This window comes from Tachysurus fulvidraco, chromosome 13, assembly GCF_022655615.1.
Source record: "Tachysurus fulvidraco isolate hzauxx_2018 chromosome 13, HZAU_PFXX_2.0, whole genome shotgun sequence".
NCBI classification, from domain to species: domain Eukaryota; kingdom Metazoa; phylum Chordata; class Actinopteri; order Siluriformes; family Bagridae; genus Tachysurus; species Tachysurus fulvidraco.
The window spans coordinates 18,269,755-18,413,933 of record NC_062530.1 but is presented as its reverse complement, the minus strand read 5'-3'; the positions used below and the strand labels follow the sequence as shown (position 1 = coordinate 18,413,933).

At 37.7% G+C, this 144,179-nt stretch overlaps 10 protein-coding genes across 22 annotated transcripts in view; 3 read left to right on the top strand and 7 right to left on the bottom strand.

Moving 5' to 3' along the window:
• Positions 1-17,594, bottom strand: part of srgap1a (SLIT-ROBO Rho GTPase activating protein 1a) — a 77,849-nt gene extending 60,255 nt beyond the window's left edge. The window contains exon 1 of one of the 3 annotated variants that reach the window (XM_027161611.2): positions 17,093-17,594. In XM_027161611.2, the coding sequence (XP_027017412.1) occupies positions 17,093-17,162 (70 nt within the window). In that variant the 5' untranslated portion in view covers positions 17,163-17,594. The remainder of the gene's footprint in view (positions 1-17,092) is intronic. The other 2 variants (XM_027161608.2, XM_027161607.2) reach the window with 2 other exon arrangements.
• A 2,127-nt stretch (positions 17,595-19,721) lies between these two features.
• Positions 19,722-24,581, bottom strand: rxylt1 (ribitol xylosyltransferase 1). The gene is made up of 6 exons (XM_047822449.1): positions 24,351-24,581; positions 23,407-23,577; positions 22,867-22,969; positions 21,755-22,069; positions 21,017-21,187; positions 19,722-20,736 (listed from the first exon to the last, which is right to left on the bottom strand). Exons 1-6 carry the CDS (start codon positions 24,493-24,495, stop codon positions 20,334-20,336), a joined length of 1,308 nt encoding a protein of 435 aa, XP_047678405.1. The 5' UTR covers positions 24,496-24,581; the 3' UTR covers positions 19,722-20,333.
• Positions 24,582-26,282: 1,701 nt separating this feature from the next.
• zgc:112052 (protein C19orf12 homolog) lies at positions 26,283-29,476 on the bottom strand. The gene is made up of 3 exons (XM_027162030.2): positions 28,878-29,476; positions 28,485-28,661; positions 26,283-27,318 (listed from the first exon to the last, which is right to left on the bottom strand). The coding sequence occupies exons 2-3, from the start codon at positions 28,642-28,644 to the stop codon at positions 27,053-27,055; spliced, it is 426 nt and encodes a 141-aa protein (XP_027017831.1). The 5' UTR covers positions 28,645-28,661; positions 28,878-29,476; the 3' UTR covers positions 26,283-27,052.
• A 73-nt stretch (positions 29,477-29,549) lies between these two features.
• On the top strand, positions 29,550-34,728 carry LOC113652760. 2 transcript variants are annotated; one of them, XM_027162029.2, is made up of 7 exons: positions 29,550-30,107; positions 30,362-30,636; positions 30,742-30,840; positions 31,674-31,775; positions 31,965-32,078; positions 32,528-32,636; positions 32,722-34,728. In XM_027162029.2, the coding sequence occupies exons 2-7, from the start codon at positions 30,382-30,384 to the stop codon at positions 33,993-33,995; spliced, it is 1,953 nt and encodes a 650-aa protein (XP_027017830.2). In that variant the 5' UTR covers positions 29,550-30,107; positions 30,362-30,381; the 3' UTR covers positions 33,996-34,728. The 2 variants fall into 2 exon arrangements, with proteins under 2 accessions (XP_027017830.2, XP_027017829.2); XM_027162028.2 differs by having other exon boundaries at positions 29,551-30,107; positions 30,413-30,636.
• A 1,595-nt stretch (positions 34,729-36,323) lies between these two features.
• Positions 36,324-45,206, top strand: tat (tyrosine aminotransferase). The gene is made up of 12 exons (XM_027161878.2): positions 36,324-37,818; positions 38,400-38,693; positions 39,315-39,419; positions 39,738-39,805; positions 39,972-40,130; positions 40,630-40,768; positions 40,915-40,967; positions 42,853-43,005; positions 43,101-43,229; positions 43,394-43,477; positions 43,592-43,690; positions 43,851-45,206. Exons 2-12 carry the CDS (start codon positions 38,405-38,407, stop codon positions 43,989-43,991), a joined length of 1,419 nt encoding a protein of 472 aa, XP_027017679.2. The 5' UTR covers positions 36,324-37,818; positions 38,400-38,404; the 3' UTR covers positions 43,992-45,206.
• Positions 45,207-47,265: 2,059 nt separating this feature from the next.
• endouc (endonuclease, polyU-specific C) lies at positions 47,266-57,226 on the bottom strand. Its single transcript, XM_027161443.2, is given in 5 exon segments — positions 47,266-47,877; positions 49,143-49,293; positions 49,482-49,594; positions 57,097-57,148; positions 57,150-57,226. Coding segments are annotated over 5 exon segments (645 nt in total). The 5' UTR covers positions 57,212-57,226; the 3' UTR covers positions 47,266-47,610.
• Positions 57,227-60,162: 2,936 nt separating this feature from the next.
• ppfibp1b (PPFIA binding protein 1b) lies at positions 60,163-90,280 on the bottom strand. 5 transcript variants are annotated; one of them, XM_027161745.2, is made up of 29 exons: positions 90,102-90,279; positions 78,298-78,381; positions 76,726-76,931; positions 75,909-75,995; positions 75,111-75,224; positions 74,455-74,586; positions 73,100-73,192; positions 72,756-72,848; positions 71,661-71,778; positions 71,412-71,444; positions 69,928-69,989; positions 69,754-69,838; positions 69,351-69,484; positions 68,479-68,579; positions 67,909-67,968; positions 67,248-67,308; positions 67,094-67,126; positions 66,834-67,005; positions 65,500-65,641; positions 65,261-65,392; positions 64,653-64,803; positions 64,081-64,192; positions 63,905-63,993; positions 62,882-63,004; positions 62,670-62,795; positions 62,392-62,580; positions 62,112-62,285; positions 61,431-61,496; positions 60,163-61,346 (listed from the first exon to the last, which is right to left on the bottom strand). In XM_027161745.2, exons 2-29 carry the CDS (start codon positions 78,359-78,361, stop codon positions 61,260-61,262), a joined length of 3,039 nt encoding a protein of 1,012 aa, XP_027017546.1. In that variant the 5' UTR covers positions 78,362-78,381; positions 90,102-90,279; the 3' UTR covers positions 60,163-61,259. The 5 variants fall into 5 exon arrangements, with proteins under 5 accessions (XP_027017546.1, XP_027017549.1, XP_027017548.1 ...); XM_027161748.2 differs by lacking the exon at positions 67,909-67,968 and having other exon boundaries at positions 90,102-90,280; XM_027161747.2 differs by lacking the exon at positions 71,412-71,444.
• Positions 90,281-91,757: 1,477 nt separating this feature from the next.
• On the bottom strand, positions 91,758-95,682 carry si:ch211-245j22.3 (uncharacterized protein LOC563798 homolog). 2 transcript variants are annotated; one of them, XM_047822594.1, is made up of 5 exons: positions 95,454-95,682; positions 94,999-95,131; positions 94,141-94,290; positions 93,808-93,913; positions 91,758-92,355 (listed from the first exon to the last, which is right to left on the bottom strand). In XM_047822594.1, the coding sequence occupies exons 1-5, from the start codon at positions 95,459-95,461 to the stop codon at positions 92,201-92,203; spliced, it is 552 nt and encodes a 183-aa protein (XP_047678550.1). In that variant the 5' UTR covers positions 95,462-95,682; the 3' UTR covers positions 91,758-92,200. The 2 variants fall into 2 exon arrangements, with proteins under 2 accessions (XP_047678550.1, XP_027017833.1); XM_027162032.2 differs by having other exon boundaries at positions 91,763-92,355; positions 95,449-95,682.
• Positions 95,683-97,125: 1,443 nt separating this feature from the next.
• Positions 97,126-123,849, bottom strand: arntl2 (aryl hydrocarbon receptor nuclear translocator-like 2). Of its 4 annotated transcripts, XM_027161989.2 has the most exons (18): positions 123,426-123,846; positions 112,413-112,518; positions 112,042-112,099; positions 111,755-111,808; positions 111,622-111,663; positions 110,511-110,668; positions 110,349-110,428; positions 109,636-109,728; positions 109,371-109,488; positions 109,110-109,256; positions 106,256-106,496; positions 104,785-104,891; positions 104,361-104,511; positions 104,171-104,241; positions 102,546-102,660; positions 102,365-102,452; positions 102,179-102,278; positions 97,126-101,617 (listed from the first exon to the last, which is right to left on the bottom strand). In XM_027161989.2, exons 2-18 carry the CDS (start codon positions 112,489-112,491, stop codon positions 101,466-101,468), a joined length of 1,854 nt encoding a protein of 617 aa, XP_027017790.1. In that variant the 5' UTR covers positions 112,492-112,518; positions 123,426-123,846; the 3' UTR covers positions 97,126-101,465. The 4 variants fall into 4 exon arrangements, 3 of the variants coding, with proteins under 3 accessions (XP_027017790.1, XP_027017792.1, XP_047678624.1); XM_027161991.2 differs by lacking the exon at positions 112,413-112,518 and having other exon boundaries at positions 123,426-123,842; XR_003442930.2 differs by lacking the exons at positions 97,126-101,617; positions 102,179-102,278; positions 102,365-102,452 and adding an exon at positions 103,220-103,348 and having other exon boundaries at positions 123,426-123,849.
• Positions 123,850-130,247: 6,398 nt separating this feature from the next.
• slc17a8 (solute carrier family 17 member 8) lies at positions 130,248-142,110 on the top strand. Of its 2 annotated transcripts, none has more exons than XM_047822039.1 (12): positions 130,248-130,972; positions 132,567-132,822; positions 133,486-133,604; positions 134,362-134,476; positions 137,333-137,420; positions 138,241-138,327; positions 138,881-139,023; positions 139,108-139,257; positions 139,679-139,811; positions 139,918-140,028; positions 140,109-140,236; positions 140,468-142,110. In XM_047822039.1, the coding sequence occupies exons 1-12, from the start codon at positions 130,872-130,874 to the stop codon at positions 140,798-140,800; spliced, it is 1,764 nt and encodes a 587-aa protein (XP_047677995.1). In that variant the 5' UTR covers positions 130,248-130,871; the 3' UTR covers positions 140,801-142,110. The 2 variants fall into 2 exon arrangements, with proteins under 2 accessions (XP_047677995.1, XP_047677996.1); XM_047822040.1 differs by having other exon boundaries at positions 140,109-140,306; positions 140,468-140,696.
• Positions 142,111-144,179: the final 2,069 nt, after the last annotated feature.

Genomic DNA, 144,179 nt, shown 5'->3' with positions numbered 1-144,179 from the left:
CAAATATTTAGGATTGAATGTTTCCATTTTTGTTGCCTATCAAAATGAAAAACAATTATCAGACACTTGGGACACATGGCTAAAGTGGGGAAAACACTTTAGATCTTTTCAGATAGGTCAGAAAGAATCCATGTCTTTTAGCCATAATTTATTTTAACATATTTATTTGCTAATTCTAAAATGTTATCATTTCAGGAACTTGTATGACAGACACATAATAATAATAATAATAATAATAATAATAATAATAATAATAATAATAATAATAATAATAATAATAATAATAATAATAACGTCCTATATTGTATGACGTTATTATTATTATTATTATTATTATTATTATTATTAGCACTTTAAGATTTCTGACATGGGAAAGCATTTAGAATTCTGTATCATGACAAGCTGCAGATTTTTAATGGCTTAATAACTTAATAACATGTGATATTGTGATATTACATGCTATAGAGTGTGCATATTTTGTGCTATAGAGGAAGATGTAAAGAAAGAATATTTTTCCATTTGTTATCATTAAATTATGTGACTGCCTTTTTCGTGATTTTATATTTGCTTAAGAAACAGATTAATATTTCAGTGTCGCTCTAACTGGAATCTGAATACTAAATCAAAGAATAAAAATTAGAATATCATTTTGAAGAGAAACTGACATTTATACCTATTCATTGGCAGTTAATATAGCTATATATACTGCTATATATAATTATGCTAATAAGGCATTAAGCCACATCACCACAGTTTGGTTGCATTAAGCTTGTTTTTCTGACTATGCAGAGCCAAGTTTGTAGGCATTCCATTGCAAACCGTTTCCAGGAGGAAATGCCACTGGAAACCGCACTGTACACGCTCAGAGCTGCAAAGTGAATAAGAGTCTGTTTGATCCTGAGCTCACAGTGTTAGCCTGACTAAAGGAAGCTGCAATCCATTGGAAAGTAAATCTGGTCTGCAGATAATGAAATAGAGATGTTTTGGAAACAATAAAATAATAAAGAGCATCATGTAAGCTTCTGACAAATGTGAGATTTTTAAACAGTGGTTAGTTCAGTGCCTTGCATACATTTTCACCCTCCATGACACATTTTAGAATTTTTCTATGCAATAACATCACTGAAATAAACTAAATTTCATTTCTAACATTTGATGGTGAAAATCTTGTTCCTTATATTGAAGATATCCGTTGCTTTAACTTTTATCTAATCACCCCCTGCACCAATACTCAGTAAAAACACCTTTGTCTTGTCTTATATCACTATTCACTTTAAACATCTGGAATATTAAAAAAAAAAAAAATTGTAAACTACATTGTTGACAATCAATTGTTCCTTAAAGTCTGGATACTTTTCCATATATTTCTGAAAATTGTTTCAGTTAATTGATTCTTAATTGATAAGATATTTCTATATTTTAAATAGGTGCTTTGAGACAGTTGAAAAGCTGCTCATTGTATGTAGCAGTACTGATGGCTCATGTGCCAAAAAACAAGAAGAATAGCTTTTTTAATGGTGTTTGCTCATGACGACACCGTACACTTTACTTTTGTTTGGAGGATGATGTCAATGTACAGAGTGCTAACACAGGGCTACGTATCACATTTCAGACCCAAAAACATGTCTCGACTGAGGCCAGATTGAGGACTGAACCTGATAAGACAAGTTATGGCAACAGGAGATTTCTTGCCCACATCTTTTCTTCCCTGTGGGACATTCTCTACGTGTTATGTGGTAAACTATACTGACGTGAATAACTGATGGGTCTCTTGTAATTACCTTTTTTTTTTAAACCACTATCATCTAGTCGTCCAGAATAAACTATAAACAAATCCCAAAGTATATGCTTCCATTTTTAATATCATGAACCCCTTCACCATCGAGGATCAAAAGGATGTTCTGGATGGGACAGTATAAAAGAAGCTCTTTAAAACCACACCACTTCAATGAGCATTAAGATTCCAATAACTGCTCCAAAGCTCCAGAGAGCAGGTCTAAAGTGTGGAATGCTTTCTGAAATCCCCAATGTTTAGAGCCTTAGGGGAAAACACCAGTGAGACCAATTCCATCCAACCACACACAGGGTCTACAGACACAACTGCATAGTTTTATTATCCTATATGCTCTTCTATATACACTCTCTCTCTCTCTCTCTCTCTCTCTCTCTCTCCAATATGCTTACTTTATGGTACTAATATTCTTCAAACACCTGCACACACACACACACACACACACACACACACACACACACACACACACACACACACACACACACAAATGACTCTCTATTATACATACTGCTAGCTATACAAACTATATCTCCTCAGATTATCAACACCTGGTGATCTTCTTCTAGGAGTGACAAAAGTTTTATTCATATTTACTATAAGTCCTATATGAGAAGGTCTCATGTCTAGTCACTGGTAAAAGACTTGAGCTAAATAATTTATCTATTATTTTTTGCTGTTTTTATTTAAATATTCATATTTGTGACATTCATATTATATAAAGTTCTTAAAGCTGCAGGTTGCAGTGAACTGTCATAGCATGTTCTCAACCAGACGTGCAGAGTAACTAACCAAAAACATAACCAATTTATAAGAAAAACACACCTAGGTAACAGGGTTTTCGACATTTGAGGCTGACTGATTGCCTCTATGACTGCAAATCATTTTTGGCAAGGTTAGGAAGTAGCCTAAATAAAAACACCTACATTGTTTTTGTAACACATGGTTAGGGATTCAGAGCAGATCAGCAGTCTCTTGCTCCTCATCCCCCTGCTGTCCAGGCCTTCATGGACATGGTCTGATAGCCACCACTGCCTGGCTCAAACCAACAATCCAAACAATTTCACACTCCAAAAAGACACGAACAAATTTTTAGTAAAACAGCTATATTACATGTTGCAAGCTCAATGAAGCTTTATGCAAACCGACTTATCATGCTGTGAAGAGGCATAGACAATACAAGAAACCACTGAACCACAAGCCTAATCACGTGTTAGACGCACTACATTGCTCAGTGTTTTCAATCAGACATTCACACACCTGGCACACACCTGTAGTACACCTTTACAGAGAATATACACAGATGCTGGAAAGATTTTCAATTCTGTATAGATTTTATCTAACACTTGATCAGATATTAATATCAGTAAGACAACATCTTAAACATAAAACTATACAAGCAAAATATTATTATATAAAACTATAAAATACCTCTATTGATCAAACACTAATCGACTCTGCCAGCAAAAATATGTACACTCCTAGGATTATCAGTTTAGTCAAGCGCATAAGTAGAGTCTGGAGATTTAATCAATGTGACAGATATCAGGAGGCGAGTTGGGTGGTCCGAAGCTATTATGAAAATGTAAACCAGAGTCTTTACCACAGGTGAATGCCTGCTGTGCTTCAAACAAAGAACTCTGGAAAGGTTTCTAAATAGTTTGACTTATCCAGTCTGCTGTCACACATCTAACCTTCAAATGTCTAGACTACTAAAAGTAAGTTTGGCAGGATGAGGTTTCAAAAATAGTACGGTTTAAATAAGAAAACCAAAACACTGTATTTTAAGCATAAAGTCATCAGTGTGAAATGTTTTGGAGCTGTTTTGATGCTGTGGGGGTTTGACGGTTTGACATCAGCAGCCAGGTTTTCATCCAAGGGATTATTTGTTTAAAGAAAGTGTCAATTATTTGAAATGATTACAAAATTTGTGTAATATTATCTGTATGTAATATTAACCATGTTTCAATAAAAATCCTAGTTATATTTGTTTAACTTTTGAGGATAAATATGTTTCTTTAACTCTGAACTTGCACAGCACGGTGCCACTTTATACACACAATACTGCACATGGACACTTTAAGGACAATCACTTTCAAATCATTTTTACTGCCAATATACACCATGTGCATTTGTTCGCATATATTTTTTATACATTTTATATAGTTTATACAGACGTAAAAAGCATTTCACTGCATGTCGTACTCTGTCTGTATGTGTATGTGACAAATAAAATTTGATTTGATTTGATTTGGGAAATGGTGCAATTATATTGGAATGATTTTTGACAGGAAACCACTGCAAACACTGAAATTTTGGCTTTTCACTGTGTATCGTTTATCATGTGCAACTGCTTCGATAAAACTCATTGAAACACCAAAGGGACCTGCTAAATAAAGGAGAAGACATGAAAGCTTAAGTATAAGAAATACTACAATATCTTTAGCTGATGGTACACTATACTGCATTCCAGCAAAGTGTTTTGGAAGAAGATGCGATCGCCTTATGGACACAGTTTACTGCAAAGATTCACAATGACAGAGAGAAAATGTGTAGCCTAGAAAATTAGCCAAGATTAATCAGTAAACTGTTGAACAAAGGTCTAAATTTTCTTATTTGCAACACGGGAATGTACATTTTAACAAATGACAGAACAAAACACACCAAAATTGAGTAAAAAAAAACAGTGGACCAAAGAAGGGCGGAATAAACAAACAAACAAACAAACAAATAAACAATAAGACGTATGTTTTTATTCCCAGCATCTGGGAATGAGCTATAAGCAACCAAATATCCAGCCATTATATTTTATATACTTTATTTAAATACTGAATCTTTTCCCGATTCCCAGAACCCTCTGATTCAGGAGCTCTGGTCCTCAGTCCTCTTCCTGCACTTGAAGCTGGATGTTCATTACAGAGGAGAATGTGTTGGGTAATAATACCCTAACATTCAGGTTAATCAGATCACATCTTGCAAGGTTTTTGTATTTGTTTAGCCAATAACATGTTGCCCAGAGTAAATAGATGCTCTACAAACATCTTTAATAATATTTCTATATTAGTGAAATAATATTTCTCCTAGTGCAGTATTTCTATTTTAGCACTGGGTACTTTCTTTAAACCGTTATCAAGATCTGTCAGGAAATGAAATATTCATCCTTGTGTCAAACATCGATTCAAAAAGGTCAAATGATGCAAAAATAAGTTGCCATTATTACATTTTTTAATGCAATATGATACCAGTATATCTTTTAAAGATGTTTTTCATCTGGCAGGTTTTTACATATATTCAACATTAATTAAAAATTAAACATCAGCTTAAAACATGATTAAAATATGATTAAATGAATTTTGTACAATTAACATTACAAATGTTTCAAATGGTTAAATTATAAAAATGTCTTAATATTTACAGTTATTCATTTGGACAAAGTTTAGACAGTTTAGACAAAGAAAAAATAAACTGTAGAGAGGATCCAATTGGAGTAGAACACAACAGAATAGAGTTCATGGTCTTATTCAAGATATTCAATGCTTGGCATTTCAGCATTATGTCTTCTTCCTAACAGTAAAAAAAAAATCAATAATATAATTTCTTTTTATTTCCAGCTGCTGTCCATATACACATATTTGCTTGGTATATTATTCTGCAAATAGCCAAAAGATCTGGAAATACAAAGCAACTGATCCATCACACTCAGCTATTTACCCAAAAATGTGCCCTGGAGGACCACATGTGGGGCAAAAAAGCTGAAACCACACCCTTTAGTACATCGTTACAGACTTCAAGGGAAAACAGTGTGTGAATACTTTGCGACCACGTGAGAGCTATTAGCCAGTTCAGCTGGACATTTACTGTAGACAGTCTCCCTCCAAACATTCATTTCCCTCCTGAGGTGTCCTTCTTATCTCTGCATTCTTCACCCCCTAATGGTTCATGTGCACCAAAAAACCTTCTTTGAACAGAATAAGACCAAATTCAGGACATCATTTATATTCTAGCCCCATACCAGAGCACAAGAGTATCTGCTAGATATGTTAGCCTGAGGGAGAGGGATTCAGGAGTAATAAAGAAACATTACATAAAGGTAAGATGAGAGAAGTCATTCCTGTCCCACGGGAATAAGGATGTGGGGAATGGTTGCATAGTGAAAAAGGGGACATCAGCCAAAAGGATAGTTGCCTTACTATGAGAATCAACATGATTTAAAGAATGAATAGGATCGGAGATGTTGAAGAATGGGTGTTTGTTGATGTCAAATGAGCAGCTTCCATTCCTGTTTTAAAAATCCAAAATTGTAGGTATGACATAAAGCAAGAAAAATACCAATAGCAAGACACAGAAGACGCTTCATCTTATTGCTTTGGTAAAGTTTGTGGGAAAGAGTTGAAGTTAATGTGAATGAACTTCTAATCTCAAAGGAGCAGCTGAGAGATAAGCCATGACCAGTTTACAGATGGACACAAGTACACATTGCAATACACAGAATCATTCTCGTGCTTGAAGAATGACTGAGACCAAAACTGAGGCAATTCAATACATTTGGTTTGTTTAATATTTGGAATGGTTTCACACTGTACATAATGAATCCAAAGCGAGGATTCGCTAAAGGACATGTTGTGTGGAAAAAGTTCTTAAAACTCTTTTATTCAACGAGAAAATTTTTATTCAAAATTTTATTCAATTATCTAATTTAAAAAGTTTTGTTTATTGCATCCTATGATTATTTCTTTTTGTTGTTGGTTTGTCCAAATTTCCAGAACATCTCACGTTTTTACAGCACTACAGCTCCGTCCCTGTGGCTCAATTTAGCAGCTAGCATAATATGTGACATGATTAATTTAATTGTTGCAGTTGAGTCATATCCAGGGTTCGATTCAAGCATAACACTTCATATGTGAAAGCACCCTTTGGCAGATTGATTACACTTTCCAGTCCATCAATTAGTTTTAGTCATGACCAAAAGATATCCAGCAGAGAGAAAATGTAGTTTCTACATCTGTAAGGATGACAATTTGTAACTGTTGAGTAGTCAACGCAGAAAAAGACATACCTGCAAATTTCTTAGGAAAGAAAGGCATAAACAGGAGTGTTGATAAACAAATTTTTTGCATATTATCTGACAGCCAATCTCTTCAAAATGTTTAAGCTACAGTGTTAAACCATTCCCATCTCTCTCTGCAAACCCACTCTGTATGCTCTCGCCTACGGTGGTTCACAGATAGAATTTGAAACCACAGATAGAAATACAAGGAAATACAAGGCAAAGACAGACATTCCTGTAGGCCATAGATAGGTTTATGTAACCCCACCTCCCCAATCCCACCAATCAGGTCTCGGAGATCTGCCCAGACAGGGGCCAGACCTCAGAGAGGTAAGATTCCCAGGTATAGTGGAAAGCAATATGGAGGAAGTGACAGAAAATCCACATCACACCATCTGGAGGGACAGTCACCGCAGGGCGTATTTACAACCTCTGTGTCTTCTTTCCTCTTTCCCATGGACTTATCTGTGAGGCTCCAGCTGTGACAGAAAATTAACTCAGACTTTCAATAACTGAGCTTTGTCCTGTGTTATTCAAATACACACACAATGACAAAATGTTTATGGATCATTTCACAAACATCTTGTCTGGTTGTCCCAACAATTTTAGAAATGGGCTATAGCTTGAACAGTAACAGGATGCCTCGTATATAAGGCATCCGTTTATCCATCCATCTATCAATCCATCTATCCATCCAACACTGCATTGTGGTTAAATACTGGTATTTATCACCACACTGACATATTAATTACCCACAATAATTTGGTCGAGCCCAGAGTACGTGACACTTTCCCTGGTGTGTGCCAATAAAAAATGGTTATGCTGGTGTTCCATTCTATTTTTATAAAATAAAAGTACAATATATTATGACATACACACATATTCTATCACATACAGACAAAGAATACTCTAATTTACTCATACTAAAATGAATTAATCGAAATTAGGTGCACAGGTTGAGGCCCGCTAAGACTACATACTGTAGCTACATTTCATACCGATAAAAATCAACACAGTGCTAATTTCCAGTCCTTTGACTATCTGTAACTTTTAAGTAAATGAGATAACACGTGTAACAAGAATTGCTGATTATCCATATTGGAGTGATTTTCAAATTCAAGTCCATGTCAAACAACCTACATTCACAAAATGGAGGCTTTGACAAGCTTTGCCTTGCATTAAAGCCTGTGCTGTTTTACTCCCTCTTACTGAAGAGCCTCTTCTTCAGCTAAACTGAGTGGTGCTGCGTTCGGGTTATGAGTAAGAGCAAAGCACTTGGGCACGGAACGCAGTGTCAAGTGCAGTCTATTTTCAGTGCTTGCTGCTCTGCCATCCTGGAATAACAGAGCAGAATTGTCGTTCTACATCCTAAAAGCCATTACAAAAATAAGTCAGTCCTTCTGGGAGCCTTTGCAGAAAGTAAATGTCTAACCTGGAAAAAGACATGCAGCTGGCACATTCTTCATTCATGTTTCACAGCAAAAAGTATTCCACAAAAACCTAATTAAGAAAGGCATTTGGTAATGTTATGTCTCTGGGGATGTTTTGCCTGAATACACAAGAGAAAGATATATCTGGTAATTCTAGAACTCAATATAAGGGATAAATTATATGTTTGAATGACTGCAGGACATCTACTGACCCATCTGTCAAAGCCTAAGGCAATATTGCTTGGTGAGGGCAAATATTAAGGCCGAAATAAGGATTTAAGACCACTGCATTGTAAAATAATAGTTTTCTTAATGCCTATTGCAAAAATATACTATATTATAGTTTTTGTGGCCTCTGCATTGAGGTCTGGATACAAAGTAAACCTAAATTGGAACCGACTGGAAATGGACTGGTGACTCAATAGACTGTCCAATTGTGGTGCCATTACATTAAAATGTTTCAAAATTGCTGTCTGTCCAAATATTTTGAACTGCATCCTAGAAAACGAGGAATTTTAATTGGGACAGTTTATCCTCATGAGGCCCTGTTGACATTTTAACAAATTACTTTCCATTCCAGCATGTTAGCTAATTTCCATAGGTATCAAGTTACTGGATACCAATGTACAAGTAAAATTAATAACACACATACAACAGCATGTTCCAGGATTCAGGTGGCTGTGGAATATTGAACATTGACAGATGATGTAATAAGAGTGTTAAGCTCATAAGATTTAGAATGATTATGTTGTATGACCTTGTGGTTTTTCAGCTTTAAAAGGGTTCTTGAATTTCTTATAATGACAAAGCCTTGGGTCCTAAATGGGCTCAGAGCAAGTGAAGGGATGGATGCACAGGATGGCTGGACTTTAAGGTTTCTATAAAGATGCATCTCCACTAGGAAAATTGTGTTAATGCTGCTTAACCAAGAACCTCTCTCTCTAACAACATCCAAATGTAGAAAGGGCCCATAAAAAAACTATATATCCAATAGCCACTAAAAGGCAGACCATTCATTATAGAAAAGAAAGACTCCAAAAAAGCTCCATATGTGGAACTGCTGGAGGCAGAGGATATGAGCATGAGGAACAGATCTGTATCTCAAAATGGGCTTTTATATGGGAGAGCTCCACATAGTTATGGCTGAAACCAAACCCGGCTATAGTTCAGCCCTGCGGCATGGGCGCAGCTCGGTTCACCCAAAGACTGCAGCTTTCACCTCAGACCACAAAAGGAGGCTTTATTGTGGTGAGATATTTAGAACCCATGGAAACGCTCGTCCACGTCACCTCAGAAAGCAGATCCAAGGGCCGGGGGGCACAGGCAGAACCCTGGGGGATCTTCTGTTACTCTGCACTGAATGGCTAACATAAATAAATTGTGAAGCCATGCCTTTGACTCCAGGGATAACCAGTCAGGCCTAAAACAGTCAAAGATTGGAGAAGGCATTTCGCTGCCATGTCAATGACCACTGGGTTGTAAAGTTCAGCTCCCCCACCCACTCACTGCATTGGCCCCAGACGTCCTTTAAAGGTAGGCTTACTGAAAGAATGGCCCCTGGCTATTGATTATACAGGACCTATGCACCCTGCCCCCTTTAAGGTTCAAAAGGGCAAGGTAGGAGGAAGGGAAAGGGGTCAAAGGGGAATGGGGATGTAGATTAATCTCCTCTCCATCGTTAGAGTAGAATATTATGACAAATCATAGTCCAGACTGGGCAGTACATTATAATCTATGCTTCTTGGCAAACAGGTCTAATATATAAAGACTTTGGGGCAAGTCGTGGCCTAATGGTTAGAGAGTCTGACTCGTAATCCTAAGGTTGTGGGTTCGAGTATCGGGCCGGCCACGACTGAGGTGCCCTTTAGCAAGGCACCGAACCCCCCAACTGCTCCCCGGGCGCCACAGCATAAATGGCTGTTCACTGCTCCGGGTGTGTATTCACGGTGTGTGTTCACTGCTGTGTGTGTGCACTTTGGATGGGTCAAATACAGAGAACGAATTCTGAGTATGGGTCACCGTACTTAGCCGTATGTCACGTCACTTTAAAACTTTCCAGTTATTTTTTCACCCAGTTATGGATGACTTTTTGTTTTACTGTCCCATGCTAGCCTTCTGTTACATTTACCCCGATGTAGGAAAAGATCAGCAGGATTGACAAAAAACATTTAAAATCCATGTCGAAGGTTTTTTAAAAATGACTTATTAGCAGAAGACATTGCACAATCATCTAATCAGGGCCTGTGGACGAGAAACAATGCGGGTGCTGCGTCAAGCCATCTCTGATTGATTCTCATCTGTGGATAATCAGCACAAGTTGCCTAGGAAACATACACTCAAGCATCAGCACAACCTGCCTATCATGAGCACAGCTGGGAAAGAGCTGAGAGCATGTTTACAAATCCTAATGAAGCAACTGCTCTGTGTTGTCTTGGCTCCTCGCTGCTTCTCACTGCTCACACTCAAGAACAAATCAGCACATCAAAGTTATTAAAGCTGATAGCTTATTTATATCGAAAAGCAAGTAGAGTCTTGCACATGTCACCTGATTGTGGTGTGAGTGACTGATTCATTTCTATTTTGAGTTTATGTAATCAACAAGCTCAGGGGCTGATGATGCGCTTTTCCTCGTTGGGTTACTCAATAGTGTGAACAACATAATGTTTAAAAGGGCAAAATGAGGTAATGTTTAAAAATATATAAGCATGCTATATTTAGTAAATAGTGCAGCTGATGCTGAATGAGTAAATGTGGGGAAATCACATTCATTTCAATCACACAAAAGAAAAAAAAATCATAGAATGGCTACAGGGGCTACACGGATAAAAAAAATCTTTTGGTAAAAATGCAGAAACTTTTTTGGCACAGTAGTTGATATTCTTACTATTAAATAAATTGTAATTTTTCTGTAACTTCTTGATTCGGGTCAAGGATTGAGATGTATATGGAGCACTTTGAAGAAAACACAGGAATAAATCTGGGACAGTCTATCAAAGGACATCACACACACACACAAACACACACACACAAACGCACACACACACACACACACACACACTCACAGAACTTTTAACACCAGCGATGTGATCATCAAAGAAGCAAACTTGAAAATGGATTCTGGGAAAATGTTTAAATTTAAATCCTGTCCAAACCTTAACTTTAACTGAATCCAAAAGAAGTGCCATTTGCACCTGAAAACAATGGCTGGTGTCAGTGTTCTGCAATCATGCTACGTCATTGACCCTCATTGTGTAGCGTGGAGATGGTATGTGGGGAAGGAAAGCACTGTTAATAGGCTGGGGTGAAAAGCTCAGCATGCGCTGAAAGGCCAGTCAGGAGCGCAGCTTAGTCTATCAAACACTAAAGAGTGAGAGTGGCCACAGATGGTGCAGTCAATAACCTTCACGCCCTCCACCATGACATCAACAGGGAACACACACACACACACACACACACACACACACACACACACACACACACACACACACACCCTGACCGCTTGAATGTGGTGTAACAACTAAGAGGAAACAGCAGATGGTAGGTTTGTGTGCCAGAAAAGCATCATGACCTGAAGTATCTACAGGATGAAGTGTAGGAATTGTTTAGCTAGATTGACAGAGAGGCTGAGGATCACTCAGGAGCTGTAAGTGAATGATGAGGACAGCTGTCAAGAAGTGATGGCAGCCTAAATGCTTCTAATTGAGTTACTGAGAGCTAGAGCATTCAGAGCTCATCCTGAGCTTTAATTATATCAGCTGCCCAATAAGCAAATAACATTCAGTGATCTTTCCACTTAAAATAAATAACATCCGAAGCCCCTACATTCATTCATTCATGTATCTCGTAACCATTTTATCCTGATCAGGGTTGCGGTGTTCCAAAGTTTTCCCGGAATGCTGGGTAAAATGCTATAATAGGCCCTGGATGGGATTGATGCCAGTACATCACAGGGCACCAAGGATGTGAAAAAACAAACCCACACACACACACACACACACACACACACACACACACACACACACACACACATACACACATACACACACACACACACATATACACACACACACACACACACACACACACACACACACACACACACACACACACACACCCTATAGAGATATTTGCAGATATTCAACATATGAGTCTATAATTTTAAACAACACATTGTATATTCTTATTAGAAGTTTAGAAAAGTAATGCAGGATGACAGAGACACTACATTGATCAAGGTTCAATAGGTAGAGAATAGTTTGATATGAGGAAAAGTGGACTGAAATGTTTACTATACATGATCTACTACGTTTGTAAAACCGCAAAACATACTATCAAGAATATTCCTATGTTTAAACGGCGAACTAAATCTAATCCAATCCGTTTTAAACAGAAAAGGTCTCAAAAATGTTCACAAATTTCAGAACAGGCAACTCTGAATTAAGTGGATTTCATGTTTGCTTCTGTCATTCAGTGAGCTCGCTTTATCTGACAACACAAAAAGTAAACATAAAACCATGCTTTTCTTCTTCTTTTTCAAAACCCCAATGTGTAGCCTGTATTTTCTCTGTGGCACAGTTCTGCCATAAGCCATCACTGACATTACCCAACATCTTGCAGTTAGCCTGCATTTCACACATCCCAGAGCTGCCATAAAGGCAGTGTGTAATCAAACTGTGGATACAACACCGCAGTGTATTTTCCTGTTCCTCCGAGATCCCCACAGATGGTGCTACGAAGACTTTATGGGACTGTGAAATATGTGATACACTGATTTTAAGTAATGATGTGAACCTGGCCATCTCAGCTGTATGACCCTGTACTCAAAAAACCCAAATCACGTTAGCCCAGTGACTAATGTTAACAATGCAGAGCCTAAATGACCTGTTACACCACGATTTGTCATATCTTATGCCATATTTAGGCACTGATGTCATATGTTATGAACAATAATCCACATATGGTGTATTGCATTCTTTAAAAGATCCTGCAACAATGACAGTCTGTAGACAGTCTGTACTTTTTAGTACAGATGGGTTAAAAAAAATATATATAGTATGTTTTTATAGATCAAATTGAGAAGCCAGAGCTAACTCATGTGTACCGACCACCATTTCTCAGGAGGATTTAGAAACACAGTGCTGTCTTACTGGAAAGCAGTGGGTACGAAGGTTACAAGGGCAGAGCATATGATAGCTTGGCTGTCAACAGGCAGCATGAAAGAGCCAGCGAGTCGTGACCCACAGTCAGATATGAAATGGCATCACACTAATTGTCTGGCCAAGAAAAAACAAGAGTATATTACATCACCCAGCTGGTCCAGAGACCACATGATCACATAAATCGTTTTCTGCACCTGCTTTAGAGGCGAGTGAATTAGCGAAACGAATGGTTTAAGAAATTATGATGTTTGTGAGATTTAAATAATCTGCTACAGCATACCGTATATTTTGGAAGAAGTGTTGTTCCATCAGTATTTAATTCTCTCCACCTACCAGGGTTGTGGTACAAAAGGCAACTTACCAAGCTTCAGCCAACAGACTGGCAAAGTACTGATCAATATGTACTGATTTCAGTACTGTTAACTCTATTAGAATTGCACTTTCTGCCTAAATTTAATATTCAAAGATCTGTAATTGTTAGTGTGGCATAATAAAGTATCATTTTCTAATGCAATAAAGCTGAGATCTATTGTATTTGTGTGTTGAACAGACATACTATATGGAGCAGAACTGAACTGCGTTTATACTTTCTGAACTTTGTTAACTGTTGCATCAGCTCCCCTGACATTTTGACAGCTGTCAGCAAGCAGCAACAAGGACAAAGACTTACATTAACTATTGTTGCCCCTAATGTAGTCATGTACTGCCTGCGTGTGATTGATAATGACCGTATGGGGATGCGGCAGGGTATACTGATGTTCCAAAATCTCAGTGAGCCAGACTGAAATCCTGCAGGAGATCTGACCCAACTGACTGTCCCTTAAGCACCCTGGGGCAGCAGTTAAAACTGAATACACCTTCATCATGACAGTGTGATATGTGTGTTGTTCTTTCTGCATTGGGAATGCCCATGCACAATACACAGGACTTAGGCACTAACAAAAGTGAAAATTGTCTTTTTTAAATAAATTAAATTGAGAGAAATGGGAAGTGACTGCAATCTGATGGGAGATATGAACACTGGTAAAGTAAACTGTTAAAGCAGTTTCTTTTGTCCTGCACCTGCCAGAAGGTGGGATGTGCACACAATTACTTATTTAACAGACATGAACACTGGACATATCTTGCTACTGAAAATCTCAATAATAAATTCACTATAAGTAGGTAGTTCTGGATCATGTTATATGACCAACAGGAATGGCCTGAAACATAGACAACAGTGAGCACATGAGTTGCCATTCACTTTCAAGAGGCACCCAGATAAAACTGGGATATTCATCTCAGACAACACTTCCAAAACACAACACCAACAATAAATAGATAAAGAGAAACAGCAAACAGCATAAGCTTAAGGCAGGATTATGGTAACAATGCCAACAGGCTAGGATCCAAACACCACAGCACTGGTCACGACTGGCCAGACATGAGCTGATAAAGATGCATTCCAATCGTTGCCTTGGCTGAACCCGAGGTTACTGTATCACTGTTATCATACTTATTACAACATTGTTACCACAAACACACACACACCATCAATTCTCTGTGCCCACACCAAATGGTGACGCCAGGTTAACAAACCACAATAAAATTTGGACACAAATCGGAGATTATTTGCAATGCAAAGATGGCCGCACTGTCACAAGCAGTCAAAAAGAAAGTAATGCAAAACATATACAATCGTTAAATATTCCACCGTAATCACATAAAAAAACACTGAGCCTCCTTTAGAACGCAATCAAACCTCAATAAAAACTTTTAAACAGAAATCCTCACAGGTTATCTTTCCAACACCTGGAGCTAACAATACAGATTAGCATTTAAACTCAATGCACGTCACATGGCTTGTTGTTTGAATGATTTTTGATCAGTGTTATTTAGTCTTAAGTCTTGAGTGCTAGTGGGAAAAAACTCTGTGCTTTCTGGTTGCTATGAGACATAACAAGCTATTTTTTTATTATTAATCTTAATCAATCTTAATTAAATTCTTGTGATTATCATTAAGAAACAGAAAAGACATCACTGGTTATGGTACGACTTTCTATAGCTGCTACAAAGTAATAATAATACAAGTTACTTTTATGACTTTGTAGTAGTTATAGGAAGATAGCTACTTGCCTTGTGGATATTCCATAACATTTAATGTAGCTATAAACAGTATAGTGACATACGGCTAAGTACGGTGACCCATAGAATTCGTTCTCTGCATTTAACCCATTAACTCAGTCGTGGCCGGCCCGAGACTCAAACCCACAACCTTTGGGTTACAAGTCAAACTCTCTAACCATTAGGCCACGACTGCCTATGTACAACATATCATACATTTGTTAAAGAAAAACTGGCAAGTTTTAGTGTTAGCAAGCTGGAAAACTAAATGTCTGGATATTTTTTAACTTTTTTAAAAGTAACAGTTATATTGGTATAATGAAGTAATGTTAACACCTGTATTAAAATGCTACATTAATACTAGTATTACTGCAGATTCTGAGTTACCTTAAAGAGTTACATAACATGCAGATATGATTTGCTGTTGTTTCCTGTCGGATTCCTGTCAATGAGATCAATCATTTTTCGACCGATCGTTCAAAATCATTCACGTGGACTTTATCGGACCGTATTTCTATATCTTTACCCTTTTGTTGTTATTAGGGAATGCTGAACACAGAGGGGAAACATTGTCTAAGGTTATTTAAAGTACAGACGTGCATGTTGATGTAAGTCGTGCCGTTACAGCGTCGGGTGGCTGGTTAAGGAGCTGCTGTGTGAAGAACTGTGCATGACTGCTTATTAAATAAAGCCTTAGTCATCACTGGTACATTCTTGCCATATGACTGCTGAGTAACACCAGCTCATAACTGTATACCAAAACACCCTTATGCTCTCTCTATAGAAACATAATCCATAAAATGTGTCATCTATAGTTTAAGGCCAAAAACCCTACAGTTACTCAATGACAAACAGGAGGAAACAGCAGAGAGGAATAATGACTGTATGTAGACTTTATAACCACTAACAATAATCCTAATATAATAAAATCATAATAAATCTGTCAAAATACACAAGACTGCAATGAGTGTGAAGGAAGGAACTTCAGTACAAGAGAGAAACAAAACTTGTTGTCAAGGAGACCGAGAGATGTTTACGTTGAAGGAAGAAGAAATACTTACATTTCATCTAAACATTCACCAAAACGGTGAGGAACATCACAGCTCACAAAAAGAACAGTGGCATGACGACATGATCGAAACAGCAACAAGTCATAAACAACAAGAAAGGCTAAAAATAGTTTAGATTTAAAAAAAAAAAAAAAAAAACAGGACGGAAAACTATGTGACAAGCGACACCGCGCTAAGCATGATGGGAATTATTCAAATGAGCAAATCTCATCTAACGTGATAATGTAGTTTAAACTACAGAAGATAATTTATATATATATATATATATATATATATATATATATATATATATATATATATATATATATATATAATGTGTGTGTGTGTGTGTGTGTGTGTGTGTGATTTATGCACATAATACTTTCAGATCCAATATAATTATATCTTAATAAAAATAACATTTCTGTATTAACAAATTATTAATGAATATTAATAAAAAGATAAACAAACCCAAATCCTGTAACTTTTTTTTCTTCCCCTTATTTATTCTTTACCTTTGACTTGACCCTCGTACTCCGTGATGATCTCTTTATCCTTTTTAAACTTGGCAGGAGGATGCGACATTTTCCAGCCGTTCTCCGTGCAGCAGATAGAGAAGTTAATAAGAATATTATGATGTAAACAATGATCCCAGATCAGTTCGTATTTAAAACACAAGCATCCCGGAGATTTTTTGTAACTTTTTCAGCTGTGAACGGTGGGGTCTGTCGTTGCTCTCTTTCTCTGTGTGTATCCAGGAGGATCCTTTTCCTTGAGCTCGACTTCTTTGTGGATCCGCAGATTTGAACGCAGCGCATCTGTTTGGAGACTCAGTGTGAACGGGGAGGGATCTGAGCGCGGGTTTCCAGGTTGAGAATAACAGCGACGGGTCTGTTCAGTGTTCAGAACTCACGTTACAAGCTCATCTAACACGTAATAAAACAGACTCGACAGATTCAGCATCCAACTATGATTTACGGCATGTTACTCGTTCACATATTATTCAGCTGGCATGTATTTCGTTCACAAATTCGGATGCGAATTATACCAATCTGGCAACATTTTCTCAGCGCCGCACGCGGTCTGAATGGACCCCAGAAATACAAACTTTTATAAGTAACTGGATTGGGATGTTTGAATTAGATAAATGAGTTTTAAATACCTCGAATGGTTATTTCTAAGAACCGAAAAGTGACATACGAACCTGCAGAATATCAAGCAAAACTATTCACTGTTCATTAAGCGTTGTTTTTCACAGTATGTTCTCTTCCCTTCTTGCACCGTCACCTGGTGGCAGATGGTCGTCATTACACCTCGATAAATAGTGCAATCTGAGGATTCTTAAATACATCTCAAATCAAATCAATCAAATCAAATCAATTGTTATTTGTCACATACATACAGAGGACGAAATGCAGTGAAATGTTTTTTGTTTTTTTGCATCTATTCGGTATTCAAACATAAGGAATGCAATTTGGGATAAAAAATATAACCAAAAGGAGGTAGATAAATAAAAAAAAAAGTATAAACTATATAAAAAATTATATAAAATATGAAAATATAAGTAAAAATGTACATACATTAAATTAATATATATACAATGTATATACATATACATAAATAGACATAAATGTGTATGGTTATTAATTATTGTCCTTAAAGTGTCCATGTGCAGTATGGTGTGTATAAAGTGTGTAAAGTGGCACTGTGCTGTGCAAGTCCAGAGTTAAAGTGTCAGTGCAAAAAAGGTGTGCAAAAAAACAGTGAAGATGTCCAGTACTAGATCCAGATCTAGATCCAGATCCAGGGTGTTTCCTGGTTTAAACTCCGAATGGCCTGTGGGAAGAAGCTTCTCCTCATTCTCTCTGTGTTTGCTTTCAATGAGTGGAAGCGTTTCCCTGAGTCCATTGTTGGGATGGCTGAGGTCTTTTACAATCTTCCTGGCCCTGGTCCGGCACCGCGTGTTGTAGATGTCCTGCAGGTCAGGGAGCTCGGTGTGGACCCTCTGGAGTGCTCGCATGTCCTGCATGGTGCTTTTCCTGAATCTGGAAGTGATACTTCCCATCAGGAATCTCTCAATGGTGCAGGTGTAGAAAGTCTTTAGCACCTGTGAGGGTAGTTTGATGTCCCTTAAGCATCTCAGATGGTACAGACGCTGCCGGGCCTTCTTCGCCAGGGTGTTGATGTGACAGGACCAAGATAGGTCCTGTGTGATGTGAACACCCAGGAATCGGAAACTGTCCACTCTGTCCACTGGAGTCCCATTGATGTTTAGCGGCTGGTATGACCGCTCCTGCTTCGTGCTGAAGTCCACTATCAACTCCTTAGTCTTGCTGACCCACCATCTCTCCAGGTTTTTAGTCTCCTGTAGGTAGGCCGTCTCGTCATTGTTGGAGATCAGGCCTCCACGACAGTGGCCGATAGCAAACTTGATGATGGTGGTGGAGATGGAAGTGGCCACACAGTCATATGTGTACAGTGAGTACAGCAGGGGGCTCAGAACAAAACCTTGGGGATCTCCAGTGCTGAGGGTGAGTGTGAATGAGGTGTTTTTGCCCACCTACGAATTGTTGTCTGTCAGGAAGTGACACAGCGGCAGGCTGAGTCCCAGGACATCCAACTTAGAGGCGAGAGTGGAGGGAATTATGGTGTTAAATGCTGAACTGTAGTCCACAAACAGCATTTTTGAATAATTCCCTTTTCTGCAGTCCAGGAGGCTCATTGTAGTGTGGAGAAGATGACTGATGGCATCGTCAGTAGAGCGATTCTTGCAGTACACGAACTGTAGTGGATAAATCTCTGCTTGGGTTGTGTTCAATTAACACAGTGATTGAGTAGGATTCTGATTCTAGCAGAAAAGTTACAGCATCATTATCAGAGTTTAACAGCATCATTATCTTTCATTTAATTATTCAGTCATTAACAGTCACAGATTCATTCCCACCTTAGAATAGACATGATTTTTCAAGTTGAAAGGATGCCAGAGGACACTCAGGAACACCACAGAGAAAGCAACAAACAACTATGTACCCTAGAGCTGAGAATGCACTAGAATGCTGCTGCTTAGGGTTAAATCTGTTATACGCCAAATGCAGTACGTTCAAAACTGTCTGTGATTCACAAATAACCACAATTTCAAAGAAATCGTTTTACACGTTACATTCTTTTAATTGTATTGCACTGAGATGAGCCAAATAATGTCTGCATTATTATAGAAAACACAACATGAGACCAATTCATAAAATAAATAAATACCACAAAAACCCAATTTAAATGTTAAAGATGAGCATTATAATACATGTCACTGCACAGCAGAAAACAGATAATGTTCAATGAAATTAGTACACAGACAAAAGACATTAACACCAATTCATAAATAAGGTTCCGTTAATAAGCAGTGGTTTGAAACTATGGAGGAAAATCAGTGATCAGGGATGCACCCATCCAGTAGTGCATAATAATAGGCCAGAATTGTTAATTAATACAACACAAATGATGGATATGAGCACACAAATTGTCTTCATGCTTGTCACATGCCTGTAATGTGTTGCAGAGTCTCAGTTACAGTGAGGATGGTCGGTATCTGATCACTACAGGCAAATACTCGAGCACTTTAATATTGATATTGTATAGAAATTGAAAACACAGGATTGGTGCATCACTACCAACGATCATAAGTTTCCTAAGATTAACCACAAGTTAAAGTTTAATAATAAATTAAGGTAGTGAAATGTAACTATGACCCAATGTCTCTTTCTAGCTCAGTTTGAAGAAGGACTCCTCCAGGACTTCTGTGAACTTGTCCTTCATCTGCTGACGGAATCCAGTGTACCACTCCAGCAGCCTCATTCTTCTCTCCGTCTTCTCAGTCTGCGTCATCACCCTCTCCTTCTCCAGGATGGCTGGCAGCTCCTTCCAATCCTTGAGGAAGATGAAGGGAGCCCCTGCATCTTTGAGCAGGCGAAGAGGTGAGCTGCGACCGTTGGCACAGGCTCCCGGATTCAGGACGTCCTCCACCACGGGCACAGAGCCATAGGCACAGGCTTCGTAGATGCGGTAGCACTCAGTATTTACGCCAACCGGGCACAGGGTCAAGTCACTCTGAGCCAGAGCCATCTGGTACTGTCTGGAGGTTTCTGCCGTCTCCTGAGGAAGCCACCTGAGAGAAAGCGATCATGTCACTTTGGATACAATCATGTTGGGAATATAGCTTTGTTTTTTTGTCTGCGAAACATATGCAAACTGTAAGGGCAAATTATCAGAATGTAGGCTAAGCCTAAGCCTAGCTGTAATAGTAAATCATGTTGAATCTCACATCAGAATGCAAGAGTTCAATTTCTAGTTAATTATACATGAATACACATATGTGTAATATGTCACACTGCTATTTTATCTTGTCTGCTCTGTAGACATTCTATTCTAATGACACAAACACATACTTCTCCCGAGCATTTGTAAGACACTGTTTTTCCAAGCCGTCCTGCTTCAAGATGCCCATGAGAGATTCCCTAGAAGAGTTTTTATAGACGGTGCCAAGGAAGTTGCAGATGTATGGTCTCACTGTGCTTACCATCTGTGTATTGGGTGTTACAACTGGGAAATGTCTATACCTGTTAACCAGAAGAAGGAAAAAAAAATAACACCAGTTTAAACATTAAAAGTCACTAGATACATTTACATCTTAATAATCTGTTAATAATCTGACTAATTAGAATAAAAATAGCTCAGTCTGAATAGAATAAACCAGTTGAGATCAGTCCGAATGAAATTTGTCTGACTGAATGAGGTAGGTTATCTTTACTAACCTGTTAAATAGAAGAATAACAGTTATGTGAATCTTTGTTTTTCTTATTACTTTCATTATTAGAATCTGAGTTTGTGATCTGTATGTGTGTCTGTCAAAATGTGCTCATAATTAAATAAATAAATAAATAATCTGCTCCCTGCATGTGCATGTTTGGACCAAGAAACACAAACTGCGTAAAAACATATATTGTCTACAGACTTCCCAGTTATCTAGAACAAGAGATCATTTGAATCTGAAATCGGAAAGAATTCATTTAGAATAGTGAAAATCTCAGCTTCTAAATTGAAATAATATAGTGCCAGAAAAGCACTGAGCCTTGAATTACATCTTAATTAAAACAAAACTGATTCAGAAAAAAAAAAGCTCCTACGTAGCAACACCAAGAGGCCACTGGAAGACATCTTTGTCGTTGACCCAGGGACTGTCATAGACAAGGAACAGCCGATCCACAAAGCCTCCAGATCTCTTCAGATAGGGGCTGATCCACTCATTAGTGCACTGCTCACTGCCCAGTAAGACCACTGCCACTTTAGAGATGGTGTGAGCCTGCACAAGAGTCTGCACATGCTGTAGCCACTGGATTGAGTAGGAGATCTTCTGCTGCTCACGACCATTTAACACCAACACAACACTGTCTGTGTCCAGAGGAATGTGACCCTGCACCACTGCTGGGCCTGTGTAAAAACTGACAGACATGGAAAAATGATCATACTGATTCTGAAAGCTGAATAAATATGTTTTATTTAAAAGACAGAGGGTTTTTTCCCCTGAATTTAACCTTGGGGATAATAATTCTGTCTACCTACATATCATGACTGCTTAGAGTCCTTATATTATAAACAGTTCAAACCACAACAACCACACTTCCTATTTAGTGGTTTAAATACATCATCCAGATTTGTGATATGTGCACCACATTTAGCTGAGTTTACCAGCATGTAAACTCTGCTTACACTAAAAGTATAAAAAGTATTGAGATGTAGCTCTGCGATTTGTAAATTTTCTGCCATCTCATATATCACATTTTGCATGGAAGGGCTAAATTTATGGCTAATGGCTAAACACCATTATGAATAAGCATATTGGCATTTATCACGTGTGTACACAGATCTGTGTATAGATTCCAAATGGACTGCTCTGATGTACAGATGCCCAAAAATGATTTACCATATATGGCCAAAATGACTAAACTAAAACTGAACTGGGAAAACAAAATCAGATGATAAGCCACTCATCATCCTCAACAAAGAGAGTCCTGTGCATCATAAAGTCTTTAACTATGGAATCATCAAAATCATTCCTTACATGTGCCTTTTAAACAATAATAGATTTAAGACTTTAGATTTTATGTCACCGGTTATATCTGCGAAATTTAACACTCATGTCCATGAAAATGTGTGAATGTGTAGTTTACTCACAAAACTTTGTGTACACATGATTGATAAATTAGGCCTCTGATTCGTTCAGTTGCTCACAGCTTACCTGAAACTGATCTTCCCTGACTGAATCTCTCCTTCTCTCCACTGCCCTGTTTTATCAGTGGGGTTCAAAGGGCCTTCTAAAATGTGTTCCCACAAGTAAAGTCCTAGTGCCAAGAAAACAAAAAAGACATTTATAACAATATTGTGCAATTCTGCTTAAACAAATACATTAAAGCTTTACATTTGATAATTAAACATAATTTTTTTATGAAGGGTGCCAAAAAAAACTGTGAAATATTTTAATATTCAAAATAAAGATTCTTGTAATACAGTTTATAAACAGGCCAAAGGATTGTGGACATCTGACCATTAAACCGATGTACATGTTTTTTCGCCAGCATGACAACAGCCCTTTGCACCAAGTGATTCATTGACTGATTCTCAATAAGCACACATGAACTTTATAGTCAGGTGTCTGAATATCATACATAATCATCATTGATCATACATAACTTCTACAGCAGGTCAAGTGTAAAACCTACACAGAGAACTAGTCACCTCCATCACTGTGAACGCAATAGTTGAATGAACAGACACTTACCTATAGCTGCTTTTCCCCAGATTTGAACTTTATATCTTTTGGGCCTGCTCTTTGCGATGCGCTCCTGATATGATCTGTAAGCCTCTCTTCTTTTTTGCAGTACCGAGATGGAGTCTGCATGCTCGTCCTCTTCCCATGGGTTCCATTCTTCCTCTCCACCTTTGGGTTGATCTACAAATGTGAGAAATGATTCAATAAAAAAAGACATTATGCACAGATTCCCGGACAACAATCAAAGATCAATGCATTTTACATGCATTTTCACTTGGGTTTGCATGCTTTACAGAAACACATCTGCATTGCTGTCTACAAGAATGTTTCCGTTTCTTTTGTTAAAATCTCAGGTTATGTTATTGTAAAGTTCATTAACAGACCTTTAAACAAACCCAAAACATATCTGTTGTCTTGTACTGCAGCATTTTGATAAATATTTTTAATTTTTTTTAAATATATTCAATTTATTATCCATACATCATTACTTGCTCACTATATACAGCAATTTGCATGCCATACTTCTATATACTTCTCATCCAGCTACGATTCTTGACTTCAATGTTTGTTTGATTAATTTAACTTAAACTTAAACTTAATTTAAATTAACTTTAAATTAATTTAACTAAGTCACACCATTGAACACAAAAACAAACGAGAATTCACATAAATGAGCCGATTCAATCAACTCAGTATTCACCTAAAAGAGCCAATTCATTTAACTCAGTATTCACCTAAAAGAGTCGATTCAATTAACCGACTCATCATTAGAAATAGCATTATTGGTTTGCGTTAGTGAAAGAATCAATAATAAAAGTACTGGGTGTAAAAAAAAAACAACACACCAGAAGATATCAGTCTAAGAGAAAATGCTGCAGTTAATCTCTCCCTTAATGTCCCAGAGCCTGTATGCTAACTTTAACAAGCTAACGAGCTAAACATAGTTAACGTACCTGCGGGTGCAGAGCCCTTTTTCACCACTCTGTGCACACGACTAATTATCTTCTTATTAAAAAACACATTGTATGCAGCGTATAATGAAAAAACCACATACGCCAAAACAACAATTATCGCTATCTTTCTACGAATTAATCTCATTATTAAAAAGGAGCTGAACAGCCATCCTGTGCTGAGACTTTCTTATTCCCACCCGCATTCCGCCAAACAACGTATTCAATGCTAACTCTTATAAATGACTGCATGGGTTTGTTGTCACGTGCGGACTAAATATCAGCCAATGATAACGGAAAGGAAAGGATGTTAGCCAATCAGAGCAGAGCTTTCCGGAATGAGGTGGGAATTATATAGCGTTGTGGTGGCTGACTGTTTACATGCAGAGTAAAAGGACCCAATAACTGAAGTCACATATGTATACATTTTACTGCCTGAATATAATATCTTTAAAATTTTTGAACTTAGAATATAAAGATTAAAATAAAAAGTAAACGATTGCGTTGACATTATTTATAGAATTCCATTGTCTCTGTGTTGTTTTTGCTCAATTGCTGAAGGCGTTAAGAAAAAGGAAATAACATACATAATATACATAAATAACATTCTTTTGGCAAAAGTCTGTCAGGGTGTCTTCTCTATACAAAGGTCATTTCAAAATAGTCACATTAGGGGCAAATTTATTTATTTAAGCTTAAATTAATTCAATCACAATTAGAATGGGACAATAGTTTATGTGTATTAACTTGCCTCAGTTTATTGGGATTGATGCACCTCTGGGCATATGTAAGAAAATCCAAACAACTCAGTCCAGACCAAAGTTGTGGACCTCCACAAGCAATTTCCAAACAACAAAAGGTTTTGCAGGCTCATGTGAGTCCCATCAGATACAAATGTAAAAATTGTGACCACACAGACAGTGAATCAGTGAATGCAGAAGGAGGCAAAAACAAGCTCCCGTAGATGTTTGCTCATCTATGGGAGGTTAAATGAAACTCAGAAAATCTGACACACAAGGAAGATGTTTCTATTCCAAGACCATAAAAGGAACTGGGAACTGGTGCAAAAGTATACGGCATGGCATTGTGTGGAAGAAGCAAAACCTCAAGACATCAGCCAGAAAGTTAAAACTCAGTCACAACTGGGTCTTCCAGCAGGACATTGATTCTAAGTGTAGCTCTAGCTTGAATCCAAGAGAAAAGTGTTTGAACAAGAAATTGTTAAAGGCATTTTTTCCCATATTTGTTATTTTACTAGATAATTTTCTTACTATTGAGAAATTGAACAAGTGCCTGTCGATGGTTTGTGTGAACGTAGGGTAAGGCATATCTTCTATTCACATAACACATTCGTTATTGCTGTTCTTAATTGTATTTTAGGACACCTTGGAGAGTGTTTTGCCCACACCGATATCAGGATCCCTGACTTCTCTGACTACCGTCGTGGTCCTGCTCTCTGTACGGGATGGCATTCCTTTCGTCAGATTAACACTCCAATCAAAAAACATTCAATCAACCAGGTTAAGGATATGCAAGCGCTTGTCATATTTTTATAGCTTAAGTTGCCCAACATTACAAAAAAAAAAAACGTTTATTGCGTTCAGCTTTGCAGAAGGACCCAACACTCTAAAATCAGAGTGTAAAATCAGAGAGGAAGGCCCCGATTATTGATAACATCAGGATTTTATAGACAGGAATAAAGTAAAACAGGACATCAACCACCATTGGCTTAGAAGCATCGCCTGCTCATCTTCTGACCAAACTGTATCCCACGGGAAAAGAAAAGGTCTCAAAGAAACAACTGAAATCTCTAGTCACAATAACTACCAGCCATGGGAAATACAGAAGCCTAGAAGGACAGATTCATGTGAACATCTCTAAAGTAACAATTTCCACTACACACCCAACTATTTTCAAAAGATAAACCAACACAAGTCAAGTCAAGTCACCTTTATTGTCACATCACCACAGCACATGTGCCATGGTGAGTGAAACAATTCAATTAAAAAGTGTACACATAAAATCCTTGAATGCAAATTGATTAAAATGGCTATATTTTAACAACCAAAAAAATAAATTAATTAAGTCATGTGACATGAATAAAAACCTAATAAATGTATAATGGATATTTTAATTAAGGTCACTTCATAATTGGCTTCTTGAATCCAAAATGCCGGGGATGGATTCAGAGTGCTGATCATTGAGATAAAAAAACACTCAAAAACTTAATAATGCAAAGAATGCCCAGAATTAAATATATGTTTTGAAATATATGAGGAGTCGCCCCTGTGGATAAAATAGGCAACTACAGTACAACTTTAAAGTACAGAGGATGTGTAATTTCATCCTTTTACCTTTGTGTTTAATTAGTAGTAACTGAAAATGATTAAATTGTAAGAAAATGGAGTAAAAGCTCAAAGAAATAAATGATAATATCCTTCAAAAAAAAAAAAAAAAAGAATATTAGTCTGAACATTATATATGTATTGTAGGAGCTCTGGTGAGCAAAATCATCATCAGTTTATTCATCCTTAATTCAAACATTGTGTCCTGTGCAATTTATTCCTTCATTGATGATAGTAGCATTTAATAACATAATTAAAAAGAAATCTATTAAATAAAAGGTTTTCACTTAAAAGAACACGTTATTTTCTTTAAATCATTCATTAATTTTGTTGTCCAAATAAGTGCTTTCATCGTGTGGTTCAGTCTAAATAATGAACCTCAGCCTGAAGCTCTCTGTGAATGTAGCCCAGTAAAGCAGCGGTCACTTGCTGCTGAAGTGAGGCGTTTGCTGTGACTAAGGCTATTAACTGGGCTACATCAGTCCACTCGATCGAGCCCAAAATGGACATGATGTCCTCGTAGAGCTTCTTTTGCTGCGCTGGGGTCATTTCATTGATGACCTGAGGCAATGGTTTGAACTGACCGCTTGTCATCCAGCATCCCAGAAGTCCTCCAACAGCACCACCTTTTACCCAGGCAAAAAGATCAATATTATATCAAAGAATTTGAGAAACAGGAAATTAAAGCTTGGCACTTTTTGAATCTCTAATCTGAAGATATTTAATTTTCTAGAACAGCAGCTGAAGGTGGTCCCAATTCAGATGCTACAGTCATTAATACATTGTTGTTTCCAAAGCAATAATGGAAGTGTATAGCTAAACTAATCCAACACTAATAACAGTTTTCTGTATCATGTTTGGAAACATTTCTGTAAGGAATCTTCAGTGTCAGTGCTTTGTAACAGTTGTAACTTTGTAAGTTTTACACCAAAAGAGAAAAAAGACCTGTGAGAGAATGAGTTTATAATAAGTCTATAATATGGTACAAAAGTGAACAATAACTAAATTATTAATAGATAAAAGCGTGATGTCATTCATTGATACATTATAATTGATGATTAAAATTTTAATCAATCATTGACAGATTGCTGTAGTGTAAGAAGAATAAAACAGGATGTGCCATTATAGGAAAATGAACCACTTCGCTTGGCATTACACCACTCCACACCACACCTCTCAACTCCACACCACACCACTCTCCATACCACACCACATCACTCCATGCCACAAACCACACCTCTCCATACCACATCACTCCACAAACCATCACTCCCCATACCACACCACTCCACACCACCACAAACCACCACTCCACACCTCTCCATACCACATCACTCCACTCCACAAACCACCACTCCCCATACCACACCTCTCCACACCACCACAAACCACCACTCCACTCCACAAACCACCACTCCCCATGCCACACCTCTCCACACCACAACAAACCACCACTCCACACCTCTCCATACCACATCACTCCACTCCCTGTACCACACCTCTCCACACCACCACAAACCACCACTCCCCATACCACCACAAACCATCACTCCACAAACCACCACTCCACACCTCTCCATACCACATCACTCCACTCCACAAACCACCACTCCAAACCAATCCACACCTCTCCATATCACCACTCCACACCACTCCATACCACCACATCACTCCACACCACACCTCTTCACACCACATCACTCCACAATTATTGTTTTCCTATAACAGCATGCCTCATTGAGTTTTTGCTCCTTTTTTAATATTTTAATTAGTGCAGTTTGCTGATACTTGCCTACGGCGATGCCAAGAGGACCCCCAACCAATCCACCAGCAAAAGCAAGTCCTCCAGCAGTCATCGCTCCCTTCCCAGAATGCTTTACTGTAGTCTTTATCTGCTGATTTGCTGACAGCTCACAACACAGTTTGATCACGTCATCAATGGGGGGAGCCATGTTAGGTAATCAACTCACTTTGGGGACAAAAGCAGAATGTGCATTTGTATTTAAAATGAGCCATGAGTTATATTCATGAAATTCTACATGAATAAACACACCACATAGGACCACGTGACACAGTGAATGACACATGATACATGGGTAAACTATAAATAACATGGTATTGTGAGTTTATATGAGAGTAACAGGATAACAAACAATAAAAGATGATAAAACATAAAAATACGTACCGTTTGAAATAAAACTTCAGTCATTTATCTTAAAAAGTCAAAGAATCACATTGACCATTATATCGAGCTTCCGACATCAAATACCTACTGAAAATAAATTTCACGCACGCGCACTGTTCAGCATGGTTCATACACTGGCTGCAGAAATGTTTTGTTTTTTTTTTAAATTAAAAGTCTCGCGGCCAAGAATCACTCGGTTGTATATAAAATGTTCTTTTAAAATAAAATTGACGTGGTTTTCCACAATACTTAAACATTTCCGTTTTGCAACATTGTGTCGTAGTATAGACGTTTAAATATCGCAATGATCCTGTACGTGTATTTAACATAGAAGTGTATATACTTGCGTCATATTTGATTGAAAATCTACATTATCTACATTACAATCTATGTTAACATTGTCAATTCACGTTAGACTGCATGATCCATCAAGTATCATTAAAGCCGAATTTTACTGCGTGTTTAAGTATTAAACACCGCTGTGATCAAAGCAAATGGAGAACTTTAAATACGTTAAGAAATTTGTGACAAAATACTTTAAATTAAAGTATACGTTAATAGATAGATAAATAAATGAATGAATGTCTGATAATTGTGTGCCTGGAATAAACTAACGATGCTTTAATTGTGAAGATTTTCCTGGCTTGGCTGCCATGTTTAAATATATTTTGGTTAGCCGTTAGCATTATCGCAGGTTGAATCCCAAACGGTTCCTATTGGATATGAAGTGAACTAAAGTAGCGCGTGAACGCCCATAGATATCTATTTTGAACGCGTTTACTTTCTGCCCTATGTAGTGTACTAGTGTAGGGAACAAGGAGGCATTTTGTATTCCAGCCTCAGTGTCTCATGTACCAAATAAGCTGAGAAAAATAACGTAAATTATGTACATATCTAGAGAAACCTTTAGTGGAAGAAGATTTATCAATAGCACTTTCTTTTGATAACTTTCTTTACGTGATAAATCACAGGTTAGTTTGTTTGTTTGTTGTTTTTTTGTCTCGGCTGTCAGAAATAACTTGCCCGTACTTGTCCACTGGTAATGAATATTCATGAGCGCGAGCCGGTGGACACTACAAAAGCATCATCATGAATACAGGCATCAAAGTGTGAGATATTCTGGAATGGAGGAAGGTTTGTGGTGCGAGAAAACCTTCAGCGTCATATCTACTGTACCACTGTGGATAATTGAATATGCATGGACTAACCAGATGATGGAGGTGTTAGAAGGTATGTGTTTGTTATGGTTCAGAAGCTGTGCGTGTGTGTACAGCTGTGTACCTTTATTAGACACTCCCACCTCATGCTTGGTACATCTGACAGATCTGTTCTGTCAGATGCTAATTATTATCAGATATCAGATAATTATTATACTTTCTTTAATATCTTCTTATTTATACTTCATTGTCGTCAAATATATTTGGTTAATAATGCAGAAGACATGTTGTTGTGCAGTCATCATTGTAAATAACCTGTTTCTTCAGCATCAACTGGATTGAACTGAATGCTGGGGCCTGATGTCTTGTGTAAAAAAGTTTTAGGTCCTCCACTGTGGCTGGAAGGTGACCGGAGCAGTCTGACTCTTAAGGATCCTTGTAGCATCCGTGTGACAGCAGCCGAGTCCTGGATGGTCATCCGGGCCAGAGACATTAAACACTTTGCGCAGGTCATGGAGTTCCTGGATGTTACTCACACTTTACTGCCTCGGCTAGTGACCCCCATCAAGCATATGAAGATCGTGTTTGGACTGAAAACTTTGGTAAATGTGGTTTAATGATGATGATGTTTGTTGTCGAACACACCATGTGGTGAAGGTATTTTCTAATGTTGTCCTGACATTTTTATGGTGCCATCTATGTTTCAGGTTATTATGTGGATGTTTTGGGAAGACCAGAGCATGGAAATCATTAGAGACAAGATTGTAAAGCTGTTTCCTGACAGCCTCCCACAGTATCATAGAAGTGTAAGTAGATGTTGGATTTTCTCCTCTAGAGGACACTAAAATACTATAGTTCATTCATACACGTGTACAGACTGAATTCTTTCACGTTTATATTTTAACCTTTTCATCAGTAAGAAATTCTGAAATGTAAAAGTTCTTCTGGATTCAGAATCTTTTAAAGGTATATATAATGTAGGTCCATTTTCATAAAAAGTGCAAAAAATGAATTTAAATATGGCAATTATTTTATTCCAGTTCTATTCTGTCTGTTTACACAGTTAGGGTCAGATTCCTGTTTTTAGCTGACAAGAGTGCAATCTGCGGTGGGATTCTGTTGTAGCCCCATCCGGCCCAATTTTTGATATTCTGCATGTTTTGAGATGCTTTTCTCACCACAGCTTTAAAGAGTGTTTATTTGAATTACTGCAGCATTCTTGTACTGCTCACTGGATGTTCTAACGCCAGTCTGTTTGAACTCATGCAAAATTCCAGGACATCAGCAGTTTCTGAAATATGTAACGAAAACCCTCGACCTCTATCTGTGTGTTTATATGCATTGAGCTGCTGTAGAGTTAACAGTGAGTCTATGGCTGTTACTAATTATTTTTGACAATGAACTTAAGTTTTGTGTATCATGTTTATTCTTCTAAGCTACAGGCTAGATTTCAGGTAAATGCCCTTATTTTAAGCTTGGGAAAACAGTGCATATTATCATCACTTAATGTTCAAGTGTTTAAAATGTTTGTATGCAATTTTCACTATTTCAGTAATTGTTGGAATATTTTTCAAACATAAGAAGATCTGACCATGTTTCTCAGACCACCACACATGAATTTGTTCTTTTGAAATTGCAGAGTCACAGGCATATCGAGTTGATGCAGAAGGCCCATCGGGACTTTAAAAATTTTGCGCAGTTACTGACAATAAAGCCAGAAGTGCGCAAAAACTATATTAGAGTAAGTGAAAATGTATCTTGATGTCATTGTAGTGTTTAATTTAGCCCAGTCAGCATTAGACATGTTGACTTTCAAGAATATCTCATGTAAAACAAGTGTAGCAAAAGTTGTGGCACCTATAAAGATTTAAAGTTGTAAGGTCTCAAATTTCTTTGACATTTTTAGCGTATTTATTGTTATGCTTTGTAGAATCAGATGGGAGAGCAGTATGGAGAATGCTACATCATAAAGTTGGAAGAGAGGTTGTTACATTATTTAAAAGAGCTGAACAAAGCTCTTCCACAACCCACCTACATTGACCAGGTAAGGCCATGTGCATGTCTAGGTGTGTTGTGTCTGTGTGTGTCACAAGTATAAGATTCTCATTTGTGTTCTGGTCAATATTGTATAATATCCTACATAGACACAATAAAGATTTTTACTTAATTCCAGGTTCCAGGTTGTGCCAAAAGACTGCTGTTGTAACTATAATGACCTTGATGCTCATATTGAACATTCTTTCATTGCATTTAGTTTTGACTTTATAAAATACACTTATGAGTAATGATTCATAAAGTCACTATCTGGTGTCACCAAGAGTATCATGGGTCGTCTCACAGAGGTTTTCTTCACCATTGCTGGCTTTGCCATGTTAATTAGGAATCTAAATATAAATCTCCATGTAGATTTCTGTACAAATGCCTTACGACAGTGTTTGTTATAATTGCTCTCTAAATACAAGTACATTAAATTGAATATCTTAACACGTTTAGGTTCTAAAACAGTCCGGGCCATTAAAAGGGACAGAGGAGTTACTGCAACAGTTATTTACCTGTAATAGTGCGTCTCCAGCCACAGCGCTAAAGAAACTGCTGAGATGTGGTAAGTCTTACTCGAGCATCTTTCATTATAAAATGTTGACTTTACATTCACAACGCTGCATTATATGTTTTTTTCTTTTTTCCAGCTACAGGAAGCCACATGGATCATAAACGTACAGAGATGTGTAAGCAACAAAAAGGAGCTCAAGTCCATGGACCAGTGTTTGGGCCTCTTTGTGTAGCTCTTAGGAAACCTCTGGAACAGGCAGATGAAGACTGGCTGTCCCAGGCATCCTCTCAGAGCTCCTGGCTGAATAGAGATCAGAGTTTGGAAAAACAGATGACAGTGTTGAAGAAGAAGAGAGTTTTAGATCAGACTGACAATGCTCTGGGTATGCTTAAAGAGCCGTGTCCTCAGACCGTTGAAATCGGACTCGTTTCTGAAGAGAAGAAAGCTGACGATGACTTAACAGAGCACTTGTGCTCCAAACACGGCAAAAGAATGAAGAGTATCCTCCAAGAATGCTCTGAGGAGCAAAGGAGTCAGGACCACAAAGCTTCACTGATACATGTGCAAAGCACTCCTCCACCACCTCACCCTCCACTTCCCCAATCCAGTCCTCACGGGCTGACCTCAGCATCTCCTCAACATGACTCATCTTCTACAAACATTTCTCTGTCTTCTCAGCCAGAGTCTTTTTCATACCTTTCAGTGGATGAAGAGCGACATGTTCTCCCTTTACAACTGATGGCGTCTTCGCAGACATCTCCAACAGAAGAAAAGAAATCAAGTCCCTTCTCAGGCCAAAAAAGCTGCAGCTTTTCATTAGAATCATTAGAGTCATTGGAAGCCTGGCTTTCTCCAGAATGCTCAGTTCCGGTAGTCAGTCCTTCACTAACATGCTCAAATCAGCCATCCTTATCTCAAACATCTTCATCTTCAAACAGTATTTCAGCATTTCCAGAAAACATTATTACACAAAAATCATCCTTGACTGAGCAGGAATCCTCACAGGGATTGTCCTTCAAGAAAATGTGTTTGGAATCTTCATACTATCAGATTGGTTCACCGTCATCCTCTGCAGCTCCAGCAGTGACTCTTAGTCCAAGCCAAAATGATGCGCAGGTCTCTTTAGAGTCAAGTGGCACATTAGCAGGAAAACCAAGGCTCTCTTTAGAGACTCAGACTTTCCTCTTGGTGTCTAAGTGGCTTCAGCCTCAAGTAAAGCTCCACAGACTGAGCCAACATGAGTGTCACCAAGCCACACTGCCAAGTCGTGCTCCAGTTCCCTTATCTGAAGAGGAAGAGGTAGATGAAGATGTGTTTGATGTCAATTTACTTTTTTCAGATTCTGAATCAGACACACAAGACTCTGACGATTCTGATTATGTTCCATCCAAGAGACGCAGGTATAGGTGAAGTGCAACACAAATGACTGTTAGACATCATGTGCAATTATGTAAGCTACCTAATACCAGGTGGATATTGATCATTAACCAGACCTTTGTGGTACTCTCTTTTATATTTCTGCTCCTTAAACTGCAGACTTTATTCAGAAATTATATTTGATTTTAATTTTGATCTTTTTTTTTCTTTTTAAAGCAAAAACATTCAAACAATTTTAGATTATTTAATATAAAACAATAACTTGATATATGTGCTTTTAAAATACCTCATAGATTTTTTTTATTTATTTAATTCTTAGAACAGTTTTTTACTCGTTTTGACATTTAAAAAAGTTTAAACAATTAAACAACTTTGTAAGTCTTCGTGAATTAGAAAACTTTCCAGTAAATTTTTTTGTCCAATCACGTGTTTGAGTACGTGCGTGTGTGTGTATCCTGATGGCAGTTTTACAACTTTGAGACATGTGCACGTAGCCCATGAGTGATCGAATTTACTGCTGTTTCATGAACATTTGTACTTATGTCTGGGAAGTCTAAGGGTTATCACATTTATTAAACAAAGTTTGTTGACACTGGACTTGACAGGTAGCTGCAGTTGTACAGCATTGAGGAGCTTGAGTTACAAATTATTGCATACTTTGTAAAATGAAACAGAGATTATATATACAGTATGTATGTGTGTGTGTGTGTGTGTGTGTGTATATATATATTTTCTTACAAATAAAAAAAGATCAATGTATAGTGGATATTAAGTCTACACACGGCTGTTAAAATTGCAAGTTTTTGTAAGAAAGATTTTCTTTTCCATCTTTAATGTGATATAGCAACCAAGACTATGGATCTGATTCTATAACACACTGAAACTTGCTACAATTTTACTTTCACAATTCTGACCATCATAATTTAAAGTAAAACTGATGCCTAGTTTTTGGCCCAACCACCTCTTATGTAATAATGATGTTAGGTTGTTACACTGAAGTGATGCGAAACTGATGTACTGTACGTATAACAGGTAAGTGAGTTGGCAGGCATTCAAGGATAAAAGTTCATGGGCAGTTTGATGTTTGTGTTGGCTTTTTAAATTGGTGCTCATTTTGATGTTTATTGATGTTTAATTTCTGATGTTTAAGGACACAATGCTCTCGATTTTTCATTACACCAAACCAACCTTTTGCACACTGTCCTTGTTGAGCAAATAGTTCTGTGGCCATTTGGCTGTTTCCCATTATCATTTACAGCACACATTCTGTTACAGCTATTTAGGTATATATAGTGGGTGGAAATAAGTATTTTAAATCTTGGTTTTGTTATTTAATACTTTCAGTAAATATATAAACTTCAGATTTAAGATATAATATCTTAATGTCTTGTGACTTTGTACTTTTTGAACAAAAACTGATAAAAACTAAATTGTACTGGACAACTGTACTGGGAACCAGTAGAAATCATTGTCGAGGTAATGGAGTTTCCAGAACATCTCTCATGCAGAGTACTAGTCAACACATGAGGTGTGCCAGAGCAAAGACCTTAAACATTCTGTACAATTGTTTTGTATTGTATGTTGTAGAAAGTTTATAGACCCTCAACTAATACTCCTAGATTAGTATGCAAGCAGTCATTTTAAATAGTTGCAGGATGACCTGGAAGTAGAAGAAACAACAACTAAGCTTCCATCACCTCCATTTAATCTCCTATATCCTACAAACCTTCTCTGACCTAACAGCAGGTAGTTAAATAACAACTATGAAATATGTTCTGGTCAGATGAAATAAAAATAGAACTCTTTAGAAATAATTCAGCTTGTCATTTTCCCAAGAACACCATATCGAGAGTGATGAATAATAATAGGAGCATCACACTAGACTGTTCAAAGGAGACATGACTGAAGCAAACCAGACTATATTAGAAAAGGATTTAATCTTGTTGACCAAGTTGGGTAATGATTCATTCCCCAGTACCTACAAGCTACAACTGTTCTGCCCTTAACCCTCTCTTCTCCAGGGGTTCTCATATAATAGCTGCGCCTGCATTCTGACCCCAACTTCTAGCTGGGAAATGCAAAGAAAAGAATTCCACTGTGCTGTAGTCTATGTGTGACAAGAATATAGGTGTCACCTTCCGAGATGCTAAATCTGGGGAAAATACGGACATTTCATCAAAGCAATAAGATAAGATATTCCTTTATTCGTCTCACAATGGGGAAATTTCTCTGTTACAGCAGCAAAAATATATAAAGAATAAAGACATAATATAATATACAGTATATACAAAAACAAAAATGTATAAAGAGTAGTGGTTACACTGAAGACATATTGCACATAGGTAATATTGCACATTTTTCAAAATTTCTGTTATTGCACATGTTTAAAATGCTTTGTTATTGTTTATTATTACAGTGAAACAGTAATGACAGTGTGTATTATGGTGACTGGTACACTGGGAGCATCTTTGATTGTACAGTCTAATAGCAGCAGGGAGAAAAGAGCATCTGTATCGCTCCTTCAGACACTTGGGATAGTGATTATATAGTGATACAGTGATACTGATAACTGTCACAGAAGGAGCTGCTCAAAGCGCAATGCTCAATGCTCAATGACCCCAAATCTATTGGCAAATTTGCAGAATGCTTTGCATGGTCTTGCCAATCTTCAGGTTTTGAGTCCAAAAGTGGGACCCTCAAAATTTTGATGAATGGAAGACAATTTGTCAAGAAGTCAAATCTTTCAAGTATTTTTTTCCTAACAAATTGTTTAAACATACATTTGTGATTGTTTAGATATATTTTTTGTACAAATTTATGAAAACAAAATAAGAACAAAAGTTGAAATATATTATGTGTTTAAATTTGAATTAGATTCAAATGTATGTGCTGTAAGTATATTAAATAACTAAAGATGAAGTGGGTGCGATTGAGCAGGGGCAGCTCTTCACTCATTAACAATATGCTTCAGTTATTTTGTCCAGCTGCTGTACGTCATTATCAACTGATGGGCATGCTCAAAACATCAAGTATGTTGGACCATAAAAAAAGATTATTACATTTCCTCAAAGCACTGTCTATCTGTTTGCATAGGTTATGCAACTTTCTACCTCTGTGTATTTGCCAAACACTGGTTGACGTAACTGTATCATGTGCAGGACAGATGTTTTGCATTTTGCCCAGATAGATTCCATAGTGTATTGCTACTTAATAGCGATGAGGAACTAAAATTAGGCTGAAATAGGTATCAAGTGAATATTATAGCCTTTGCTAAATCCTCCACAAAGTGGCAAGACTACATGGTTCCCATTTCAATCCTGTGTGATTAAACTCTGGGTTGAGATGACCATGATCTCCTGTGTCTGAGATAGGCCCTGACCAGAATTAAATTGTTACTGCCGACATACAGAATAATCACTGATCTTTCTCGGTTTTTGTTCACTTCATCAAACAGCATAAGATTTGCTAAGACTAGAAGAATCCTTGAGTTTTTACCATTTAAACATTCAGCTCCCAAAGTGCACAAAATCTGCTCAATCTACAAACATATAAGAGGCATATAAATATTGGGAATGAATCAGCATCTGGTTTAGACCAAGTGTCAAATTCCAGTTCCTGGAAAAAAACCAAGCTTACCTGTGAATGTTAGGGTCCTGTTACATCATTGACAATGTAAGTGGGGTGTGTGGGACAGCCCTCAGTTTCTACCAATGAAAAAATGGGTGGTATCATCCAGCACTTATTTCTGCAACAGCTGTCTATAAAAGCGACCACAGAACTAAACTCACAACTCATTTCATTGCATAATTTAAACGTATTCCTGTAGAGACAAAGTCTTTTGAGGCACTTCTTAAAGGTATTTTTTCATTATTATTAATTTACAATTTACAAGCATGTTTCATACACGTCTACTAAACATATCATTGAAACAGAATTCAGTCATTGTCTAGAATAAAGATGCACAATATTTGGCATGTTTGGTAATGCAGGAGGTTTGCGGGTTCAGTTAGACACTTCTGGTTTCTGCAGTTATAGAAACTTGTGACAGAATTTGTTTTGATTTAATAGTTTTAAAATTCTTGTGTTGCATAAATGGCATCAATTGATTTTTAATTCATCACATTTGTTGATACAACAAATAGAAGCCTAATGTATTTATTTTAGAGCATATTTCTGAATGATGGTAGTATTGTTTTTGGCTGTCTCCTTTTGGAAATAATCAGTCCAACGCTGCTGATGTTTACTTTACTAAGTTAGTGGCATTAAAATACGCAACAAAACACAAACTTAATATTTCCAAACATTGAAAAAAACTGGAAACCAATTATTGTTAGTTAGGTTTGTAGGCTACACACGTGCACGTATTATTATTATTATTATTATTATTATTATTATTATTATTATTATTATTATTATTATTGTTGTTGTTTTTTATAGAGAAAATGTCACGTGTCGGGAAAATGAATGGAGTCTCAATGAACGGTTTTCACGGAGATGAAAAGTTTAAAGGCCACGGACTAAATGGCGACAGCGTCAATGGAATGAACGGAAACGGTGTTACTGTTCTGAACGGGAGCTCGCGCAGCCCAGTTAAACCGAGAGCGCGCGGGCAGCGGTGGAAGGTGCGAGCGTCGGAAATGGCGAAGAGCACCCTCAACCCTATCCGTGCTATAGTGGACGGAATGAAGCTCACCCCGAACCCTGACAAACCCATGATCGCCCTGTCCATCGGTAAAATATCAGAGCTCAACAAAACCTTTAGATGATTTCTAACAGGTCATTAATATAGAAGTTACTTGTGTTTTATTGTCAATTCCAAATTATTGACCGTGGTGAGAGAAAACATACAGTATATATAATTTTAGAATATTATATTATAATAATATTATTTAATATATAAATATATAATATATAATTATATAATATTTAATAATAGTATAACAATAATTTTACAATATTATATTATAATAATATTATATAATTATATAATTATATAATATTTAATAATATAAAAATAATTTTACAATATTATATCTACAGTAATTAGATACAATACATACTATAAATTATTAACTACATTAGAAAAAAACATAGTACATTGTCACATGATTGGAGCTACAGTCATTCGCTACCCAGCCATTTTTCACTATGTAAGACAAAAAGCAAACAAAAATGTTATTTGAAAAAAATATAAAAAATGACTGATTTAAGCACTGACACTGGAGACTCCTTCCATTAATATTAAATGAGGTTCATCATTATCTTTTTTCATAATCTTTATCATCATCATGAGTATCATCATAATCATTTTCCCTCCATCATCTTCCTTCTAACTCTCTCTGTTTACTTCAGGTGACCCTACAGTATTCGGAAACTTGCCTACAGATGAAAGTGTGCTACAGGCTGTGAGGGAAGCTGTAGATTCACACAAATACAACGGCTATGCCCCCTCAGTAGGTGAGACATCATACATCCCAGCCTACTTAGGAAATTAAGGAAAATGAATGGCAGAATCCCAGAATGTACTTCACACAAACTTTAAACTTTTCCATGAATTGTTTTAGTTATCAATTTTACTAGCACTTAAATAATCTTTAAAGATTTCAAATTGAGTATTTAATGTAGCTTTGCCTTATTTACACAAGAACAAACACAAATTTAATTTTTTTCCGTTTCCTGTTTTTATTTGTTTAGGGTTTTATTTTCAAATCTTGTCTCATATATGAGAAAAATGTGTATTAATTTCTTAATATTATCCTAATATTATTGTTATAGGTTACCATAGGAGCCGAGAGGCTGTGGCAAACTTCTACAGCCAAGCAAGTGCTCCACTGGAAGCTAATGTAAGTGCACAAATTTGTATGTATATACTGTGTATTGCTTTTATATATATATATATATATATATATATATATATATATATATATATATATATATATATATATATATATATGAGAACACAGATTCAAAACATTGTGAACATTTTCCCTAAATCTGTTTGCTCCTTAGGATGTGATCCTGACTAGTGGGTGTAGCCAGGCTATTGAGTTGGCCATCAGTGTGCTTTGTAATCCAGGAGACAACATCCTGGTTCCTTGCCCTGGTTTTTCTCTCTACAAAACTCTGGCAGTGTCAATGGGCATCCAGGTCAAACTGTACAACCTACTGGTATGTAATTGTAGTGACAATACTTCATAAAAGAATATATAAAAAATTAATAGAGTTTAACAAAAATGAAGGAAGTCAGTTTTTTTTAAAGCATCAGGAAAGTGGGTGATATCTATGCTTTTTATACAGCGGTTATATATGGTCCCATTATACAACATGAGGAATGATTTCTGATTTAATTGAATGTAATGATACTTAAGGCACATAAATTAAAACTATTTGATAATAATAAAGTATAAGATTATAAGACTATAAACAACATAACTTGCTAGGAACAATGTAAACCAAGTGTGAATTAATTGCTAGTACTTCAAATGTGACACATTTCCAAATATCTCTCTCGCAATACAATCTGATCAGAGTATGTAAATATTACTGCCTTTAAGAGAAAATCAGCTCAGCTCAAATAAAAAAGATTTCTGGCAGCTATTCACTACGACTTTAAATATCACTGATGAATTTTACACAGATAACATTAATATAGTATTTTTGTCTTTAGCCGGAGAAATCCTGGGAGATTGATCTCCAACACTTGGAAAGTCTGATTGATGAGAAGACAACCTGTCTGATCGTCAACAACCCATCCAACCCCTGTGGCTCTGTATTTAACAAAGAGCACCTGCAGAACATCCTCTCAGGTGTGTATAACATGATTGAGTTCTGTACAATGTGAGAATTTAGTCTATTTGATATTGCAGTGTTGCAGGTTTTTTTTATTTTTTTTATTTTAGATGGATATGTTTAACCTTGAATATTAACCTATTCACTGTTTGCTCTGTTGTAGTTGCCTCAAGACACTATGTGCCTATCCTAGCAGATGAGATCTATGGAGACATGGTGAGTGAGCAGCAGAGAAACTACACTATGTACTCTTTACTTTCACCATAATGGGGAAATTATGGTGGTGGTGGGGTTATATGTTAGCAACCCAAAGATTATTATTTTTGGAACAATACAGCTCATGCTAATACCACAACAATGTGGCAATGATTAGGCCATGTTTTATTTATACATTAACACCACGTCATACTTTTTTATCTTGTTAAAATTACTTTGAAATGCTTTAGAATTTCCTCAAATCCTGCCGTCTCCCATTGGCAAATTTTTATTTATGTTACAAACCATCGACACTGAATTATATGACTTATAAAGAATTATTTTATAATGAATTACAGCCAGCACTATTGTTAGAACTGCTGTAATAGAAAATGAATCAACGTCATCTGACCAATCAGATTCAAGAACTTAATTCGAACAGTGAAGCCTAAGATTCCTCCATTTGATGGAGACACAGGAGATCCAAGTTACAGTTACTGTGGCTGGATATTTTACATTTTTATTTTGGAAGTGGTTTCTGGCATTACACGCTTTGTAACAAAGAGATTGAGAGAGAATACAGGCAACTGCTTTTCCCTGGCTCAGTTCGGCAAAGGAAAACACATCAGCACAAAAGAGATTACAGACACATGTGCATGAAATGAAGGTTGGCACAATATCAGGCTGCAGCAAGCCACAGGTCATCAAGGGCAAGTTAAAAACGAGTGCAATGAGTACAAATCAATATATGCTATATGTAATTGCACTTCTTAAAAAGTAAAGAACAATGTCATGATAGGGACATGTCCTTTCACCTTCATGGTCCTGTTTCAGACAAGAAAAAAAAGAGATGTAAATAATCACATATGTGTGTAAAGTGGTAAGGAAATTAGTCTTAAATCAAATTTGTATGAATCATATGAGAGCATATTATGTGCCCTAAAGGTCTATAAAAAATATTACAAATTATTATAATGGAGATCATATTATTTTTCTTTGATGTATACAGCAGGAAGCCACATGTGTAAATCCTGCAGTTTCCACCCACAATGACTGTGCACTATTCACATGTGTTTGTCATAAATAAATGCAAAAGGACTGAGGTCAAAGTCGGAGAGAGAGAGAGAGAGAGAGAGAGAGAGAGAGAGAGAGAGAGAGAGAGAGAGAGAGAGAGAGAGAGAGAGAGAGAATGAGAGAGAATGTGATCTGTTTGGACCAGTGTTGTGCTTCTGGTATCCCTGGCTTTAGTCCAAAAAGCAGAAATTGGAGGAAGGAATACTAGTTCGGACCTTGGATAAAATCACATTTGTTCTGCTTGTATGTGTAAATGAGCCAGTGAAACAGATTTTTCCCAAAAATTTTAGGTTTACAGTCTCAGCCAACAGCCAATGGGAAGTGGGGTGGATTCATCCGCCCACCATTAAGGCTCCAGTCTAATGAGAGCCAGACGGCCTTACATATTATATGATTGGATCCTCTCTCTCCCTCCTTTCCTTTTCCTTTTTGTTTTTTTCCACCTTCATTTTCTAACAGCATAAAGATTTAAGAATACAGCACACCAGAGCAAGAAAAATTCAACACAAGATACTATTCACTATCATTTTATTTTTAAGTGGATTGTTTATACAAAAAAGCCATTTTAGAGATTTATACAAAAAAGCCATTTTATTAGATTTCTTATAAAATTCTTAGTTATTTGTTTATTTATTAGCATTATTTTAAAGAATGCAATTTTAGCTAAATCTTTACACACATTTAAAAAACAACAATGATAATAACAATGAAAGAATAAACATAACAATTTTTATTTTTTTTAATTGTTTTTAGATTTTCTACCTTACAACTTAACTTTACCCATACGATGCATTGCATCACACATCATTGATGTAGTTCTAAACTTTCTCAGGTCTTTCCCAACTGTAAGTTTCATTCCCTGGCTCCTCTCAGCAGTGATGTACCAATTCTGTCCTGTGGTGGTCTGGCTAAACGCTGGCTTGTTCCTGGATGGAGAATGGGCTGGATTCTTATCCATGACCGCAATAACATCTTTGGCCCAGAGGTGTGCTCAGTTGTAACAATTAGGATGTTGTAATAAGTATATAAACATAATTTTATATATTCACTTTACATATTTCTCCATGATTATGTTCTAAGATTCGGGAAGGTCTTGTGAAGCTCAGTCAACGCATTTTGGGAGCCTGTACAGTTGTCCAGGGGGCGCTAGAAAGCATTTTTAAAAATACCCCCTCTGAGTTCTACCAAAGTACAATTAACTTCATAAAGGTAAGAAAAGCAGTGTGACTTGAAAATGTGTTGATTTGCGAACATAACTTGCGAACATGACTAAAAGTCATTCTCTAACATGTATTTAATTTCTATCGAGTCAAAATCTTTAAAATGCTTTGACCTCCTTTATATTTTATTGTACATTTCATCATCTCCTACAGTCAAATGCAGATATATGCTTCTCAGAGCTGTCCACTGTTCCTGGGCTCAAACCAGTAATGCCATCTGGAGCCATGTACCTTATGGTAATATTTGAATGAAGACCCTAACCAATAATTGTAGTTACTCTGGTGTCAGTTTTAGAGTGGCTTGTATCATCAACTTATAGGAAGATAATATGCATCTGTTTTCATCTTTAGGTTGGTGTTGAAATGGAGCACTTTCCAGAGTTCCACGACGATGTGGAGTTTACTGAGCGGCTAGTTACAGAACAGTCTGTGTTCTGCTTACCTGCCGCGGTACATCACTCAGCTCTCCTCAATATATTATCTGTTTTACATCTGTAAAGCTGTTGTCCTATTTTATTTAAATAAGGAGTAGATCATCAAGTTGTAAAATGTCGTTTTTCATCTATGATACTATAAGCACACTATACAACAATCATACTTTCATCTTCAGGCATTTGAATACCCAAACTTTTTCCGGATTGTGGTGACAGTTCCTGAGGAAATGATGGTGGAAGCATGTGAAAGGATCAGGGAATTCTGTGCACGCCACTATAGACCTCGCAGCCAAGACAGCAATGACCTGGACAAATGAACCTGGACCATGCTCGATGAAGAAGTTACAAAAGGGAACATGTAGTAGTCAGTGAAATCCACTTCAGTTGGTTTGAATGTGGACTAAGGAAACTGAAAATACTCCATGTACTAGTGATGACTGGTCATGATTTATGATATGGGTGTGATAAGGCTGAAATCTTATATTTATCCAAAGCTCAACAATGAACAATTATTGCTGAGAAATGGCATTATAACATAAAAGTATATTCGGAGTTCTCTTTTTTTACTGCCATTATGCCTTGAAAACCAAATATAATAGTAAACTTTATGATTTTGTCATTTTACCTTTAGTGGAATTTGTATTCTATTTTGGAGAGCATTAGTCTAGCTTAGTCTAGTTTCTGAAGTAAATGGCATATCATTGGTCCAATGATAGACCAAATAATCCACTGCATTCTCATTCATTATAGCTTATTAGGGTGTATTTCTCACTCACTGATGATGATGTGTCACCTATAAGTCAGGCTTGAAAATATTACCCCAAATTCACAAAAATAGACACTAGACAGCACTTCAGTTTGAGTAATCATGTCATCATTGATTTTTCAAGCTATTCTGTATTAACTGATGGTATTGTTGAGCTTGTTTGCACAAATGTCCAAAATTGTCCACCTTAACCATTTGTTAAAAGAAATCTGATGTGGATGCAACAATTTTATTAATGTCTTTTTATTACTGCAAGACGGAGAAGAGCTTAGGCCATGCGACCCCATTACTATTATATATATACTATGCATCTATTTTGTGCGATTTTATATGAACAAGCAAAAGTTCTTATTTAAATCTTGTACTTATCACTTGAAGACTGTAGTAATTTCTTTTGTGTATGTATATGATCCTGGTTTGTTTGAGAGGCTAAAGAGAAGCCCATTTCTCACCACTGCATTACAAACTGACTGGAAGCTATGAGTGCTGCTGTGGGATCTTAACTTTCATACAACATGCTCTTTATCCTGCATACCATGAAATTCTCTGAACAGATTGATGAGAGCAAACGCTTGTTTGCTCAAACCCTCAATGACGTCAGAGATTCTGAGGTATCTTTGAGATCTCTGTATAACATATCTGTAACCCCACCATTGTATAAACATGGTTTTATAGAGTTAAACATTTTTTTAACTTCTTGTATATCCTTTATATTATTTTTCAGTACTAAATAGTAACAGTTATTTAAATAAAAACTTAACATAAATGTTGGAGCATTGTGATCTAAATGAAGTCTAAATACCTATGGACACAAAATGTATAAATCGTTACTGAACTATTTATGATCAATTATTACATTTTTGTTATTTAACTCCAAATAAATATAATAAAGAAGAAAACTGATAATAAGTGATGTTTTAACCATAACTTTTATTTTTTCCCCTCAAAAACCTTTCTAAATGTTCAGTACCCCCCAATGTTAAAACATATATATAGTTTCAAATATTTAGATAAATATACAGAGATAAATATTTATTAACTACAATAACTTTTGCTCACACTGTGCAGCACAGCGAATCATCATGCACAATAGTGTCAGCATCTTACTGCCCCAGTCTTTCTGTCCGGAGCTGTGGTTAGTGTCTATGTGGGGTTTTAGATGTTCCTCCAGTTGCTTCTGCTATTCTATTTATACTCTCATGTCTTAGGATAAATATTACTTAGCAGTACTGTATTTCTTTTTGCCACTAGTTAATAACGTAGGATTTGACTGAAGTGGGTTAGTAAGTCCTTAGGGCTTTGGAATTATGGAACCTTTATAACATTATAGAACTCTGCTACTCTCTGCTGTCTGATCTAAGAACTACACGAAGAAACTGTGCACTTTAAAGAAAAAAAAAAGAAAACGCTTTTAGATACTTAGCGGTAATAGTGTGTGTGTGTGTGTGTGTGTGTGTGTGTGTGTGTGTGTGTGTGTGTGTGTGTGTGTGTGTGTGTGTGTGTGTGTGTGTGTGTGTGTGTGTGTGTGTGTGTGTGTGTAACTGATGCTTAGGTTATCAGTATACTCTTACTCAACAGAAATCTCTGTACGAGTTAAATTAGGAAGATTCTTTACAACAGCTCTTAGTAACGTGTAGTGATTATTTTCACAGGTATGACAAAGAGGCAGGTATCAGACTTAAAAGAGGCTTCTTCATTTTTCTTCTGTTTTCTTCTTTTAAAAGAAATATAAAATAACCACACACAAACCTGGATACAAACCTGGACACTGGGGGAACATTCTGGCAGTTTTCACCACAAAATATATGCTACTATCTGTATTGCAATAAATAATACTACCATTTATTACAATAAAGATCTAGCAACCAAAGCTGGCAATTTTTTTTTCTTCACAAGAAATGGAGCTGACTTTTTTTTTAAATAATGCATAATATAAAAAGTTCATTCAGAAAATATCAAAATACACAAAGTGCTGTAGACAGGAAATCTAAACCCTTCTGTCTATCTTAATAGTGTTTCCTCCAATTCAGAATAAATAGTAATAAAATCGTAAAATTTCTTCCTCATGGTGCTTTAGCTCCAAGGTCCCATCTGTAAACTAATCAATTGATCACCATGCTGCAATCACTTGTGAGAATGAAATTGAACATATGAGTGAGAGAGAGAGAGAGAGAGAGAGAGAGAGAGAGAGAGAGAGAGAGAGAGGATAAACCCAGAGGAGAGAATTAGTTCACACTGTTCCAGAGGAAATGGGAGTGTCACATAGGTGTAATAGGCTGCACAATAGTGGTAATGTGGTGAAAGTGGTACACACACACACACACACACACACACACACACACACACACACACACACACACACACACACACACACACACACACACACCAAACGCACACACACCAAACGCACTTTCAACACTGGGAAATTAACTCCAGATCTTTTATCTCCATAATTTTTCATTAAATAAAGAGGAAACAGGCCATGAAACTGCTTATCAGTCAATCGGCCAATTGAAAACGGTTGGACTGTGAAAAAAAATAGCTTTCATTCCTAAACTTTTAATGATTATTAAACCTGTTGACTTAAAACTGAAAGTCTACACTTCACTGCACATTTATTGCTTCATTTCAAAAAAAGTTACTGTATTCCATGTGATGATATATATCTGCTCAGTGGTGCTCAATTTTCACTAATGAATGCCACATGAGGACTGACAAATTGTACATTAGAACAGCAGCTTTGTTTCTGTAACATGAACAATATTCTGGGTTATATGGTAGATGGTAGATCATTAATTAATAAAAAAAAACATTTTTGCACAACATTTTACTTTGCTATAGATTTATTAACAATGGTCAAATTCCATTATGCAAAACACACAATTTATGTATTATCTTTCAAATGGCATTCTCTTCAATTAAGAGTTGTTTTGTTTGTTCTAAATGCAAGGACAAATTTTTTATCAGTTACTTTTGTCAAATAAAAATGTCTTTAATGCTCAGACACATGCTACATGTACTGGTTTTTAAAAGATGCTAGCTTATTCTAAGAAACAATGTAAAAATACTGTCTATTTTTTTTTTATTAACTATCAAGATGAATCTACAAGCAGAGTCTCTAGAATGCTACAAGCAGAAAAATCATCTGTTTAAAAGCAAAGCTCAGTTGCTCAGTACAGTATGTGTCTGTTGTTGCTGCTCAGTAGCTTGGGGTAGGAAGTGCCGATGGAGCGTCCACGTCGGTTGACAACAAGCTCCAGTTGGTATTGGTCCATATTCACCACCGCAGTGCTGGTTTTCTCGGTGGATGTCAGGAAGAAGATGGTAAACACTGCCATCTCAAACTCAGGACTGACACCAATGAAAGTACTGCCCACTGTCTTCAGCAGGCCATGCCAGCTGAACTGCACATTCAAGACTTGATCATCTGCATCCGGCTAACAGGAAGAGAAGAGTATAAATTCAAAGTCAAATTCCAAAACAATAAAAAAAGATTGGTTTTTTTTTTGTTTTTTGTTTTTTACAAAAATGAACTTTCAGTGACCATGATGCAGAATTTTTAAAACTCCTTGGTCAGAAGATGTTGCTTACTTTTCTATGACAACAGCTGTGGCAGTATTATAATTATGGCTGTAATTCAAATCTCGGGTTTATATTATTAATATAGAGCTTTTCTCTGTAAAATAACATTTGTGTCTAATTAACTTTGAGAGAGAGAATAAAAGATTACGAGAGAATATCAGTTTATGGGTTCCATAGCATAAAATACCACAATGGTCCCTATGTTGCCTTTATTGGAAGTTACTTCATATTTTTTGAAGCCTCTCAGCTTAAAAAAAACTGGTGGACAATTCAATTCAATTTATTTGTATAGCGTTTTAACAATTTCCCATTGTCTCAAAGCAGCTTTACAGAAGTATGAAAACAGAAGAGAGAAAAGGAAATACATATATAATAATAATGAGAAGAAGAAAACAAGAATAAAAATAAATAAGTGAATATATACAATTTAAGTTTTAAAATTAATTTTAAAAAGTTTAACTTAAAATTTAAGATACTAATATATATTAGTAAATGCTGTACCAAATGCTGTAAATGCTGTAAATGTAAATATATATCCCTATCCCTCATGAGCAAGCCGGAGGCGACGGCAGCAAGGAAAATCTCCCTATGATGATATGAGGAAGAACCCTTGATTGGAACAAGGCTCAGAAGGGAACCCATCCTCATTTGGGTGACACTCTACAGTAGATGGTGTAAATGTAAAAATAACGTCCTTCCTACAACAATTTACAATAGTGCAACCGAGAGCTCCTGAGGAACTAATGGGTCATTGCAAACTCCGAGCTCAGCACAGACCTGATTGCTGATAAAGACCAGACCATACAGCTGCCTGACATAACAATGGTTCAAAAGAAGGCACAGTCTCCAGCAGCTTCGTCCACAACAATCCAATGACACACTGGCTTACCATGCAGATCAAATATCAGGACAAACTCTCAGCCAATTTTGTCTACAAATGAAAGCAAAGGTTTTTGTAGCTCTTAAATGATTATTGACAATTCGATATATGGTTTGTTTGACTCTAACCACTTATAAGTGTTGCAGTAACAACTACAATCCTGTTTTCGGTACTATGACAAAGGCATTTGTGGTTAACATTTTTCAGTTTGCAGTTTTCAGTAGAGGTATTTTACATTACCATATCATTTCTTGTTGCTTTGTAACCCTTATAATCAAGGAGATTTTGCTTTTCTTGGAGGTAAAGCTGGACCCAGTTGTGGAGACCCATAATATCACTGCCGGATTTTGTCTCGCCAACAAACACATGTTCAAAGCCACTGGAGTCTGCCCTGGTAAAGAAGGTATAGAAGAAGGAAAAAAAAGAAACAGTTTCACATTACTAACATTAAATTCATTGTAGACCTCTTACACAAATGCGCACGCACACACACACACACACACACACAGATATATATATATATATATATATATATATATAGAGAGAGAGAGAGAGAGAGAGAGAGAGAGAGAGACTAACCCTCCAGTCCGATCTCTGTGGTGAAGTCGGAACCACATGTAGTACAGCTGACTCTTGAACTGCCTTAGGTCTGAGTTTGATTTTCCCTTTTGAACTAAATACTGGTGAGCCCTCTGTAAAACACAAAACCCCAGAATATCTATCATTAAACAAATTAGGCAATTCCTTAGGCACTTCACACAAAACCAGAAGTTTTATTGCACACTGTTACATTCTGGGTTTAATTTTCCAGGAGCTGCACCTAAAAACACAATGTGACAGGAGAAGAAGAAGCAGTGAATTTATAATAATTTAATACATACATTTATGAGCCATTTTACAATATAATGTGTACTGTTAAGAGTATTTTTTATGTTTTTCACAAGTTAAACAGTGAGTGGATTTGATATTAAAACTGAAACGTGAACACGAAATTGACTAATGTGTGACACACTGACAGGAAGGAAGAGGAAATGAAAGGAGTTTGATCAGCCTCGATTTTAGATCATACAGGCATACATGTTAGGACATCCCCTTTCATTTCATTTATTTACAGTACAGGACTTGAAAAGGGATGGAGGCAGTTGTAATTATGGCCAAAATATTACACTATATGTTGTTTTAAATGTATCATTATTGATTTTGGGAGGTGGGCAAAAGCTGAAGAACCCAGATGAAATACATATTCTATACCTTATTTCCTCATTATCATATTAATAAACACTTCTACCAATGACCATCATTGATACTTTATAACAGAGGTGGGAGTAAGTCACACATGTGCAAGTCATAAGTAAGTCTCAAGTCTTAACCTTCAAGTCTCAAGCAAGTCCAAGTCAATTTTTGTGAGAGTCAAGTCAAGTCAAGTCACTGCTTTATGTCAAGCAATTCAAGTCAAGTCGTACTGTAGCTTGAGTCAAGCAAGTCACTGGCAAGTCATACAGATGTTTGATGATTTAACTAAATGTATATATTAAACAAAGTTATATCTACAGTATTTTTAGACTATGAGTGTTTTATTTGCAACAAAAAATGATTATATGCATTTATTTTTATAATGTGTCCACATACAGGTGAGTTGTAAATACAATAAAAATCTATATAAGAAATAAGGCCAACATAAGAGCATGAAAAGTTTCAATATGCCTCAAACATGGCAGAAGACCATGGAAAAGTATATATATAAAAAAAGTACAATGGTTTCTATGCAACCAAATGGCATTTTTTGAACAGGCATTCCCTTTTAATGGGACATGAAAACATCCTTAAATTAGATCCTTCCTTTTTAACAACAGAATAACAACAACAATCAATCACGTTAATCAAAAAAACGTTGGGTTACTTAACGTAATCCCCGGTTCTTTGATAACAGAGTGAGGTGTTTCACTATGGGAATCGCTTTGGGCGTGACCAACTACGGAAGCTCTTATGACACCACGCCTGTCTTTGACGACAGGTCGACCTGCGACCAGACTCCGCCTTGCCTATATCAGCCAGGTCGACCCCTGTCTACGTCATTAACGAGATTTCTTCCCGTCCAAGTGCAAGGAGGGAAGTGCTGGTGAAACACCTCACTCTGTTATCAAAGAACCGGGGATTACTTTAAGTATGTTCTTTTTCTAACTTTGCTCGGTGTTTCACTATGGGAGATATAGACAGCTCCCGGATTGCACCCATATTACTGTTTCCAAATGGGTACAGTAGCACCGGCCCCCAGCACTGCATGTGCTAAGGACGGTTCTGAAACGTCTAGCCTATAGAATCACACAAACGTATGCCGCGTTGCCCAACTCGCCGCCGAACAAATGTCCAGGACGGAAACTCCTCTGAGTAAAGCCCACGATGTGGCCATAACCCTAATGGAGTGGGCTCTCAACCCTGTAGGGGGCTGAAGACCCCTGCAACCATAAGCCACAGATATCGCCTCCACAATACAGTGGGATAGCCGCTGTCGAGATAACGGCTTCCCTGTGTGAGGAGTAGCCCAAGACACAAACAGCTGGTCACAAGTTCTGAAACCAGCTGTCCTGTCCACATACGCCTGAAGAGCCCGCACCGGGCATAATGCATGAAGTTTCTGCTCCTCCGGAGATGAAAACGGTGGAGGATGAAAAGCCGCCAGTTCAGTAGACGGACACCCATATGCCGACTCCAAAACCTTGGGCACAAAAGCAGGGTTAGGGCGAAAAGAAACTTTAGTGAGCCCTGGAGCGAATTGTAAGCAAGACGGGCTAACCGACAAAACATGTAAATCACTCACACGCTTGGCTGTCACCAAAGCCAGGAGCAGTGCCGTCTTAAGAGAGAGATACTTAAGACTCACCGCCTCTATCGGCTCAAAAGGATGTTGAGACAAGGCTTCTAAGACGATGGGCAGATCCCATAAAGGAACCATCCGCCTACACACCGGCCGTATGCGGCGCGTCCCCTTCATAAAACGACTTATTAAAGGGTGCTGGCCTGCCGACTTGTCACCAAAACCTACATGGCAGGCTGAAATAGCTGCCAGGTACACCTTAATGGTGGAGAAAGCCTTCCTTTTATCAAGCAGATCCTGGAGGAAACATAATATATCCCTAACAGAGCACTGAAAAGGGATAATCACTCTCCGCCCACACCATTCTTCAAAAACACGCCATTTATTGCTATAAAGAGCGCGGGTAGAGGAGGCTCTCGCACTCTGTATAGTATGTATAAATGACGAGGGCAAGCCAGCCGCATTCAGATTCCACCTCTCACGGGCCAGGGCCAGGCCCAGAGGGCTAACATGTCCGGATGAGGTTGTAAAATCCCCCCCCCCGAGACAGGAGGTCCCTCCGTGGGGGGGAGGGGCCACGGCTGCCCCTATAATAGTTGGACTATTAATGACAGACACTGCTCCCTCACTCTGGCTAAAGTGGGGGAGATTAAGCTCAGAGGGGGAAATGCATACAGAAGCACGTCCGTCCATCGATGGGCCAAAGCATCCACACTCAACGGTGCATCTGCGTCCGCCAGAGAGAAATACAGAGGGCAATGAGCGTTTTCTTGCGAGGCGAAGAGATCGACGGCAGCCTGACCATACCTCTGCCATACCTGGCTCACCACCTGAGGATGGAGTTTCCACTCCCCATAAAGGGTAGTCCCCCTGGACAGTAAATCTGCCCCTCTGTTCAAGATCCCCGGAACGTGAGTCACCCGGAGAGACAGAAGCCGTGTGTCGCTCCACACGATCAGCTTCGTCGCCAACCGATGCAGCTGGAGGGAGCGTGTGCCTCCCTGACGGTTGATGTAAGCAACCACTGTGGTGTTGTCCATTTTCACTAAAACATGCCGACCTCTGAGGAAACTCAGAAAATGTTTCAGTGCCAGCCACACCGCCAATAGCTCCAACTAGTTTATATGTTCGTGCATCAGCTGTGGTGGCCACGTGCCGTTCACAGTTCTGCCCATAAGGGTTGCTCCCCAACCCTTTAAGGACGCGTCCGTTGTCATAGTCACTCTCGATGACACCGCCTCTAAGGGAATCCCCGATCTGAGCATCACAGGGCCCTTCCAGTGTCTGAGTGCTTCGACAAACACAAGATTGACTCTCACCGGTCGGCTGAGATGCCGGCGAGAGCACAGATGCAAGCGTGCGATCCAGCGCTGAAAATCCCTCATTTTGAGTAGCCCCAAATGCACTACCATGATCACCGAAGCCATAAGCCCGGCATTCGTAAGCACAGCCTGTACAGGACCACTCGTCCCCTCTGAAAACGAGCGAGACATTGTGTGAAAGACGTTATTCTCTCTTCCGTCAATGCGACTTGATACGAAAGGGAGTCCAAGTTGAGCCCTAAATACTCCGTATGTTGAGAGGGCACCAGCCGGCTCTTTATCATGTTTATCCTGAAACCCAGGTCTCTGAGGTGATTCAGGACAATTTCTGCATCTTTTACGCCTTGCTCCCTTGACGACGAGCATATCAGATAATCGTCTAAGTATGCTGTGCCCCGGTATGCAAACCTGAGGAATTTCCTGTGAGAGGGATAAATATCTATGTGGAACTACGCGTCCGCCAGATCTATAGTCACAAACCAATCGCTTGGACGAATCGATCGACACAGCACCTTTTGTGTCAGCATTTTGAATGAATACTTTCTGAGGTGCTGTTTAATACACGCAGATCCAAAATGGGATGGAGGGCTGCACCGCCTTTCTTTGGCACCACAAAATAACGGGAATAGCCTGATGGCTTTCCTCACCGTGTACCACTCTGAGGAGGGTTTCGATTTCGGCCGTCAACACACGAGCCGATTCTCCCTCGGCCACCGACTTGATCAGCCCGTTGAAACGAGGCGGTTTCATGGCAAATTGGAGTCTGTATCCCCGTGAAACTGTTGCTAAAACCCACGGATGCACTACGCATGCACGCCAGCTGGCTATGCGGGTCGAGAGAAGGCCCCCGTACACTTCCGCCCCGCCATCGTTGCGCAGTGATGACATCATCACATGCGCCGTGCAGTCTCCCGCTGACAGGGAAGCAAGCACTGCCCCGAGCGGTGGGACTGGGGGAGCGCATTTCATGTCTTTGAACTCCCGCCTTCTTCTCTTCGCCGGTGGAGAGAGAAAAAGCCGAGGACCGAGGAAAACCTGTCCGTCAGGTCGCACACTTTTTCTTCCTTTCCTCGGGGTAGGGCGGACGGTTCCTAGCCGTGCGGCCGCAAAAGAATGCTTTCCCCAAGGTCCGGAGCCATCCGGACGTGGTCGCTGACCGACCTGTCCGCTGTGAGCAGGTCTCACAGCTCTCGCGGTCATCGGCCTCCCTCTTGATGCTGCGGCTGCTGCGAAGCCCTGCCACATCAGCTGAGAGGGTGGTCGCGCCCCTGCTTGCGTGGCAAACAGAGGTTAAAAGCCTCATTCTCCTGTTTTCTGAGGGTGCTGGTTTCTCTCATTTTCTCGAGAGCGGGCCCGAATAAGCCCTTAGTCGGGTCGTAAGGGGCATCCATCACCTCCGCTTTCTGAGCGTCGCCCAGGCCTTACAGGTTTAACCACAGCGCTCTCTCACCTGACATGGCCAGGCCCATTATGTGGCCACAGCCCTGAACCGCACCGCGAGGAGCTCAAAATCTGGTCGTTCACAACACAGATTTCGTCCCAGAGTGCCGGGTTCGGTACACCTGAGTCCAACTGCCGCCCCATCTCCTCCAAAATCTCTGCTTGATACGCTGACAGTAAAGTCACAGCATTCAGCGAACATACGGACTGCCCGGCGTATTTGTACATCCTCTGAAAGGTTGCGGCGGTCAAACGGTCTGTCTTACTCGGCAGTGAAAACTGCGATGAGGAGGAAACAGATTGTCGATTCGGATGGAGGTGATACGCCACCGAAGGCTCCACTGCTGGGGGTCCGGCCAACCCCAGCTCCTCCATCCCCTGAATCTCCAACATCGAGTGTCCCTTGTTGGGGAGCTTACTCTTAAAGGGGCAAGACCAATATCGAGACATCTCCTTCATGCACGCAGGCACGGCAGGCAAGAGCTGTCTTGTTGCCGAGTGGGTCAGCGGCAGCCTTTTCCCATTGTAAAGGTCTCTCACGGCACCTTCGGCACCTTTGGCGGCTGGCCAGGCTAGGCCCAGCTTCGCCGTGGCTTGTTTGCACACTTCGTGCAGGCTGCTGTCAGCAGAGGGGCCAAGTCGGTCGTGCTAGGTGGTCTAGACTGTTGGACTGGGAAGGGGGAATTGTCTTCCTCCTCTTTGTCATCCATGCCCAGATCGAGGAGGTCAGAGTTAGCATCGCCATCTGCGTCCTCGTCCACCAGTTCATCATCCACCTGCATGAGCAGGCCATCGAACCGCGGAGGCATGTCCGGGGACTCGGCTTCCATCATGTCCGCCCAGCTCTTGCTAGCTCGCGGCAGATGGGCCATATCTGTCGAGGCAGCTTCAGACAGGCAAGGGTTCTGCTGGTTAGCCACCGACACTTTCAGCCTCCTTTCCAAGATTTTCACCGGCAATGACGCACAGTGAGCGCATGTCTTCAGGTCCGCTAGCAACGTCTGAGCGTGCTTCGGGCCCATACACACTATGCATATAGGATGAGGGTCCCTACCCGAGATGGTAGCTCCACATGATGATGGACATGGTCACTCATGCCCTTTGGCGGGAGTAATTGCCGTCGACATAGCGCAGTCTAAAGACTCGTCACAACACGTTAGCCTGTTAGACTTTGGATTAAACCTCCAGTAGGTCCGCCTTGACGCATAGACCGAAGCAAATTAGATGCTTCCTACCGCTGTAACTAAGCAGGAGGTAAGAATAGCTTGCCACGACGCGGACGCTATTCCAAATGTAGGGTTGTCACTCACCACAATCCCTCTATTGATGTTGCGTTCGGCGACGGAGTCCAATAACGGTCCGTCTATTGAACAGTTAAGCGAGGTCAGCAAGTCGGGACATGCTGAGATAGCTTGCTGCAGTCTCCCACGGGAAGAAAGCGCGAATGACATAGACAGGGGTGGACCTGGCTAATATATGGCAAGGCGGAGTCTGGTCGCAGGTTGACTTGTCTGTCAAAGACAGACGTGGTGTCATAAGAGCTTCTGTCACACCCAAAGCGAGTCCCATAGTGAAACACAGAGTGAAGTTAGAAAAAGAACGTAAATTATTGAATCACACAAACCTTGAAGTGAATTAACTATTGGAGAGAGAGAGAGAGAGAGAGAGAGAGAGAGAGAGAGAGAGAGAGAGAGAGAGAGAGAGAGAGAGAGAGATGATTGGAGTGAGTGTAATTTATTAATATAAATTAAAAACAAACCATTCATGAGCCCCATTCACTTCCATAGTGGGAAATATAGTGCTAACATAGTGTGTGTGTGTGTGTGTGTGTGTGTGTGTGTGTGTGTGTGTGTGTGTGTGTGTGTGTGTGTGTGTGTGTGTGTGTGTGCATCCCCATAAACGATCCCGCTTTTCACTCAAAGCCTAACACTGAAGACCAATTATAAGTGCTGTTGCAAAATAGCTGACATTTCCACATAAACAGTGTCGCATTATCACCCCACCATGGCTGAATACACGTTGAACAGGTGCACTTGATGCAGGGAAGGCCATAACTCTTACCGCTACCTTGAACAAAGAGGGGAGGGTGTGCCTGTTCACAGCCCAAAACTGCAGGGAGTCCTGTCCACCACAAAATCCCGGTACCCGAACTTAATTATTTTTGGTATAGCGCCTTCCATGTTTCGTCACGACTGTTAAGGTTTATTAGTTAGTGCGCGCTCTCCCTCTGCTTGCCTGCTGCGTCATATGGTTAGATTACGCTCTTGCGTGCGTTCAAAAACAGAAAAAAACCCAAGTTATTTCGAGTAATTTTAACTCAATCACAAGTAAGTCTCAAGTCATGAATGTCAAGTCAAGTCGAGTCTTTTTTAATATTTGTCAAGCAAGTCTCAAATTTGCAACTTAAGTCTGACTCGAATCAAGTCATATGACTCGAGTCCCCGTCTCTGCTTTATAATAAAGGAAATCTGTCGAAACTAACACATTAATTACATGTATAGGGTTTGTTAAGTGCTATTGTTAGGGCATTCTACATTTTTGTACTCAACTAATGGATTTCCAAGAAACAATGTCTTGGTTTTACACTTTTATACAAAATTTACAGTAGTGTTTTTACCTTCATAACCGCTGTGTCTAAGATGGCATCCAGGAAAGCGTTATTCTCAGCTCTCTTCACTAGTCACCTTCTCGGCTACACCAGCGGACCTTTCATAGTTATCCAGCAGCTTCATGAACTCTAGAAGGGAGTGAGAGATCTTGAAGCTTTTAAACAAATGATTTGTATAAATCACAAGCTGTTTTTGTCTGATTATGTCTGAATAATTAAAACATGCATGATTGACAGGTAGAATATCAACTTGATCAGAAAACAGACTTAAAGTTATCACAATGATCATGAAATTGATTTTTAATAGACAGAATCTTACATTTCATATCACTATAAAGATAGACATGCTTTGTTTTAAATAAATGATGAGAGCTTATTTTACACGAGCAACTCCATTAATAGGGTTCCCTTTTCCCCTGTTTTTTTTCCACCATCAAACAAAAATCCGAAAATATTCTCCTTGCATTTTATCTTCTTATCATGCTAGAGTTGCTGCATTAAATAAATGCTTCACAGTTCATTAATGGTCCTTTGTAACAGTTAGAGAAAGAATCCTAGCACGCCTGTGAGAAAGGCATGTCCAGAGCTGCTCCTGGGAAAAATGAAAGCTTATATGCAAACCAAGCAGATTTTTAATTGTCAAGGTTTGTATATTGAACTCAAGTTCATAACTTTTAAAAATTCAGCTTAAAGTAATCCATTGTCTTTGCTACTTATGAGTTGAAAGTTTATCCATTTTATCCATTATTTTTCTCTTACTTGCATATGTGATGAGGAATTGCATACACACATAAGAGAAAAGAGGGGATGAAGCGTGATCGACCACAAATTTGCTCCCTTTCTGTATAAAACCAGCTCGACCCTTTTTCGTTTACAAAATGGAAATGTAAAGAAACCAGGAAGGCAACTTTTATAAAAGAAAAAACCTTATATCCAATTTCTTATATGGAATAGAAAAAATCCCTAACAGTGAAGAAAAACCCTTCCCTCTAATCCTATTTATGTCCTATTAATATATTAATGATACTGTATATAATATATTAATGATCGATTTTACAAGAATTTCAGCAATGTCTGTAAATATATTGTAATGTGGTACAAATATCTAAAGAAAAAGCTCATCTCACGATGCTGCTGCACTTCTCTGTGCAAATAAGGTCAGGAGAACATTAAGACATTCCCACAGTTGCCTGGAAGAGGATGCAAAGATATTATAGCAAATAATGTAACCTAGTAAACAGCCACTTGTAATGTAAAGGCAATTTCTTATATTTTTTGCATATCAAATAATTTCAAGCAGTGTAGATTGGTTTCAGGACAGAGTCTGTATGATCCCAAACACACAGATTATAATGCATTGTCTGGAAAATGCATTAATCAGTGTGAGACAAAAATGATAAAAGTTAAAGAATAAAACAATACACATATCTGACCTGCTAGCCATTGCTCTTTGTTTCTCCGTGTAGCAAAACTGGAGTCTGAACTCTTCCTTGACTGAAGCTACCACGTACTTATAAAACACTCCACAAACCCAGAAATGGGTGGGTGAGTTTGTTGTTACAGTTTTTTTTCTTTCTTTCAAAAACACTATACAGACTATTTTTTAGCATTTTACACTGCACTCTTACTTTTTGAGTGTGCAGCAATCACACAAATTACACTTGGTAATAAAAATAGCTTCTGTATAGTAATGTCTGGAACATCATTCAAACGAATCAAATCACTCAAATAAAACATGACACAAAACAGTGGGATGTGTCCTAGACAGTAACGGTTAATGCGAGCATTTTAATTAGAATTTTGTCTAAAAAAGGTCATACTCAGTAGCAGGGGCGCCACTAAGGAGGAAAAAGTTAGGACGATCATAAGGGTCCACGCACTTTTGGCGCCACCAGAGGCTTGTATGTTTGGTGCGAAATGTGTGTGGTAGGGGGCCCAGTCTCATTTTCTTTCATAGGGCCAAAAATTGCTAATGACGCTCCTGCTCGGTAGTGTGTGACCTCCCTATCCTTAATGTATGTGTGGGTTCTAACTTTTTAGAAATAAAATGTAGCACAGGGTTATCCATGATATAGTACCCTTGGATTAGAGAGAGTTCAGAGCCTAGCTCAATGGGCCCTATAGTGACTGTTTGGCAGTTCTAAGGTTTGAACCACTAACTTACTGACCAATAAACCAGAGCCTTAACTGTCAGTGCGACCATTGACCAAAGTAGAGCAAACTCTGTAATATTGTGGTGTAATGTAGATTCAGGTGAATAAATCATTGTTATTGGTTAGCTTAGAGGTACTAATAATAATACCCTTATAGATGGTGCTGGGATATGCAAAGAAAATATTTTTTCATGTTTCTTAAAAATTATATATACATACACACACACACAGGTTACAATGTCTACTTGCAATTACAATAATTCAATTAGTTACAGTGATGTTACTAACCCTAGAGGCCTCAGCTCCAGTGTGGCAGGTGACTCCAGTACAAGCCAGAAACCTAAAGCGCTACATTAAGTTCATAAGTCTCCAGCAAGACTCCACAGTGCAGTGATACACTAACCTACAATAGATCTCTTTCATGAGGAAAGCCTTGTGCCTTCAGCAAGATGGAGCTTGTGCCCTTATTGCTGAGACAACAACTTGGGTTTAGATGATGGATGAACCCCAATTCTGAAAGATCCAACAGGTCAAAGAAAACTAACACTGGTGAATGCAGTCTGCATTCTTTGCACCTTCTGCATGAATTGGTAATGCATATTGAGGCATGTTCAAATAATGAATGACCACATAACTGATCCAACAAAGCCTATGCTGCAAGACATGAATAACATCTGACAACCATAACAAGAAAAAATTAAAGGTGTTTTAGGATCCTGAACACCCTCAAATATAGATATGAACAGGAACCACTGTCGTTACCAAGATGAAACAGATAAGGCTTGAAAACACAAAAAAATTCAGTGACAGGGAAAGGATTTTTGTTCTAAAGAGAGATTTTCTGACCGACCTCAGTTAGTCCATGGCTTAATCCAAGCCAGCTCTATTTAAAGCTATGATACTTGGAATAAAATCAAATCAGTGCATTTGTACAGATATAAGCATAATAAATGGGATTATGCTATACTTTAATTTATTGACCTTTTACAAATGTGCATAAGACAACATACAATTATGGTTGTAAAAACAAAAACATTGCTTTGATGTGTAATAAGAACAATTTTGATATGTTAACTGATGCACAATATTGAGAGAGAGAGAGAGAGAGAGAGAGAGTGTGTGAGAGAGCAAAGATTAAATAAAATTCAACTGTACAAATAGGGCATCCAATACTTTGCACTGAGTTTTCATTACATTTCATCTGAAGTAATGTCTTTATTCTTTTTAGGGTCATGGAGGATACGGTGTATTTCCCAGGAACACTGGGCACAAGGCAGGAATATGACCTGGATGGGCCACCATTCCTTTACAACGCATGTACTGAACTTTTGTAGTGTTGAAGATATTGCATGCAAACACATTATGGTCAAATGGACCTATAAATACATCAAATACTGTGAAAGGTTTTTAAGAAAAATGTAAATATGGCAGATATCTTGTGATCATTGTGGAATATAACAGTTCTTATTGGAAGGAGTTTTAAATTTTTTACTGTAGTTTTTAAAAAAATCTTAATCTCATCAAAATAAATTCTATCATTTAAAGGATAAAAGTGTCACTGTGCACCGTTTGCCATACTGGACCCAACAGATGGGGTGGAAGTCCAGTAAAAAAAAACAAAAAACAAATCTCCAGTTGCAGTTGGGAGGCAAACTACAGTAGACCTGCCAATTTTCCCTTAAAAACTCTCCTTAAAAATATGTAATTGAAAATACATCATGTTCATAAAATATTAAGCAAAGATGAGACTGACTATTCAATACACTCTTATAACCGCTCCAGAGAGACATTCACAACTTTGACACATATTTTAACTTGAAGAATGACACCTACTCTGCACTGTACTGTGGCAAATACTGTATTGTAGCTCTTTTATATGAGTTTACATAAGAGGAATACACTAACAATGTATAGCTAGCACTGACAGATAAGACAGAGAGAGAGATGTGCAGAGAGGTTGGCACAGTCAGTTTTGATCACAGCAGCACCACTATGGGCAGTTGGGCCCAAAAAAATTCCTCAAACGTTGGAGTCGTCGTCAGTCACGCTAGTGTTGGGGGATGATGTTCTAACCTCCTTAAAGAACTCGTCATCTTTCAGCATACTCTGAAACACAAAATATTTGCGATCATTACACATTCTAAAATGTATCATATATCTTTCTATATTTTAGATTGCTGTCTTGTTTACCGTCAGGTTGTTGATGCCTTCTGAGAAAGCTCCAATTTGTCGCACAGTGCCCTCTGAATCCTCCATCTGTGGATAGCAAAAACATAAATAAAAATGTAATGAAACAGATTAGATTACGTATGAAGTGACATGAAGTTTAATTGATGTCTCTCTCATACTCAGGGTCATAGTACAATTTTAGGGCAAGAAGCACAAAAATACAAAATAGTACTAAAAGAAATAAAAGACTGAGTTCAAAAGCCGTTAAGGTCCAGGTCTAGACAATCTGGACAGCTGCAGCATCACTAGGCTCCATCAACCTCAATGCAGCACTAGGGATTAGTGGAGCCATGGAGCTACACAAACACTACAATAACAGGAACATTATGGCACAGAGGACTGAGTAGAGGGCTGGGGAGACCCAGAACAATCACTCGAATGATGCCACTAAACTGATGCATTACACAGAAAATACTAAAGCAAGGAGAGATCCTGGATCTGGAGCAATTCCACAACTGGCAACCAACAGACAAATTTATTAAAACAATAATTTAATAATATAATTAAAAACAACAACAACAACCAAAAAGAAAGTAGAAACATCATGCTTTCTACTGGAAATAGAACCAGTTAAGGAAAATGTTGTCTTATGGCATACAGATCAACCTAGCTGGTGTCCTTGTTGGGTCCTAATAACTCCACCTGTTCTAGTCTGTCCAGCTCGTCCTCGTAAATGTGCAGCTCCATGCTTCTAAAGCCTTTCTGGAAACTGTGTCCTTTTGGCATCTCCACATCCATGGGGCACACATACTCATCACTATCCTCCTGCTTCTTCTTCTTCAAAGTCCCAAAGTTCCCAAATGGCAGTTTTCGTGGCTAAATACAACACAAAATGAGAGTTAAGACAGATTAAATAAACTAAGAAGTAAAATAAAATGCTGCGGTAACCAGAATTATATCTTGTGCGGATGGTGAGCTGTACCTTGACTTTAGCAGTTGCAGTGAGTAAAATGTAATCAGGATTCTCCATACACTCCTGCTTCGTCTGCTGAGCCTCCGAACCAACCAGCAGGTTAAAGTGAGTCGCCAGGTGCCTTCTGAGCAAAGTCTTGTTTGGAGGAATGTTCAGGATCAGTGCCATTGTCTCCACATTAAAGCGAGGCTCGAGTACCTGAACACACAAACATATGCCTATTTAAGGATCATCAAATCTCACACACTTAGTTATCCTCTAAAGTTATCCTCCTCCATATAGCTCACCATCAGACCTCCATGAACTCCACTGCCCCTCAGATTGGGTGCATATTCTGCCAGATCTACAGAACGCAGCCACTCCATCACACGGTGATTGGTCCACTGAGAGATTTCTGCTGGAGTGATGTTGTTCTACCAAGACAGACCAATGGAAACAACACTGTTACACAAAGTGTTAATGTTAATACAGTATTATGGGAAATTTCAGCAGCACACACCTCATCTGAGGGTCTACGGCGTAGACAATTGGGCTCGTAATTGTTGAGTCGGAGCACTTGGATTGCTCTCTTGATGCTGAGGTGATGCAGCACGCTTCCCACTTTCAGAGACAGCAGATCATCCTGATCAGCACAACAGAGGTAATTGTTAAAAGTATTCAAACTCTAACATTGTTAAAAGTGGACAGATCAGAAATTCTTTCACTAGCCCAACGGAGAACGAGAAGCTTTGGTTAAACTGCCAACCAATGTGGGAGCTAAAAAGTGGTAGCTAAACGTGAACTAATTTGCAGATGTATTTACACAGACTAAAGAAAACAAATGAGTTTATAGCTGTTATCCTCTTCTAGACAGTTTCTAATGTAGCATACTGTGTCCTCAGCAAGTCAAAAGGTAGTTGATCAACATTTCTGAGAAGAGTTGTGGTGTTTTAGCCTCTCAAGATATTCAGGTGTGTCTAGCATTTTTGTTTTCTGTCTACATGTTTCACTACAAGGTGAGTGAGAGTAAACTCTTGCAGTATAGAAGGAGAAATCGGCCATTCATTCATCTGTGCACACCTACAAATATCCCTTGTAAAATAGACCTACTAGAATGCCTCAACTGGTGTGTAGAGCAACAGGAAGTGGAATTCAGAACAATGTGCATCACACGTCTTTTTTTTTAAGAAAAGCCAATAAAGATGGCTTTATTGTCAGTTGTTTTTATTCTTTTCCACCAGGAACCCATGAATAAAAAAACAAAAACAAAACAAAGTGTGCTTAAGCTGGTCTTTCACACTAGTGATTTATCCAACCCTGAAAATATATTCATGTGAACATTTATATGGGAAATAGACACACTATATATATATATATATATATATATATATATATATATATATATATATATATATATATATGTATATGTATATATATATATATATATATATATATATATATATATATATATATATATATATAACGCAGTGACATAATAGGTGAACAAATTTCTGGCCTGTTGGCATTAAGACAGAAAACTCACCACAGTCATGTAGTGAAGCATTCGCCCATCCACTCTTGCCTCATCAAACTGAGTTTTGTACTGAGGAAGTCCAATATCATCAAGCCACCCTGGGTGAAGTGATTACACAATGAAATATTAAGAAAATATTATTTAAAAAAGATATCAAAATTGCTTGATGAAACTTAAAGACTTACTCGTCACCCATTGGTAGTCTAGTTTGCCTTTGTTGTCTTCCTCCTCAGAGCCAAGGGCTTGAAGGGCCAGTTGCAGTTTCTTCCTGTGTAGGTGATGCTTGATCCCCAACTCCTACACACACACACACACACACACACACACACACACACACACACACACACACACACACACACACAATAAGTGATCCACATTTTAAAAAAGTGAAGAGTTAAAAACTGAAACCTGAGTAAAAATCTGAATGTTCTCAACCAAAGATCTATAAAGCTGAACCAGGATAATATTACTCACAAGAAATCTTCAAGAAAAGTTTACAATAGAATAATAAATGCAGGTGGAAAAATAATAACTCATCAGCTTCTAGATATTTGGTAGTTTGGCATGACCACATCCTGCTCCAGGAGATGTTTCTTTAAAGCAATGACTCTCCAGTTGTAGAGACGAAACTATAATGTATATTCCATTCTTACACCAAATATTCATTAACAATGCATTTTGTCCTGTATATATTCCCCAATTTAAACCCAGTTTGCACTATGACTGGAGATGCGTATATGATGAACTGAATGCTCACCTTCTCTAGGTTCTGTGGAGAAGCCTGTAGGAGAGTCTGTCCTGAGGAAATCCACTGTCTGGCCAGGTTCACATACAGGCCCAGTCCCTGCTCCTGCATCCAGTCACACACCTGCTCCCGGGACCAACGTGCAAATGGAGCATCCACCTCACTGATTCAAACAAGCACACACAATTGCAGGTTCCAAATAATGTAAGTGTAAACAAAGTATAAGGCTATGTCTACAATAATCCAGCTAAATCTGAAAATGCATCTTTGTCTCATACCTCTCACATCTGGGTACGTTTAAATGCGCCCATTTTCACTGAGCCGAGTGAATTCAATCCAATTGCAGATTCCAAAAGTACTCTTTATAGATGTATGCCAAACATAGCAATTCAATTCTAAGATTCGTTTACATGTGTATTACATATAAACCTCCCCCAAACATATTTATGGAATGTTTGGTTTTCTCAGACTTCAATGCATTTAAGTTGTCTAAAGTCACTTTTAACAAGTGTGAGGGCTTTGGCTCACCACCAGGGGGAGTGCTCTTCACAAATGTTAGTGTTGGATTGTTTACTTGATCAGCAACAGCAGCCCATTTGTGCTTGTGCACACTGACTGACCTGTTTGTGTTGTGCAGGTCACGTGACCAACCCAGCCTGGGACCGGCTGTGGCTCGGACTCCTCCCCGTTTGAACTCGTTCTCTGAGAGGTTGTCATCCAAGGTGAAGGTTGTTGACTGACTTCTTGTAAGCCTTTAGTGAGGAGTTGTGTATAGCGGTTTGGTTAAAGGTAAGGAATTAGGAAATGCCTATTACACAGACAAGGGGCAATGTTTAGGTGTGTTAGACAGTCTACTCACTTTCCTAAGAATGCTTTGATTCCCTTTGACTTCTTCTTGCCCTCTAGGCAGCTGGAGAGAGTGTTTGTGCTGTCACTGTTGCTTGAATTCTGTGGCATCCCTGCGAGATCCAGATGGTCCATGCCGTTGTGCTCTGTTGCAGCTGTTCAAACACACATATAGCAGAAACTACATAACCAACAAGTGATAATGTGCTGCAGCGACCTGACAAGAATTACCCCTAATGCCAATAGATTTCACAAAAAAGAAATAAAAGTTGATGCTAATTCAAACTGAGGACACAAATAGCCCAGTGGAAAACAATCCTACATCAAATATTAGAAACACTGCTACATGACATCAATGCAGATGACATCTGGTCAATATTAAAGAGTAACTGAAGCTGAGGGAAACTGAGAAGCCATGAAAATACATCCATGTGAGTTAGAAAATGTATTTTATTATAAAAGGGTAATATTTCATAGGTGATGGCTGCACTTTAAAGCCAGTATTGTTGCAAGGTCTGGTTGGTGTGTATGGAAACACGGTTGTGTGAATGTAGTGAGTGATTGGATATGTAGAAGAATGTGGTTCTGGAATAACATGCTTTTGGTAGGAGCTACGTCTCCATAGTCTGCAAAGCCAGCCGGCTCCTTCTGGTAAAGTGGCATGAGTGGAATGACAAAATACACCAAAGACGACAGATAATTTAGAAGTGTACTTTGTTTGCCATCACTGCTCAGTTCTGCTTGCTCTGAGAATGGAAATCTGGTGGAAACACCATGCATAAAGTTGAGGTTGAAATTAAAGTCAGTCAACATGCATAGAAAAAGCAAGATGAACTTTCAGATGTAAAGTTAAATAAAGATTTTGCCTGACGTCACTACCGTGAGCTATGATAATTGAACAGCACACATCTTTCCTTTGCACATGTAATGAGATGTGGATATTAAACAGAAAGGGTTTGGGTTTAAACATCTTTCATGTTCACTTTGGTTTACTGGTCAGCTACCTTCTAAAAATTGTGCCAGTGGAGATGAGGGAATAAGAGAGTGATGCAGCAGTGCTTTAATTCTTTAAACACTCCAGCCGTCATACCTCCAACACCATCATGCTTGTCAATGAAAATGACCATCATTAAACCGAGTGAGTGAGAAACGACTCTTTTAGGAGCTAACAGTGAAACCTGTTCTTCATCCCTTGAGAAAGCCAGATGAGAAGGTTTGAGATGGTTACAAATGTTCTCCTATGAAATGCACTAGCAGCGTCTCACTGTGACGCCCGAATGACACACAACACACACACACAACATACAATCACGTACACAATACCACTTGAAAAGAAAGTAGATTTACCAAGATTAGGAGCACTGGCTGTCCTCTTGCCTCCCCTGAGCTTAAAGAAACCTCGTCCGAAGGAGGATCTCGCCTTCTTTGTGCCAAAAGTGTCATCTTCAGCAGCACGGGAGTTGCTAGTGGACTTTGGTGGTAAGGTTGTAATCTTGTTGAACTCATCAAAAGCACGACTCTACAACAAGAAGAAATATCATTCCACAAAGATCTTACAAAATAATTGAGCTAAAATAGCAGGGAAAATACTGATGAGCAAAACTTACCTCTGCTGGACTCTTTCCAACTGCCAAAGGCCTCTGGAATTAAAAAAAAGTTTTATATATTATAATGAAGCTCCATTAAGTCACAAATAATGCTCATATTGGTAAATCTGACTTTTTCCCCCTTCCACACTCACTGAGTCAATTGAAACTTCACCTTTTCACTAGTGCTGCCATCCAGTTTGTTCAGGCTGCTGGATTTGGGAATCTCCACACTTCTGCAACAAGATTAAAACCATGTTAATCATTCATTCACAAGTAACATTCTAAAGCATCCAACTCTTTGTGCATAATTTCAGTTTGGTTTATCCAGACAAGGTTCAGTAATGTAAGATCAATAATAAAGTATCTTTGTAAAATGGTTTAAATTAGCTGGACAAATCAAAGACTGGATGAGACTGGATGTACATACGGTAGGTGTGACTCTCGACAACAATTTTACTTATAAATACACCAGAATTACAACTTTCAGAGTTGTAGAAAACATTTAATGCTTGTGATAATAAAAACCTGCACAGAAACATGGGCTTTAAATATTTAGAACAAATCCACAAAATCTGAATTGATTCATTTTCAGAGATGAAAAGAGATTAAAACACGGTTACTAAACAGCAACCATCAAACACAAACTTCTCTCTTTCACATTAGAGTCAAGCAAAAACATTTTTTGCTCATTAACCCTAACAGAGTCCCATGTATTATTTCCTAATACATGAATTCATAAATGAAACCAAACAAACTCTGGACAGGTTGCAAAGAAGGGGATGATTTCAGATAGCTGAGAAACCTCCCCTTATTTGCAGCTCAAACATACTCACTCCAGACTGGTATTTATCACGGGCTCCTGTGACTGACTTGGCTCCTGATGCACTGAATCACTACACAGGATAAACACACATGTATTGGAATGCTAGTATGGAGGGAAAGGAGGGATGGACAAGCAAGTTTGAGATGTAAACATAGTCGTGTGATGAAATGGAGTGAAGTGTGTATAAAAAATTTAAAGATGACTAAGCTTGGCAAGCAGTGTGGTTCCAATATGTAATGACAAGAGAAAGCAGCTAATATTTGTAATTAAGGAGAATAAACATGCACTAGATCAACATTTATTTATAGAAGCCGGAGATAGTGGCATGCAAACAAAATATTATGTTGTGTACAGGAAATATGACAAAGAACAAAGTGAATGATCTTGTATATTAAGCATAAATGCAATAAAAGGGTTTGTCGCCTTTATTTCGAGAGAAAAAAAAGATCCTTTTGTAAGTGTGCTTTTTGTGATCATCACACTGATCGATAGTGAGCACCCCCGCCTGCCGGTCAGGCTAAGATTTATTTCCAGGAAGCAGATCCTCTATGAAGTGTGTTAAGTATATTGAGAAGCTCACCTCTGTGACTGCACTGGCTCCAGGTTTACATCAGCCTCTAGTTTGGTTTGCGGTGTGGTTGCGAGCGAGGACACATGCAGCGTGCTGAGAAATGTCGTCGCCTAATCGCAGAAACAAAAGGGAGACAGAAAAGAAACAGAGATTAGTATTATAGATGCACAGCTAAACAGAATATTGAGTCTGTAGGTTTCAGTCATCACTAAAGAGGACCATGAGGATAAACCCACGCAGCATGGCAAGTAACTAGCGATGTACATCAGAACAAGAGTCAGGAAATAAAAGTTACAGAAGCCTTGTTCTTATCAGAATCCCTGTTCTGGTGCAGACATCTAAACCAGAGTTGAATGTGGATGGGTGTACGTGATCAGAAATAGTCGCATGACCCTGATCGGTGTAAGCAGCAACTGATATCAAGCCAAATTTTACTGATATCAACCCATTTTATTATGTTGAAGGAAGAGGACTCCATCGCATTTCTGCATACACAGGGTTTAATTTCACCTAGATAAAATTGGCCTAGAGAGCTGTCTATTTCTGACTTGTTGTGACTTAAAGTGAGCGGGCCGAATGTTGCAACTGAAATCAATCAGACTTGCTGTGCAAAGCTCTAATATGAATCATCTGTAGACTCCGAGAGAGGCTTGGAATTGACAGTGAACGTCATCTACTCATGTCGGCTCAAATTAAAGTTCAAAAATAAACCTATTTCAAGGGTCTTACAGAAAGATTGTCAAGTTAAAACAAAAACCATGCCACAGAGCCAAATGAGAAACAGTAACTAATAACACGTTCCAGAATCCTTCCAAGTCACGCAAGACTGTCTGGCGTTGAGATAAGGCCAGTTTCAGACACACTCAATTTAGACGCCATACCTCATCTTGACTCTTCACTTCCTCAGCACATGACAGAACGGACTTATCGGCATCCATGGACACTGACATTGCTATTGACATGGAGAGAGAGCTGTCACTGTAGCTCTCATCACTTTCTTCTTCTTTTAATTTATCTTTTGGAAAAAAAAAATAGAAAGAGTCATTTAATTGGATCCGATTAGACTGAATGCAGACATATTTAGACAGATTCAAACTGAACAGGCAGATTTCAGCATCAAATTGCATTTTTAACTGAATATCATTTATGTAACTGAAATGTGTCCTAAAAAAAGAAAGTGGTATGTTGGAGAAAAAGGAAACGCCCTGAGACAAACAAAAACTTCCAGCTTAATTATTTTTGGCGTCAGGTTTATCGCTGGACACGTGTGTAAACTTTGTTTACCTTTTCTACCTTGCACTGACATGACCAAGTCTTGCACCTTCTTGTAACGTGTAAGTGACTGCCGAAGCTCCTCAATCTTGCGATCCTATGGAGCAGGCATTAAAATATGAACAGATTAAAACCATAGTTTAAAATGACCCAAAAACCCCAAAACGCTAAAAATGTAACAAATACCTTTTCTTCATTGGCTGCCAAAAGTGACTCAACTGCTTTTTTCATTCTTTGCACTTCCAAATCTGTAAAGCATGTAGTAAAACAAGGATAAAGCTCTAAATATCTACATTCTGGCAGGTAAATGATCACATGTGGACAGTGACACAAGACAGATAACAGAACATAAATTTCAGCATTACAGAAGGAGCTGAGGCCCAGCAGTGATGACATCACATATGGATGAGCTCCAGACAGTTTACTGTGTGAGTGGAGTACACAGACCTCCAGCCTCAAAGAAATCCTAGGAAGAAGTACGTAGGACAGGGAGAAAAAGAAATGACGTAGAGAGCTGACAGATGTGTCGACAGGGGCTGCAGGGCAGGAGAGGTGTTATTGTTAATGCACACAGGCAAGAAGAAGAAAAAAAAAACTGCTTGCTGGGCCTAAGTGCGTAAACAGGACGCATCCAACATGCTGAACAGATGATAGATACTGACCTTCTTGCCAGCTGGTTTAGATTTTGATCTTAGCATTTATTTAAAATGAACACTCCAGCATTGAACCTAATCTACATCAACGGGTCTCTAATTAGTACAAACAAGACATTTCCAAGGACTGAGAAAAGAAAGTAAAACCCATTTTATATGAAATTCACTAATAGAGGTTTAAAGGGAAAATTACAGTTGTTACACTCTAATAATAAGGCTCTTCAGACGAAAGAGGCATGAGATTTGTTTACTTTTTTGTTCTCCTGGATCAGTGCCGCAGTGAATCCGATGAATCTTTCAGAGGACACCGTGTACACACATTCACACACACCTATCTAGAAGCAATGCAGCATAGTCAGTCCACATAGAGGTATGTTCTCGCAAAAGTGAGAAGAAACCAGAGAACTCAGAAGAAACCGACAGGGACATCATGAGAACAGACAAAAATCCACACAGACAGTAAACTGAGTTCAGCATGGACACGAGGTCCCTGGAGTCGTGAGGAAGCAACACTACCCTTCTGCACTTCCTTCGGGTTACATTTCCTGAAGGTTTTGTAGTATCCAGGAAGAACAGGGCAGAAACTGGGTACACTGCTAAAGCAAAATTTTCCTTCTGTAAAAAAAAAACAGTACCGTCTTGGAGCAGATGGATCCCACCGAGTTCATTTACAAATACCTTTGACTTAAGACGTAACAAATAAGAAAGAACAAAAACAAGATGCAAATACTTCAACACCAGCCCTTGGATTTCCATTATAATGAGTTTCTAAACAGGTTTTCAGTTCTTTTCTCAGTCCTGGGTGGTGAATTGTGACTAGGTTGGGGAAAAAAGCACTGGAGTATTTTCCCCTCCTATAATAAGTTGTACATATAATAACTGGCTGAGGGATGAATCGTTATTCTTGTCACAGAAATGCAATAACAATGAGCGCATACATGCAGGCTGTGAAAGTAGAACGGAAGTGAGCGAGACAACAGGCATGAATGATTACATAGAAGGCAAGCCAACCCTTACGTTTCTCTTTGAGCTTCTGCTTAAAAGTATCCTCTGTATGGGAGACAGAGTAACGAAATACACTTCTTGTTAATGAGATATTGAGAATAAAATAAAACCTTTCTATTGGTTTATTCTATTACAGCATCTCCCCAAACCCCCACCCCCTTTTTTTAATCGAGCATCTGAATGGCACAGTGAAACATCAGAACCTGGCTGTGCATTAGGTTAATTCCCACAGCGTGTTGGAGCAGGTTAATGCTGACTCACCCCTCTCATTGGTTTCTATGCCTGCAGGTGTGGGTGATCTGGACCCTGTCTCATCCTGTAGCCTCCTTAGTTCTCCATCTTTACCATCCAGCTGCCTTCTTAATATAGCCAGCTCCTCCTTAAGAGAGAGAGAGAAAAAAAGAAGAAAATATATCACAACCGCAATCACAGAACATAAATGGAGTGCTGAGTTGTGAAACACCACCACAACAACTATCAACAATCTCCACCGTGTTCCCCCCACCCACCCACAAAATCCCCAATCACACAAATACACAGACGGCAGATATTTTGAACAGGAAACTTTTCAAGACATTTCATTTTAAAAGCTGCAAAGCCTTTACTGTCTCACCCAGAAGATTCCCAAGGCTAGAGTGCCTTAAATTAAAGCATAGCTGTGGTTAGCAAAACATGCTGACTTCTTTCTCTGTGGTTCAAACAATATCATGGAAAGCGTAGAATAGATAATAAAGAAACTTTCAAAAACTTATATTTATGTATGATATTTAGACTTGGCACATTAAACTACAGATTATCTGTGCTTTCTCTAAAGAAAATTTGAGGGTTTGGAATTTTTATTAAAATAGACAATTCTTTCATTTAAAAAACAAACAAAACAAAACCAAGTTTCAGTTAGTGAGCATAATAAATATACTGTATTAAGAGGAAGGTTTGGGGGTTTATTTTTAGATAACTTATTTATATAATTACTAATATAAGCAATAAATCTGGTTTGGATTTGTACTGTGAAATGTGTTTTCCAGAATAATCAAATCCTCCACACAGATCCAAAGTGTGGGTGTTTTTAATGTCCCTCTGGATTTGTGTCTGAAACAAACCCATCTGCTGCTCCAGTAACCTCGAATTAATGATGAGAAATGACTCTTTGCAGGAGCTCACTTGAGCCATTAAAGCTGGTTGAAAACATTTGTTAAAATCTGCATATATGAGAAAGAAAATCTAAAAGCGCAAACATGTTTAATTTTAATGTTATACAATCGTGAGGGAGGGATGAAAAGTCAAATACGGCCAAAATACACACATTATGTTCACATTCAAGCAAATAATAAAATAACCGCAGCAAGGTAGGCCAACCTCGAGTGCCTGGATTTTGTGTTCCTTCCTCTGTTTTTCATACTGCATCTGGCCCATTTTGAGTTTCAGGCTAGACAGTCTTGCCATTAGCGACTAGCAGTGCACATATTAGCCAGGAAAGAAGAGAGAAAGAAACTGAGCAGAAAGGAAAAACAGACACTTGAAGAAGGAACGATGAGGCAGAAAGTCAACCAAGGTTATCACAATGAAAAGTCAAGAACAGTTCTCAATGAATAGTCAAGAACAAATGAAGCTCAATGAAAGGTCAAGAACAATAATACAGGAAAAAAGGTAAGGACATAGGAAAAAGCAGTGAAATCAGATCAAATAATCGTCATTGTCACCTTTGTAGACTTTAGTTTCTTCTCATACTGCAACCGTTCGTTCTCCATCTCAGAATTGCGATACCTCAGCTCATTAATCTCTAGGAGCAAACCCTGAAGAGGGGGGAAAAGCTCATATTTACAACCCGACAAAGATTCAATTTGTTATTCTTCAAAAATATTTCACTCTTGACTTAGTGAATAACGCTCAATGCAAAGTTCCACACAGCACATGATCAAGTATCGACAAAGCCTCAAAGCCTTGACGGTCAATCTTAGCCATTGTTCAGAAACAAGAATACAGTGACAGCTACTACCATTCAACACTAAGGCCTCAGGGTGATAAGCTCTTTGTTAGTGTCAAGAATCCTTAAATGAGAAATTTATGATTCAATAAACAAGCGAACAGCCTGGGGCCTCAAACCGATTAAACCACTGAAAAGATACGACAATGTAATATCAGACGCAGACAATTAAATAAACAGTCAAAGAAATAAAGATTAACAAAAACAAACAAAACTTTAAATTATTCCTCAGGGTAAAAAGCATTTTTACAATGTGTATGCTTTAACAATTTTGTTTGGATCTTCCAGTTCCTAGAGAATAAAAACACTGTATTCAAATAGCTTTGGTATGAATCTCAAGAAGCTAAAATAATAGTAATAATAAAATAATAATAATAATAATAATATTAATAATAATAAATATGAAAAAAAAGAAAAAAAAGGCTGACCTTAATTTTTTCATTCTTAAAACAAAAGGAAAAATATAAATAAATAAACATTGTTGACCATCCTAGACCAAACACACATGAATTTTTGTAAATGTAACTGATTCTTGTCAAAAAATAATAAATAAATAAAAAAAAGGAAAAAGGAATGGATTAAATCGGTCTGATTCGGATCGTCTGGGTTGATGGGTTACATGTTTTTCATAAAGGCGTTCAATGAATTCTGCCTGCTTGCATAATTTGAACAGTTTAACTTTGTTAAGTTATAGACAGTAAACAAATTCACAGGCAGGAAATTGTTTAAAAAAAAAAAAAAGTCAGCTTGTGTGATTTTGGATAACTTCTCTCTTCCGCCTCCATATAGAGAACATGATGCATCCATCTGTTTCCAGCAAGTCTTTTCTTATCCATAAAATTTCCATGTGTTTGTACACAGCACTAGCACAGACCCTTGACACAGACCTCCCTGAGACACCCACACTCTTAGGAAACAGCATTCTCTGACGGAATAACGTTTCTGCTGTAATAACTATTTTCCAGAGAAACCCAAAGCAGCCCAATACAAGTTTAGAGAACAAACAGTGTTTAGCAGTCATTCTTCTGCTTTTTCAGTAATTATTAAATGTGACCTAGATGTGATGACAACCTCACTATCTCTGAATCGTTCATCAAAGTCAATTCTCTCCTTCTCCATGGCATTCAGCTTTAGCTTTAAATTTGAAATCTCAGCCATCAGCTCCATCTTCTGAGACTCAAGACCTGACCTACAGAGAAGCTCCTGAAATAAAAAAGAGAAAGTGAGAAAATAAAATTCAGGATCAATACATATAAAACAGATGTCATCTGGACCTGTAGGGAGATGCTGTTAGCCTTGAGGTCACAAAACAAACCTGATACAGAAGCTCATGCAGAAAACAAGGATGTCAACTCACAGGTCCCCTCAACTCAAGAGGGAGTTTTACACACACTCACACACTCACACACACTTCCACTCCAACCATGGCAAATCATGACTTTGTGTACATGAAGGGCTTTGTCATGCTGGAACATGTTTGGGCGTCTTTGTTCCAGTGAAGACAAGTTGTAATGCTACAGCATAAAGAAACATGCTATACAATTCTGTGCTTGTAAGTTTGGGGAAGAACCACTTATAGGTGTGATAGTCAGGTGTCCATAAATGTTTGGCCAAATAAATATAGTGTACATAGCTGATACACCTGGAAATAAATATATCATTGTGCTGCATTAATAACAGTTTCCTTTCAAGATCTGCCTCTTGAAAATAACCATTCTGCAACATACCTGTTGTAGCATTTCCTCAGTGGAATTCAGTTTTTCACGATGTTCCTCAAGGCACAAGTCTAAGTCTCTTATCTTTTCTCCTTGGACTTCTACTTGGTCCGTCAAGACACTCACCTGCAAGAAATAATTTCAGCTGTAAAAGCAGGCACAGGTCTGAGAGCGTGCCTATTTATTTGTACTCCTGAAAAGTGTTCGATACCAACATATGATTGATGCTACATGATGGAGTCTCATTCTACAGTGTCACACTAATAAACAGAAGACATACAATGAATGTGTTTCATTTCAGTGACATCAATCGAAGCAAAACAGACAAAAACAGCGTCTCACGACAAGAAAAGTAAGCTGAGAAATCTTACGGTGTTTAAACAGAATCATTAACAGAGAGCACGAGGGTAGCCGACATGAACGTGAAGAGCAGAGTGGTCATTAAAAATTGCACAAAGAGTGCACATCACCGAGAATATTTGTATGCAAGTATGACTAAATAAAACTGTCAAACAAGTGTCTTTCGCATAGCCTGCAATTTAAGATGCACTCCTTTAATAAAACAAACAGATCACAAGGAGCTGGCTATGAAGTCAGCAAGTACATAACAGCAGCCAACATAAACAGAGCTGAATAAAATAGAACATTATGCAGTATTACAACCATACAGAATTACAGAATATAGTGCCCTATTAACCATCTATCAATTCATTCATTCAACCATCTTCTGTTCTGATAAACCTACACAGGATGTATACTAACCAAAATATATATGTATAATGTTAATGAATGGATATGGTCGAACATTACCTGAAGAACGAGGGATTCTTTGTCACTTTCAAGGCGATTAAGTCTGTCTTGGTAAATATCACCGGTCACTGAAATGTGGCCATTTGACTGTAACAACAGAACACAATCATGACTGTACAACAGAACACAATCATGACTGTACAACAGAACAATATCATCTATTAGCTTTGAACTTTAAGAGTCCTAATTTTTTTCTGACCAAAATTAGCTTAATGAATTGAGTGAAACCTACACATGTAAAGAAAGAAGCAAAAAAAAAAATTTATCTTAGCGCTCATGAAAAGTACTTGCATTGCAAACTCTGTTCATCTCCCAGCACCTTAAATGGTGACCAGACTAACACAAAAGTAAACAGAAGAGTTATGGTATTACATGCTGCCTCTGGCATTTGGTTGGAAGTATACCAACATGTCTCTCTACCTCTCTCTTAGCCTACAGTATTAAAGATTTTTTTTAAATATTTTTTATTGATGAATATAATAATCATCAATATATATAGAAATATAACATCATATAAAATGTTGTCTTGGCTTTTAATCACAAAGGTTAAATAAATGTTTTATGGGGATGTGGTAGCCCAATAGTTAAAGCTTAATGGTTCAATTAAAGCTTAATGGTTTGATTACTTGATTGAAAGGTTGAATCCCAAGTCCACCAAGCCATCCTATTGCTCATTATTCAAAAGGTATTCGCAAGTACAAATGACAAAAGAGGAATTCTATTTTCAACACAGCAACATCAAGCTATTCTTACTACTCGCATACATGTAAAAGGAAACAGCAGTAATGTGACACAGTTATGAGATGAGAATGCATACTAGATGTCCCTGTAGCCACTCCACCAGACTGTGTGCTGTCGAGTCGGGTATCTGGCAGCGCAATCCCTCTCTCTCTTCTGTGTCCATGAGCTCCAAAACCCCCCTCAGATCCTCAATTAGGTGCAGCGCCCTCAGGCTTCCCATGAACGGTGAAGTTGGAGACTGGCAGTCAAATATCCCATTGGAATAGTCAAGAGATTTAGAGCCTGGGAGAAATATGAGAGCGTTACTCAGTCAATGGCATCTAATGTGTAGAGATGGTTCGTCTCAGATTAAAAAACATAACCAAAATAAATTCCTTGTTAATTAATGAGGAACCATTATTAAAATCCAATAAGGGTTAAATGTTGGTTCATAGTGCGTTGAGCTGAATACGGTCCTTTCTTTTCATTTAAGTGGAATAAGAATTCCCAATGTGTTTATGAATTACTTGCAAAGATTAATATTTTCAATACGAGTGATCAGGTCAAGCACTGATCTGCTATAGCTTACCACTACATAATTTGTTCATTCACTGAGCTTCAGTAGATGCTTTTTCCTTATAACAGAGAATCTGGAGTCTATCCTGGGAACACTTGGTGTAAGACAAGTATACATTTGTCTGGTTCTGTGTCCAGCCCATCACAGGGCACCATGCACACACTGAACCACACACAGGGCAACTAGGGGAAATTTGAAGTAGCTGATCCACAAAACAGCATGGCTTGGAAGTTCATTGGAAAGTAGGAGGAAACTGAATAACCCACACAAAAAAACATAAAGACACTGGGTGAACATGTGAAACTACACACAAAAAGTAATCTGAGCTTCAATTTAAACCATGGAACCTTGAGCTGTTAGGCAGCAACATTATCTGCTGCACCACTATGTCGCCCTGCTAAGAGATCAGTCATATAGAATTATCTAAAGTTGGGGAACAAAAACAATGTAACCATCCACTGAGGGCTATATTTCTGGTACAGGCCAGGACAATGTCTAAATTGGACTGAAATAAGAGTTACAGTTACCAAGACCTCAGGGCATCACATCATATGATAGGCTACGACCCAAAATGCCAGCCTTATAATAAGCTAGACTCATCAAGGACTCTCAAATGTCACTATGGTATTTGGTAATGGTAGTCAATGCATCAAATCAGTCTTCCCATTCTCATTCCACTGTGGATACTGGACTGTAGTTTTTTTACACAAACAAAAATACCACTTTCAAACTAAGTGGTCGAGTCCGAACATGTTCCAGCATGACAATGCCCCTGTGCATAAAAGCAAGGTCCATGAAGACATGGTTTAATGAGGTTGGTGTTAAAGAACTTGAGTGGCCTGGACAGAGCCCTAAACACCTTTTAAGTAATAAATTGGAATTACCAACTTCACCCCAGGCCTTTGCGTCTGACATCAGTGCCAGACATCACTTATGATCTAGGAGTTGAAAATGAGCATGGAAGCCTTCCAAAGAAGAGTGGAGTTTATTATAATAGCAGAGGCTGACTACATCTGGGAGAGAATGTTAAACAATTGCATATGGATATGATAGTCAGGTGTCCAAATATTTGTAAAATGTAATTAATATTACCTGCTATAATGCCATCCATTTGCTCCAAAGCAGCAGCCAACATATCACTCGCATCAGACATCATCTTCAAGCTGTTTAGTTAACCTTAAAACAATGAAAATAAAAAAAGCATTCAAAATAAGTGTTATACCAATTATTTCTTTACTGTGTAATATGCGACAAGACTTAATTTAGAGAACATATTAACGGAAAAACATCAATGTACAGAGAATGTGTCTGTGCTGAAGTGTGCACTGCTGGGACGTCATACTTGATAATGTGCTAAAGGAAAAACAATTTAATGCCAGTAGTTTTCTGTTCAAAGACCCAGGGAATTAATATTATTCAAAATTTTATACATTCAATTGAGAAATAGTAACGTTTAATCAAAGCAAAATTTGAATGAAAAAACCTAATAACTAAAATCTAAAGTGAATAAAAAAAGCTAAATCCCATTGATTTGGTTGATTGAATGGTTGGGATTGTCCAAACTCTACATGGTATCTAAATAAATAGTAACCTGATTGTCCTCCCTCCCTCACTGACCATCTTATTTGAATGTCCCAGGGCTCTGGTAGGTGAAACTGCAGCTGATTATCTGCTGCCAATGCATGTATCTACAAGCTAATATACAGCAGCAAGTTACTGATATTACATTTGTTTAGCTCTGCTTTTCCTTCAGTGTGCCACATCAAGATTTTACCTGGCAGGGCATCCAATAGTTATCATTTAAGGTACAGTACCTGCCTAAAGCAGATTGCTCCACTTGGCAGAAAAAAGTGTGTGCTTCCATACCATGCTTACTCTGCTTTGTTATAAACCTTCACTGTGACATCCTAGCTTACAAAAACTGTTAAGCCGTGGTGGTTTGGGATTCCTTGGTACATTCCTTGGTACTTAAACTAAACATCAGCTGGTAAAATGGACTGCCTGTTAGTTTATGAAGAGCCAGACCTGGGCAGAAATGAGCGGAGAAATGGTCCAGGGTTCTATTTATAATTCGGTGATGACAGTAATGGTATTTTCTCATCTGAAACAATCTCTTTATACAGCTTGTATTGCTGTAGACTACACAGTAAAATTATTTTAATATCTCAGTAGCCTAAAGTATTACTACATTGATGTTTGCTAGCAAACAGCAGCAAAAAATAAAATAAAAATTAAATACATAAAACCTCACATGTACCATGTTTCCATTTATTAGAGACATGGTTAACCATGGTACATGTACTCTTGAATGTGTAGTCTTGTACACCCTGTTCCAAATTATTATGTGAATTCTATTTAAGTGTCACAAAGATTAAATATTTTGTTTTTCAGTTTAACGCATGGATGGCATTGTGTCCTCGGGGCTCTTTTGATCACTGAAAACAATCTCGGATACCTGCTATAATTAGATTGCCAGGTAAGCCCAACTGATGAAAAAACTACTAAAGCAAGGTGTTCCACATTATTAAGCAGAGCACCATTTCCATGCAATATGGGGAAGAAAAAGGATCTCTCTGCTGCTGAAAAGAGTGAAATAGTTCAATGCCTTGGACGAGGTATGAAAACAAGCGTGATCATCGCACTATTAAGAGATTTGTGGCTGATTCAGAGCACAGATGGTTCCGTGCAGATAAAGGGACATTGAGGAAGACTTCTGCCAGATCCATGCATCGGATCAAGAGAGCAGCTGCTAAAATACCATTAAATAGCAGCAAACAGATATTTGAAGCTGCCGGTGCCTCTGGAGTCCCACGGACATCAAGGTGTAGAGTCCTCCAGAGTCTTGCAACTGTGCATAAACCTTCTATTCGGCCACCACTAACCAATGCTCACAAGCAGAAATGGCTGCATTGGGCAGAAAAATTCATGACGACTAATTTTCAAACAGTCCTGTTCACTGATGAGTGCCGTGCAACCCTGGATGGTCCAGATGGAAGGAGTAGTGGATGGTTGGTGGACAGCCACCCTGTTCCAACAAGGCTGCGACGTCAGCAAGGCGGTGGTGGAGTCATGTTTTGGGCCGGAATCATGGGAAGAGAGCTGGTCGGCCCCTTTAGGGTCCCCGAAGGTGTAAAGATGACCTCTGCAAAGTATGTGAAGTTTCTGACTGACAACTTTCTTCCCTGGTACAGAAGGAACTATGCTTTCCGTAATAAAATCATCTTCATGCATGACAATGCACCATCTCAAAGAATGCAAAGAATACCTCTGCATCAATGGCTGCTATGGGGATAAAAGGAGAGAAAATCATGGTGTGGCCTCCATCCTCCCCTTACCTCAATCCTATTGAGAACCTTTGGAGCATCCTCAAGCAAAAGATCTATGAGGGTAGGAGGAAGTTTACATCCAAACAGCAGGTCTGGGAGGCTATTCTGACATCTTGCAAACAAATTCAAGCAAACAAGTTCAATGGATGCAAGACTTGTGAAGCTGCTATCAAATAAGGGGTCCTATGTTAAAATGTAACGTGGCCTGTTAAATGTTTAAAAAGTTAAAATGTTATAGGTTTGATTGAAATAGCTTTTGATTTCAGTAAATATGCTGCAAACACAACAAATGACAATTTTCAGTTCTTTACAACCTATAAAGTGTTTTGAAACTTAATGTGCATAATAATTTGGAACAGTGCACAAGTTTTTTATGTTTAAAATACTGTTATCATTAGGAGGTTTGTTCAATAAAATTTGAATTGTACTCTCAATAGTTGATAACATGAGAATTATGCTGACTGTTATTTATATCAATTATTTAGGTAAATGTGAAAAATATAATTTGCAAAATAATTTGGAACAGGGTATATATAATTGTCTATTCAACAGAAGACCTATTTTCAAGTCATATAAATAAGACATAAATATTATAATAATATTTATTGTCTGATGCAATGTTTAAATTGGAAGTTTGGAATTAATTGATGGGGAATACAAACATTAATTTAGTGTATCTTGAACCATTTCTGACTTGATTTGAAAGAATGTTTAGCTCATCATCATGTTGAAAGCTCTATGGTATCCAGATCTTGGCCTGACTTATATTAGCAAGAACGTCTTGCACAATTCAGGATGCTATCAATCTTCCACTAGACATAAAACACCTCCAAAGCATCACCTAATCCACCTTCATATTTTTCCACCGGGTTTCAGTTGCTTTTCCTTATAAGCAGTCACATTTTTTCATGCAACATGCAGCTGGTCATTCTAATCTGCAGGTTTCATTTTGGTCTCATTGGAACGTAACACACGATTCTTATTGTACTTATACAATAAGTTATAACGCTTGATAAAGTTCGTGTTACAAAAACACATTATCTGCAGTAAAAACAAATATTACCTTTGGAAGGGCAAATAATCTATTTTAAAATATTATCCTCACTGAGATGTTAGTCCTCCACCCATTAAAAGGGCATGAGCTACAGGAAATTTGGGGCTGGTTTTATAGGCAAAGCCTGTGGGTGTTGTGTGTTTGCATCTTTTCAGTCTCTGGCCTTACAAGATTATAAGAGAGATTATATACGGATCCTTCTCACCTTATAAATCTACAAAGGCTCCTTCAGGGTGTTCTCTTATACAAATGATATTTAGAAGTTAAATAAAATGGTAAATGTGGATTAAGTTGTTCCCAAATTGTTCACATTTGAAAATCTCTTATTTAATGAAATATTAGGTGATTTAAAAAATGAACTTGCTTTTCTTTTCTGAAAAATGTCCTTTTAAAACAGAAGCCTGTTTCCAGTTGAGGAAAAAACATTTGTCTCATGTCTCAATGCAGCAGATATGAAATCACGGTCGAGCTGTAAAATTCCTCTTTTAAGGCATTGACAGAACACTAAAGACTGGAATTTGTGATCCTCCAAAGTTAACAAAATTGAATGGCTGGGTCTCATGAGGTTAGGATTATCTTCTCAAACAGCGATCAAACCTAACCACCCTCAATAAAATGTTTATAGTCGCCCACACAGGCTACGGGCTCAGGCTTTTGTGAGAGAATGCTCTAGTGGCCTTGAACACAATCGATCTTTGGAAGGTGGGAAACCAGGATGATTCTTCACTCGTCCACTGTTCCCTAGGTTACGGAGTCAGGATAAGACCGTGAGCCAGTGATTGTAAGGAATAATTAGGTCATTTACCTCAATTATTGGCACAGCATTCATGCTGCTGCTCTGGGACACAAGACACTCTGTTGAGAGATTAGTGGGTGCAGTCTGTGAGGGTCTTTTGGTGCATAGCCCAAGAACACAGCAGTACCATTATTTCTAGAGCATTAAATCCTTAGTGCAAACTAAGAAAAAATGGTTTCATATTCATGCACACATTCATAGACAGACACAGACACTGTATATACAAGGTAAAAAAAAAACAGGTACAGCCTTCCTGAATTATTCCAAGCTTTAAAATCAAAATGATCTAAACTGTGTCCTTTTTTATGTGAAACCCTTTTGTCTAATAAGGCTCAAGATACATACAAAACAATCTCGACCCACTCCTACATGTACAACATTTTAAACTCCTTAATATTGTTATGTCTGTGCATGCGGTTTCTTAGCCAGCTTCTTAGTTGCAGTTTGATTTTTTTTTTCTTAAATTCTCTTAATTTCTTTTTTTTTGCCAGGTTTTGGAACAAAATATCTTGGCATCAGATTTTTGAAAGCAGCAGCATCAAAGCACCTGAGCCAAAGCATCGATAATCCACTATCATATTTTACAGCAGGGTATCAAGTGCCCTTTACTTGATGTTAAAGTTCAGGTGCAGCATTTTGTGACATGCTCTCAGCAAAAGCCTTTATATTGTCTGTTATTTGCAAAATAGCAATTAACAGCTTGAAACTGTTGAATCTAATTTCTGGTCAATTACCAACTGTCCTTCATACCTGTAGGACTCTAATGGTGCTTAATAAAATCATTATTACCTCCTTATGTTCTTTTCTATGCCTGAACTGCCTTTGTGCAGGTCAACATTTATCTGTCTCTTTTGAGTTTAAAGTGCTTTGTTTTTCATACAATAATAAATAAAGAGATTTTGTTTGTGCAACCTCATATTTATACCCCAGGGAATGGTTAAATGGTAACAGAAGTGCAACGAGTGCAAATGAAAAAAAGAAGATATTTTATTGTTTGTATTCATTTAAAATTTAAATGTGTATTTTTTAATTAAATATTTGAGATGATAAATCCCTAATTAAAATTGTTAGTGTTCTCTGTGTTTTGGTTGAGAAATACAAATGCTGGTGAGTAAGGTTTATTTAACGTTTTTCTTTATAAAATGAAGGATGCCAAAATTTCTGGAGGGTATTTCACAATCCACAACTGTTCACCGCTCTCTGGGTTGAAATGTGTACTGCTTCAGGAAAAAAAAGGCATAATGTATGATTATGGGTTAAAATGTAGGGTTGAGATACTGCTTTTACCAAACCTTCCAAGCATGTCGTTTTATGGCCAAAAAGGAAGAAATCAGATGCAGAAACTGGGTAGTGGATGATTGGCTTGGTGCCAGTGTAAAGATAGGTGAGCATTTTAAACTTTCAGAAATAGACCTCAGGTTTGTAGCTTCCTACTACTGGATCCATGTGGTGTAGTGTAAACTTATAACAGCTGCTAGCTAAACTAGCAAGCTAAAACCAAAGTTTTTTTTATTTTGAAAGACCGCGAGCTAGCCGATGTCCAACACAGTACACAGAGGCACCAGCAAACTAGGTGACTAACATTACCTACCTAAAAAAAACTTGCAAGACAGTTGCTTGTTACAGTCATGATGAGGTGAACAATACGTTTTGATTTCATACTTTCATGTGTAATAAAGTCTCTGATGATGTCGAATACGGATAATGAGTTCATGAATGAATACATGACCAACACCCCAAAACCACGTTCTGACAGTGCTAGTACACAAGTTACAACAAATTGCTTTAGCGGTTACAAAGTGCACTGTGTGTATAAGAAATATTTCCCCTCGCAGGGAATCTTATGATTTACCAGGTTAGGAGGAACTATTCAGCCACCCAGTAGAACGGTAGGTTTTATTTAAACAGCTGGGCTCCAACAAACTGTAACACACTGGTGACACCCAGCATTCAGCCAGTGGTTTTCACTTGATGTTTCATAGAAACCACCCACAAACATGTACCACATCAAACAGAAATAAATCCACGTTAGACAACATGGAACCCATCCCCCCACTTTATCCTGATAGTTTTGTTTAAATGCTCATTCCAGTGGCTCAGAATAACCAGACAGATCACTGCTTTCTTAGACTGAGGTAATTCAAACTGAAATGGCTTCACGACAGCAATCTGAAAATTACACAGGAAACAGTGTTTTGAGTAAACTAGTATTTTACTACCATTCTTAAAGAGAAAAAATAAAATAAAATCTAAAGCTGAGGTAAGATTCTGTCAGGCTTGGTAGCTTATCTGACCTAGTGGGTTGAACAGAAATCACTGTTTCTATCGAATTCAAAAACATCTTCAAATAAGAACACACACACACACACACAGAGAGAGAGAGAGAGAGAGAGAGAGAGAGAGAGAGAGAGAGAGGAGCAAACTGTCGGACAAAGAGGGGACACCCAGAAGTATGTCTGGACCACAAATAAAATAGTAGACGCCTTGAGATTTAAAGCCTTTTAGTTTTTTTTGGAACTGAGTTTAAATATATATTTAGAACATTACAAACTTTCTCGCTTAGGCAAAAAGGTATGTACACTGCTAAACATTTTACTGAGAGAACATTTTCCATGGAAATGTTCAAATAAATTGACATAAATGGGTGTTTTTAACCACAAAAAAGCTGATTTGTTTTTCCTTATAACAACTTTTATTCCTCTTATAACATAGTAACATAGCAAATATTGAGTTTTTATTTATTAAATGTGCATTAGGTAAGTTTAGTGATTTTGTTTTTTCAAGATTAGGCCTCAAACGGTTGGTTAAGAGAGTTGAATTGACATTTTTTTTTATGATAACTTTGATCTCTATCCCCCGTCATGTTCACAAAGCTCCACCTCCAGGATCTGGACTGACAGGAGGGTAAATCAAAACACAAATTTCAGCAAATCTCTTGCTACAGCAATGTTTTAACCCATTATTTTACCTAATGCATTAATTTAGAAAATGTTACACCCCAAAAATTATTAATTTAAGCAATCAAGCTTCAAGACGGTGTCTGTGTTTCTCCTGAGCATGCTGTGTGTTTGCTGCTGTCCGCAGTGTTCTGTGGCTGTGAAAACTTCAAGGCCAGGTCAAACATGTTGTTAGAGATTACTAGGTTCTCTCTCTCTGGAAAAACAATAATAGCTCCTGAAGTCTACGAGGTCAAGGAGTGAGGATGTGAAGCATAAGAACATCCTTTGGTTGCACAATGCAGAGAAAACTACTGCACAAATAAAAGAATTACAAATGGAAACACTCCTCTTTAACACATGAAAAAACAAAAATGTGAAAAAGCGTGGCATGAAAAAAAAACACAGTTTAGCTATGCAGTATAATGCTTGCAAGTTTTGCGTGCATTCCATTGTGTACAGCAAGCTAGTTTTGTGTCCGTCCAAACACGTCCGTTGTTCTCGGCCTTCACTGCTTAGAAAGACTACGTTTTTACTGTGTATCATACACACTTGCAAACTGCTACAATCACTTTGCATTGCAGATTCTTGCTTTGCTGGGGAATTTCCTCTTGTGCCAAGAACAAAATGGTTCCAAGGCATGGACGGTGATAACACAATGACAATAACAAGCTCTTTGTGCTGGTCATCACTGTAACATGGCACTGCGTAGTACTCTATCAGATTCCTTTATTACAGCGTGCAGGGATAACGCGAATTCCTGCTCCATGAGGATCAGAAAGTGAGTCAAACAGCAGAAAACAATGAATGCCACTAAAATAGTGTTTTAGTGCGATTTAATTTATGTCTTTAGGAATTCGTGAGGTTTTCTTCAATATTTGTTTCCAATACAGACATCAGAGAAAAGTCACACAGCACTACTGCTACACAATACAACATCTGTGTTTACTGCAATACCAGTCTGTGTGTAAACCAGCACTCTACACATCACATCAAGTTTGTGTGTGTTCTGTGAGAAATCTGGGCACTGAAAAGAAAAATTCACCCTGAACATCTTGCAAAATAATTTTTATACTTAACAGATATTCTTCAATGACATTCAAAATTTGTCAATTTTACATGTCATTTTTTTAATCTATACTAATTTTAACTAATTTTTTTTGCATTTTTATCATTAACATTTTTGGTCTGTTTTCATATTGTTCAATTGTTTACCACATTACCCACAACGCCATTCGACTACCTGCTGATAGTGCTGCCAGTGGAAATTAGCCCTTCGTTCATCTCATCTCTATTGTGGTGGTTTTCACCCTGGAAAATTTGTGCAGGTTGTGGACAACAGCGACTGAGCACATCTGCTGCAGTGCTGCTCTGGTTTCAGACTCACTCGAAGCAGTGCAATTGTGTTCATCGGGATGTTGTAGTTTAATGGTTAAGATGTTGGAGTACAGATTGGAAGGTTGTGAGTTTGGATCCCAGGTCCACAAAGCCACCACTGCTGGGCCCCTGTGCAATGCCCTTAACCCTCAATTGCATAAAATGAGATAAAATGTAAGTCACTCGATAAGGACCATAAATGTAAATATTAAATAAATGTGTCCCACAGCATTCGCCTGCCATTCTCAATACACACGTGTTGTGGAAAATAATGACGCTATCATCAGCTAAAAAACATGTTTAGTTTACTTTACTTCCTGAACAAGTGCAGACCATGCACAGCTTTAGTGCAACCAAACTCACACCACTTCCTACAGGTTCAAGACGGTGGTGCACTGCCTAGTCGGCATAACCAGCATTTCATTCAAGTCATGCTCCATTATGGACTAAACTGTTTTGGACTCTTTATTTCATAGCTAAAGGCAGTGCTGCAGCAAAATTTTAGTCTCGCTTTCATCTGTCAAAACTGTCCAGGTTCCGTTGCAAATTTTCATTGTGAATTTCTATAACAACAATCACTTTATCATCCTGTAGCTCACCAAGTACTCGAACAGAGTCACTGCTGTAACTCAGCATAACTGCATCTAAATGCCGCAATGAGATCTGGAACCGTGTTCTACATTGACCTTCCATTACTACATCATTGAACATCACTGGAACATAGTGAGTGAGAAAACTCTGTTGTTCTGCTCTATTGTTTCGCAAAGCTAACAGCAAGACCTGACTATCATCCCTCATGTGTGAAAAACACACAAAGAATAATTTCTCATCGGATTAGCAAAAACCAACAAATTATCACCAGAATCATTAAGCACATTGCAAAATGTTTAAACAAAGATATTGTATGTGTCATGAGCGGAGTTTTCCTTACACATTACAGACTTGTTTTAGAATATTGCAAGTCACCTTATGGCATCAGTGTGAAGCAGGAAAAATCACACTATGGTGTCACTGGGATGCAGACGTCCAATGCGAGTTCCTGTCCTTCTCCAAAACTTGCCTTTAAAAAAATATTTTCTGTCCTAATGGGTTTGGAGCTCCATCGGGATAAATGTCTTTGGGCTACACTACACAGTGGACGCTTACTTAACTACAGACCTGCTCTGAACCCATCAGACTCAATGACTCGTGTAACTAAAAGAGAAAAGAACCATCCATCTCTACACAAAAACAAGTCTTTATGGTCGCTATGTTGTTGCAAGGTTGATTCAAGGCGTGCACCTTAGAGTAGAAATATGGCAAAAGAACAGATTTAAATCTCAAAATACAAACTATTTCATACCTTAAATATTCTATCAGATCCCATGCATTAGTATAATAATCTTTCAGTACCATAAGGTTTCAGAAAACAAGCTGAGAGGAATCGTTATCAACATGCTCGGAAATGTCACGTGATCCACCCTCACATGTGGAGCTTTTAATTATAACTCATGGTGTTATTTTGGTTTGGAACTGGCGCCACACTTTATGGACTGAAACATAAGCTGTTGTGATTTCCGGTTTCTAGCATTGGAACTGATGAAAGCCACATATCAACTGTTGACCACTCTACAACAAGGCTGCTTTTTCTCCATCCATAACAGTTTGTTCTTATCAAAAGTAGGAAGCAACAGTATATAAGCAACACCGCTTCCACCACAAAACGATATTTAAACTGCTTAAATGCATAAAACATGAACTCCTGACTAAGCAATCTATGTCTTAAGATGTTACAATATCAATTACTATTACTCAGTAGAGTGACATTATTTTAAGAGCAATAATTAAGTATCATATCTTACCTCCAGTCTGAAAGACAGAGGAATACGAGTTATTCCAACCTCTCATAAGTGTAACTGCAGGAAGATGGACTGCTTCTCTATCTATAGCACACTGTCAAATTCAAAATAAAACACTTTGCAATAAAACACACCCATAGGGGCAAGACCACTAGCACAGAGAGAAACTAGAACTGCATCAAGTAATGATATCTGATATGTTGCATGTACAAAATCTTTGATATATACACTCTATTTAGACATGCAGATGAAATACAAAGTGTACAGATATTTTAGGGACGGAGCAGTCTGTATGATTACATAGTGAACCATTTTAGCTCTAAAGTTTAGTCTCAAGTTTGCAGGATCACCATCATTTCAGGGACGTGGGAGCCTAGTGGTTAAGGCATTGGACTACTGATCAGAGGGGCATGAGTTCAAATCCCAGGTCCACCAAGTGCCACTGCTGAGGCCCTAATCAAGGCCCTTAACCCTCAATTGCTCAGTTGTATATATTGAAATAAAAATGAAAGTCACACTGGTGTCTGGTAAAATGCCATAAATGTAAAAAATTATTTCTAAAAGTCTCCAAAAAAAAGAAGTTTGTTAAATAAGAGCTGTGATTTATTTACTCTTTGTTAGTGATGGAAATCAAAACAACACCATTGTCAGTCAAAGGGATTCGGTTTATTATTGGAGATCTATAGTCGGTAAAGCTGTTTGAATTAAATTTGCTTCATCCAAATCTCAGTAGCATGAAAAAGAAAAAGAAGAAGGTCTATAAATAATGACATAAGTCTATAATGTGGTCTATTTGTAAAATTCAAGTTAATTTTATTTCATTTACTAACTAATATTATTTTACTTATTGCCAATAAATGAGCAAAAATACAACCGAATATTTGAATAGTTGGATTAAATCAGGAATAAATGATTACTGAAAGGTTTGTTGAGTTCTTAAGTGTAAAAACTAACCAATGGTCTTTTTGCACTACATATTTTAAGACATAGAGCATCTATTATCTTATGTAATAGACGTATGTTACCTGTACTAATGTCCTGGGACACGTATTAACAGCCCAGAAAGTCGTGTTCATCCCAGTGCACAAAGGTTTTCCTCTCTCTTTACACACTTTTTCCCCTGTGAATGATGGAAAAGCAGCAGAAAGCTGCTCTTGTTCCTCTGATTACGTGGAAGGCGTGAATCACAAGCCAACAATAACTCAGAGGACATCATATTATTTCACTGATTCCAACACAACACCATGCGAGAACACGGTTATGAGAATAATGTCGGATTTGTACGTGACTTTGGGTGTTATTTTGTGTTTCTGTGCCCTCTGGCTACGGAAATTACTCCGAGTCAAGCAGCTGTAGTTGTTATAACTGAATCCTGGTGTCATTTATAGTCTTTTATATGATTACTGGTCATTCTATCCTTCAAGCCAAGCTCTAAAATCCTTCATCTTACACATGAAACAGTGTAACATCCATTAATCACAGGTTACATTGTAGCTTTTCGGCTCAACAACAACTTTTGGAAAGTGTGAATCTGCACAAAGTCTAATGTGAAGAGTTTAACTGACTTACCAAACCCGGAGTCTGAACCGTTTACAACTAAACTTTCCTGTTAGGATGGAACTTCTGCCGTCGTCCTCACTGCGAAATGTAATTTCACAAGGTTTGCTGTTGGAAAACTTCGCGCTGCGCCTCCGCCTGCGCCATGTCGACAATGACTCGGGAAGGCACTGACGTCACGGCAAGGGACGAGGAAAAGAGACTCGAATCGGTGAATCGACTCTTTTGAACTACACATTTACCCATGATGCGGGATTCATATTTGTACCCAATCACACTGTCTGACAACATAGTGCAAAAATAAGGCAATAAAGAAAAGTGATTTATTTATATATATATATATATAATAATCACTTTTCTTTATAATATATATATATATATATATATATATATATATATATATATATATATATATATATATATATATATATATATATATGTTTATATATATGTTTGTACCGTTCATCATTCATAAGGTCACAAGGAGGCTATGCCAGGGGACCTGGGAGACTCTGAACACACACACACACACACACACACACACACACACACACACACACACACACACACACACACACTACAGGCAGAAATTTAGCCCCTGGATCTGTGATACAAACACTAACTACCCAAGAATCCCCAGAGGCCTAACATAACTTTTTTCCATTTACCCTTATTTCAGAATCACAACTCATAATCTTGTGATCTCTGTCCTGTGATCTTGTTTTCCAGATCATGATTTATTTCCTGCCTACAGCTGAATGGATCCTGGTTCAATCATGTGTGGAGTTTCTTATACATGTACTCTCCTCGTGTCCAACTTGGTTTCCTCCCACCTCCCAAAACAACATGTCAGTCTATGAACCGGTAACCCTAAATTGCCCCAAGTATAAATGTAAATGTGCCTTGTGATGAACTGGTTTCCCGCCTTACAGCCATTGTTCCTGGATTAGTCTCCTCCACAACCCCCAAAAACGATAAAGCACTCACTGAAAGAGAGAGAGAGTGAAATCCTGAACTAGATTTATTCAGAAGCCAGATGGACAAGAAGACACAACTCAACAATAATAGGGAAGAACAAGATAAATGCATTTGCTTAAACTTTGTAATCAGATAAAGAGAAACGTATATGATGTGTTTATTACCTAAGACGTCCATGCTAAATTGCACAGGATCAAGTGTTTTAACCCAAAGCCTAAATAACACCTACTTTGATGGAGAAAAAAGAATGATTTGCACTTGGCTGATTCTTCTGATGCACTTAAATGAGTCGCTCGAAACAAACAAACTGCACATCACTCCAGGGAAGAGTTATCAGATTTTTATTTATTTATTTATTTATTTTAGCTTTTTTGTGTTTATCTGTAAATTAAAACTGTAAATGATCATTCGTTCATTCATTTTCTACAACTTATCCGAACTTTCTCGGGTCACGGGGAGCCTGTGCCTATCTCAGGCATCATCGGGCATCGAGGCAGGATACACCTTGGACGGAGTGCCAACCCATCGCAGGGCACTCACACACTCTCATTCACTACGGACAATTTTCCAGAAATGCCAATCAACCTACCATGCATGTCTTTGGACCGGGGGAGGAAACCCCCCGAGGCACGGGGAGAACATGCAAACTCCACACAAACAAGGCAGAGGCGGGAATCTAACCCCCAACCCTGGAGGTGTGAGGCGAACGTGCTAACCACTAAGCCACCGTGCCCGCCGTAAATGATCATGTTAAACAAATTATGTGTTATTGCATTGACATGCATGTAAACAAGAAAAAACACAGAGAGGAACTGTGCTGATGTTTATTTAAAATGCTCTTATGTAAAACTGTCTTGATGTCTTAATAATGTCTTATTAAATATGACATAAAAGATATTTATAAAAAAATAAATCAACGGCATGTTAAACCTTCAGCAAAAAGCTGCCATTGCTGTAGTGTCTACAAATAATAGTAATAATAATAGTCTCCAAATTGCCTTCAAATTGTAGTGTTTATTAATCTTAAAAGTTAAATAAGTAGCAGCTGGGTGTGTTAGAGCAGAAACACTTTAGATATGTGGTGTAGGACTGTCAGAGATGATATTCTACTGCTCCAGCAGATGAGATAGCCTTCATTCTGTAGACTCAAACGAACCCAAAGCTTTATTTCCAGAGCAACCCTTAAGGGCTCTCTCTACCTTTACAGTGTTGGGGTCACATGCCAACATCTCTCTTATCCAATCATCAGCCAGAGCCCCATCAATAAACTCCTCCAGACTGATGATGGCTGTAAAAAGAAAAATGGTTCCTGTTATTTTATACACCGTCATTACATAAGGCAACACACGTTAAGAATAAGAGCATTGTATGTATTTTATTCTCATACAGTGATTCAATTGAGTTTAAACTATGCTGTCAATCATGTCAGCAGGTGATAATATCTTGAATCTAGTAATATTTATTATATATTTATTATTCTAATATTAAATAATAAGCAAAATATAAGATTATTAAGTTAAATGTTTCCATATTTTAAATTAGATAATTTTGCATCTTTCCAGAAATAAATACTAAAAACTAGTAACGTGTGTCTAGAAATAAGATTGATAATCATATATTTTTCTAATCAATTAAGAAGAAATACTAGATAATTTTGACAATATTCTGTATTTTTTGCAGTGTAGACTACAGTACTATTACTTAAATTATTACCCTAAAACACATTGAATTATATAATTTAATTTATTTTGAAACATTTCTGATGTGCTTAGTGAATCTGGTGGTACTTATATTTTTTGCGCGATATGCGTTTTTGTTATTCCTATGAAAAAGTGATTACAGTGCAGTTCAATAACCTCGAACATAAGGCATAACAATCAGTTTTTGGCTCCTAGTAATAAAAGAGCAAGCGCATCTTTCTCACTCACTATTTTCCAGTGACATGCCTATATCCATCACAGAAGTGCATCCAGCAATGTAAGCAATGCTGACACAGTGATTCAGGTTGAATACATTATTTTGAGTGTTCAGATTACAGAGATTACCCTGAGAAAGCTGGACAGACTAAAACACTAAAGCTGCAGCATTTTAAAATAGGACACTGCTAACCAAAGTGAAATGAAAGAAGGTTAAACAAATTGCAATATGAATCTTGGATGGTATTGAAGATTCACACATTCAAGGAGCCATCCATCCATCCATCCATCCATCCATCCATCCATATATACATACAGTACATACATCCACTGTCTACCTCTTATCCTACACAGGGTCATGGGGAACCTAGAGCCTGTCTCAGGGAACTAGGCAAGGGACATCCTGGATGTTGTGCCAAACCCATCACAGTGCACACACACATCACACACACACACACACACACACATCACACACACACATCTCACACACACAACACACACACAAACACACACACACACACACACACACACACACACACACACACACACACACACACACACACACACACACACACACACACACACACACACATTCACACAAAATGGACAATTTAGAGATTCCAATCAGCCTACAACGCATTTCTTTGGACTTGGGGAGGAATCTGGAGTACCCAGAGGAAGTACAGGTCAGAGGCGGTTATTAAACTCCAAACCCAGGAGATGCGAGAATCAAGTTACCTGAAATTCAAGTTATTTTTCAAGATTAATATGAGAGATCTTCAGCATGGACTTTTTTCTTAAAAAAAACAACTATTCCACCTTACCGTTGTTGTCTTTGTCTAGTTTTATGAATATCCTGTTGGTGCATTCCTCAGCAGTCAGTGGATTAGGGTTGGTTAAAGAGGTTGCAACACTCATCTTATACACAGCCTGCCAACATTTAAGACACAATCACAAAATCTGAATCACTCTCTAACAAAGTAGCCCAGTAATACTCACCTTGTTTTACACAAATACCTGTCTTGAAATGGTACAGAAATCTTCATGCTGAGTCAGAACTAGGTCTGATTTAATTATTCAACATTAAGCATTGCAACCCAAGAAAAATTAAACCAATTCTATATGCCAGTGACATGTATAGGAATATAAAAACACACCTGCATGATGTCAAGCATTTCTGATCGTGTTATGGCTCCATCCTTGTCTTTGTCATAAAGTTTAAATGACCAGCGAAGCTTCTCCTCTGATGAGCCTTCTAACAGCATGCTAATGGCCATCACGTACTCTCGGAAGTCGACGAATCCATCCTGTTACATACATTTTTGGAGTTGTGCAGAAGCTATCAACTTTGAAAGTCACAATTCATACTGTTTCACACTGCTCTCCAAAAGAACTAATCGAAAAGACATGAAAGAGATTTAATTAAATATAATATAATACTGATTGGCCAGAAAAAATTTCATATTCTATAACAGCGGCTTTGACAACTGTATCATCAGTAATACTAATAAGAGTTTTACAGTAAAGTGTTTGGCCAAATGTTTGTGGACACCTGACCAGCACACTGATATGTGAGCCTTGGAATTGTCTAGAATGTTTTGTATGCTTTTTCAGTGAAGTATGAGGCCCTAGTTCCAGCACGTTGCATAATGACTTTAATTGGCAAGTGGGGCCATCCCCACCTTAACATCACTGAACACATATGGGATGAACTGAAATGAACTGAAAATAAAAATTTCACTATAGTAACTATATGTTTCACTTCCGGCCACATCATATCACGCTGTTGTTGATTATTTTCCTATATCAGCATGTCTCAGCAAGCTCTATTCCTTAAACCAAAATTATTTAGTCTTTTAAGTCAACTTATCTGATCACAGTACAGTTGCAATGATAACTATAAAGCAGAAAAAAGCTCAAGGCAAATCCTAGAAGGTACTTTATATTTTCTAAATAGAACAAGTTAACATGCTTCCTCTGATCCTAGTCAATATGTTGATACATGGTTTGTTTACCTCATTATTGTCTAATGTCCGGAAGATCTGCTCAGCGTATTCAGCAGACTCCATTCCCACAGTTCCATCACAGAAGTGGCGTCTGAACTCATGCAGAGTAATCAGGCCACTCGGACACTCCTTTAAGAACATTCTGTCAGAGATAGACAATACAGGGCTGGTCGGCATGGCTCTAGCTTACTTTGCTCAGAATATTAATTTCATACTTAATTCCTAATAGTTTTAGCACCCTGAAATTTCAGTCTGTAGCTAATTTGCTTGGTTAATGGAGATTATTACCTACCAATTATGTGCTAGAAAATTACCTACCAATTATATGTTTTCTTATAAATCTACAACTCGGTCAACTATTATTAAGCAGCAAAACAGTTAGACCAAAAACACATTACATATGCTGAATGCAGGTTTTTGCAAATATGAAATAATTTGTGAATAAACCCTCAGCCTTACCTTACCCACTCATAAAGTTCTGTAATGTAGGTGCCTCCGCTTCTGCAGGGTAAAGTCGCAGCCTGTCCCATCCTTAATTCTGCTCCACTATCAGCTATCACAGGTGCACATGTTTATATACAAGAGCCCAGCTTACCTCTCTCAAGCTTAAGTGTTCTTACAGGTGCCCTCCTGAGGACGTGAAATTAGGCAAAAGTAATCTCTTAGCAGGAGGCACAAGCAGTTTGGGGGCTTCAAATGTAATTACCTTGAGAGCGATTATATTTAGGAGTGATTGGGTTGGGGGTTGTTATGGTGATGACACTTAACTAAACACACTTCCATACTACATCCAGATTACTGAATAAATATTACAGAGTAATTCTTAAAGTTTGCTTTTTTATCCTGGTGATACAATACATACAAATTACTCTTTTCCTAATACTGATCTTTGCAATTTTCTATTTATAATTTGTTTACTGAAAACATTTGCAATATTTTCTAATGAATTTATTTGGTTCTGCTTCACAAAATACTCTATATATCTTCTATTATCCTAATTAAAACCAACATGATCCTGAACAGTTTGTATGATACTACTATACTAGACTGAATACAGACTTCGTATGTGATGAATAAAATGACATTATAGCAGGTAATATTAATAACGTTATATGGTCAAAGGTTTAAGGACAGCTGAGCATCACACACAACTCATTCCAGATCCCATAATAACCTCCACTCTTGGAAAGACATCCCAGTAGATTTTAGTGAGATTGTAGAGATTTGTGCCCATTTAGCCACAGCAGCATTAGTAAGATCAGTCACTGATGTCAGTGTTCCAGTTTACCCTAAAGGTAAGGTTAAGTAAGGTTAAGGTCAAGGCCATCATTTCCACAAATCAAGACATTTTGCACAGAGACATCATCATGCTGGAACAGGTTTGGGTCTCTTAGTTCCAGTGAATGGAAACTGCAGTGATACACCATTTAAAGACATGGGTGTCGTAGATGATTGTTTATAGACTTTGTGGCAGTTTGGGGAAAACTTGCATATGGGTGTGATGATAAGGTGTCTACAAACACTTGGAAACATAGTGTATTATTAACATAGGTCATTTATTTGTATGTTATTTTATATTATAATATTTAAAAAAAATAACAGAATTTCCTTTGAGAAAAGATACAATTTAATTTTATCAGCTAACACTGTTCTCATATTTATAAGCCACAACATCCAACCACTTCCACCATTCAAGGTTAGAAAACTTGGGAAAGACTAAATTTTTTTGCAAATGTTCAACTCAGTCCTGAACTCGGTTTGCTGTCCAATTAGATTTTTTACATATTAAAATTGTTGCCCTTTCATGGCTGTACTTAAGAATATTAATTTCCAATGATAAGTTTTCATCCTGAAAGTTCAGACAGCAGTTAATTTGCTTGGTTAATGGAGGAAAGTTAAGACTCTTTGTGAGCTATTACCAGCTGGTATAAGGATGGTCTGTGCACCTATTTGGCTATTGGGCCTATTAGGTGTAAATAAATGTGTATGCATGGTGCTGCCCTCTCATTCAAAGTGGGTTGTCAGGACAAGTTCTGGATCCACCACAATAAATCTGAGGCATTTAAAAATGGTACAGTTTAAAATGGGAAATACACATCTTTATAATATAATTCAATGGGAAAGATGATTCAAATGTAAATTAAACTAATATTTATTGAAGTTATTTTGTACATGATAGCCTAGATATAGACAGCTTCTCTGTCATGAACCTGGCCTGTTCACAGCAGCAGCCATGGCATCATAAGTATAAAACCCAGGAAGATGATAATATTTCAAATGTGGCCTTAATGAAATCCTCTTCTTTTCCGAGAGCCTCTTCTTTATTATTATTATTTTTTCCCGGAGACATGTACAGAGTGATTCATGTCCCATGTCCAACCACATTCCCCTCACAAGCAGTTCATGGAAGGAGGAACTACAAGGGTCCCCAATGGAACAGTCTTCAGTGAACTAATCACCGTTCTCCAAAACATAATCAAGGAAAAAATACATCAAAATGACAAAACGTTCGAGACAATGACATAAGGCAAAATATAACCATTTTCCAATACTAAAAAAAAAAAAAAAGACAAGCAAAAAAAATGAACTCCAAAAGGCCAGCATGCATGAATATCACTAGAAGTTCAACAACATATATATAGCATATTTCTATGCAGGCTATTTGAATCTAACTGAAACTAGGACTGAAATAGTAGTAGGTGTAATGGCTGTGGTTCTACTCCAAGTACAGTACTAATTTTTTGCTTAGTGCCAGTGCATATAGCACATATTCACACTGAAAGACAGTGACCCTATGCTAGGGGGTGAATGCATACAGTACATAGATCCTAATAAAAAAAAAACAAAAAAAAAAACAGCAACTCAAACAATATTTTTTCACCGTTCACATATGGCACATGTATCACAGCTCACCGCTTGTTTGTATGGGTCGAGTAAACAGCTTGCTTTATGCTTAAGGCCCCAACTGACCAAAACCAAACCCTTTGAACATCCCAGGGAAAGGTGGTCTGTGGTATTCATTCGTCCATGTGTTAGGCCCTTTTGTTGATTAATATCTTATCTGAAGAGCTATATATTTTTTAATATGTCACCTTTAGTACTTGAAAAAAAGATTTTTTAAAACTGTTTAGATCAAACCTAACTAGACAGGCTTAATAGCTAACCAATATGGCTCATTGTCCCATAATTAACTCGTCACATTCAGCTTCATGTACACAAGATTCACATTAAAGTGTCTAGAAATTCATTGTGTCCAAAAGGGAGCAATGTTGGAAAGCTCAGCAGGTGGAGAATAAAGTGTGCCTCTTAAGGTTTGTAATGTGCATCATTCACCGTACAGAAAACTCTCTCTGTAATAGATTCCTGTTATGTGATTCTCTCCAAAATAAAAACAAACAAACAAAAACAACAACCTACAGTTAATACTGTACAAGGTGAGTAGAAAAAGAAAATGACTTCCCAGCCAGTTGCTTCCTGAGTGTCCTGGATTAATTTGGATAATGTCTTCATGTTTTAAATACTTTATGGTGACAGTTTACCAGAGAATACTTCCTGAAAAGGGACTTTGTAATATGGCTCGGTCACTGTTCTCCTCTGCTTAGATCCACTTTCATGCCATGAAAGCATCATTAAGAATTGTAGATGTGGATCAAAGTTAAACCAAGGTCAAATGAAACAAGCATCATCTTTAAGACAAAAAAAAAAAAAAAAAAAAAACCCCAAAAACTTGAAAATGGTTTAGAGTTCAAACATCAAATGTCAACTCCTCAGAAGCCCTGAACTACAAGCTGTGTGTGTGTTGGGAGGGCTTTTTTAGCATGCTATGCCATTATGTTAAACATATACCTAGTTATTTCAACTTAAGATGATAATTTGAAACAAGGTCATAATAACTTAAGTTTGCTTTACTATACCTGAACACACTTACATAATTGTATCGATGTTCATGTTAACAGGCAAGAATTACTAAAAGGTATAGGGATTACATGCTAATTAATATTCAATTAATGAATCTCTTTCTTTCCAGTCAATAGATTGGATGAATGAACAAACTACAATAATTATAAAATTGTAAGTGCAAACTAAAATTATAAAATGAGTGCATAAATAAAAAATAAATACAAACAATAAACTAACACACACATTGATATAAAATGAATTGATATATACACAAGTCAAAATAAAAATCTTGAATAAGGATTGATCTTTTTTCTGCTCATTCGAGCATTAGTACTATACGAATATCAGGACGACGCATTGATTCAGCCATAAGGAATTTCAGGTGGTGAACTTAGACGAGCAGAGTGAAATAGACCAGTGTTAAACAAAACACCAGAACCTTGGAATGGCGCTTGTCAAATTAATGAATCAAGTATGACTGCTTTATACCATCTGTAAATTAATGTTATTGATAAACCGTTGGGTGTTAAACATAACATCAAAATTAGGAATATGTTTGGAAAATTTGGAATAAAATCACTAAAAAATAAGCACAATAATTAGGTATTATGTCTAAATAATGACATGGCACTTGCATTAAATCAACTTTAAGGGCTCAGGGCTTCTGTATGATTCTCTTAGAACAATGTTTTCGACAAATTTCAACCACAAACATTCCTCTTCACCTCCATGATGCTTGGCTTTGAAAGCTCACTTCTGGCAAAGAGAATAATAACCAGCTTTCTGTCCTTTAAAGATGAATCCTGCAAAATATTCACTGTTTTTATCTATTTGGGAAAATGTTTTATGGCTTGACAAAAGACATGCTGCACCCAGTATAGGAAAACACAGCCGAATTTTGTCGTCTCGGTAGAAGACCGTTAAAAAAATCGGGTCATTGCTAAAGGTACACAATTTCCTTACATGCAGACTCTTCTGCTCTTCATTCTTCTGGAAGATATACACTGGGAACAAAATATATAAAAGGTATAAACCCAAGGTGGTGTCTTTTCTTGCTCCCTCTATATATCTCTTCTTTTGCACTGATGAACACTGGAGGACAGCAATTAAAAATATTCAAGATTCAAAATAGTTCGAAGACATAATTAGGCCCAGATGATCTTAGGCCCAGTGATAAAGTTTGTTTAACCCATGAATTGTTCCAAAACACTACCCTTTCATTATTATTTTTGAGAAAAAATCGTTGTGAATCGTTCGTTCACAATCATTGTGAAATATTTTGTATATCAGATATGTTTTTTCCAATATTTTGTATAATTGTATATCAGATGTTTTTTTTTTTCATTAATCTGTTAATCAACCTCAGTTCTGATCAAAACTACTAAATATATTTATTTAATTGTTAATTTCATTAGCGATGTCACTGTTGGGGGGGGGGTGTCACAATTTCTTAACAATTCTTAATATTAAGTGTGATTGTGGACTGGATTTATTTATCCTTGGATGTCAAAGATTATGAACAACATTGGCTTTGATGCAGTGTTAGTTTTTGTGCAGCATCAGATTGAATTTTTTCCCCCTCATTTACTGTTCATGGCTGTTTTTGCCCCATTGACTGCCAATATAACGAAATTGCATAGGCTTTTTATACGGAGGTCTATGTAGTATATCAGCATATTATAGTGTGTGTGTGTGTGTGTGTGTGTGTGTGTGTGTGTGTGTGTGTGCGCGCGCGCATGTATTTATGTGCCTGCTGCTTTTTGATGATGAGAAGTCCAGACTAAACAAAAACAAGGTAAGTTTATTTAAGCACTTGCATATCGTGTTAATCATTTATCATTTGATGGTGAGCAACAGGCACCATGAAGAATAGATGAGCAGCTTCTGCCATGCAAAAGATGAGAGTACATGCCCAAAAAATTGTCCAAATATGGACTTAAATTTGGGTGACTGCTGATATCGCCACATCCTTTACCTATAGGTGTGATCTTTGACCTGGGAAAGACAATGGGCAAAATGGGGCATATCCAAGACTGTGATAAAAGGTTTAAAAAAAAATTAAAAATCCAGTCCACAATCACTTTTTAAATAAAAAATAAGTCGCTTTTGTGTTTTTCCCCCAAATCAGTTACGTCACTAAAGAATTGGTAATTAAAAAGTTAAAATCCTAGATTTTTAAAAAATATTTAAGTAGTTTTGATCAGAATTGAGATTGATTAACAGATTTATGCAAAAAAGTATGATCTGATATATTTTTAAAACGTTTATTTTAATGGATATTTTTATCCTGAACATAACATTAGGATATTAAATCTGTTTACAGTGTCTTAAAGACCTGTTGTAAATTCTTATATAATCTTTCTAAAATATATGTCAAATTAACGGTCGTTGCCAAAAATTATTCCATTTGCTGAAACAGAGAATGTTGGGGAAATTATGCGGAAACTATGGGCAAAACCATCCCGAGTGGTCCATGAAGGTTAAAAACACCAAACAGGTAATAAAAAGGTCTTAACCACAAGAAAAAGAAAAAAAAAACATAATAAAACTCAAGGAAAGACACTGGAGCTGTGAAGTTAAAGAGACCAGCGCATCTCATCGAAGTTCACGCCCTCTCCCAGGTTTGCATCAGTTTCCAGCAGACTCATTATGACTGCCATGGCGGCTTCGTCGCTGCTTAGACTTCCTAGCCCTGGAACCCCTTCGAGATCCAATTGAGACGGTCCCCCTGTAGCAAGGAAAGAGGAACACAATGATTACTTTGGTTGGATCTTATTAGAGAGTGATTATACTGCAGGTTGTGTAAGTATCCGCCCCTTTAAAATTTTTCCTCCACATTTTATGTAGTGCTAATTGTTACTAAACTTTAAAGTGAAATTGCCAAAATTGTGATTATATATCATGAATATGAACAAAATAGCTCAAAATACTGAAATGGGGGTCCACATTGCATGCAAAATTTATAAATGTAAAAAATAAAAGTAAAATTGCTGACATCACAGTGAAACCTTTAAGTTAATTCTTTTGACAAGAGGCCTGGTTACTGAGCCAAATTTAGCTTGCCTACTAATGGTAACAGACGTGCTTTTGTGGTTTTCTTTAAAATAGAAATCACTCACTTTCAGAAATCGGTGTGAAGTGTGGATCGTTCTGTAATCAATCTGATTTAGTTTGTTAATAGTTTATCAGATTCAGGTAGTGTATTAAAACAGCCATACTCACCCATCTATGCTAAACGTCAACGTTTCAAGATTGAATTTAGACTATAGTGATAAAGTGTAGCAGGTACCCATGACATTTTCACTTCCGGTAAAGGGTCCACTGCGTGAGCCATCCTCCGTACTGGACTTGCTGGGCACATGAGTTTCTGTCACGTCCCCATTTGGCACCTAAACACACACAATGCAGTCAGCAAAACCTCATTTTGCACACACGCACACACACACACACACACACACACACCAGAGTGACTCACATTACTGTCTTGAGTAAGGACCAGTGGAGATTTGTCCTGCAACAGATTGAAGGGGCTGGCATTGCCACTAGATGGGGAAGAGTTCATCCTGTGAAGATTGTCAAGTGTACATTCCATATTTCAGCACTTTCAAATAACTTCCACTCCAAAACAATTCTCTAATATTCAGTGAAAGACTTACCTATTAAAATCCAGTAGCTCATTAGCTATTTGTGTCCCGATGCTTCCAGCATAAATCATGGTGCCTGAAGCATTCGAGATACCTGGGATGATGGGGAGTGATTTTTTCGCATCATCTATTAAGGAAAATACAAAATAACTCTAGATTAACTATAAGAGGACCAAAAACCTAAAATAAAATCTGATCTGTCATTACTCTTTTATGCAACAGCAGGGACGGTGTTACAATGATCTATTGCGACCAAATCTCACCAATGATTTAGTAACGCGTGATAATACACCACATCAAAATTTTTATTGTTTACTACACCTTACAAATTGAACAAGAGCAGTAAAAAGTAAAAAAAATAAAAACGACAAACACCAATGCAAATATCCATGTTTAAAACAGCCCCTTTCTTCAACCACACACACAAAATAAAAAAGTGTTTGCAAAGTGTCATGTTGCTACGTGTTATTTGGTGAATAAAATACATTTTGCCGAGTCTGTACAGTCTGTAGACCTTTTGTTTTATATATATATATATATATATATAAGATGACTCCCCAGTGTGACACCCTATCATATTCGGGTTTTATTTAAATAATAAACGGATAAAAATTTAAATAAATAAATAACAAAAGAAAAATCTGATTGAGGTTATATTCTTTGAACACTTTCATCACTTTACTTACAAATTAAACACACAGATGTTGTTCCAACCTTTTGTGGAAAAAGTATTTTACAGTCCAATCTTTGCTTTCAGCCTTCAGAGGGAAATTTCTCCAACACACAGATGAACTTGAATTGTGTTTGTCCGCCATCTAGCGGCGAAAATGATTAAATGTATAAAATAATAATACCACAGAAGGTCCTGGATCTAGACATTTGAATAAAATATTATTTAAGGTTCATGACAGAATTTGTTTTAATAAAAAGAAGAGGGAGAAAAAAAAACGGACCATAATTAAACTTGTGTGTAGAGTATAAGGAAGGTCTTACATTATCTTTTCTAATAAACATTTATTTGTTAAAGTTTTGTTTATTAAAATCGGTATAGAGGAAAGTGCTCAATGGTGTTACTTAATATGAATGAAACATTTTTGGGGGAAAATAAACATGCTGCATCAGATCTAACACACCTAGAAGAACCTTTTACCCAATCAGATCAGACCAAGGAGCGAAACAATGGGATGATCCGAGAGGCAAAAAACTCAACACGACTCTAAAGTAGATTATTATTCTAAATGAATTATTATACAAAAAAACATACAGGCAAATATTGTGTGAAAAATATTTCCTATTTTTAAATGGATGTACAGTACACAAGATATCATCAAATCATGTCATATGTATAATCAGTGAGATTATCAAATATTAAACTGTTGCCTTAGGAAACAAAATCTTATAGTATTGTTGAAGATTCTGTGGTTTTGCCAAATAAAGCACACACCTAGTCACATCTAACTGCTGTATGAGCGTATGTAACAAACATTCTGGTCCACATTATCTCATACCACCAGTATAATCATTTCTAGTAAGGTCCATATTGTCCATGAGACGCAATTAAAACTCTCTGATATTGTTTAATATCATACTATAAATACAGTGTTTACCAAAGCTCAAGAAGCAACAGAGGACCTCACCTTCAGAGGCTTTGGAGGAATCTGTCGTCTGCCCTGACTTGTTCACTGATCCGCTTGAATTGCTCGTATCACTGCATCAGGTAACAAGAGTATCACAACAATCATTCTCCATCATGCATCCTGTGTAAAGGCTTTGGCTTCTTTCTGTTTACAAATTCTTCATAAATTAGGAGGAGGCAGTTGTACTCACGATATGACTGTGTTTGTTGACACTATATATTCTACTTCTTTGGTCCAGGGATTTATAAAACTAAACCACTGACTTTGCAGGGTGACGAAAGAGCCATATTTCGTTTTGAACTTGTAGCAGTTTGTCTCGATCTTTTCTTTACTTCTCAACACTTAAAAAAAAAAAAAAGGAAGCAAGGGGGGAAAAAACAAAAACAAATTATATGGGCAAAACTACAGGTTTGAGATGTGAGAATTCAGCTATGCAAAAACTTATAAACTGGAATTTCATGACAACTAGAAGCCATCCTGACCAATTAGCATTAGAGAAAGAACAATAGCCTAATTAAATTTTGGTTAAGTGATTATTTGACATTGTGGTTGTTATCAAATTAACAGATTACACTAACAAAACATGAGTCTCCTCAGCACTGCACTGATATCACCTTTTCGGTGTCGGTCTGCTAAATGAGGCAAATCGTCTTGATGAAAGTATTCATAGCAGGATGTGCCTAACAGCTCCTGTGGTAGATATCCAAGTATAGTGGTGGCTCTGCAAACATTGGAAACAAATAAGTGTAATTCTCTGTAATTTAGCCTGAGGGCTAAAACTGTCAATCAATAGCAATAACAATCAAACTTTTAGTACATTTCAAGTAGTGGTAAAAAGGCTATGTCACTGTTTATCTGTTAAAATAATAATAATAATAATAACAATAATAATAATAATAATAATAATAATAAAAAAACAAAAATCGAGTTGGATCTTTTTCCAACCAACACAATTCAAGAGAAAAATAAATAGAAACATTTTTTTTTGGGGGGGGGGGGGGATGTTACAATAATCCAGTTGCATAATTGTGCACACCACTCACTAATAATTATACTTACTAATAAAGCTTCGCTTGCTTGTGTGAAACAACACTCAGTCTTGTTGGAAAAGTGTATCCAAACTTCTTGATTTAGCAATTTTATTCTGTTCTTCCTTGTAAAAATGCCCCAGATCTATAAAATGTATTCAAGAGGTTGTCTTCAGGGTTTAGATCTGGGTCTCTGACTGGGCTATTCCAAATTTGCTGATCATCATCTTTTCTTTTGTTCACATGGATTTGTGCTATTAAATCACGGTCATGCTGAAAAGTGAAAGCATCAGCTCTCTCACACAAGTCTGCAGGTTTTATGGCAAAATAGACTGGTATTTGAAGCTATCCATGACACAATGTCTAAATCAGGGACTAGTGCATCAGTCCTAGATGAAGCAGCCACAGAGCATAATGCTACCACCACCATGTTTCTTGGTGATAATCTGTCATGATTTGCAGCGAAAATATCTTGTATACTTTTGAACAAAACATTGAACCTTGGTCTCATTAGACTAGAAAATATTTTGCCAAAGCGTTTAGAGGTGATTTAGGTGGGCTGGGATGTTTTGTTTTCTCTAAAACGAACTACTATGTCTTCATTCTACTTCATAACCCAGTCATGAGTCTCGCATGAACTTGACAGATCTTCCAGCAGCTCTTTTATTATTGCTGTAAGATATCTTGGCAGGCTCACTAATACATGATGACGATGTTCTACATTACATCTAAAGTGGCTTTGTTTAGCGTGGTTGTTCCCAGTAAAACATTTCTATTTGTTTCTTACTTGAACATTATTTGAAGTTCATCACATTTAATGTTGAAATGGAGCTGACAAACAAAAACAACTGCAGATATGCAATACAGATTCAACTTTAAGAGGAATGTAAGAAAGTAAAAAATAGATAGATAGATAGATAGATAGATAGATAGATAGATAGATAGATAGATAGATAGATAGATAGAGTAAGAATTAGTGTCCTATGATCTCCTATGGTGATTTTTTTGTTGTCACACCATAATAGCTACCTTTAAAATTATGGTTAAATTTATATACCGTTGATCGACAAACGTGAATTTGCCGTCCATGGCACAGCGAGTGATGAACTCTGTGGGCTTGACCTTCACCTCTCCGTTGGCCTGGGGGATAGTATGAGGGTGCACGCGGCCCACAGCTACAAGGCAGCTGAAGTGTGAGCTCTCCTTATCGGCCTCGGCTTCTCCCTCCGCTCCGAGCTGACTGGTGGGCCAAGTGCGCATATAGCCGGTGCAGTGCACGGTACAATAACGCTGTGATTCTTCAACAGCACAGAGAGAGAGAGACGGAGAGAAACTTGGGATCAGACCTCAAAAGCTGAAAATGGTGCTAAATTTCCAAATAGATAGAACATTTTTAAAATTCAGCTATGGACAGATTTAATTTAGGGAGGGAGTGGAGGATGGGGATAGTGTCTGGATTTGCCATCAGTCTTTAAAGTCTCCCTAAGTCCTCTCTCCACTTCACAAGGGAAGGTAGCGGGATGTATCTTTGCCTTGTTTTTTTCCATTAACAGATTGTGACAGCTTATACAGACAATTATAGATGAACACCAACTGGTACAGCAATGTCAGCTATGTAAAGCTACACCCAGGGATTTAACATAAATACACTGTGAACTCTGTACCTAGGGAGCAGTAATTAACAATCACGACAGCATGCTGTGATCAGCAAAATTAAAACATTCTGTAAATCAATCTGTATAAAGAACATCACCAAAATTTCTTTCTAGGTTCAATATGCCTTCTTATCATCCTTTCTTCTTCCTCTTTTTTTTTTAAACAATCTTATGCTGTGATCAAACTCCATGATGTACTGAAATATATTTAGATACGGGAATGCACATGAACTTGTTACACATTCCAGCCTTATCTGTACTGTTAATGATCACAAAACAAACATGACCAATAGCTTTGATTTAACAGTTAAAAGTCCAGTTTAAATACTTTTAACACTTAAAATCATGATTTTCTTGGCCTTTTAATCCATGCGAATACAATGCAACATTGAATAAAACCTGAGCTTCTAAAGACTATTTCTTATTAAATACCCATAAGGCAAAGGGGTAGAGTTTAAACTTTAGCAGGGTTTAGACCTCAATAAAAATACATGATGTGCAAAGAATGAGGAAATAGAAATACAAGGTATCCCAAAAGTCTCCATACATTGGAGAAATTAACACTTTTTTTTTTTTTTGGCAAAAATCAGACTATTTAGAAATCAACCTCTACATGATGGCCATATCTTTGTAAACACAAGCGAGGTTGTTTCTCTTGCTCCTCGTGCACTCATGTGAACACATCTGGTGTTCTACAAGTAACTGCATGTCAATCAAATCAAACTTTTACATAGCCACATGCAGTAGGACATGTAGTAAAATGTTTTTAGACTGTCGGCATCATAAAAAATAGGATCGATAATACAATATACATGGAATAAGAATAAAAATATACAAAAATGTAAATTATACTAACAAAAATAATGAACTGTATAGGTGAAAAAGGGAAGAAAGTACATGGAAAGATCTAAACATTTAGATTTGACAGCACAAATAAAACTGAATAAAGTGTCTAAAAAAAGTCAGCTAGAGGTAGTGTGCATCAAGTATTTGAGTCAAGAACAAGTCCAGCATCTATCTATTGTCCTAAATGAGGGACCAAATGGCTTGTGGGAAGAAGAGCCTCCAGCTGTACTGTGCAACTTTGTGAAAGCTTCCTGATCTGACCATGAGAATTATTTCAATGTTTGATTCTGTTGTCAAAAGCATTTTGTAAGTATATCTTGTGTATAAAGACATTTTGGTACAAAGTGCCAATTTCCCCATGTATAGTGTCTTTGGGGACTGTGTGTGTGTGTGTGTGTGTGTGTGTGTGTGTGTGTGTGTGTGTGTGTGTGTGTGTGTGTACTCATATACAATATAACACCTCTTTTTAAATCAGGAACATTAAATGCTACCTGGTATGGAGTATTAAAAATATCAGAGGTTTGTACAGTTTGACAGCAGTCAATCGAGTATTTCTTATCACTTTAACCGCAAACTTGTCAACCCTGACTTTCCATCTGCAATCTCAGGTGGACAGATGGGTAGTTAAACTACATGTCAGCTTCCTTTTAGTGCTTCATTATCCTCAACAGATGCACTTGCTGCTACACAATCTCTCTCTGCATGCTGCAGGTGGATGCTTCTTTAAAGCTGATTTGGTTGGAGCAAATGAAAAGTCCTCACCTGATGCAGTGCAGCTGTGTTCTTTTGAGCTTATCAGGTGTGACACCATGAGCCAGAAGAACTTTGAGATCATTTAGAGATATAGATAAAGTGAATTTAGAGAATGTAAGTTGGCCAGCAAATATCTAGATGGGAACCATGTGAAAGAAGGGTCAGCTAATCTATCTTGTGGCTTTTGCGGTAGTTTATAAGCACCCGCATCACTCAGGTTTTGTTAAGCACGTCCAGTTCAACACCTTAAGCATTTACACTTCAAATGCACTGAAGCGCTGCCTTCCACCATGGTTTTTTTTTTTTTTTTAATTCTGACAGCTCTTCCATGCCAGTCCCACTAATTTATAAGAGAGTGCAGTGTCCAATGTTTCCTTTCTGCAGAATCATAGGGCAAGCACTTTGTCCATCAGGTTTTTTTTCTCACCTATGGTTTTATATATACTGAGAATATGGACATATTACTTCTTTGGCATACTGCATTTAACTAAATAGTAGGCTAGTAGGGATACTCAGATGCAGATTTTTTTGATTGTTTAGGGCAGTGCGATTGCCAGCTATGAATTTATTTTTTAATTGAGAAAAAGATAGGCTGAACATTTTGAGAGCTGAAATTGATACCAGGATATGCAGAAGCCTCTGATTTGTGCTGCTTACCTTTCTTTTTTGACGAGCTGGCATGGAAGTCCTTTTCTTCTTTAACGGCAACTTTGTTGCACTTCATTCGACAGAAAAAAGAACGACGTGCTCCTGAACACATTCGAGAGGCTCCTACAGGCAGGTCAGCTTGCACCTGGAGTCCAGCTACACACGTGTGCATTGAGGAAATCACATACATAAACGTTACATTCAATGGTACGCTGGAACTTGTATACAATGTCCTCAAAGAAGAATTTCTGATCACTTTAAAGTATTTACTTTTGGCGTCTATAAGGCGTTCTCGTGGGTACAGTTCAGAGGCTGAGAGCTGCTCCTTTACTTTTCCTATGTCCTTTGGATGAACATAGTCAAACAAGCTTTGGCCTATCAGCTCTGGCTAAAAAGCAAAACAGTAAAATGTGTCATAAATGTGTAATAAACATCCAGCAATTCAAAAACTGTATGAGGCCCATTTTCAAACTGGTTAACCAGCTGTTCATGAGGCAATAGCGTTTTATAATGGTGAATAATAAAATACACTCACCCGAGTATAGTGCAGGATCTTCGAAACAGACTCTGAGACAAATACTATCTTCCCTCTGTCGCATCCAACCACAAACAGGAATCCATCCACAGCCTAGGCAACATGGAGAGCACAGAGGCCAGAGGATTGAAAAACATACAAAGAACAGCTGGACTACAGACGACCTCCAGAACACCAATGCATCTCTCTGTACACAGAGGTGGCCAGGAACTGGGGGGTTGGGGGAACTCAAACAGTTTTATAGTTCAGAGTTACAGGTACTACACATTGCTCTCTTTAAGTTATAGGTTATATACTGAATCCCACATGGGTTCACCCGAGATGTGATGGGGTCCATATTTTAGTTGTATGTGCATAAATTAGATTTTCTGAATGTTTTCAAATAAATTTCTTTTCCCAGTTTTTTCTTTGCAATCACCAGCAAACTTTCCCCCAACATTCATCAACCACCCAGGCAGACTGAAAGCTAACATGTGCTTATTCCAAGACATGTGAAATCAGCCAGCCTTATCTTCTAATACTTTTTCCAAGACATGTGAAATCAGCCAACCTTATCTTCTAATACTCATTTTGCATCAAAGGGCAGCAGGACATGCTCGCTGTGCCTGTAGTGCTTTACGTAGACTATAAAATTAAGTAAATATCTGTAGTGAACTAAACTACATGGTAAAGGTACCATACTAGTCCCAATGCTTTACATGTCTCATGATTACCCTGAGAACAAGGTGCTTGAGTTCATCATCAGGAAGGAATGAAGGCTTGTATTTGGCTTCGGCAAAGGAGCTGGTCGCACCTGGCCAAACAAGAAGAGCTACGGTCAGGAAATGATTTACTGCTATTTAAAGCATGAAAAGAAATCTTTAGAAGAAACATACCTTTGAGTGATTTAAGATGTTGCACAGCCATACGCAGCACAGTGAGTTTGTCGAGCTTGCGGGACATTGGGTTACATGTGGGAATCATGGCCGAGAGCTCATCGATCAGGTTATTCATCTTGTCCCGCCGCCGTTTCTCGATTTGGCTGTGAGGTTCCCTATGGATAGAAGGCTTATGATCATGCAAGATCAAGACAAATCGGTTACACAAACTGTTACTTTAGATCCTGTTTCAATAATACATTTCTAAAAGTGTGAAAAAAAACCTTCTCCAAAGTCAGTTTTTGCTGCATGGGCTAAAAGTGCACCAACTACAAAAATATCGAAATTGCAGGAAGTTGGGGTCTGGTTGGTCCGAGTGCACCACTGTCGCTTTGACTTCCTCTAAAAGCACTTCACAATGTAGATCATCAACAAGTGAAGCCCTTCCCTGTCCCTCCCTCTCTCTCTACTTCTATTCTCTTCAGAGACCATAATATGTTTCCTAAAGGTGCTAAGCAATCCTAGTCTAACTGTAGATTTGCCTTATGTACTACTTGAACATAAGGTCAAGTAGTGGCCTAATGGTTAGAGAGTCTGACGCGTAATCCGAAGGTTGTGGGTTCAAGTCTCGGGCCGGCCACGACTGAGGTGCCCTTGAGCAAGGCACCAAACCCCCCAACTGCTCCCCGAGCACCGCAGTACAAATGGCTGCCCACTGCTCCGGGTGTGTGTTCACTGTGTGTGTGTGTGTTCACTGCTGTGTGTGTGTGCACTTTGGATGGGTCAAATGCAGAGAACGAATTCTGAGTATGGGTCACTGTACTTAGCCGTATGTCACGTCACTTCACTTCACTACTCAGACTAAGAAACTGCTAAAAAAAAAAGGATGTCATCAGATAAATTAGCGACTATCTGAGTCAATAAAATGAAAGAGACTGTGGAGAAGGCGAGTGGTGGAGATAATATATAAATATAAATCTTCCACAGTTCCTTAGGCAAAAAAATGTTACATGAAAATATATTTAAAATCCAATAAAAAAAAAAAAAAAACTTTCATTTTGTGTCTAAAAGGTATCTTTGTAGAAGTCACTACATAATGTGGAAAAAAAATTAAATGACTGCTAAGTACCTGAAACATTTCATTTTCACGTGTGGATCATCACCTTCTGACCTAAAAAAAATCATTAAAAATTGTTAGGAAAAAAATGTTACTGAAATAAAAAAAAGAGTTGTATTCAGAATGTATTCAGAGAATGAGAGACCTTTCCTGATCATCCTCCATGTCCTCATCCAGCACTGACACCGATTTTGTTTCCCTGGAAACAAAGCGGCTTGGTGATCAACACAAACTAGATGAACAGTTAGCCTTCTTTCATTTTCAATAAAAAAAATAAATCGGACGCTTTTCATTCTGCCCTCATTAAGGAAAAAGTAATGGAGGAAAGTCCAAATAAGAGATTTTCACTCAAATGGACCAAATCCCTCACTCCTACACTCACACACCATCCCTCACACACCATCCCTCACTCCTACACCACTGCACACTTACTTGTCGGTGCTGCCCTTGCGTTTCCTGGTCAGCTCCATGCCGGATGCTGTGCCAGCAGCTGAAGTGTTGGTCACCAGACCGGAAACAGAGACAGATTTAAAAAATTTTAGATTAGTTGAAACCAAGAATTACATAGTTAGGAAAAAAATGTTTAAAGTTGTTCAACTTAACAAATATTAACATGAAGATGTGTTCATAAATACATTGCATTACGAAGCAGGATAAAGAAACATCTTAAATGGAAAGATGGGGCATTAACAGCATTCTAGGGTTAGGACCTTGCACTGTGTTCACTTCAACATTTGAATGGCAAAAAAATAAAAGCCGTCTAAGTGGAAAAAATAAAAACAGGAATCTAGGATGACACTGACAATGTCTGAAGCTCTTGGCTGGAATCTGATATAACGCTTTACACTGCTGCCACATGCTTGGATGACTGGATAATCGCATACACCTGCAGTTGTACAGACGTTCCTACTAAAACAGACGGCAAGTATTTATTAGTTTATATTATTAACAGTGATGATGGGTATACTGTAAAAAGCCAAATATCTTTAAACAGCATTAATATGAATGAATATAATATTTCCAACACATTGGGGTAAAAATATCACAAAACTTGGGTGTTATTTATGGAAGTATTATTGGCGCAAATCAAGTAGCTGTGATGGTGGAATTTGTACTTGTAGAATGTTTTTCTCTCACAAATCCAACACAACAGTTACACATTCTCAAATTCTACATTGCAGGAGCACAGATACTGTTTTACAAATCAAAAATTAAGAAACTCACATGCTCACATTTTTGCTGCAGTTGCGTATACAGTTGCCATGAATACGAAGTAATACACATTTACACACCCTTTAATCCATAAATGTGAACTGACACATCAGTATGTGAATACAGGTGAATTCTACAGGTGTGCAACTGCTTGCATGAATTCAAGTCACAAGGCATTAACAACAAATCTGCTTGAATGGGCTTGAAAGTCTCAAATCCATTTTTACACCCAATCACCAAAAAACAAGTTCTGCGTGCTCTCAATGTTTTTGGCACTGTTCAGAAGTCAGGGAATATTTGGACAGTCGAAGGAGCTCGTACACGCGGCGTGACATGCAATGGCTGCTGACACTGTATGTGAAACTCTGTTGTGGACAGCTGACTTCACTGAAAATTTCAATATTTTCCCAATTTTTAGAAGTCTGGAACATCTTTTCACCCAGACTTGGTGGATCATTGGGGCGTGCTGGAATTTTTTAGTGCCATACACTGACTCAATTCTCCAGAAGTTAATTCTAAATGTCAAGAAATCTGCTCATGAGACTTCCTACACTCCGAAAACTGCCAAGAAAATGTTTGGACATGTCAGACATTCATCTGAAATAATAATTTATTCATCTGGCATCATTTTCCTCTGCACAGTGCCAAATGTTTCAGAACTCCGATGAAATTAGGCCTGATTCTGCACAGTAAAAATGGTTTGGTATTTACAATATGGTGCAAACTTATGATTTTTGTAAGTACAAATTTTGTTATGAATGTTTAATTAAAAAAAAGACATGCATCATGTCTTCGAGTACTGATCTTTTTCCACAAAAAAATTATTATTAATTCTGTTTAATTGACTTTCTATAATAGATCATTTTTGCAAAAACATTTCAATTAAACGTTTGAAGGCATCTTTGCTTTACAGCATATATGTGAAGGGAAACAGAGTTAATTGTAGCATCCTAGGAAAATCCTCCACATGCTGGCATTGTGTAATGTATACAGTTCTGAACCCTTTTTTTTTTTTTTTCACTCTGGGCATATATGCCATGGTCCCAGTTTGAGACACAGACTCACTAGTCCTCAAAAATGACACACACATGAAGAACACAACACAAACACAACACATGCACAGGCTACTTAATTTTGTAAAAAAGTGCAGATCCAAGCACGAGTTCCTTTTATATTCATAGGAATCATTTACAGGCAAACTTTTGGACTAAAATGCCAGTGAAAGCCTCCTTAAATGCTTTCCTGAACTGAGATGCTTCTCTTTTTATATGTATATCTACTAGAAGTAAAATTATTTCATCATCTTGTAGTCTAGTTTCCATCAAAAGTGAAGAATAAGGACACTTTCGAGTTCTGAGCATTCGATAATTGGCCAACTTCAATAGTAATAATAAAATGATGACAGTAATAATACTAAAAAATAACAATAATGTCTTATCTTACTAAAAAGCCAAACCTCTTTTAAAGGTTATTAGACATGAATCGTAGAAACTAATTTAAATAATGCTGAAGTCAACTTTGCATTATTTCAGGTGAAATGATCTTAAAATATCAAGAGCCTGAATCATGACGATGAAACAGACACAGAGAAACACTAAAAAAATCAGTTTGTCTCTGTGAAATTATGAACGTGAAAAAGGCCAATTAGCACTTATTTCAAAACGTTCGGCTGTCATAACATGAGCAGCAGCTTGAAAAGATGCACTGACTGGTTTCATGTGTCTTGGAGGAAGTACGTGTTGGCCTTCACTCTGAGTGAGGCGGTTGTCTGCTCTATGACACAGGAGAGCTAGCTACTAGGTACGAATTGGCAGATGACCAAATTTGCAAATGGATTTGCGGAGGTGACCACAATAAATTACATTTAAGTAAAAGAAAAACTGTCCACCAAAAGCTTGTCCACCATTTTTGGCTGTTTTCCTAAATTCAGTCACAGCGTCAGCTGGTGGGTTTCCCCAGCCTGCCACGCACAACTCCATGATTTTTAGTCAGGATGTTTACTAAAAGGAAGTGTCTTCTGGAGGCTATAAACCTGACTGGCTTTCCGTTGTTGAAATCTGCGTCCACAAGGGATGTAGGGGGAAGTCACACAAAAAAAAAACAACCCACACACACACACTGGTCACATAATTCAGCAATACCTTACAAGCCAGATGCTCTCTGGGTATTGACCTATTTTTTAGCAGTAAGATACAAAAGAGCAATCCAGCAAAACTTCATGTCAGAAATCCTTAATTACCAGTTAAAGGCAATCTGACTAAACTAATGATGCCTAGTCTTGTTCTTATGTACTAATTTGTTGTTGATTTGAAGCAGCCACTAGACAAAACACTTGAAATAAATCAGCAACTAGACAAAACACTGGAGAAAAAAAAACTTCAATAAACCATCATCTTCATACTGCATTTCATCTGTTCACACTTCACACGTGGTTAAAACACCCTCCTCCAAGCTGTGAGATTTGTATGCATTCATGTGTATAGAATATTAAGCATCACTATTATTGTCTATGTGTATTTTTTTTACATATGAAATACTTGAAACTTAATTTTCTGAAGGAATGTCAAAGTCTATTTAAAAGTAAAAACATTTCCAGGATAACAAAGAATCTGCCGGAGAAAACTAAAATAGTGAGTGTTCCTGTGTCTATTTTTGTGTTGGAAGGAAGCCATGGTGGAAATTGTGTTGGAGCAGCAGAGATTGAGACTGATTTCACCATCAGTATTCAAGCACAAAAAGAAACTTCCAGGGGACCTTAAATACAGACATGTTTGCTTCTGCACGACCGAATACACGATTTTTACGGGATTTTAAGGATGATCATAACAGCATCAGCAGATCATGTTTATTAACTTCGACTGTAACTAAAAAGAAAGAAAAATATTTTCAGGGTGTTTTCTTGGGAGACATGGGAGTGTAATTTTTTTAAAGAGTACGTAGACAACACTTGTTGCATCGTTACTTAAAACCTAACAATGCATTTGAACCCTCAACCTGTTCTGGGAAGTTTCTACCTCCGGTAGCTATTTTCAGTGATCAGTTTTCTTGCACCTAAGAGGAAACATTCTTGAAGGAGATTTGGCGTTTGTATATACAATTCAGTGGTGTATGTCTGCATCACATCAGGTGAGATGAAGGAGAAGCTGCGTGTGCTCTTTGCCATGGATCTTGTACGTTCTACTGTCTTCAGTCCCGTCACATTTTTTGGATACGGCCACATCTAGTCGCCCAAGGCTGCTTAAGTTGCCAGATGTCACCAGCTCACATTAGGGCTTTTCACACTAACTATTTAACACTTTATATGCCGGACAATCTGGGAATCCTGGGTTATCATGTTTCATTCACAGTACTCAAACTTTACCAGGGAGGAACAATTAATCCTGTTTATTCATAATCTGAAGTTTCACACTATTCCTTACTAATACCACGGGTTAACATTTTTATTAGCATATTTGCTGCATCAACAACCGTGACTGCGACCGGTTTAAATAAATGGCTTGTCTTGTGCTTTCACAGCATTGAAAAAAGTTGATGTAGATACAGTTCTGGACCCTAGCAGACTCCCAAATCTTCCACAGCTTGTTGCATAGTTGTCCAGGTGTTCATTGGTATGTTGTGCTAAATTTTTTCAGTGTCACATATATTTTCCCTTTACTACACCGTACAATTCCTACACCGCACAAGTGTTGTTACAGTACGCTTTTGGCACTGCAATGCTTAGAAGCAGAGTTTCATAAACGTGGTGCAAGAGCTACTTCTTAATAACAAGAGCAAAATTCTCTACCTGAGGGTTAAAAGTGGGGCTTAGAATGACAGAGTGCAGTGCGTTGTTAATAGCCCTGTTGAAAATGAAGGGTTTTGGTTGCTTTGTCTCTGTGAGTCGCTGTGTGTGAATGTACAATAAAATGCCACGATTTAGCTGCTATGCGACACAAAAGAGAATGAATTCTTAAACACCAACACCAGTATACATTCACAGATTGCCTTTAGTGACTTGCATATGTACTAAACAAGTACTATCACAATCTTGTTTGACAAGTGTAAGTATGTTCACGTTCAGTCAGAAAATGTGTCAGTGAGTAAATAAAATGCCTGAGCTTTGAGTATACACAGAACTTTGTTTGCGCTCTACTTGGTCGGCTCAGCTTCATTGTTGAATATACTGTAGACACAAAAAAACTGAATGCAAAAAATGAACAATATAACCAGTTTTTGTCTCTTTAAAAAGGTCAGTGTGGACAGTAGGGCAAGCGTCATATAACACATCCTTCACAATATGTTTTACTAGAACGCAGAATTTTCCTTTTATAAAACTCAAAATGAACAATTCCATTCATGGATCAAAGCGTTTTCCTTGGACTGCACATGTGTCTGTGTGTGTGGCCAAACTTGAACCTTTTTTTTTCCTCGCTAAGCCTATAAAGCATGTTTAATTTCCTCTGAACCCCTCCTTTGCTTCTTCAGAGCGGCACAGTTGTGAGAGTTGTCAGTGGCTCGGGCCACAGCAAACCCAGCTCTCATCCATGGCTCCTCCACTTAAAAGTGGCCCACAAGTCCAGCGACCTAAATAGCCATTAACAGATCAGCAGCAGGCTGATTTTTTAATCCTGGGCTCTGGATTGAACATTATTAGGCTTTACAATGTGATGCTGTGGCCACATGTTGCAATGATCTACCTCCTCCTTCTCTTAAAGAAAGTAAATTATACCCAACACCTTATTTTAAAACATTTAAAATAAAATGAAGGGTATTTAAGTAGAATAAAAAAATCAGCATACCACAAAACTAGCCAAATATTTTTTCTGTACTAAGGACTTTATTAGCGCTTTATTAGGAACACCCATATATCTCCTTACTCGTAAAATGCCCTAATTAGCTGATCGTATGGGAGCAACTCAACGTATAAAGTCATGCAGATGTCACCCAGATGAGGATAGTTCCCATTTGAGCCTGGTTCTTCTCAAGGATTCTTCCACATATCATCTCATGCTGTAAATCTCAGGGAGTTTTTCTAGTTTAAATGTAAAATGTAAATCTCGGAGTTTGTAATTTTTTTATTATTTATTTTTATATTTCTGTAAAGCTGCTTTGAGACAATGACCATTGTTAAAAGCACTATAGAAATAAAACTGAATTGAATGTAGATACCAAGGAACAGTTTTTCACATCAGAACAAATAAATAAAATGATGTGATTTCAGTAACTTTAACTTTGGCATGGTTGTTGAGACCAGACAAGGTCACTGAAACTGGGCAGTAGAAGATAAAATGGCTTAAAGTGGACAATTTCAGTGTGCCTGTGCCCACTATAGCCTCAGATTCCAGTTTTTGGCTGACAGGAGTGGAAGCCAGCATATCCTTCTTCACTTATAACCAATCCAATTCAAAGTTTGAAGTTTTGTGCGTTTTAAGATGTTTTTCTGCGCACCACAAGAGTGTCTATAAGAATTACTGTATCCTTCCTGGTAGCTAGAACCAATCAGGCCAATTTCCTCTGACCTCATCTGATCAACAAGGCATTTCCACCAACACAAGTTTCCCTCACTCGTTCTACCTTTTGTTTGTTTGTCCCTATACAATTTTAAGTGAACTCTAGAGACTGCTGTGTGTGAAAATCCCAGGAGATCAGCAGTTATAGAAATACTCTATAAACCAACCTGTCCGGCACCAGCCACTCTGCCATGGTCCAAATCACTGAGGTTGCCGATTTGCTCCATTCTAATGGTTGATGTAAGCAGTACCCGAAGCTCTGAACCTGATTATGAGTGATTTTATGCAGATTAATGTTTTTTTTTAGATATAAATAACAGACTGAGGAGAAAAAAAACACAACATGTATTCATAAACTCAAGGGAAGTCTGCAAATATCTACATAAAGCTTTTCCAAAATTAAAAGCAAATTAATACACAAACATTCACAGCCACCTTTAGTAAAATTCTAGTCAACTTGAATAAAACAATCACAAAAAAAAAAAAGAATGACAACAAAAGCAGCTCTTTAAGAGAATGTCGATTTTAATCATTACACTATCTGCCTGTCTACTGCAAAAAGTGCACAATAATTAGCGTCACATGCCATCCCTCATTTCAACAAGAGAAATTTTTTATTTTCTTTAATTATTCTTCGTACTTGGTACAATTTTAGACACCACAAACCAAAAAATGGGTGAAAATAAAAAAAGAAAAAGACGAGCTTGCTCTAAAAATCTGTAATAATGTATTTAAAAAAAGAAAAAAAAAAAGAGGGACGGTTTTCATAACTGTTCCACAAAGTCACAGCCGCACGACTTGGGGAGCGGGATTTAAAAACAAAACAAAACAAACAAATCTAATCTAATTTCAAATTTATAAACATATAATTATTATGGAGGATTACCTATAATATAATATAAATGTATATAAAGTTAACATGTGCCTGTTAAATATATTCTGCTTGCTGGGTAGTTTTCATGACCTGGCTTAATGGTGTTTCCTCTTACACAAGATCTTTGCAATTTATGGTGTAAAGGCTGCTCCAGTTTCTCTGAAAATGGCTCACACTTTCACGGTTTCTCACGTCCTGAGAAACCTCGCATGCAAATATTAAATCAAATGCCCACCCTTTACTGAGATTTCTGCATTAGTCATCAAACTAGCATAATTAAAGCTATTTTCGTATCATTACATCATCAAGCGCATAAAACAAACTAGAGAAACCGAACAGACTGTGCACACACCCACAGAGCACGCTCCAAAATTATTGGCACCCTTGGGAAACCTAGTTAACAGAAATCTATGTGAAATTTATGAAAGGAATCTGTGGCTGCTTCCTTTAAACGCACTGAAAACATCCATATCCACATAAAAAAGTTAAATAGATATGGCCAACCCAGTCCCCTGACCTAAAAAGGTAGACTGCATTCAAGAAGGTCCAAAAGAGAGGACTTTATACTCTGGAGCGATTGTGTAACGAGGAGTTGCCCCAAAACTTGAAAGGAGACGATCAGAAGAAAGACTTTGTTATACAGTATAGACTATGCGTTACAGTAAAAATGATCCCAGCTTGTTTAGAATTTAGGGTCAGAGCACATGGTCTAGCATGACATGGCACCCCTGATGCAGTGAGGGCTCATCATCAAGAGCCCAACATCTTGGTGGTGCTGAATCAGTAACTCAGAGACATCACTGAGTCACTACTGCCCAAAGCAAACTGTACTTCAAGTCAGATTTGAACCAACAACCCAAGGAAGGCCATTTCAGATCCACCACTCCTTCAACAGAGACACTGAAGGCTTTTATACTGCAGCATCATGTTATGTTAACAATGGGACATTGCACAAAATTATAATAAGTACAGAGCTATAACTAATGACTGATGTTTTTTTTTTATTTCCCAAGGATAAATTTACATCAAAAAGTATAGATTTTTCACATATTTTCACTGCAAGATGAAGTTAATTATGAACAGCCATTTCTTATAAACATATATCGTGTGCCAATAATTCTGCTAACAAGTAGGTCTATTAAGAGCTGCAGTAATCGACGCCTTACACATAGCACTTTTAACAAGGTGCAAAACCAGTCTGTGAACTAAAATAAACATGATAACCTGCTTTGTACCTTCACACTTTAAAGTCATACAACACACAAACATCACAACTCACTTTGGACCAGAATTATGCTACATTCACATATGTAGTGACTCACAGCATCAAATAGACGGGAGAACCTCTATTTTCAACGAGAGTTCCATTGGCGTGAGAGACGGTGACCGTTGGCAACTAGATGCAGGTGTGTCCAACAACGTGACAGAGCTGGAGAAAGTTAAATTTGATGCAAATATGGAGCAACTTCGTGCAGCAGCTACCAAATGAAAACAGCAGAGCCGTGAACAGGGCATGAAATATAGAACAGGGCATGAAAGCCTTTATTATCGCCACATATACATTACAGCACAGTTGAATTCTTTTCTTCACATACCCCAACTGAGGAGAAGCACATGAACCAGAGCAAGAGCACACAGCACTGATGAGTTTCAAACAATTTTTGTTCAAACAATTTTTCTTTGCAGCATAGAAAATCGATTTGGAAAGCTATTTGCACAACCCACTAATAAACATTATCACTATGGCAACCAGTAGGAAAAACACCTACTGGTGACTTCATAGTGAAGCAACTGGTGACTTTATCTCTGCACTTGTGACCATAGCTTTAGACTAAACACTACATGTTCAAACACAGAGCGCTAGTATTCTGTACTTCAGTTTCCAATCTCAGTGTTCTGCATTTGCTACATTTCATCTCTTGCGCACTATAGACACATTAATTCCTTTTATAGTCCCTATTCACATAGTCGGCGCTGATAAATTCATGAGCATGATATGAGAATATTTACAGAACATATTTTCCACAGGATATCAGCAGACATGGGAATTCAGCTGCATTCATTCCACCTCTTTTCCCCCACAAGAGCAGAGCAGCTGACACCTGAAACAACTTTAAAGACACAAATCTCTAAAATACTGTAACTGTTAGAAATCAGGGCCTGTGTATTCATGTGCATGAGAAATAAACTTGTGCATAATGCTTCTAGGCAGATTGTAATCTGCTTTTGCCAATCACTCCTGCATCCCTGTTCTCCGTCATGGGTTCAATCAGAGCGAGGCAGAAGGTGAAGCAACAGCATGCTGCTGAAAATAACCTACTTTAACCTACTTTTGAGAAAGGCTTGTCTCGTGTTATATGCCAGCTGTGGGAGTAAGCTATAAAAGGGCTCGCTCACATTCCTGTTTTCTGAATGGAGTCCAATTTACTTAAATCTTTTATGTGCAAATCATTTCTGCAATAATGATCTGGTTTGTATTGATCGTGTCAAAATACGTAAGACAGTAAAAGTATTTGACAGCAAATTTGGTTAGAAGTTATTATGCACGGACCAAGATGTGGTAATAAAATAACAAAATGTGTGACAGATTTTTGTTCCATAGACATATGCTGCTTTCTTTTATTCACTACATGCATTTTCCATTCTAGCGTTTACTCAGTAACTCGTAATCAGCAAATTAAGCAAGTAACTGTGTGCCATTGTTGTACTACAGATTTGGAAGAAAAATGGCAAACTTGTACTAATATTCTCATCCGTCTCCACTGCTTGTACTGTTGGGGTTGTTTTGGCAGGTATTTAAGGTAAACAGATTCTACAAGGTCCCTGAAACAGACTGACATCCAATGGAGTATGTATTCCTGCCTCATACTATCCCAGTGTTGCCAAGACCAACTGCAGATACAACACAGCCTACTTAAAAATTGTTTTAAGTAACCAAAAATTGACCATATCCCTCACTTCAATAAAACACTCAAGGAGTAGGCAGCATGAAGCACATTCATAAAAGCTAAAGACCTCAAAACGCATTTAGGGTGTCATTTTTATTTTTTTAAATACTTTGGTCCATACTGAGGACCAAGGGTGTGGATCATAATCGCAGGTGAGAGAGCAGTGCTTTTTTCACTTAATATTTAAATATTTCAATCAATATTTAATAATTAATCGTTATAAAGGTTTGTGGGGTTTTCTTGTTTAAGCATGCCCCCCGAATGTGTTATGAGGACATCAGAAGACTGGCCTACAACAGTACTGAGTTTGACCCACATATTACACAAGTGCCATTTATGCGTTAAGCACAGTGCAGCTCCAGGAGCACTGACAGGGAGAAAAAACACACAAAAAAACACACACTTGGCACAAAAAAAAAAAAAAAAAAGTCTGAAGTCACATATGGCATATTTCTGTTGCTTATTTACATTTACAGCATTAAGCAGACTCCTTTATATCCAGAGCAACTTACATTATCTCATTTTTATACAACTGAGCAATTGAGGGTTAGGGGCCTTGCTAAGGGGCCCAACAGTGGCAGCTTGGTGGACCGGGGATTCAAACTCACAATCTTCTGATCGGTAGCTTAACACCTATCATTTCATCTGAGCTGAACAATAAAGTTGTGTACATGTTTACTTACATTTGCACCACAGGCTATAAAAAAACTGACTCAAAGCAAAAGCAGGTCTTAAAATAAAACGAGACCTCCAGGGCTGATGCCAGAGAAACATCACTCACACAACCACCAGGACCATCTAGCTTATGGACCACTATAAAGCTTCCCAAAACAAGTCATAACGCACAGTATTTTACTTACAGCTCGGTTATTCAGACCCTGAGCATCAAACTCAATCAATAAAGTCATGAATATTTCAAAGTGTCGTCTTTTCGCACTATTATGATTAGTGCCTTAACACAGAGGACTAGGACCGAAAAGTTGTGCTTTAATACAATTACACAAAAACTGTTCCCTGTAGAATCGTTTCCAAAGCAGTGCAGTGCAGAGAGTCGTGCACAGAAACACCAGCGTCAATCCTCGACTGAGAGAGTTTGCTCTACTGAACTACTGACCTAGTTTAAGCGCGAACACCAATGAGAGCTGAACACAGCTCTCTCTCTGTGTGTGTGTGTGTGTGTGTGTGTGTGTGTGTGTGTGTGTGTGTCTCTCTCTCTCTCTCTCTCCGTGTATCAGCCTGCACGACAAAACCCCTAGAGGAGAACGTGTGTTTAAACCCACCCAGATGACCTACCTGTCTCTCCCCCGGAGGCTCTGTCACCGGCGGCAGCGGTCCCCGACATGACTGGAGCCGGTCCGCCGGGGCCCAGCACTCGGCTGCATGTGGCGGAGGAGGCGGTAATAAACGCTGGAGACGGTGAAGGGGGAGTGGAGGCGGGAGGCAGCGAAGATTTGTTTAACTGACTGTTTTGCTTCTCCTTCTGTCACCTAATTTAGTCGGAGAAGCTGCAGCCGTGAGCATGAAAACGCACAAACCCTATGCGTTTGTGTGTGTGTGAGTGTGTGTGTAATCAGGACGCACGGAGGGGGGAACGCGGAAGCAGACCCCCGGGACTCCGCCCATCAGGCTCAGGCTCCGCCTCCTCCGCGTTCCGTTCCCTCACGTTTCTAATCCTGCAGGTCACGCGATATGTTACACAAGCGCAGAAAAATGCGGTCACAGATTCTATAGCGGTTTGCAGCGGGAATCGGGTTAATGTCACGTGAAAAGTTTGCTCTGTCTGTCTGTCTGTCTGTCTGTCTGTCTGTCAGCTGTCATGGCTTTGTCTCTATCGTTTAATAACTATTTTAATAACATATCACCGTCATTATCATCATCATCATCATCATCATTATTATTGTTATTATTATTGTTGTTATTATTATTATTGTTGTTATTATTATTGGTATTGTTATTATTATTGTTGTTGTTATTATTGTTGTTGTTATCATTATTATTATTATTGTTATTGTTATTATTGTTATTATTGTTATTATCATCATCATCATTATTATTATTAGAATTATTATTATTATTGTTGTTGTTGTTGTTGTTGTTGTTGTTGTTGTTGTTGTTGTCACAGCTACAATGGGATCCAAAAGTCTGATACAACAATTTTCATTGTAAATTGTATTATTGACAACAACCTCTGTTACAAGAAAAATCTTTGACATATTTTCATTTGATATTTCACGTCAAAATGTAATTTTCTTAGTTTTCTGTTATTCATGTGAAAATTTTCTTAGTATTTGCTCAGTCCCCTTTGCTTTAATGACAGTGTACACTTGGGGTAACATGCAAAATCTAATAATCCACTTAAAAATCTAAGGATCCATCGGAGTGTCCTCTGAACACGTGTTTCAGTATTAGGCCTTAGGAAAATCTGACTTTTTGTACAAAGTTTGCTTAGAGACATATTTAATTATTTAATATGTATTTGTTTAATATTTATTTCCAATTTTAAATTAAAAAAACACTGTATAATTTTTTTGTTTGTTTCTTATTATACATACTTCAATTCTTTATTCTATTTTTTTTAAATATATTGTATTGTTCTGTATTTTATTGGGAAATATCCACATAGATACATTCAGTTCAGATAATCTAGGACAAATTTACAGTTATTAACAGACCGACAGTGTTGTCAGCAAAGAACAACATTGCCAGTGAGCACAAAAGAACAACGAAGGACGGCACAGGGGCACAGCAGGTAGAATTTGATCTTGAACTTACACTGGAACCCTGTTTGGACTTTCACATGTTTTTCTCATGTGGATGGTTGAATTGGCTACACTAAATTACTAAATTACCTGTTATGCATAAGTATTCACCCTATTTTGAAACTTTTCTAATGTAATGAAGTGAAACAACCTGAAATTTAAATAATGCATGTATACTTTGAAAAAATGAGGAATATATTTAGTGTCATGATCAATACTATGGGTATTGTAAATGCATTTCCATTACCCTTTTAAATTCTTTTCAATTCAATTCAATTCAAATGTATTCGTATAGTGCTTTTAACAATGGACATTCATTCATTCATTCATTTTCTACTGCTTATCCAAACTTCTCGTGTCACGGGAAGCCTCGGGCATCATTGGGCATTAAGGCAGGATACACCTTGGATGGATTTCCAACCCATCGCAGGGCACACACACACACTCTCATTCACTCACGCAATCACACACTACGGACAATTTTCCAGAGATACCAATCAACCTACCATGCATGTCTTTGGACCAGGGGAAGGAAACCGGAATACCTGGAGGAAACCCCTGAGGCACAGGGAGAACATGCAAACTCCACACATACAAGGCGGAGGCGGGAATCGAACCCCCAACCCTGGAGGTGTGAGAAGAACATGCTAACCACTAAGCCACCGTGCCCCCGCTTTACAGAACATAAGAAACACAATACAAAAAAAAATTTATTCTACAAAGATTAATATAATAGATGAAACCTTGAGAGAATCCAGACTCAAAAGGGAACCTCATCCTCATTTGGGTGACACTGCAAAGTGTGTTAATAAATATACATTCTGGCAATTGTGTATTGATGTGGAGGTTGCTGTCCTTAAAGACTACATGGAGTTGGCATCTCCTCTTAAAAAGTCTGAATACTTCATAAAGCAGAGTCCAACTGGAGCTGGTACATCTTTACATCTAAATCCTCTTAGGATTGACCTTTTCTTAATAAAGGTCCACAATCTTCATGACACAGAACACAACTGGAGCTGGTACAATCTCTGGATGCCTCGGGATCAGTAGAAAAAAGAAAAATAGTGGAAAGGTATAAGCATAGCTGCTGTTCATAATATTAGCAAGCACTAAATGATAATGTGCCTGTAATCAATTTGTAATCAATTCTAAACTTAAATGTAGCTAGTGTAGAGATGAAAAAAATATCTAATTAATATTAATAAATATCTAATCTAAATATATACAGTGGGGCAAAAACGTATTTAGTCACCCACCAATTGTGCAAGTTCTCAGACTTAAAAAGATGAGAAAGGCCTGTAATGTTCATCATAGGTACCCTTCAACTATGAGAGACAGAATGAGGGAAAGAATACAAGAAATCACATTGTAGGATTTTTAATGAATTAATTGGTAAATTCCTCGGTAAAATAAGTATTTGGTCACCTACAAAAAAGCAAGATTTCTTGCTCTCACAGACCTGTAACTTCTTCTTTAACCCTTCTGCAGACCTGGGGTCTATTTGACTCATCTGGAAAGTTTGATGTTTCATAATTTGGGTTTCCTTCCACATATTTGCGTGAAATTTACCAAGATTGTTCCAAATTATGAACTTTGCAAGTAAAATTTATTTTGTCTATTTTCGTTGAACTATGTGTTTGTAAAATAAATACTTTCCTCCTCAAGTCATCCCGAGTCAATTTGATTCGGCCACATTTATTGGGGCAATAGGTCACACTTTTGCCCTTTTCATCACAATGAACATACATACAGACACAAAAATGCACATAAAATGTCCACTAACACACGCACGCAGAACACACACACACACAAGCATTGGTCATTGCAATTCATTGGGCCTCCAAAAAAAAAAAAACAATCATTTGTAAATATTTCACACTTGTTATATGCATTTGTCCAGCTGGGGACAATATCTTCTCTTCTCCTTCTACCAACAAGCTTCACACACACACACACACACACACACACACACACACACACACACACACACACACACACACACACACACACACACACACACACACACACACACACACACACACAATGTATTCAAATATTCAAATCTTATTTGTTTTCTCTCTCTTATTTATGAATTTTGACATACACCAGCCAGTGGTTATCCAAAATAATATTTAATAATTTCTGCTTATTTTACTTAAAAACATGGCATAATTTCATGAAGTTTATTGTTTATAAATTAAATGTAATAAAAAGCATAAGAGGTGTAAAGGAAGTTTTATTCACAATAAATTATGCCATGTTTTTGAGTGGTGTTTGTGTGTGTGTGTGTGTGTGTGTGTGTGTGTGTGTGTGTGTGTGTGTGTGTGTGTGTGTGTGTGTGTGTGTGTGTGTGTGTGTCAATTTGACCTGGAAAAAAAACAGGTTTTATTATTTATTGACATTAAAAATGATCAAAATGTTTTCAAAACAATTTCCTGGCTTTCAAAGAGATAATGCCCCAAGATTGATTCATTTCAATTATGCAACACCTTCTAACAGACAAATTTGCTGCAGTCTCCGACATCTGGACACGCTTCAACAAGAAATGCACTGAGAGTTTCACTCCAGGAGAACACATGACCATAGATGAACAGCTGTTCCCTACCATGGTTCGTTGTCCATTCACACAGTATATCGCAACCAAGCCAGACAAATTTGGGATCAAGTTTTGGATGGCCACAGATTTGGAGACCAAATATGTCTGCAATGCATCTCCTTACTTGGGAAAGGACCCCAGTCATCTGAAGGGAGAGAAGCTGGCAGAGAGGAGCCATTTTTGGATGATGGCAGAAATGTCACGTTGGTCAATTTCTTTACTTCACTGTCACTGTCGCACAGACTGCTGCAGCTCAAAACAACGCTACTGGGCACGGTGAATAAAGTCCGGTGTAAAATTCGATTTGCTACTGCACTGGGCATTCCAATGTCCTCCTCTACCCACACAGTGCTGTCTTTTGCTCAGACAGGGCTTCCCAGTATCACGGTGCATCTTCTGTGGAGGCATGTTGGGTTCTTGTTCCGTCTCAAAATTCACTTTTGGTGTTATAATTCAGTGATGGCCAATGAAAATTAAATGACATCATTTTATTCTGTATGTGTACAAACATCTCAAAAGCCATGGACCATAACTTCACCCAGCTTATGACATTTGTGTACAGACATACATAGCAAGTTTTCATTTTATTCATGTAATTGTATTAGCAACCTTTCATTCTGTTTTCACACAATTTTTTTAAATAAATAAAACAGACTATTTTGTATAGATAGGCCGTGAAGGTTTCCATGTCTAGATAGGCTTGTATAGATAGAAATTCTGAAGGTTTCCATGTCACACACAGAGGTTTGGCCTGCCTTGGATCTGAGCTTCTCTGAGTGCACAAATGCAAATGTGCCAGACCTCACAGGTGATGGGGGTGTTTGCACAACAAAAGCAGGAGAACAATGGAGCTGTAGGGGTGCTAGTAGGGGTGAGGTCCAGGGATTTTACACAAATTTGCACAGGTTTAGTAAATCTAGTGCTAGAGGAGATCTGCATGGAGGAATGGGCCAAACTACCAGCAACAGTGTGTAAAAACCTTGTGGAGACTTACAGAAAACGTTTGACCTCTGTCATTGCCAACAAAGGGTATATAACAAAGTATTGAGATGAACTTTTGTTATTGACTACTTATTTTCCACCATAATTTTCAAATAAATTTTTTAAAAATCAGACAATGTGATTTTTCTGGATTTTTTTCTCATTCTGTCTATCATAGTTGAAGTGTACCAAATGATGAAAATTACAGGCCTCTCTCATCTTTTTAAGTGGGAGAACTTGCACAATTGGTGGCTGAACACTAAATACTTTTTTGCCCCACTGTAAATATGACAACATAAATATAAATAACATATAGTATAAATGTATTACAAATATATATAATCCAAAATGTATAATGCTCTTTAACAAATGTAATTTAAGAAAATATATAAATATAAGAACATAAATAACATATATAGCATAAATATAAATAACATAAATGTGTTATATATATTTAATCTAAACTGTATAGTGCTACTTAACAAATGTAATTTAAGAAAATGCGCGGTGAGGGGAATAAACTACTGTGACATGCTTTTATTGGAAAATGATCAACTTTGGGGTAACTCTGCAGCAGCGTCCCCCAGGTCCTAGCGTCCAACACAAAATTAATTTTAAACATCAGAAAATCGTTGTGACATCTGGCAGCTCGATGGACTGCAGATTGGGCATCATTTCACTGCCCAATTCATATGTAACTTAACCATGATTAAAAAAAACGATTGCTTATGAGATATCATGTATGATAATCCCATAATTTGCCAAATTCTTTACTTAAAACAGTAAGTAAATGCTTAAATTTTCAGCTTTGTCTGATCAGCTATTTGTTGCCAAATAGGGTCAAATGCTAGAATATCTTTCTTATTTTGTGGTAGAGTGCTTTTTGAAATACCCCAGTTAATGCAATTGTAGAGAGGTGATTTTAAGGCAATTACACTTTCTTACACTCCTTCGTTTTCACCAGTTGTTCTGCTCCTGTCACACTAAGAATTTATGCAAAATAAAATGATGACCGTACATTTGATCATTTGTAAGATTTCTGAAAGTTAGTATTCTATTTTCAGTGCTTTACAGTTATTAAAGGTATTCATATTATATTATATTATATTATATTATATTATATTATATTATATTATATTATATTATATTATATTATATTATATTATATTAGATTAGATTAGATTAGATTAGATTTTGGGTCATTTCCTTGACAAAACCACTAGGTGTCGCACTAGACCTTGGGAATTTTCTCTTCAGCCTTTATTGGCAAAAATTAGCATTCGTTATTGGCAAAGCATAGCGTTCGTTGTGAAAGCTAAGCATTCATTCAAAAGAAAACAAAAATGGAAATTAAAACAGATTTTCTTTAAAGATCAGATTTTCAGTTCACTGAAATGAAGAGCAGCACAGAGAGAAGTTGATTTTTTTTACACAATAACCTAAGCATACATGCCTGATAAGATACTGATTATACTTTTTTTGCTTAGATTAGTTATTTATTTAGTTAGTAATGACCATTATGGAATGCCATAAGGGGTTTTTGGCTTGGCTTTTTGGACTAACACCTAAAGCTGCTCAATGAACCCCATGATCTCACTATATACAGTATTACCATACAAACTGCTGAAGTCCTTCATATTTTTCACACTACAGTATTGATCACTTTTATGATATTAGATGGAGTTTGTGGGTTTTGTACCTGAACTTTGAACACTCACATCAGTGTGTCATTGCTGGGGCTGACACTCTTTAACCTGCTATGGAATTGTTACACTAAAACAGAATGATCATGAGTCTGAGAAAAAAAGCTGTGTCTCTGGTTACACCTGCTTATATCATACAACCGTGAGCCTGCCTGCCTAATGCTGCATTTAATCTTTAATGACTTGTGGCTGACTGTCTTACTGACCTGCTCTAAATGAGACAAGCATTGAGGTGAGGATTGGAGGGGATGCAGGTAGGTATCCTCTGCATTTTTTGGTGCTGTGAAAAGTAAAAGCTTCTCTGGGATCTTTAGTTTCTCAATATATTCTTCACAATGATATAGTCACTTAGGGCAAATCACTTCCTCAGCCCTTTCTTATTCTGCCAAACGAGCTTTTCAAGGTGCTTCTTTATACTCATGCCAAGTGAACAAGTTCACAGAGATCCTTGGACTGCTGAGGACATCTGAATTACGTGTTCAGTTCCTGCACTTCCAGTTGGTGCCACCAATCTAGAGCTGCTAGAGCATCAAGGCGCAGCATCCCACCTCCCCTCTACTGTACTTCAGTCACACAAGCCCAACCAGAAGAGGATGAGCATTAACGCCTAGTGGACCTGTTGCCTATTTGGCAAAAGCAGAGCAATTCAGGGACGCAATTCACGGACGGTCTGTAGAAGAGCAGTGAAAGGGAAGGAGAGATGCCGTTTGGAGGACTTGCAGGACTGAAGGAGAAGGTGTTGAAGCCAGGGAAGGAGGAGATGAAGTATGCTGTGGGCGACTCTATGGGGAACTTGCAGAGGTAAGTGTGGAACTTAATGTCTGTCTGTTTATCTGTTACACTACATTTTGCAATTCTGTTCTTTAACAAAGTTATGACAGCATATTTTACTGTTTAGAAGTTGAACTCTTTATTGTGAACCATGCGGATGTAATAAAGATTTGAATTAATGCGATTAATAGTCATGATTTTTAGCTATAACATTGTTTTGTTTTTTAATTCAAGTTCTTAACTTTTATGCTGGTTTTTCTAATACTGGTGTTACTCCTGTGATATATTTGACCAAAGGGTTGGGTATTAGGTCTATTAACATAATTGTAATTTTATCTGAAATATTAACTGAATATGCTGTATATATTGTGGACATGTATATGTATAAATATAGTTTATAGATCATAAATAGAAGTTAAGCTGTCAGAGTAATGCTTTTAGACACTGACACATTCACAGAAGTGTAACATACTTGGAAACTTAATATAAATGGAAGATCGCTGTCAAAAGTAAGACAAACAGATGAAAGAGATAAAGCGAATAATTTCCTGTGCCTGTGTAATATTCTGTCATACACAGTTCAGGTGCTGCATTCTGGACTCTACAAAGGGAACTGCTGAAATTTGGAACCACAAAACCTACAGCAGAACCCTATATTGAAGTGATTTGTAATTGAACAGATACTGTTAAATATATAATTCAGAAAAAATAGTGACCACTGTGCAAGTGAATTTTACTAAATTAAGAATAGTGTAGAATTTATCGCTGAATCCTAATCTAAAGAAAGGTGGTGCATTTTTTATTGATTATCTGACAAACTGTACCATAATTATAACTATAATTTATCATGTATTGACATGTATTGACATTGTCATTACCTGTAGTTAGAAAAATGTCACATTATCAGTCAGTGAGGTCTCCTGTATCTCCTTTTTTAACTACTGTGTATGGTTCTTATACAGATCAAATGATTTTAATGCTTAGATAAATAAGTAGGGAGTAAAATCTAGACTTTGGTTGTATATTTGGGTTAGAGGATTAAATGCTGGACAATTGAATGATATTATATGCTTGTCATTGTGTTCGTGCCATTTGTGAGCTAAAGCAAACCTTGAAAGGGCTCCCAATTTTTCTACTATGAGTTCACCTGATGCATAAACATCCGTAGAGAGCAAGACCAGGGCTTTGGGATTCTTCATGAAAATAATCCACAGTTCTATTCTACAATAGTTCCACTAAACTCTTAGTGAATTCTCTCCAGTCTCTGAGAGGCAGGAACTTGAGAGTAGACATGACAAAGTCGTAGCTGTTATCTGGTGCATGAGAGACAAGATGGAGTATCCATAACAGAGCTAGTGTGCATGTGTGTGAAAGGGAGTGAGTGACAAAAGCTCCACTCTGTGACCTTTCTCAAGCCATGTTTTTGGTCAAATTTTGATCTTGCTGATGGCAGACAGAATAAGAAAGCAAAAACATAATGAGGTGCAGCAGCTGAGATACTGAAGTAGAAGAACAGTTGAAAGAAGAGCTGGCAGGATGAATTTAATTGAGTAACAACGTTTGTTAGGTAGAAGTGTAGTTGAACACTTCCTTTTTATGTCACATGTCTACCACCTCTCTGCAGGAAGATTGATGGCACCAATGTAGATGATGAGGCGCCAATAGAGCTAACGGAAGATGGCAGGCCAGTGTCAGCTTCTCACCGCAGCCCACCAATGCTCGATTGTGGCTGCTTCGGCCTGCCCAAGCGCTACATAATTGCTATTCTCAGTGGACTGGGTTTCTGTATCTCATTTGGTATCCGCTGCAATCTAGGTGTTGCCATTGTGGAAATGGTCAACAACAACACGGTGTACATCAATGGGACTGCTGTGATGCAGGTGAATAAAAGAATGTGCATTTATTCATTCATTCATCTTCAGTAACCACTTTATCCTGTCAGGGTCACTGTGAATCGATAGCCTATCCTGGAGAAACTAGACACAAAGAAGAAATACACACCGATTTAGACCTATTTGGACTAGCCAGCATGCATTTTAGAGGTTGAAGAAATCCCAAATAGACAAGGGAACAAGCGAAATTTCACACAGACGGTAATGTGAGCTAAGGTTTGAACCAGGACCCTGGAGCTGTGAGGTGGTAATGCTACCTCCTGTGCCATAGTGCCATGCAACAGCAAAGACCAGTTAGAACAAATGCCCTTTGAACAGTTTATGAGTTCATGAAAGTATCTGTTTTTATCTCCCATATCTGTTTCACTGACTTAAAACATCCCTTTGAAAAAATTAATACTGCAGTTGTTAAACGGAAGAGAAAGTAATTAACCAGTTCAGCTGAGGCGACAAGAGATTATCTTGGTTTTGATTTTAGCTGAAAAGCTTATAAATGAGTTTCAGAGTAGTTAGGTACAGCAATTTCCTGTGGTCTGATTAAAGTGAAATACAAATATCTAAATTACTTTTTTGCTCCTTCCCTTTTTCTGTCTCTGTATTGCACTTAGTAATTGCATATTTTAATATTTATTGCTTTTACTTATTTTCCAGCCTGCCCAGTTTAACTGGGACCCTGAGACAGTAGGGTTGATACATGGCTCATTTTTCTGGGGTTACATTGTTACTCAAATCCCTGGAGGCTTTATTTCCAACAAGCTAGCAGCAAACAGGTAAATGTAATCCTCCTGGCACCATAAACCACGTAGAAGCAAAGAGGTAGGTGATGCATGAAACTTTTGTGTTTTCACACAGTCTTTACTGATACTGAGAAGACTTCATGTCTAGTTAAAGATAAGACAGTAATTAGTATCATATAACAAAATACACTATTTATGTACAGATTACTGTGAGAACAAATGCCTGGTCAGGGCTGGAAGGGTTAAAGCGGTGTGCTGTGTTGATGAGAGTTGTGATAGTGCTCCTGTAATAAAAGCCTCACAGGAAAAAGAGGACGCAAGACTGACAGAGTTAATAATGAAAGATCCTGTCGCAGATCTTTCCCTGAAACATCAACCTCTAGAATATTACAAGTGTCACTTGCACAAGATTTTATAGGGGCGAAAGCATAAAATGATGAAGTAAATGGTGACAAAAATAAGTGAATGAATCAGAAAATGCCATCTTGCCTTATGACAGAGCGGTGGACAAAATGTCCATCAAAATGTTTATCATTAAGTCTTTACTTCTGCTCTTTTTTCATACTTGGCTTTAGACATATTCATTGCCGAATTCCATATTCAGAGTTAAACTGTAGATGTCACTCATTCACCATTAGTTAGTATTATTTAACCATCATAAGGCAAATCTCATGAGATATTGTGAAATACTCAACACTTTGTAAGATATGTAAACCTTTATTGTAAGATATAAACTTTAATTGCATAAAAACTGAAATGCCTCAAAATTTGTCTCTCCATGTTTTCTCAGGGTGTTTGGAGCTGCTATTTTCCTGACGTCAATTCTAAATATGTTTATCCCATCAGCAGCGAGAGTCCACTATGGCTGTGTTTTGTTTGTGCGAATCTTGCAGGGGCTGGTGGAGGTCAGTGCATTAGGACATTAGTACAAAACACTGTTAATATTTACTTCAGAAGAGTTCGGCATTTTATTATTAATTATTCCAATGTGCAAAAGTACATCTTACATCAAAACGATTTTACTAGATCAACTAAGGTTTTTAAATAATTATTAAAAACAATTTTTTATCACAACATTAATTACAACAATAGCAACACTAATAGTCTAGACATTAGAAAAATAATTAAAAAATGACACAAAAGAAGTTTAGACAACAAGGGGAAAGTAAGACTCCCTGTCACAAACAGAATATATAACATATAATATATAACAGCAATAACTATAACATAGCAAAAACCGGTGCTAATTTATTGCTTGATGGATTGGTTGGCATTGCTAGCAAGGTTAGTACTGCCTACAGTACAGCCCTGTGCTATGGGTGTTAGTTTTCAGAGCTCACGGCCCCATAGAAGAATCATTCTTATTCTTATAGAATGATTCTAATCACCTCTTCTTATTCCTTCTTATTGCTAGGACGGGTTGTCATTTCGTTGTAAGTTGTATACTGTATATAACTGTCATGAAACAAAAAAATCTTAAATCTTGAACAATTGCATTTAATAGGAGTAAAAAACCTTCAAGTTTGAAAGATCTCAAGAAGGATAATAGTCAACTTTTACTGTAAATGTTTAATATCATCCAGCACAGCAAAATTGTAATACAGGATGCAATGGGGCTATACAAGGCAGTGATGAACCTCACTTCTACTCTTCTGTTCTGAGATGTCGAGCACATGGTTGTGGTGTTAGAATGGAAGTTAACCTTTAAGAATAAATTTCAGAATAAGGAATGTGGGTTAGTGATTGTGCCACTACCTGAACTGTCTGTTCCTCCTGAGGAAACAACACGTACCTTAGGAAAGAGACAGTTGAGAGGTGAAACTGACACTTACACTTGGCCTCACTGTATAGCCTGTGCTTCAAATGTCACACAGACCTCAGATGATCTAAACACTTCTCTGGGTTCCAGTAATACTGCAGGATCTATACAATATAAATATTTTACTATATTTATCTGTGACACTGAAGCTCATTAAAAAAAAAAAAAATTAAACCAATGAATTCCCAATCGAAGCACTGAACACATTCAGGGTTTTGTCCAGACAATAAGGCATTACCAAAAATTCCTAATGTCCAAGGGTCATTGAAAAAGTCACGTACTCAAAACTCTGGCTCTATGCAACTTTTCCAGTACAGGGAGTAATGAACTTCTTGGTGACCTGGTTCAAATCTTCAGTAATCAATTCACAGCCCTAATCCTCTATCCTTATTCTCCATAAATAAAGAGCTAGGATATAAAGGGTCAAACAAACCCATGCCTAGAGGCCTCCTGCATGTACTTAGCCATTTCAGCAATCTCCATGATGGATAACAAGTAATTGTGGAGAACTGGCAGCAGGTTAACAATACAGCCTGTTTGTGTTGAGGATTTTTGTTTGTGTTGAGTTTTTTTTTTACATTGCTTACTAAGGATCTCTGTCCGATTGTGGTATTCTTGTGATATACACCTGCAGTAGTGATGTAGTGGACAGGGTGGCAGGTGCATCTGCATTGTTATTCAGACTGAGCAAGACACTAAACAAGTGGCACAATAACAATAAGCAAATTAGTAGTGCATATCAGATAGTTAAACAATCCCACACACTCCTGCAGAATTTCTGTTCTGTTATTTCTGTTTGTACCCCTTATAACATATTGAAATTAACGTTTTAAAATTAATATTTACTGAAATATAAACAAACAAGGCATTTAAACCACACTCAGACCAGGATAAATTAAAGTAACTGATTACTGAGGAATGTGGATGAATGAATATGGTAAGCTTGTATTATAAGTCAGTACTAATGCTTACTGGAACTGGAATAATCGAAATGAGTTAGGTGGGCCTTACTTTTACCCCCAATTATCTCATTCATGATTTTTCCCCACTAATTTATATTATCAATGTTAAAAAAATCTAACCAGCAGAGTATCATGTTTAGCTGATTGTTGCCTACAAGAAACATCTGGAAAAACCTTTAAAAAACCTTTAAAAACTTTAAAGATATGATTTATGAATTTGTGATTTATGAAACCTGTTAGACGCTGGTGCACATATTCATGGTTGTATGCAACCTTCTAAAAGCATCTAACCATAAAATTGTACAAATGACAAGCCTGTTAGGTGTTCAATGCTCTTGAGAGGAGGCTAATGTTAAACTATAATCAAATCTACATTATATAAACTGTACTGTTTTCTCACTGTATCTAGTCTTAGGTAGAAATAAACTTAATACATCCCTGTAATAAGGTATTTGTAATGATCAGGGGCAGATGATACCGATGACAGGGATCAAGCCCATACCTCTGCCGTAGGCTAAACCACCCACAGTAGCAAATCAGACCCAAATGAAGGATTTCAGTGCATAAAAAAAAACAAAAAACTTACATTTAACATAACAAAACATAAACGTAACTATGACATGGAAACCTTAATGTAGCAAATAAAACACAACTTGGACATACGAGCCACACATGACAACAACAGCAACAACGTTAACAGATATGAACAAAGTTAACAGAGAACAAGACAGGCAAGCAATCAATGTAAAAAAAAAAAAAAAAAAGCAGGTGAGAACATAGGTACGGGAAAGGGCATAGCACCACTCACATAGAAACAATATGGTGGGCAATGAGAAAACACCTGCCAGTCCCCCTCTGGTGGTCTGGCAGCGAACTGTCCAAGCACCTGACAGCATTTATGATGGCAACCCACAAAGCTTAAGAGAAGCTCAGTTAACTCAAAAAAATTAAGTCTCAGGTTTTTGTTTTTTGTGTTTCAGGGAGTCACCTATCCAGCTTGCCATGGAATGTGGAGCAAATGGGCTCCACCGCTAGAAAGAAGCCGCTTGGCGACTACATCTTTTTGTGGTGTGTACATCTACAACAAATTATATTACACAAAGACACTGAAAGCAATATTGAACTGTAATAATTAAGTGGTGTAACTGTGAATTTACTAATCCCATTATATGAATGTTCATTTCTTTCCCACACTTCTGTTTCCCCCTACCTGTCAACATATTTATAATTTGAAAATGAGATGGAACCAAGGACCGATAGATAGCCATTAAACAACCTGCACACAGTGTCAGTGTTCGGTATTAGGTATTAACCCATTGAGCACCAAGGGAAAGTTGTTTTAGTTTGCATATTATGTATATATATATAAAATCTACATATTGCATACCCCCCCCCCAATCCATCAAAATATCCTTTATTTTTAATCAAATGTGGTGCTATGGCAAACCATTCTACACACTGCTGTTGATACTGCTTCTAAATGGAGATGTTCGGCACCTTCCGAATGTGTAAGAGACCTCCTCTCGTTGATCGAAAATCAAAAAAAGAATTACAGAATCTCTGTGCACAAAAGCAGAATGGAAAACAGAATGTAAGTTGTCCTGCACAATTAACTTATGTATGTGCACGTGCAAAATCAAGTGTTCTCCTTATACATTCATACAGCACCTTCCTCAGCAGTTTCAGAACTAGGGCTATATTACATCACAAAAAGTAAAATATGAATGTTATAGGTAACCTGTGCTCATTTTTCAGCTATGTCTGCAACCATTTGGGGCCCCTAATATATTTCATGGGAGACTTGCTGTAATTACAGTTCATATAAAAAAATTCCAGGTCTTGCTCTTGGTGACATACTAACTACTCTCGTGTGGATTCTTCTTGACAGGCTCATATGCAGGGGCTGTGATTGCCATGCCTCTGGCAGGAGTGTTAGTGCAGTATGTAGGCTGGCCCTCCGTTTTCTACATCTATGGTGAGATTCGTTTTCAAGCTTATACAAAAATCACATGTTAGGACTAAGGAATCCGACTGACCAATACTTCATTTTAAGATTGTACATTTAAAGGAAACAAATAAAAGTGTAGTGATATTTTATTTCCATTCTTATTACATTCAGATCAAACACACTTGCAATCTGTAGGGAATTGAAATGAAAGTAATATAATATCATAGATGAGTTTTAAAAAGTAAGTCCAAACATAACCGCAGGGTTTTACACAACCTATATTGCTCTGTCCTTGGAATTGTTTGCTGGCATATGAAAAGCTTACAGCTGATATATGAATACACTTATCACATATCAGCAATTAGCGATTTTGAACATTTAAAGGATCGAGTGAGTCACTGCTTATCCTCCCAGGTTGAACTACTCAACAAATTACATTTCCATCAGGAGAGTATTCAGAATGTTTTTAGTTCATTTCATATATATTTATGTTCATTTCTGTGTAATAATGTATTTATCTACATTTTATTTACTGCCCATATAAATGTTACCAATGTTTTTGGGTGTTTGTATTCTTCAGGAGTTTTTGGAATCATATGGTATACTTTCTGGCTACTGCTTGCCTATGAAAGCCCAGCTGTACACCCTACTATTAGTGAAGAAGAGAAAACATACATTGAGACCTCAATAGGTGAAGGTGTCAACTTAATGAGTGCTACTGAGGTACAGGCTTAGAAACCAAATGTCAAATCAAAATTAATTGCAGATGTTTTGAAATCATGGATGCCATGATTGCTTTCTGTTCAGAAATTCAAGACTCCATGGCGACAGTTCTTCACTTCTATGCCAGTCTACGCCATTATAGTGGCCAACTTTTGCCGTAGTTGGACCTTCTATCTCCTGCTTATTAGCCAACCAGCTTACTTTGAGGAGGTTTTTGGTTTTCCTATAAGCAAGGTGAGTTGTTTTTCTTGCCTGGTGCTTGAACTTGTAAACAATGCTTTCAAGCAACAAATAAAAATTTTCCAATATGATCATATCTGCCACTAGCTAGTTTTTCTTTGTCAACCAACAGCTACTAATCATGAAGGATCGTTGCTAGAATGTGCTTCCCCTGAGACACATCAAAACAGCCACTGCATATTTTCAAAACTCTGATCATTCTGTGGTAGATGAACACTAACAGAAAACTGCCTTCTTCCACATAGATGAAGTCACAGATTCTCATAATTTTGGAAAAATTATTGTCGTCCATCCCTCCCTCCCTCCCAGACAGCATATCCAGTTTTGCTCTTTTTGGCATTTCAATTTTTCCTGCCAAACCCTGAACACTTTTTTTAGGAGCTGGTACTCAACATATGAATGTATCATCTCTTAGGTGGGCATTTTGTCAGCTGTGCCCCACATGGTCATGACCATCATCGTGCCGATCGGAGGGCAGCTTGCAGACTTCTTGAGGAGCAATAAAATTCTGTCCACCACAACCGTGCGCAAAATCATGAACTGTGGAGGTTGGCACTAATATTTCTTAAAATAAAATCAATAAAATATGTTTTATAATGAATTGTTAATACAATGAACCAACACTCCTTTCATGAATGTGTGGGGTTGTCTTAGGTTTTGGGATGGAAGCCACATTACTGCTAGTGGTGGGATTCTCACATACACGTGGTGTAGCCATTTCATTTCTTGTCCTGGCAGTGGGCTTCAGTGGCTTTGCCATATCAGGTTAGAGTATCAGAAAGTTAAAGTATTATATATTCATATCTACCAAAAATATATTGATAAAGTTTTGTTGTGAATCTCAGGCTTCAACGTGAATCACCTTGATATTGCTCCCCGTTATGCAAGTATTCTGATGGGAATCTCCAACGGCGTAGGCACACTGTCTGGTATGGTGTGTCCTCTCATCGTTGGAGCACTGACCAAACACAAAGTGGGTGCTGCTCTAATTGTTGATATGTGCATTTGCATAGAGTGGTTTACACCAAAGGACCAGTTAAAAGGTATAAATGTTTTAACAGTAGACAGAAGTTATTAAATAATTAGGGCTTGTGGTGTTTTTAAATACAGCAAAGTTCTTTGGATCTCTTTGCCTCAGCCTACATTGTTTCCCTTTGATTTATTACTTCTGTAATAGTATGCATTTAATTTTTTTTTAAAATAGACTCGTCGGGAATGGCAGAATGTCTTTGTGATTGCCGCCATGGTCCATTATTGTGGTGTGATCTTTTACGGCATCTTTGCTTCGGGTGAAAAACAAGACTGGGCTGACCCTGAGAGCACTAGTGAGGAGAAGTGTGGCATCATCGGAGAAGACGAACTTGCTCAGGAGACTGAGGCCAGCTGTGAAAGCTCCCTCAACACCAAGATGAGGTCTTACGGAACCACTGCAGAGAACTCAGATGGCCGCAAACAGGGCTGGAAAAAGAAAAGAGGTGTGACCACACAGGAGGAAGATGAAAGAGGACCATCACGGTACGAGAATGGGGACTATTAGGAGAATTATTGGTGACGTTTGGGATTTAGGGTTCATCAAGAGCCTTGGACTCCTCTCACCTCATTGGTGTGCTGTTAAGGTGATGAAATCAAAATGAGCAACTCCACTGGATCCATGCAACCTTACCCATGTGGTTGTGCAATATAATAAAAGCTTTATTTTGCAATTAATTTTATTTTGGGTCCTTTTTGACTTTTTCGTCTATCCTCTCATGCATAAACCCATTGTTGAGGTCCGAGTTGTTTGCTAGACATCAGTCTCTGTGGTTATGTGATGGGCTATGCTAAGATTTTTATCTAAAATATTTTGTCTCTTTCTTCATATTTCATTTTGAGAATCCTGCGGATCCAGAAAATCCAAAAATAAAGATTCAAGTATTTCATTAAGTATTAAGATTTATATAAATAATCCAACTCTCTTATTGGTGTTGTAAAACAACATGAAATGATCTTGGGGAAAGATGGTTTAGTGTTTTAGCATGTTTGCCTCACACTTCTGGGGATGGGTATTTGATTCCTTCCTCTGGCCGGTAGGTGTGAAGTTTTTCTATACTGTACTTCCTGTGCTTCTGGGATATTTTCAGTTAGTTCTGGTTTCCTCTCCCACTTCAAAGACGCCTTGTAGGCTGATTGGCATCTCTAAATTGTCCATAGTCTGGTCCATAGGCTGTCCCCTACCTTGTGCCCTGGGACAGATTCCAGGTTTGGGTGACCCTGTGTAGGATAAGTGATACACATAATGGATGGAAGAAATGATCATGCAAATCAAATTATTAATTTGAGATTTATCCTCAATCTTTATCAATAAGCAAAAATTATGCATTTACATTTTTATTTACTTTGATTTATTAAGGCCCGTTGTTGTAACCTATGCAATAAAAGGTAAATATACAATTTGTGTGAATATTTATACTGGATCATTGAGAACACTCTGAGCTATACTTCTTCATGTTGCTTATTCACATTGCTATTTTAGGGTTCAGCCTGCAGGTTTCTTTCTAAACCTGGCAAATTAACCAAAACACCTTCTTTATTTTAAAATGGTAAGGATCTTGTTTATCTCTAGAATTAATGACCTTTCACAAGGAACCCCTAAATCATATAAATATAGTATTTATGTTATGTCTTTTGATTACAGAATTGTACCAGTTCAGCACCAACGCAAGATGAAAATGTAATAATTCATGTTCAAAACCAGCAATGTGCCTCTTTTATAAGTACAGCGTAACTCTATTGTCAATGTAAATGTATTGAAAAAATAGATGTTTAAATGTAAAGTTATTGCATCTAGTACTATCTGTAACAGTTCAATTTGAGACAAATAAAGTAGATGTTTAAATTCATATTTTCTATGTATTCTTATTTATTATTATAGTTTCCATTATTATGATTCCAGCAATGCAGTTTATTGCATGTATTAATCTTAATCTTACACTATTTCAACTAAACTGCCAAAAAGAGTGCGGATCATAGTGCATAATCTACATTTGCACATTCCTAATTCCTTACAATTTTTTTGTCATATTTAGAGACGTTTTTGATACTTCTGTTTTATACCACTGATGAGCTAAATGAGTAAACAGTGAAGTAAAGAGTCTCTATCTTGTGAGTTGTTCATGTTATCATGCTGTTCTGCTCATCTGTGCTTGTTTATGCTGACTTGCTTAATTTGGCTCAGCCAGTCATTATTAAGAGCTGACAAAATTCTGCTGGTTTGTGTCATGTGAAAGTAAACATCCTTTTCTTAATCACTTTTAAACCATCTGAACATTTTATTCCTAAAACAGCATGTTATTCCATTTTCCAACCGAATCCAGTGTTCAGTATTCTTAGTTCTCTATTCTGCAAATACCACACAGAAAAATATACTATAGACATTTTCCCCATTATTTAATTCTTTAATCCTAAATTATTTCTATTTTAAGTAAAGTACACCACAGGGGTAAAAAAAAAGAAAGATGTGAGTAAACATTCTGCTCTTGATAGTACCACAGCATTCTAATGTGCTTTTTGGATCAACCTTGTAAAAGTTCAAGGTCATGAACCATGCCATAGTCTGACTCTAACTGGCTCATGTTTAAGGAACAGTTTCTCAGGTTAAAGAGCTTTTTAATTGTTTTACATCACCATCCTGCCTTTTATCTTAGCTTTTATGATTTGGTGTGGTTCTATACAACTGATTCAAACACACATTTAATGTGACATTTAATGTCACACGGTGGCCTTCAATATATTACATTGAGTACACTGTGACTCTTTATTTAAAATCTTGTAAATATTTAACAGAATTAGATAGAATTGATAATGAAATAGCTTCTGTCTCTGATCTGGCAATTTTGATATATTTTCTGCTGGGTTACAATAATGGTGAGTAAAGTCCATAACAACAGTGTACAGTAGCTGATAGAACCTTGTGTGTGTGTGTGTGTGTGTGTGTGTGTGTGTGTGTGTGTGTGTGTGTGTGTGTGTGTGTGTGTGTGTGTGTGTGTGTGTGTGTGTGTGTGTGTGTGTGTGTGTGTGTGTGTGTATATCTTTGTCTGCACGTTGTGTGTGTGTGTGTGTGTGTGTGTGTGTGTGTGTGTGTGTGTGTGTGTGTCCTTCTCTCAAGGCCAACTACTCCCTATTCCACTCTTCACTCTCTGAGCGACAACTACACAAACAGCAAAGAGCCAATGGCAAAGGTTTTGTTTATTTCAGAATGCTTTGTGTGTTGACTCAGAAAGGCCCTTTCTGGATGAAGCAAGATCCAGTAAATGATTAAGAGCTTATTCACATGTATAACAGCATTGGCTTAAATCATAATTTAGATGAATTTATTTTCAGAAGATGGGTGTCTGGTGACTAAAGGTAAACAGGATGTAATGTGCCAAATGAGCTCACATTGAGGAATCTGTGAGTGGAATCATTATATTTGGTTATCTTATCATTGATCACCAAAAACTGAACTCATCAGTTCAGTTTTAAGGGCGGTTTTTCAAGAATAAAATAATAATTTGTACATATTTAACACTTGAGACCAATAAATCTCTGATCTCTGGTTTTTCAACTGCATTTAGACACAAATCATATAATACTCTCTTCTGCAATATATGTGTGAGAATAGGACACACTAGATGAATAATACATTCTCAGAGTGGCATGATTGAACCATATTTCCCTAAAATGCTTTAGCTGTAATTAATTTTTTACCATCTGTTTTCCAAGAGTTTGTAGTATTGTTTCCATATGACACTTGTGCTGTATGGGTATGAGCAGAAAAGGTGATAAGGCAAAACCGAAAAGAAACGTATAGATTTTGGCATGTTCTGTGTGAACATATATTTGCTCCAGGTTCCCACTTCCCAAAAGAATGTATGTAGGTGCATTCATGTTACTCCAGT

Coding starts and splice junctions, on each gene's coding strand:
- rxylt1 (XM_047822449.1), bottom strand. CDS start 24,495: ATGAGATTAATTCGTAGAAAGATAGCGATAATTGTTGTTTTGGCGTAT. Junction 23,578..24,350: donor AAAGGGCTCTGCACCCGCAG/GTACGTTAACTA, acceptor TCACATTTGTAG/ATCAACCCAAAGGTGGAGAG. Junction 22,970..23,406: donor CTGGGGAAAAGCAGCTATAG/GTAAGTGTCTGT, acceptor TCTTGGCACTAG/GACTTTACTTGTGGGAACAC.
- arntl2 (XM_027161989.2), bottom strand. CDS start 112,491: ATGCGATTATCCAGTCATCCAAGCATGTGGCAGCAGTGTAAAGCGTTA. Junction 110,669..111,621: donor GTGAAAATGAAATGTTTCAG/GTACTTAGCAGT, acceptor TTCTATCCATAG/GGAACCTCACAGCCAAATCG. Junction 109,257..109,370: donor ACGCCTTATAGACGCCAAAA/GTAAATACTTTA, acceptor ACACGTGTGTAG/CTGGACTCCAGGTGCAAGCT.
- ppfibp1b (XM_027161745.2), bottom strand. CDS start 78,361: ATGATGTCTGATGCGAGTGATATGTTGGCTGCTGCTTTGGAGCAAATG. Junction 69,839..69,927: donor TGGCAGCCAATGAAGAAAAG/GTATTTGTTACA, acceptor CCTGCTCCATAG/GATCGCAAGATTGAGGAGCT. Junction 65,642..66,833: donor AGCCAGTGCTCCTAATCTTG/GTAAATCTACTT, acceptor GTGTTTGAACAG/CTGCAACAGAGCACAACGGC.
- LOC113652760 (XM_027162028.2), top strand. CDS start 29,930: ATGAGCGCGAGCCGGTGGACACTACAAAAGCATCATCATGAATACAGG. Junction 30,841..31,673: donor TCCCACAGTATCATAGAAGT/GTAAGTAGATGT, acceptor TTGAAATTGCAG/AGTCACAGGCATATCGAGTT. Junction 32,637..32,721: donor AAAGAAACTGCTGAGATGTG/GTAAGTCTTACT, acceptor TCTTTTTTCCAG/CTACAGGAAGCCACATGGAT.
- slc17a8 (XM_047822039.1), top strand. CDS start 130,872: ATGCCGTTTGGAGGACTTGCAGGACTGAAGGAGAAGGTGTTGAAGCCA. Junction 137,421..138,240: donor GGCGACTACATCTTTTTGTG/GTGTGTACATCT, acceptor TCTTCTTGACAG/GCTCATATGCAGGGGCTGTG. Junction 140,237..140,467: donor GAGCACTGACCAAACACAAA/GTGGGTGCTGCT, acceptor TTTTTAAAATAG/ACTCGTCGGGAATGGCAGAA.
- zgc:112052 (XM_027162030.2), bottom strand. CDS start 28,644: ATGGCTCCCCCCATTGATGACGTGATCAAACTGTGTTGTGAGCTGTCA. Junction 27,319..28,484: donor TCCTCTTGGCATCGCCGTAG/GCAAGTATCAGC, acceptor CCTGGGTAAAAG/GTGGTGCTGTTGGAGGACTT.
- tat (XM_027161878.2), top strand. CDS start 38,405: ATGTCACGTGTCGGGAAAATGAATGGAGTCTCAATGAACGGTTTTCAC. Junction 40,769..40,914: donor CCTGCAGAACATCCTCTCAG/GTGTGTATAACA, acceptor GCTCTGTTGTAG/TTGCCTCAAGACACTATGTG. Junction 40,968..42,852: donor ATGAGATCTATGGAGACATG/GTGAGTGAGCAG, acceptor AAACTTTCTCAG/GTCTTTCCCAACTGTAAGTT.
- si:ch211-245j22.3 (XM_027162032.2), bottom strand. CDS start 95,519: ATGGGACAGGCTGCGACTTTACCCTGCAGAAGCGGAGGCACCTACATT. Junction 94,291..94,998: donor GGACATTAGACAATAATGAG/GTAAACAAACCA, acceptor TGTATGTAACAG/GATGGATTCGTCGACTTCCG. Junction 92,356..93,807: donor ACTAGACAAAGACAACAACG/GTAAGGTGGAAT, acceptor TTCTTTTTACAG/CCATCATCAGTCTGGAGGAG.